This window comes from Oncorhynchus gorbuscha, unplaced genomic scaffold (assembly GCF_021184085.1).
Source record: "Oncorhynchus gorbuscha isolate QuinsamMale2020 ecotype Even-year unplaced genomic scaffold, OgorEven_v1.0 Un_scaffold_968, whole genome shotgun sequence".
Lineage (NCBI taxonomy): Eukaryota > Metazoa > Chordata > Actinopteri > Salmoniformes > Salmonidae > Oncorhynchus > Oncorhynchus gorbuscha.
In genome coordinates, this window is record NW_025745899.1 from 1 (window position 1) to 123,462 (window position 123,462).

Sequence of the window (123,462 nt, forward strand, 5' to 3'; positions counted from 1 at the left end):
CCTAGGGCTTCCACTAGATGTCAACATTATGTTATGTGATGTGATGGGTGCTGTCCAGGCTTGATAGGGTAGATGTCACCATTATGTTATGTTATGTAATGTGATGGGTGCTGTCCAGACTTGCAGTTCCTAGGGCTAGATTCCACTAGATGTCTAGATGTCACATTATGTTATGTTATGTGATGTGATGGGTGCTGTCCAGACTTGCAGTTTCTAGGGCTAGATGTAGCTAGAAAGAGTTTCAGGCTGGTTTTTGGAAAAATGAGCCAGAAATTGTAGTTTTTCTAGGTGGCTCCCATTTTGGCTGTAGTGTTTCCAAACTTGTGGAAGAGAGCGCGGTCTTTGGTATTTTTCTGCGGTAAAGATAATAACGATTCTCCGTCTTAAATTTGATCGTTTATTTGCGTATTAGGGTACCTAAGGTTTGATTTATAAACGTTGATTGACTTGTTTGGATACGTTTATTGGTAACGTTTGGGATTCATTTTGTTTGAAGGAAACTGGGTGGATTATTGACTGAAGCGCCAGCTAAACTGAGTTTTTATAGATATAAAGAATGACTTTATCGAACAAAATGACAATTTGTGATGTAACTGGGACCTTTTGGAGTGCCAACAGAAGAAGATCTTCAAAAGGCATTTATTATATCGCTATTTCTGACTTTCGTGTCGCAACTCCTTGGTTGAAAATTATTTGTTATGGATTTGTGTGTTGGGCGCTGTCCTCAGATAATCGCATGGTTTGCTTTCGGAATAAAGCCTTTTTGAAATCTGACACGTTGGCTGTATTAACAACAAGTTAAGCTTTATTTTTGTGTATTGCACTTGTGATTGCATGAAAGTTTATAGTCATTTAATTTGTCGCTCTGCCAAGTTGGCCAGGTGGGACAGTAGCGTCCCACTGATCGCAAGAAATCATTCAAGTCACGATTGTGTCCCAAAGTTGATGGGACATTAGTCATTAGTCTGGGTAGCCATTAGTCTGGGTAGCCATTAGTCTGGGTAGTCAATAGTCTGGGTAGTCATTAGCCTGGGTAGACATTAGTCTGCGTAGACATTAGTCTGGGTAGTCATTAGTCTGGGTAGTCATTAGTCTGGGTAGTCATTAGTCTGGGTAGTCATTAGTCTGGGTAGACATTAGTCTGGGTAGCCATTAGTCTGGGTAGTCATTAGTCTGGGTAGTCATTAGTCTGGGTAGACATTAGTCTGGGTAGTCATTAGTCTGGTAGTCATTAGTCTGGGTAGTCATTAGTCTGGGTAGTCATTAGTTGGGTAGACATTAGTCTGGGTAGTCATTAGTCTGGGTAGTCATTAGTCTGGGTAGTCATTAGTCTGGGTAGTCATTAGTCTGGGTAGACATTAGTCTGGGTAGACATTAGTCTGGGTAGTCATTAGTCTGGGTAGTCATTAGTCTGGGTAGTCATTAGTCTGGGTAGTCATTAGTCTGGGTAGTCATTAGTCTGGGTAGTCATTAGTCTGGGTAGTCATTAGTCTGGGTAGACATTAGTCTGGGTAGTCATTAGTCTGGGTAGACATTAGTCTGGGTAGTCATTAGTCTGGGTAGCCATTAGTCTGGGTAGTCATTAGTCTGGGTAGTCATTAGTCTGGGTAGTCATTAGTCTGGGTAGTCATTAGTCTGGGTAGTCATTAGTCTGGGTAGTCATTTTTTCTCCACCTCCTCTTCACACAGATGGTAGGTTGTCCTGGAAACAAACACGCGAGGCTCTGGGCCTGTTCCCGAGGGAGCTGTTTATCAGAGTCATAATGTTTCTGCTAGTCCGTGAGTAATCGCAGTCTTGATGTCTAGAAGTTATTTTCGGTCATAAGCGACAACATTAAAAAGAGTTACAAACGATGCAAATAAACAATTTAAAATTACACAATCGGTTGGGGGCCTTCTTCTCCGGCGCCATTCCACTCTGTGTTCTACAACCCAGGTCTGGTGTTAGAGATCATTCCACACTCTGTGTTCTACTACCCAGGTCTGGTGTTGGAGGTCATGTAGATCTCATGTGTATATCTTTTAAAAATGTAAATCAGAGAACTTGAATAACATTCAGAGCAGTGGTACGGTTTCTATCCAGTGTGGGTTTGTTTATGATAACTCAGGCTACTTGTGAAAGCATATCTCTTCTCACAACAATCACAACCATACGGCTTCTCTCCAGTATGTGTTCTCTGGTGCCGCTTTAAATAATGTGATGTTGAAAAGCTCTTCTCACAGTCGGAGCAGTGGTAAGGTTTTGGCTTCTGTCCTTTGTGTGCCAGCTGGTGTGTTTTCAGACTACTTGAATGAACAAAATTACTCCCACAGTCGGGGCAGTGGTATGGTTTTTCCCCAGTGTGTATTCTCTTGTGTACATTCAGGTGGGCTAACCGAAGGAATCTCTTCCCACATAGATCACAGCTATAAGGCTTCAGTCCTGTGTGTATCCGCTGGTGCAGCTTCAAATACTTTGACGTTGAAAAGCTTTTTCCACAATCTGAACAGTGGTGAGGTTTCTCTCCAGTGTGTGTCTGTTGGTGTGATTTCATGTTGCTTGGCTGAGTAAATCTCTTCCCAAATTGATCACAGCCATAAGATTTATTTCCTGTGTGAATTCTAAGGTGTGATTTCAATGAATGTGATTCAGAGAAAGTCATTCCACACTGAGAGCAGTGGTATGGCTTTTCTCCTGTGTGGATTCTTTCTCTGGTGAGACTCTTCTCTGCCTCGTCAGCATCATGAGGTTGTTGAGGCTCCCCAGAGGATCCACGATAGTCCCGTCTCTCTCCTGTGTGAACAACAAAGTCAGACGGATGGTGAACTTTGACCTTCTTCTAGTCCGTCCTAAATCCAACCAGAGACATTGTTGATTAATATTATAACGTGTCGTTTTCACATCACTTCATGATTTGGGTATATTTACATATTTACGTGATAATTATCTAATTAAAAAAAATCTGTGGTGGAAATATACCAGTATAACAGAACTCTGCATGTTATCCTGGAAACTAGAGGTCGGCCGATTAATCGGAATGGCCGATTAATTAGGGCCGATTTCAAGTTTGCATAACAATCGGAAATCAGTATTTTTTTTTACACCTTTATTTAATGAGGCAAGTCAGTTAAGAACACATTCTTATTTTCAATGATGGACTAGGAACGGTGGGTTAACTGCCTTGGTCAGGGGCAGAACGACAGATTTTCACCAGCTCGGGGGATCTAATCTTGCAACCTTACAGTTAACTAGTCCCAACGCAATAACGACCTGCCTCTCTCTCGTTGCATTCCACAAGGAGACTGCCTGTTAGGCGAATGCAGTAAGCCAAGGTAAGTTGCTAGCTAGCATTAAACTTATCTTATAAAAAACAATCAATCATAATCACTAGTTAACTACACATGGTTGATGATATTACTAGATATCATCTAGCGTGTCCTGCATTGCATATAATCTGACTGAGCATACAAGTATCTACGTATCTGACTGAGCGGTGGTAGGCAGAAGCAGGCGCGTAAACATTCATTCAAACAGCCCTTTCGTGCACTTTGCCAGCAGCTCTTCGTTGTGCGTCAAGCATTGCTCTGTTTATGACTTCAAGCCTATCAACTCCCGGGATGAGGCTGGTGTAACCGCAGTGAAATGGCTAGCTAGTTAGCGCGCTAATAGCGTTTGAAACGTCACTTGCTCTGAGCCTTGGAGTAGTTATTCCCCTTGCTCTGCATGGGTAACGCTGCTTCAAGGGTGGCTGTTGTCGTTGTGTTCCTGGTTCGAGCCCAGGGAGGAGCGAGGAGAGGGACGGAAGCTATACTGCTACACTGGCAATACTATAGTGCCTATAATAACATCCAATAGTCAAAGGTTAATGAAATACAAATGGTATAGAGGGAAATAGTCCTATAATTCCTATAATAACTACAACCTAAAACTTCTTACCTGGAAATATTGAAGACTCATGTGAAAAGGAACCACCAGCTTTCATATGTTTTCATGTTCTGAGCAAGGAACTGAAACGTTAGCTTTCTTACATGGCACTTTTACTTTCTTCTCCAACACTTTGTTTTTGCATTATTTTTATAATATAATATAATAATAATATAATAATAGAAGAATATAATAATAATTTTTACCAAATTGAACATGTTTCATTATTTATTTGAGGATAAATGGATTTTATTGATGTATTATATTAAGTTAAAATAAGTGTTCAATCAGTATTTGTCATTATTACAAATAAAAATACAAATAAAATTGGCCCAATTAATCGGTATCGGTATTGGCGTTGAAAAATCATAATCGGTCGACCTCTACTAGAAACAGACATCAGTCTATTTAACAGGACTCTGCAGGTTGTCCTGGAAACAGACACCAGTCTATCTAACAGGACTCTGCAGGTTGTCCTGGAAACAGACACCAGGGGGCAGATATATTTCATTTGTTCAAACTAAACTACAGAACTTACTTTGATGTGTCAAATCTCCCTCTTCCTCCTCTTGTCCTCCTCTTGTAGTTCCACTCCGCCTCAGTGTTTTCCTGCAGTCCACCAGCCTCACAGACACCCTCTTCAGACCCAGCAGTAAGGTGATACCAGAAGAGGTACGACCCGGGGACTCTGGGAGGGTGAACATTTGTTATATTTATTTTAAAAAACACAGTACCAGTCAAAAGTTTGGACACCTACACTATTTTCTCATTGTAGAATAATAGTGAAGACATTCAAAGTATGTAATAACACATATGGAATCATGTATTAACCAACAAAAAGTGTTAAACAAATCTAAATATATTTTAGATTCTTCAAAGAAGAATCTTCACCATTTGCCTTGATGACAGCTTTGTACACTCTTGACATTCTCTCAACCAGCTTCATGAGGTAGTCACATGGAATATATTTTCAATTAACAGGTGTGCCTTGTTAAAAGCTAATTTCTGGAATTTATTTCCTTCTTAATGTGTTTGAGTCAATCAGCTGTGTTGTGACAAGGTAGGGGTGGAATACTGAAGATAGCCATATTATGGCAAGAACAGCTCAAATAAGCAAAGAGAATCAACAGTCCATGATTAAGTTTAGACATGAAGGTGAATCAAACTGGAAAATGTCAAGAAAGTTGTCATGAGGACCGCCATAGGAAAGGAAGACCCAGAGTAACCTCTGCTGCAGAGGATAAGTTCATTGGAGTTAACAGCCCCAGATTGCAGCCCAAATAAATGCTTTACAGAGTTCAAATAAGAGACAAATCTCAACATCAACTGTTCAGAGACTGCAGGAATCAGGCCTTCACGGTTGAATTGCTGCAAGGAAACCACTACTAAAGGACACCAATAGGAAGAAGAGACTTGCTTGGGCCAAGAAACACGACCAATGGACATTAGACCGGTGGTCCTTTTGTCTGATGTGTCCAAATTTGAGATTTTTGGTTCCAACCGCCGTGTCTTTGTGAGATGCAGTGTAGGTTTACGGATGATCTCAGCATGTGTGGTTCCCACCGTGAAGCATGGAGGAGGAGGTGTTATGGTGTGGGGCTGCTTTACTGGTGACATTGTCTGTGAATTATTTAGAATTCAATGCATACTTAACCAGCATGGCTACCACAACATTCTGCAACGATATGACATCTCATCTAGTTTGCGCTTAGTGGGACTATAATTTGTTTTTCAACAGGACCATGACCCAACACACCTCTAGGCTGTGGAAGGGCTATTTCACAGAGAAGGAGAGTGATGGAGTGCTGCATCAGATGACCTGCCCTCCACAATCAACTGACACCTGTGTGTCAAGAAACAGCGCGGCTTGACACTTGACCTTCGCTGAGTCCGTAGGGGAATTGCAGCGATGAGACAAGATCGTAACTACCGATTGGTAGTGAACTCGGATAAAACTGTGAACTCGGATAAAACTGAACTCGGATAAAACTCAGACTGGGAAAATACGGAAAATAATTTAACAGTCATCCAACTCTGAATTTCAAGTCGGGATTTCACGTCTCTTTCAAGAGCCCACAAGAAGGACTCACTTTCCTGTTTAAGTGAGCACAACAAGGTGAGTCCAAAAATGTCTTGTATGCTGCTGTATAAATGATGTAATATGCCAGGGAGATGTATACTGTAGCTGAGAATGAGAGTAACTCTCTAAGGCCAAGTCAGAACTGTAGCTGAGAATGTAGCCTATAACCTGTTTTAGAGAAATGTCATCATCGAATATTGGATGAGCTTTCATTGTCTGTTTATTTATATTCCCCCTTTATTTATCCTACAGTTCTGACTTGGTATGCAGGGAGAACATTGTAAAACGGCCCATGTTCTGAATTCTGTCACTGTACATTTCAAAAGTGCTGAACAAATAGTTATATATTTTTTTATTTTAACCTTTATTTAACTAGGTAAGTCATTTAAGAATAAATTCTTATTTTCAATGACGGCCAAGGAACAGTGGGTTAACTGCCTTGTTCAGTTACTCTAGTAAGAGTATAGATATCTTAGAGAGTTACTCTAGTATGAGTATAGATACCTTAGTATGAGTATAGATACCTTAACAGATAGTTACTCTAGTATGAGTATAGATACCTTAGAGCGTTACTCTAGTATGAGCATAGATACCTTAACAGATAGTTATTCTAGTAAGAGTATAGATACCTTAGAGTGTTACTCTAGTTTGAGTAGAGATACCTTAATAGATAGTTACTCTAGTATGAGTACAGATACCTTAGAGAGTTACTCTAGTATGTGTATAGATACCTTAACAGATAGTTACTCTAGTATGAGTATAGATACCTTAACAGATAGTTACTCTAGTATGAGTATAGATACCTTAGTATGATTATATATACCTTAGAGAGCTACTCTAGTAGGAGTATAGATACCTTAGAGAGTTACTCTAGAATGAGTATAGATACCTTAGAGAGCTACTCTAGTAGGAGTATAGATACCTTAGAGAGTTACTCTAGTATGAGTATAGATACCTTAGAGAGTTACTCTAGTATGAGTATAGATACCTTAGAGCGTTACTCTAGTATGAGCATAGATACCTTAACAGATAGTTATTCTAGTAAGAGTATAGATACCTTAGTATGATTATATATACCTTAGAGAGCTACTCTAGTAGGAGTATAGATACCTTAGAGAGTTACTCTAGTATGATTATATATACCTTAGAGAGCTACTCTAGTAGGAGTATAGATACCTTAGAGCGTTACTCTAGTATGAGTATAGATACCTTAGAGAGTTACTCTAGTATGAGTATAAATACCTTAGAGAGTTACTCTAGTATGAGTATAGATACCTTAGAGAGTTACTCTAGAATGAGTATAGATACCTTAGAGAGCTACTCTAGAATGAGTATAGATACCTTAGAGAGTTACTCTAGTATGAGTATAGATACCTTAGAGAGTTACTCTAGTGTGAGTGTAGATACCTTAACAGATAGTTACTCTACTATGAGTATAGATACCTTAGTATGATTATATATACCTTAGAGAGTTACTCTAGTATGAGTATAGATACCTTAATAGATAGTTACTCTAGTATGAGTACAGATACCTTAGAGAGTTACTCTAGTATGGGTATAGATACCTTAGAGAGTTACTCTAGTATGGGTATAGATACCTTAACAGATAGTTACTCTAGTATGAGTAAAGATACCTTAGAGCGTTACTCTAGTATGAGTATAGATACCTTAGAGAGTTACTCTAGTATGGGTATAGATACCTTAACAGATAGTTACTCTAGTATGAGTATAGATACCTTAGAGCGTTACTCTAGTATGAGTATAGATACCTTAGAGTGTTACTCTAGTTTGAGTAGAGATACCTTAATAGATAGTTACTCTAGTATGAGTACAGATACCTTAGAGAGTTACTCTAGTATGAGTATATATACCTTAGTGTGAGTATAGATAACTTAGAGAGTTACACTAGTATGAGTATAGATACCTTAGAGAGTTACTCTAGTATGAGTATACCTTAGAAAGCTACTATAGTATGAGTATAGAAACCTTAGAGAGTTACTCTAGTATGAGTATAGATACCTTAGAGAGTTACTCTAGTATGAGTATAGATACCTTAACAGATAGTTACTCTAGTATGAGTATAGATACCTTAGAGCGTTACTCTAGTATGAGTATAGATACCTTAACAGATAGTTACTCTAGTATGAGTATAGATACCTTAGAGTGTTACTCTAGTTTGAGTAGAGATACCTTAATAGATAGTTACTCTAGTATGAGTATAGATACCTTAGAGTGTTACTCTAGTATGAGTATAGATACCTTAACAGATAGTTACTCTAGTATGAGTATAGATACCTTAACAGATAGTTACTCTAGTATGAGTATAGATACCTTAACAGTTACTCTAGTATGAGTATAGATACCTTAGAGAGTTACTCTAGTATGAGTATAGATACCTTAACAGATAGTTACTCTAGTATGAGTATAGATACCTTAACAGATAGTTACTCTAGTATGAGTATAGATACCTTAGAGAGTTACTCTAGTATGAGTATAGATACCTTAGAGAGTTACTCTAGTATGAGTATAGATACCTTAACAGATAGTTACTCTAGTATGAGTATAGATACCTTAACAGATAGTTACTCTAGTATGAGTATAGATACCTTAACAGATAGTTACTCTAGTATGAGTATAGATACCTTAACAGTTACTCTAGTATGAGTATAGATACCTTAGAGAGTTACTCTAGTATGAGTATAGATACCTTAACAGATAGTTACTCTAGTATGAGTATAGATACCTTAACAGATAGTTACTCTAGTATGAGTATAGATACCTTAGAGAGTTACTCTAGTATGAGTATAGATACCTTAGAGAGTTACTCTAGTATGAGTATAGATACCTTAACAGATAGTTACTCTAGTATGAGTATAGATACCTTAACAGATAGTTACTCTAGTATGAGTATAGATACCTTAACAGATAGTTACTCTAGTATGAGTATAGATACCTTAACAGTTACTCTAGTATGAGTATAGATACCTTAGAGAGTTACTCTAGTATGAGTATAGATACCTTAGAGAGTTACTCTAGTATGAGTATAGATACCTTAGAGAGTTACTCTAGTATGAGTATAGATACCTTAGTATGAGTATAGATACGTTAGAGAGTTACTCTAGTATGAGTATAGATACCTTAGTATGAGTATAGATACGTTAGAGAGTTACTCTAGTATGAGTATAGATACCTTAATTGATAGTTACTCTAGTATGAGTACAGATACATTAGAGAGTTACTCTAGTACGAGTATAGATACCTTAGTATGAGTATAGATACCTTAGAGAGTTACTCTAGTATGAGTATAGATACGTTAGAGAGTTACTCTAGTATGAGTATAGATACCTTAGAGAGTTACTCTAGTATGAGTATAGATACCTTAATTGATAGTTACTCTAGTATGAGTACAGATACATTAGAGAGTTACTCTAGTACGAGTATAGATACCTTAGTATGAGTATAGATACCTTAGAGAGTTACTCTAGTATGAGTATAGATACGTTAGAGAGTTACTCTAGTATGAGTATAGATACCTTAGAGAGTTACTCTAGTATGAGTATAGATACCTTAATTGATAGTTACTCTAGTATGAGTACAGATACATTAGAGAGTTACTCTAGTACGAGTATAGATACCTTAGTATGAGTATAGATACCTTAGAGAGTTACTCTAGTATGAGTATAGATACCTTAGTATGAGTATAGATACGTTAGAGAGTTACTCTAGTATGAGTATAGATACCTTAGAGAGTTACTCTAGTATGAGTATAGATACCTTAATTGATAGTTACTCTAGTATGAGTACAGATACATTAGAGAGTTACTCTAGTACGAGTATAGATACCTTAGTATGAGTATAGATACCTTAGAGAGTTACTCTAGTATGAGTATAGATACCTTAGAGAGTTACTCTAGTATGAGTATAAATACCTTAGAGCGTTACTCTAGTATGAGTATACCTTAGAAAGCTACTATAGTATGAGTATAGATACCTTAGAGAGTTACTCTAGTTTGAGTAGAGATACCTTAATAGATAGTTACTCTAGTATGAGTATAGATACCTTAGAGCGTTACTCTAGTATGAGTATAGATACCTTAACAGATAGTTACTCTAGTATGAGTATAGATACCTTAGAGAGTTACTCTAGTATGAGTATAGATACCTTAGTATGAGTATAGATACGTTAGAGAGTTACTCTAGTATGAGTATAGATACCTTAATTGATAGTTACTCTAGTATGAGTACAGATACATTAGAGAGTTACTCTAGTACGAGTATAGATACCTTAGTGTGAGTATAGATACCTTAGAGAGTTACTCTAGTATGAGTATAGATACGTTAGAGAGTTACTCTAGTATGAGTATAGATACCTTAGAGAGTTACTCTAGTATGAGTATAGATACCTTAATTGATAGTTACTCTAGTATGAGTACAGATACATTAGAGAGTTACTCTAGTACAAGTATAGATACCTTAGTATGAGTATAGATACCTTAGAGAGTTACTCTAGTATGAGTATAGATACCTTAGAGAGTTACTCTAGTATGAGTATAAATACCTTAGAGCGTTACTCTAGTATGAGTATACCTTAGAAAGCTACTATAGTATGAGTATAGATACCTTAGAGAGTTACTCTAGTATGAGCATAGATACCTTAATAGATAGTTACTCTAGTATGAGTATAGATACCTTAGAGTGTTACTCTAGTTTGAGTAGAGATACCTTAATAGATAGTTACTCTAGTATGAGTATAGATACCTTAGAGCGTTACTCTAGTATGAGTATAGATACCTTAACAGATAGTTACTCTAGTATGAGTATAGATACCTTAGAGAGTTACTCTAGTTTGAGTAGAGATACCTTAATAGATAGTTACTCTAGTATGAGTACAGATACCTTAGAGAGTTACTCTAGTATGTGTATAGATACCTTAACAGATAGTTACTCTAGTATGAGTATAGATACCTTAGTATGATTATATATACCTTAGAGAGCTACTCTAGTAGGAGTATAGATACCTTAGAGAGTTACTCTAGTATGAGTATAGATACCTTAGTATGATTATATATACCTTAGAGAGCTACTCTAGTAGGAGTATAGATACCTTAGAGAGTTACTCTAGTATGAGTATAAACACCTTAGAGCGTTACTCTAGTATGAGTATACCTTAGAAAGCTACTATAGTATGAGTATAGATACCTTAGAGAGTTACTCTAGTATGAGCATAGATACCTTAATAGATAGTTACTCTAGTATGAGTATAGATACCTTAGAGTGTTACTCTAGTTTGAGTAGAGATACCTTAATAGATAGTTACTCTAGTATGAGTATAGATACCTTAGAGCGTTACTCTAGTATGAGTATAGATACCTTAACAGATAGTTACTCTAGTATGAGTATAGATACCTTAGAGAGTTACTCTAGTTTGAGTAGAGATACCTTAATAGATAGTTACTCTAGTATGAGTACAGATACCTTAGAGAGTTACTCTAGTATGTGTATAGATACCTTAACAGATAGTTACTCTAGTATGAGTATAGATACCTTAGTATGATTATATATACCTTAGAGAGCTACTCTAGTATGCGTATAGATACATTAGAGCGTTACTCTAGTATGAGTATAGATACCTTAGAGAGTTACTCTAGTGTGAGTGTAGATACCTTAGAGCGTTACTCTAGTATGAGTATAGATCCCTTAGTATGAGTATAGATACCTTAATAGATAGTTACTCTAGTATGAGTATAGATACCTTAGTATGAGTATAGATACCTTAGTATGAGTATAGATACCTTAATAGAGAGTTACTCTAGTATGAGTATAGATACCTTAGTATGAGTATAGATACCTTAATAGAGAGTTACTCTAGAATGATACCTTAGAGAGTTAGAGAGTTACTCTAGTATGAGTATAGATACCTTAGAGAGTTACTCTAGTATGAGTATAGATACCTTAGAGAGTTACTCTAGTATGAGTATAGATACGTTAGAGAGTTACTCTAGTATGAGTATAGATACCTGAGAGCTACTCTTGTATGAGTATAGATACCTTAGAGAGCTACTCAAGTAAAAGTTAAAGGTACTGAGTAAAATACTACATGAGAAAAAGTCTAAACGCATTTGGTTCTAAATATACTTAAGTACCAAAAGTAAAAGTATAAATAATTTGAAATTCCTGATATTAAGCGAAGCAGACAAAATTGAATTGTTTTTGAAAATGTACGGATACCCTCCAACATAATTTACAAACGATGCATTAGTGTTTAGTGAGTCCTCCAGATCAGAGGCAGTAGGGATGACCAGGGATGTTCTCTGTTTAGTGAGTCCTCCAGATCAGAGGCAGTAGGGATGACCAGGTAGGTGTTCTCTGTTTAGTGAGTCCTCCAGATCAGAGGCAGTAGGGATGACCAGGGATGTTCTCTGTTTAGTGAGTCCTCCAGATCAGAGGCAGTAGGGATGACCAGAGACGTTCTCTGTTTAGTAAGTCCTCCAGATCAGAGGCAGTAGGGATGACCAGTGATGTTCTCTGTTTAGTGAGTCCTCCAGATCAGAGGCAGTAGGGATGACCAGGGATGTTCTCTGTTTAGTGAGTCCTCCAGATCAGAGGCAGTAGGGATGACCAGGTAGGTGTTCTCTGTTTAGTGAGTCCTCCAGATCAGAGGCAGTAGGGATGACCAGGGATGTTCTCTGTTTAGTGAGTCCTCCAGATCAGAGGCAGTAGAGATGACTCGGGATGTTCTCTGTTTAGTGAGTCCTCCAGATCAGAGGCAGTTGGGATGACCAGGGATGTTCTCTGTTTAGTGAGTCCTCCAGATCAGAGGCAGTAGGGATGACCAGGGAGATGTTCTCTGTTTAGTGAGTCCTCCAGATCAGAGGCAGTAGGGATGACCAGGGATGTTCTCTGTTTAGTGAGTCCTCCAGATCAGAGGCAGTAGGGATGACCAGGGATGTTCTCTGTTTAGTGAGTCCTCCAGATCAGAGGCAGTAGGGATGACCAGGGATGTTCTCTGTTTAGTGAGTCCTCCAGATCAGAGGCAGTAGGGATGACCAGGGATGCTCTCTGTTTAGTGAGTCCTCCAGATCAGAGGCAGTAGGTATGACCAGGGATGTTCTCTGTTTAGTGAGTCCTCCAGATCAGAGGCAGTAGGGATGACCAGGGATGTTCTCTGTTTAGTGAGTCCTCCAGATCAGAGGCAGTAGGGATGACCAGGGATGTTCTCTGTTTAGTGAGTCCTCCAGATCAGAGGCAGTAGGGATGACCAGGGATGTTCTCTGTTTAGTGAGTCCTCCAGATCAGAGGCAGTAGATGACCAGGGATGTTCTCTGTTTAGTGAGTCCTCCAGATCAGAGGCAGTAGGGATGACCAGGGAGGTGTTCTCTGTTTAGTGAGTCCTCCAGATCAGAGGCAGTAGATGACCAGGCATGTTCTCTGTTTAGTGAGTCCTCCAGATCAGAGGCAGTAGGGATGACCAGGGATGTTCTCTGTTTAGTGAGTCGTCCAGATCAGAGGCAGTAGGGATGACCAGGGAGGTGTTCTCTGTTTAGTGAGTCGTCCAGATCAGAGGCAGTAGGGATGACCAGGTAGGTGTTCTCTTGATAAGTGCGTGAATTTGAAAATGTTCTTGTCCTGCCAAGCATTTCAAATGCAACGAGTACTTTGGGGTGTCAAGGAAAATATATGGAGTAAAAAGTACATTATTTTTCTTTTAGAAATGTGAAGTAAAAGTAAAAGTAGTCAAAAATATAAATAGTAAAGTAAAGTACAGATACCCCCCAAAACTTAACATTTACATTTACATTTAAGTCATTTAGCAGACGCTCTTATCCAGAGCGACTTACAAATTGGTGCATTCACCTTATGACATCCAGTGGAACAGTCACTTTACAATAGTGCATCTAAATCTTAAAGGGGGGGGGAGGGAATACTTATCCTATCCTAGGTATTCCTTAAAGTGGTGGGGTTTCAGGTGTCTCCGGAAGGTGGTGATTGACTCCACTGTCCTGGCGTCGTGAGGGAGTTTGTTCCACCATTGGGGGGCCAGAGCAGCGAACAGTTTTGACTGGGCTGAGCGGGAGCTGTACTTCCTCAGTAGTAGGGAGGCGAGCAGGCCAGAGGTGGATGAACGCAGTGCCCTTGTTTGGGTGTAGGGCCTGATCAGAGCCTGGAGGTACTGAGGTGCCGTTCCCCCCACAGCTCCGTAGGCAAGCACCATGGTCTTGTAGCGGATGCGAGCTTCAACTGGAAGCCAGTGGAGAGAACGGAGGAGCGGGGTGACGTGAGAGAACTTGGGAAGGTTGAACACCAGACGGGCTGCGGCGTTCTGGATGAGTTGAAGGGGTTTAATGGCACAGGCAGGAGCCCAGCCAACAGCGAGTTGCAGTAATCCAGACGGGAGATGACAAGTGCCTGGATTAGGACCTGCGCCGCTTCCTGTGTGAGGCAGGGTCGTACTCTGCGGATGTTGTAGAGCATGAACCTACAGGAACGGGCCACCGCCTTGATGTTGGTTGAGAACGACAGGGTGTTGTCCAGGATCACACCAAGGTTCTTAGCGCTCTGGGAGGAGGACACAATGGAGTTGTCAACCGTGATGGCGAGATCATGGAACGGGCAGTCCTTCCCCGGGAGGAAGAGCAGCTCCGTCTTGCCGAGGTTCAGCTTGAGGTGGTGATCCGTCATCCACACTGATATGTCTGCCAGACATGCAGAGATGCGATTCGCCACCTGGTCATCAGAAGGGGGAAAGGAGAAGATTAGTTGTGTGTCGTCTGCATAGCAATGATAGGAGAGACCATGTGAGGTTATGACAGAGCCAAGTGACTTGGTGTATAGCGAGAATAGGAGAGGGCCTAGAACAGAGCCCTGGGGGACACCAGTGGTGAGAGCGCGTGGTGAGGAGACAGATTCTCGCCACGCCACCTGGTAGGAGCGACCTGTCAGGTAGGACGCAATCCAAGCGTGGGCCGCGCCGGAGATGCCCAACTCGGAGAGGGTGGGGAGGAGGATCTGATGGTTCACAGTATCGAAGGCAGCCGATAGATCTAGAAGGATGAGAGCAGAGGAGAGAGAGTTAGCTTTAGCAGTGCGGAGCGCCTCCGTGATACAGAGGAGAACAGTCTCAGTTGAATGACTAGTCTTGAAACCTGACTGATTTGGATCAAGAAGGTCATTCAGAGAGAGATAGCGGGAGAGCTGGCCAAGGACGGCACGTTCAAGAGTTTTGGAGAGAAAAGAAAGAAGGGATACTGGTCTGTAATTGTTGACATCGGAGGGATCGAGTGTAGGTTTTTCAGAAGGGGTGCAACTCTCGCTCTCTTGAAGACGGAAGGGACGTAGCCAGCGGTCAGTGATGAGTTGATGAGCGAGGTGAGGTAAGGGAGAAGGTCTCCGGAAATGGTCTGGAGAAGAGGGGAGGGGATAGGGTCAAGCGGGCAGGTTGTTGGGCGGCCGGCCGTCACAAGACGCGAGATTTCATCTGGAGAGAGAGGGGAGAAAGAGGTCAGAGCACAGGGTAGGGCAGTGTGAGCAGAACCAGCGGTGTCGTTTGACTTAGCAAACGAGGATCGGATGTCGTCGACCTTCTTTTCAAAATGGTTGACGAAGTCGTCTGCAGAGAGGGAGGGGAGGGGAGGGGAGGAGGATTCAGGAGGGAGGGGAAGGTGGCAAAGAGCTTCCTAGGGTTAGAGGCAGATGCTTGGAATTTAGCGTGGTAGAAAGTGGCTTTAGCAGCAGAGACAGAGGAGGAAAATGTAGAGAGGAGGGAGTGAAAGGATGCCAGGTCCGCAGGGAGGCGAGTTTTCCTCCAATTCCGCTCGGCTGCCCGGAGCCCTGTTCTGTGAGCTCGCAATGAGTCATCGAGCCACGGAGCGGGAGGGGAGGACCGAGCCGGCCTGGAGGATAAGGGACATAGAGAGTCAAAGGATGCAGAGAGGGAGGAGAGGAGGGTTGAGGAGGCAGAATCAGGAGATAGGTTGGAGAAGGTTTGAGCGGAGGGAAGAGATGATAGGATGGAAGAGGAGAGAGTAGGGGGAGAGAGAGCGAAGGTTGGGACGGCGCGATACCATCCGAGTAGGGGCAGTGTGGGAGGTGTTGGATGAGAGCGAGAGGGAAAAGGATACAAGGTAGTGGTCGGAGACTTGGAGGGAGTTGCAATGAGGTTAGTGGAAGAACAGCATCTAGTAAAGATGAGGTCGAGCGTATTGCCTGCCTTGTGAGTAGGGGGAAGGTGAGAGGGTGAGGTCAAAAGAGGAGAGGAGTGGAAAGAAGGAGGCAGAGAGGAATGAGTCAAAGGTAGACGTGGGGAGGTTAAAGTCGCCCAGAACTGTGAGAGGTGAGCCGTCCTCAGGAAAGGAGCTTATCAAGGCATCAAGCTCATTGATGAACTCTCCGAGGAACCTGGAGGGCGATAAATGATAAGGATGTTAAGCTTGAAAGGGCTGGTAACTGTGACAGCATGGAATTCAAAGGAGGCGATAGACAGATGGGTAAGGGGAGAAAGAGAGAATGACCACTTGGGAGAGATGAGGATCCCGGTGCCACCACCCCGCTGACCAGAAGCTCTCGGGTGTGCGAGAACACGTGGGCGGACGAAGAGAGAGCAGTAGGAGTAGCAGTGTTGTCTGTGGTGATCCATGTTTCCGTTACTGCCAAGAAGTCGAGGGACTGGATGTCATAAGGTGAATGCACCAATTTGTAAGTCGCTCTGGATAAGAGCGTCTGCTAAATGACTTAAATGTAAATGTAAATGTAAAATGACTGGAGGGAGGCATAGGCTGAGATGAACTCTGCCTTGTTGACCGCAGATCGGCAATTCCAGAGGCTATCGGAGACCTGGAACTCCACGTGGGTCGTGCGCGCTGGGACCACCAGATTAGGGTGGCCGCGGCCACGCGGTGTGGAGCGTTTGTATGGTCTGTGCAGAGAGGAGAGAACAGGGTTAAACAGACACATAGTTAACAGGCTACAGAAGAGGCTACGCTAATGCAAAGGAGATTGGAATGACAAGTGGACTACACGTCTCGAATGTTCAGAAAGTTAAGCTACGTAGCAAGAATCTTATTGACTAAAATGATTAAAATGATACAGTACTGCTGAAGTAGGCTAGCTGGCAGTGGCTGCGTTGTTGACACTACACTAATCAAGTCGTTCCGTTGAGTGTAATAGTTTCTACAGTGCTGCTATTCGGGGGCTAGCTGGCTAGCTAGTAGTGTTGTTTACGTTACGTTGCGTTAAAAGAACGACAATAGCTGGCTAGCTAACCTAGAAAATCGCTCTCGGCTACACAATTATCTTTGATACAAAGACGGCTATGTAGCTAGCTATGTAGCTAGCTACGATCAAACAAATCAAACCGTTGTACTGTAATGAAATGAAATGAAAATGTGATACTACCTGTGAATGCGACCGGGTTGTTGAGTTCTATTCAGAAGACGTTGGCTAGCTGTTGGCTAGCTGTCGGCTAGCTGTTGGCTAGCTGTCGGCTAGCTAGCAGAGTCTCCTACGTTAAGGACGACAAATAGCTGGCTAGCTAACCTCGGTAAATTAAGATAATCACTCTAAGACTACACACTCTAAACCTAAACAACGCAATTATCTTGGAACGAAGATACGAAGACAGCAAAGACAGCTATGTAGCTAGCTAACACTACACTGATCAAGTCGTTCAGTTGAGTGTAATAGTTTTCCCAGTGCAGCTAATCAGTGGACGTTAGCTAGCTGGCTAGTGAAGACTACGTTAGGACGGCGAAATACGATAATTACGCAATTATCTTTGATACAAAGACGGCTATGTAGCTAGCTGAGAAGAAATTGCTAAGATTAGACAAATCAAACCGTTGTGCTGTACTACTTAAGTAGTACTTTAAAGTATTTCTACTTAAATAGTACTTTAAAGTATTTCTACTTAAATAGTACTTTAAAGTATTTCTACTTAAATAGTACTTTAAAGTATTTCTACTTAAATAGTACTTTAAAGTATTTCTCCTTAAGTAGTACTTTAAAGTATTTCTCCTTAAGTAGTACTTTAAAGTATTGCTACTCCAGTACTTTACCTCACCTCATTAATGTATTGTTTAGTGTTGTGTTGCAGACATATTGTTTTTAAATCAGTTTGCCCCCCACCAAGATGTACATGTTAAAATCGCCACTGCTCCAACAACACAATTTTGTGAAAATCATGGTATTATTTTGGTCCTGGTTTCATGAGCAACCACTCAGTACTTACTGGTGTTAATCAGATCTCCTATCTTCTCCTCTTCTTTCGATGTGACAGTAATCTCTCGTTCCTCCTCTTCCTCTTTCACTCTGAAAGCGTCTTCTTCTTGTTTCACTGTAACAGCCTCACCTTCTACTTCTTGTTTTACTGTAACAGCCTCCTCTTCCTCTTCTTCTTGTTTCACTGTAACAACCTCCTCTTCCTCTACTTCTTGTTTCACTGTAACAACCTCCGCTTCCTTCTCCTCTTTCACGACAACATTCAGCCACAGAGATTCTTTAGCAGGAGGTGAACAGCATAGTGAACTCATATTCCGGGATGTCAGCTAACTAACACTGTAAACATTAAATTAAATGGGATAACTAGCTGGACGACAGACGTGAGTTTAAAATACAGAGGCTATTATACATGAGGGTCAATGTTTAGGCGAGCAAGCTTCCGAGGTGGTTGACCATGTTCATTGAACTATAAAACAACGTGGCTGCCGACCTGGGTTGTCATTAGTTACCACAGCCACAAAGAAGGCATTGGCTATGGTAAAAAAAAATGATGAAAACAAACATTTGCTTTTCAGTCTTTTAACTGAAAGGTCAGGGTTAGGAATGACGTTAGCAGATTTTAAGAAGAGAAGTTGAAGAAATAGGCAAGGTTTTAGTAATAATTATGACTTTGTGACTGTGGTAACTAGTGACAAACGTCGAGCTGTTGGTGAAAGAACCCGTCCACTAAATTACACGTCACACTCTGGCAGACGTCGAGCTGTTGATGAAAGAACCCGTCCACTAAATTACACGTCACACTCTGGCAGACGTCGAGCTGTTGGTGAAAGAACCCGTCCACTAAATTACACGTCACACTCTGGCAGACGTCGAGCTGTTGGTGAAAGATCCCGTCCACGAAATTACACGTCACACTCTGCCTGAAAGACTCACATCGCCATCTGCTGACTGCAGTGTATAAAACAGTTGAGGAAATTATTTTATTTTCAGACAAAAAGTTGGACTTTCAAAACAATTATTTGAATTTTATTTCCAAAATAATATTATATAACGTTATATCGAAATGACTGTCCCTGGGTCGAATCCGGGCTGATTGGGAGTCCCATAGGGTCCAGCGTCGTCAGGGGTAGGCCTTCATTGAAAATAAGAATTTGTTCTAAACTGACTTGCCTAGTTTTTTATTTAACCAGGTAGGCCAGTTGAGAACAAAGTTCTCATTTACAAACTGACACCCGGCCATCCCAGTTAAATAAAGCTTCAAATAAACATTCTAAGTGATCATTTGAAAAATGTAGGTTGGGATTCAAATCTGAATCTGATTAATATAATCCTCTCCCTCTCTCTGACCTTCTTTCCCTCACTTATCCCTCTTTCTCTCTCGCTATCCCTCTTTCTCTCTCTCTGACCCTCTTTCTCTCTCTCTGACCCTCTTTCTCTCTCTCTGACACTCTTTCTCTCTCTCTCTGACCCTCTTTCTCTCTCTCTGACCCTCTTCCTCTCTCTCTGACCCTCTTTCTCTCTCTCTGACCCTCTTTCTCTCTCTCTGACCCTCTTTCTCTCTCTGACCCTCTTTCTCTCTCTGACCCTCAGTAGATTTATTATAATGGTGTTGATAGTGACAACCATCCCCCTCCACCAGTAGATTTATTATAATGGTGTTGATAGTGACAACCATCCACCAGTAGATTTATTATAATGGAGTTGATAGTGACAACCATCCCCCTCCACCAGTAGATTTATTATAATGGAGTTGATAGTGACAACCATCCCCCTACACCAGTAGATTTATTATAATGGAGTTGATAGTGACAACCATCCACCAGTAGATTTATTATAATGGAGTTGATAGTGACAACCATCCCCCTCCAACAGTAGATTTATTATAATGGTGTTGATAGTGACAACCATCCACCAGTAGATTTATTATAATGGAGTTGATAGTGACAACCATCCCCCTCCACCAGTAGATTTATTATAATGGAGTTGATAGTGACAACCATCCCCCTCCAACAGTAGATTTATTATAATGGTGTTGATAGTGACAACCATCCACCAGTAGATTTATTATAATGGAGTTGATAATGACAACCATCCCCCTCCACCAGTAGATTTATTATAATGGTGTTGATAGTGACAACCATCCCCCTCCACCAGTAGATTTATTATAATGGAGTTGATAATGACAACCATCCCCCTCCATCAGTAGATTTATTATAATGGAGTTGATAGTGACAACCATCCCCCTCCATCAGTAGATTTATTATAATGGAGTTGATAGTGACAACCATCCCCCTACACCAGTAGATGTATTATAATGGTGTTGATAGTGACAACCATCCCCCTCCACCAGTAGATTTATTATAATGGAGTTGATAGTGACAACCATCCCCTCCAACAGTAGATTTATTATAATGGAGTTGATAGTGACAACCATCCCCCTCCAACAGTAGATTTATTATAATGGAGTTGATAGTGACAACCATCCCCCTACACCAGTAGATTTATTATAATGGAGTTGATAGTGACAACCATCCCCCTAAATGTTACAGCTTCTACCTATCCAAAACATGATATTTATTGTCTCATTTTAAACAGAAATTACATATTTGATCATGTGACATTATAGCCGAATGGTGAAACAAGTTGAACCATCCAGCCACATCAACAGTTATCACAAAGAGATCATTGTGTTGGAGATCATTCCACACTCTGTGTTCTACTACCCAGGTCTGGTGTTGGAGATCATTCTACACTCTGTGTTCTACTACCCAGGTCTGGTGTTGGAGATCATTCTACACTCTGTGTTCTACTACCCAGGTCTAGTGTTGGAGATCATTCCACACTCTGTGTTCTACTACCCAGGTCTGGTGTTGGAGATCATTCTACACTCTGTGTTCTACTACCCAGGTCTGGTGTTAGAGACCATTCCACACTCTGTGTTCTACTAACCAGGTCTGGTGTTGGCGGAGGTCATTCTACACTCTGTGTTCTACTACCCAGGTCATTCTACACTCTGTGTTCTACTACCCAGGTCTGGTGTTGGAGATCATTCTACACTCTGTGTTCTACTACCCAGGTCATTCTACACTCTGTGTTCTACTACCCAGGTCTGGTGTTGGAGATCATTCTACACTCTGTGTTCTACTACCCAGGTCTGGTGTTGGAGATCATTCTACACTCTGTGTTCTACTACCCAGGTCTGGTGTTGGGAGATCATTCCACACTCTGTGTTCTACTACCCAGGTCATTCTACACTATGTGTTCTACTACCCAGGTCATTCTACACTCTGTGTTCTACTACCCAGGTCATTCTACACTCTGTGTTCTACTACCCAGGTCTGGTGTTGGAGATCATTCTACACTCTGTGTTCTACTACCCAGGTCTGGTGTTGGAGATCATTCTACACTCTGTGTTCTACTACCCAGGTCTGGTATTGGAGCTCATTCCACACTCTGTGGTTCTACTACCCAGGTCATTCCACACTCTGTGTTCTACTACCCAGGTCTGGTGTTGGAGATCATTCCACACTCTGTGTTCTACTACCCAGGTCATTCTACACTCTGTATTCTACTACCCAGGTCTAGTGTTGGAGACCATTCTACACTCTGTGGTCGTCTACCCAGGTCTGGTTTGGAGATCATTCTATGTTCTCTGGTGTAAAATCAGTTCTCTCTCTCGTGCGAATTCCTTGGTGAGATTGTAAAGACCGTGATGTTGAAAAACTCTTCCCAAAGTCAGGGCAGCAGTGAGGTTTATTTCCTGTGTATACTCGCTGGTGTAAAACCAAATGTTCACCCCTTTGTTAATATGTATTGGCAATACTTCACTTAATGGTGAGGCATGGAAAAATAAAACGTATCTTTTGTCAGGCTGAATGTTTGAAATATGAGGTGATTTGAGTCATGCTTCTTCAGTAGTGGAATAAAGACAATTATCATTTGAATGTTGTCAAGAAATACTGGAGTGATGTCAGATTGTTAATAAAATTGATTATAGACCAATTTATTATATTGCTTTCTTGTGTGTTTATACACAAACATCTGCAACAATGATCAATTACATGTATTTTTTTAAACAAGCAGCTTTTTCAACTTGTAGAAAACCGCTAGCTACATTTTGAATGTTGAAGTGCTGCTACAATGTTAAGACATTCTACATTGTAACATCATTCAAATACTCCTACTACAATGTTAAAACATTCTACATTGTAACATCATTCAAATACTCCTACTACAATGTTAAAACATTCTACATTGTGACATCATTAAAACACTCCTACTACAATTGATATCATGAAACACCTCCTTCATGTATTTTCTGATGTTTAATCAGAGATCTTTTATCAGAGTATCTCTTGTCACATTGATCACAGATATAAGGTTTCTCTCCTGTGTGTGTTCTCTGGTGTGCAGTCAGATGGCTTGATATAGTAAAACACTTCCCACATTGATCACAGCTATAAGGTTTCTCTCCTGTGTGTGTTCTCTGGTGTGAAGTCAGAGAGCTTGATATAGTAAAACACTTCCCACATTGATCACAGCTATAAGGTTTCTCTCCTGTGTGTATTCTCTGGTGTGAAGTCAGAGAGCTCAATATAGTAAAACACTTCCCACATTGATCACAGCTATAAGGTTTCTCTCCTGTGTGTGTTCTCTGGTGTGAAGTCAGAGAGCTCAATATAGTAAAACACTTCCCACATTGATCACAGCTATAAGGTTTCTCTCCTGTGTGTATTCTCTGGTGTCTTGTCAGATTGCTTGATGCAGCAAAACTCATCCCACATTGATCACAGCTATAAGGTTTCTTTCCTGTGTGTGTTCTCTGGTGTGAAGTCAGATTGCTTGATGCAGCAAAACTCATCCCACATTGATCACAGCTATAAGGTTTCTCTCCTGTGTGTGTTCTCTGGTGTGAAGTCAGATGGCTTGATATAGTAAAACACTTCCCACATTGATCACAGCTATAAGGTTTCTCTCCTGTGTGTGTTCTCTGGTGTGAAGTCAGATGGCTTGATATAGTGAAACTCCTCCCACATTGATCACAGCTATAAGGTTTCTCTCCTGTGTGTGTTCTCTGGTGTATTTTAAGTTCTGATAAAGATTTGCAACGCTTCCCACAGTGAGAGCAGCAGTGAGGATTCTTCCCTGTGGGTCTCTGCTGGTGTTTCTTGAAGAGTTCTGATGTGGAGAGACTCTTCTCTGCCTCTTCAGCATCATGATGTTGTTGAGGCTCCCCAGAGGATCCACAATAGTCACGTCTCTCTCCTGTGTGAACGACAAAGTCAGTAATTTGTCATTGTCGTGAATGTTTCAATGTTTTTACAAACTTTGACAATTTTCTTCTACCATTAATAAGACAGTCAAGTGAACAACAGTCAGTACTTGTCTTCATTTTTCACACAGTCAATTATTTTATTCTTCCAATAAATTATTACAGTTGCTGAAACATTAGGCAGTGATCCAGACGACTTTAGGTCACCAATATTATGATGGTTATTATAATATAGAGGGAGGGGACTGTATTATTATATAGAGGGGACTGTATTATTATATAGAGGGAGAGCGGGGACTGTATTATTATATAGAGGGAGAGAGGGGACTGTATTATTATATAGAGGGGACTGTATTATTATATAGAGGGAGAGAGGGGACTGTATTATTATATAGAGGGGACTGTATTATTATATAGAGGGAGAGAGGGACTGTATTATTATATAGAGGGAGAGAGGGGACTGTATTATTATAGAGAGGGGACTGTATTATTATATAGAGGGGACTGTATTATTATATAGAGGGGACTGTATTATTATATAGAGGGAGAGAGGGGACTGTATTATTATATAGAGGGGACTGTATTATTATATAGAGGGGACTGTATTATTATATAGAGGGAGAGAGGGGACTGTATTATTATATAGAGGGATAGAGGGGACTGTATTATTATATAGAGGGGACTGTATTATTATATAGAGGGAGAGAGGGGACTGTATTATTATATAGAGGAGACCGTATTATTATATAGAGGGGACTGTATTATTATATAGAGGGGACTGTATTATTATATAGAGGGAGAGAGGGGACTGTATTATTATATAGAGGGATAGAGGGGACTGTATTATTATATAGAGGGGACTGTATTATTATATAGAGGGAGAGAGTGGACTGTATTATTATATAGAGGGAGAGAGGGGACTGTATTATTATATAGAGGGAGAGAGGGGTCAGTATTATTATATAGAGGGGACTGTATTATCATATAGAGGGGACTGTATTATCATATAGAGGGGACTGTATTATTATATAGAGGGGACTGTATTATTATATAGAGGGGACTGTATTATTATATAGAGGGAGAGAGGGGACTGTATTATTATATAGAGGGGACTGTATTATTATATAGAGGGAGAGAGGGGACTGTATTATTATATAGAGGGGACTGTATTATTATATAGAGGGATAGAGGGGACTGTATTATTATATAGAGGAGACCGTATTATTATATAGAGGGGACTGTATTATTATATAGAGGGAGAGAGGGGACTGTATTATTATATAGAGGGGACTGTATTATTATATAGAGGGGACTGTATTATTATATAGAGGGGACTGTATTATTATATAGAGGGGACTGTATTATTATATAGAGGGGACTGTATTATTATATAGAGGGGACTGTATTATTATATAGAGGGAGAGAGGGGACTGTATTATTATATAGAGGGGACTGTATTATTATATAGAGGGGACTGTATTATTATATAGAGGGGACTGTATTATTATATAGAGGGGACTGTATTATTATATAGAGGGGACTGTATTATTATATAGAGGGGACTGTATTATTATATAGAGGGGACTGTATTATTATATAGAGGGGACTGTATTATTATATAGAGGGAGATAGGGGACTGTATTATTATATAGAGGGGACTGTATTATTATATAGAGGGGACTGTATTATTATATAGAGGGGACTGTATTATTATATAGAGGGGACTGTATTATTATATAGAGGGAGAGAGGGGGCTGTATTATTATATAGAGGGGACTGTATTATTATATAGAGGGGACTGTATTATTATATAGAGGGGACTGTATTATTATATAGAGGGAGAGAGGGGACTGTATTATTATATAGATGGAGAGAGGGGACTGTATTATTATATAGAGGGGACTGTATTATCATATAGAGGAAGAGAGGGGACTGTATTATTATATAGAGGGGACTGTATTATTATATAGAGGGGACTGTATTATTATATAGAGGGGACTGTATTATTATATAGAGGGGACTGTATTATTATATAGAGGGGACTGTATTATTATATAGAGGGGACTGTATTATTATATAGAGGGAGAGAGGGGGCTGTATTATTATATAGAGGGGACTGTATTATTATATAGAGGGGACTGTATTATTATATAGAGGGGACTGTATTATTATATAGAGGGAGAGAGGGGACTGTATTATTATATAGAGGGAGAGAGGGGACTGTATTATTATATAGAGGGGACTGTATTATCATATAGAGGGAAAGAGGGGACTGTATTATTATATAGAGGGGACTGTATTATTATATAGAGGGGACTGTATTATTATATAGAGGGGACTGTATTATTATATAGAGGGGACTGTATTATTATATAGAGGGAGAGAGTGGGCTGTATTATTATATAGAGGGGACTGTATTATTATATAGAGGGAGAGAGGGGACTGTATTATTATATAGAGGGGACTGTATTATTATATAGAGGGAGAGAGGGAACTGTATTATTATATAGAGGGAGAGAGGGGACTGTATTATTATATAGAGGGGACTGTATTATTATATAGAGGAGAGAGGGGACTGTATTATTATATAGAGGGGACTGTATTATTATATAGAGGGAGAGAGGGGACTGTATTATTATATAGAGGGAGAGAGGGGACTGTATTATTATATAGAGGGAGAGAGGAGACTGTATTATTATATAGAGGGAGAGAGGGGACTGTATTATTATATAGAGGGGACTGTATTATTATATAGAGGGAGAGAGGGGACTGTATTATTATATAGAGGGGACTGTATTATTATATAGAGGGGAGAGGGGACTGTATTATTATATAGAGGGGACTGTATTATTATATAGAGGGGACTATATTATCATATAGAGGGAGAGAGGGGACTGTATTATCATATAGAGGGAGAGAGGGGACTGTATTATTATATAGAGGGGACTGTATTATTATATAGAGGGGACTGTATTATTATATAGAGGGGACTGTATTATCATATAGAGGGAGAGAGGGGACTGTATTATTATATAGAGGGGACTGTATTATTATATAGAGGGGACTGTATTATTATATAGAGGGGACTGTATTATTATATAGAGGGAGAGAGGGGACTGTATTATTATATAGAGGGGACTGTATTATTATATAGAGGGAGAGAGGGGACTGTATTGTTATATAGAGGGAGAGAGGGGTCAGTATTATTATATAGAGGGAGAGAGGGGCCAGTATTATTATATAGAGGAGACTGTATTATTATATAGAGGGGACTGTATTATTATATAGAGGGAGAGAGGGGACTGTATTATTATATAGAGGGAGAGAGGGGACTGTATTATTATATAGAGGGGACTGTATTATTATATAGAGGGGACTGTATTATTATATAGAGGGAGAGAGGGGACTGTATTATTATATAGAGGGGACTGTATTATTATATAGAGGGGACTGTATTATTATATAGAGGGGACTGTATTATTATATAGAGGCAGAGAGGGGACTGTATTATTATATAGAGGGAGAGAGGGGACTGTATTATTATATATAGAGAGAGAGGGGACTGTATTATAATATAGAGGGAGAGGGGACTGTATTATTATATAGAGGGAGAGAGGGGACTGTATTATTATATAGAGGAGACTGTATTATTATATAGAGGGAGAGAGGGGACTGTATTATTATATAGAGGGAGAGAGGGGACTATTATTATATAGAGGGAGAGAGGGGACTGTATTATTATAGAGAGGGGACTGTATTATTATAGAGAGGGGACTGTAATATTATAGAGAGGGGACTGTAATATTATAGAGAGGGGACTGTAATATTATAGAGAGGGGACTGTAATATTATAGAGAGGGGACTGTATTATTATATAGAGGGGACTGTATTATTATATAGAGGGAGAGAGGGGACTGTATCATTATATAGAGGAGACCGTATTATTATATAGAGGGAGAGAGGGGACTGTATTATTATATAGAGGGGACTGTATTATTATATAGAGGCATGGCCAGTCCACCTGGCCATGCTGCTGCTCCAGTTTCAACTGGCCTGGGCCCTAGGACCATGTCCCAGGACTACCTGACATGAGGACTCCTTGCTGTCCCCAGTCCACCTGGCCATGCTCCTGCTCCAGTTTCAACTGTTCTGCCTTACTATTATTCAACCATGCTGGTCATTTATGAACATTTGAACATCTTGGCCACGTTCTGTTATAATCTCCACCCGGCACAGCCAGAAGAGGACTGGCCACCCCACATATGCTCTCTAATTCTCTCTTTCTTTCTCTCTCTCGGAGGACCTGAGCCCTAGGACCGTGCCCCAGGACTACCTGACATGATGGCTCCTTGCTGTCCCCAGTCCACCTGACTGTGCTGCTGCTCCAGTTTCAACTGTTCTGCCTTATTATTATTTGACCATGCTGGTCATTTATGAACATTTGAACATCTTGGTCATGTTCTGTTATAATCTCTACCCGGCACAGCCAGAAGAGGACTGGCCACCCCACATAGCCCGGTTCCTCTCTAGGTTTCTTCCTAGGTTTTGGCCTTTCTAGGGAGTTTTTCCTAGCCACCGTGCTTTTACACCTGCATTGTTTGCTGTTTGGGGTTTTAGGCTGGGTTTCTGTACAGCACTTTGAGATATCAGCTGATGTACGAAGGGCTATATAAATAAATTTGATTTGATTTGAGGGAGAGAGGGGACTGTATTATTATATAGAGGGAGAGAGGGGACTGTATTATTATATAGAGGGAGAGAGGGGTCAGTATTATTATATAGAGGGGACTGTATTATTATATAGAGGGAGAGAGGGGACTGTATTATTATATAGAGGGGACTGTATTATTATATAGAGGGAGAGAGGGGACTGTATTATTATATAGAGGGGACTGTATTATTATATAGAGGGGACTGTATTATTATAGAGAGGGGACTGCATTATTATATAGAGGGGACTGTATTATTATATAGAGGGGACTGTATTATTACAGAGGGAGAGAGGGGACTGTATTATTATATAGAGGGAGAGAGGGGACTGTATTATTATATAGAGGGGACTGTATTATCATATAGAGGGAGAGAGGGGACTGTATTATATAGAGGGGACTGTATTATTATATAGAGGGGACTGTATTATTATATAGAGGGGACTGTATTATTATATAGAGGGGACTGTATTATTATATAGAGGGGACTGTATTATTATATAGAGGGAGAGAGGGGGCTGTATTATTATATAGAGGGGACTGTATTATTATATAGAGGGAGAGAGGGGACTGTATTATTATATAGAGGGGACTGTATTATTATATAGAGGGAGAGAGGGAACTGTATTATTATATAGAGGGAGAGAGGGGACTGTATTATTATAGAGGGGACTGTATTATTATATAGAGGGAGAGAGGGGACTGTATTATTATATAGAGGGGACTGTATTATTATATAGAGGGAGAGAGGGGACTGTATTATTATATAGAGGGAGAGAGGGGACTGTATTATTATATAGAGGGGACTGTATTATTATATAGAGGGAGAGAGGAGACTGTATTATTATATAGAGGGAGAGAGGGGACTGTATTATTATATAGAGGGGACTGTATTATTATATAGAGGGAGAGAGGGGACTGTATTATTATATAGAGGGGGAGAGGGGACTGTATTATTATATAGAGATGGGACTGTATTATTATATAGAGGGGACTGTATTATCATATAGAGGGAGAGAGGGGACTGTATTATTATATAGAGGGGACTGTATTATTATATAGAGGGGACTGTATTATCATATAGAGGGAGAGAGGGGACTGTATTATTATATAGAGGGGACTGTATTATTATATAGAGGGGACTGTATTATTATATAGAGGGGACTGTATTATTATATAGAGGGGACTGTATTGTTATATAGAGGGAGAGAGGGGACAGTATTATTATATAGAGGGAGAGAGGGGCCTGTATTATTATATAGAGGAGACTGTATTATTATATAGAGGGGACTGTATTATTATATAGAGGGGACTGTATTATTATATAGAGGGAGAGAGGGGACTGTATTATTATATAGAGGGGACTGTATTATTATATAGAGGGGACTGTATTATTATATAGAGGGGACTGTATTATTATATAGAGGGGACTGTATTATTATATAGAGGGGACTGTATTATTATATAGAGGGAGAGAGGGGACTGTATTATTATATAGAGGAGAGAGGGGACTGTATTATTATATAGAGGGAGAGAGGGGACTGTATTATTATATAGAGGGGAGAGGGGACTGTATTATTATATAGAGGGGACTGTATTATTATATAGAGGGAGAGAGGGGACTGTATTATTATATAGAGGGACTGTATTATTATATAGAGGGGACTGTATTATTATAGGGAGAGGGGACTGTATTATTATATAGAGGGAGAGAGGGGACTGTATTATTATATAGAGGGGACTGTATTATTATATAGAGGGAGAGAGGGGACTGTATTATTATATAGAGGGGACTGTATTATTATATAGAGGGGAGAGAGGGACTGTATTATTATATAGAGGGGACTGTATTATTATATAGAGGGGACTGTATTATTATATAGGGGACTGTATTATTATATAGAGGGAGAGGGGACTGTATTATTATATAGAGGGGACTGTATTATTATATAGAGGGGACTGTATTATTATATAGAGGGAGAGAGGGGACTGTATTATTATATAGAGGGGAGAGGGGACTGTATTATTATATAGAGGGGACTGTATTATCATATAGAGGGAGAGAGGGGACTGTATTATTATATAGAGGGGACTGTATTATTATATAGAGGAGAGAGGGGACTGTATTATTATATAGAGGGGACTGTATTATTATATAGAGGAGGAGGGGACTGTATTATTATAGAGAGGGGACTGTATTATTATATAGAGGAGAGAGGGACTGTATTATTATATAGAGGGAGAGAGGGGACTGTATTATTATATAGAGGGGACTGTATTATTATAGGGGACTGTATTATTATATAGAGGGGGACTGTATTATTATATAGAGGAGAGAGGGGACTGTATTATTATATAGAGGGAGAGAGGGGACTGTATTATTATATAGAGGGGACTGTATTATTATATAGAGGGAGAGAGGGGACTGTATTATTATATAGAGGGGACTGTATTATTATATAGAGGGGACTGTATTATTATATAGAGGAGGAGGGGACTGTATTATTATATAGAGGGGACTGTATTATTATATAGAGGAGAGAGGGGACTGTATTATATATAGAGGGACTGAGAGGGGACTGTATTATTATATAGAGGGAGAGAGGGGACTGTATTATTATATAGAGGGGACTGTATTATTATATAGAGGGGACTGTATTATTATATAGAGGGAGAGAGGGGACTGTATTATTATATAGAGGGGACTGTATTATTATATAGAGGGGAGAGGGGTATTATTATATAGAGGGGACTGTATTATTATATAGAGGGAGAGAGGGACTGTATTATTATATAGAGGGGACTGTATTATTATATAGAGGGAGAGAGGGGACTGTATTATTATATAGAGGGAGAGAGGGGACTGTATTATTATATAGAGGGGACTGTATTATTATATAGAGGGAGAGAGGGGACTGTATTATTATATAGAGGGACTGTATTATTATATAGAGGGGACTGTATTATTATATAGAGGGGACTGTATTATTATATAGAGGGAGAGAGGGACTGTATTATTATATAGAGGGAGAGAGGGGACTGTATTATTATATAGAGGGGACTGTATTATTATATAGAGGGAGAGAGGGGACTGTATTATTATATAGAGGGGACTGTATTATTATATAGAGGGGACTGTATTATCATATAGAGGGAGAGGGGACTGTATTATTATATAGAGGGGACTGTATTATTATATAGAGGGAGAGAGGGGACTGTATTATTATATAGAGGGAGAGAGGGGACTGTATTATTATATAGAGAGGGGACTGTATTATTATATAGAGGGAGAGAGGGGACTGTATTATTATATAGAGGGGACTGTATTATTATATAGAGGGAGAGAGGGGACTGTATTATTATATAGAGAGGAGGGGACTGTATTATTATATAGAGGGAGAGAGGGGACTGTATTATTATATAGAGGGAGAGAGGGGACTGTATTATTATATAGAGGGAGAGAGGGGACTGTATTATTATATAGAGGGGACTGTATTATTATATAGAGGGGACTGTATTATTATATAGAGGGGACTGTATTATCATATAGAGGGAGAGAGGGGACTGTATTATCATATAGAGGGAGAGAGGGGACTGTATTATCATATAGAGGGAGAGAGGGGACTGTATTATTATATAGAGGGAGAGAGGGGACTGTATTATTATAGAGAGGGGACTGTATTATTATAGAGAGGGGACTGTATTATTATAGAGAGGGGACTGTATTATTATAGAGAGGGGACTGTATTATTATATAGAGGGGACTGTATTATTATATAGAGGGGACTGTATTATTATATAGAGGGAGAGAGGGGGCTGTATTATTATATAGAGGGGACTGTATTATTATATAGAGGGAGAGAGGGGACTGTATTATTATATAGAGGGGACTGTATTATTATAGAGAGGGGACTGTATTATTATATAGAGGGGACTGTATTATTATATAGAGGGGGGACTGTATTATTATATAGAGGGAGAGAGGGGACTGTATTATTATATAGAGGGAGAGAGGGGACTGTATTATTATAGAGAGGGGACTGTATTATTATAGAGAGGGGACTGTATTATTATATAGAGGGGACTGTATTATTATATAAAGGGAGAGAGGGGGCTGTATTATTATATAGAGGGGACTGTATTATTATATAGAGGGAGAGAGGGGACTGTATTATTATATAGAGGGGACTGTATTATTATATAGAGGGAGAGAGGGAACTGTATTATTATATAGAGGGAGAGAGGGGACTGTATTATTATATAGAGGGGACTGTATTATTATATAGAGGGAGAGAGGGGACTGTATTATTATATAGAGGGGACTGTATTATTATATAGAGGGAGAGAGGGGACTGTATTATTATATAGAGGGAGAGAGGGGACTGTATTATTATATAGAGGGAGAGAGGAGACTGTATTATTATATAGAGGGAGAGAGGGGACTGTATTATTATATAGAGGGGACTGTATTATTATATAGAGGGAGAGAGGGGACTGTATTATTATATAGAGGGGACTGTATTATTATATAGAGGGGACTGTATTATCATATAGAGGGAGAGAGGGGACTGTATTATCATATAGAGGGAGAGAGGGGACTGTATTATTATATAGAGGGAGAGAGGGGACTGTATTATTATATAGAGGGAGAGAGGGGACTGTATTATTATAGAGAGGGGACTGTATTATTATAGAGAGGGGACTGTATTATTATATAGAGGGGACTGTATTATTATATAGAGGGGACTGTATTATTATATAGAGGGAGAGGGGGCTGTATTATTATATAGAGGGGACTGTATTATTATATAGAGGGAGAGAGGGGACTGTATTATTATATAGAGGGGACTGTATTATTATAGAGAGGGGACTGTATTATTATATAGAGGGGACTGTATTATTATATAGAGGGGGACTGTATTATTATATAGAGGGAGAGAGGGGACTGTATTATTATATAGAGGAGAGAGGGGACTGTATTATTATATAGAGGGGACTGTATTATTATATAGAGGAGAGAGGGGACTGTATTATTATATAGAGGGACTGAGAGGGGACTGTATTATTATATAGAGGGGACTGTATTATTATATAGAGGGGACTGTATTATTATATAGAGGGGACTGTATTATTATATAGAGGGAGAGAGGGGACTGTATTATTATATAGAGGGAGAGAGGGGACTGTATTATTATATAGAGGGGACTGTATTATTATATAGAGGGGACTGTATTATTATATAGAGGGGACTGTATTATCATATAGAGGGAGAGAGGGGACTGTATTATTATATAGAGGGGACTGTATTATTATATAGAGGGGACTGTATTATTATATAGAGGGAGAGAGGGGACTGTATTGTTATATAGAGGGAGAGATAGGGGACTGTATTATTATATAGAGGAGAGAGGGGACTGTATTATTATATAGAGGGGACTGTATTATTATATAGAGGGGACTGTATTATTATATAGAGGGGACTGTATTATTATATAGAGGGAGAGAGGGGACTGTATTATTATATAGAGGGAGAGAGGGGACTGTATTATTATATAGAGGGGACTGTATTATTATATAGAGGGGACTGTATTATTATATAGAGGGGACTGTATTATTATATAGAGGGGACTGTATTATTATATAGAGGGGACTGTATTATTATATAGAGGGAGAGAGGGGACTGTATTATTATATAGAGGGGACTGTATTATTATATAGAGGGAGAGAGGGGACTGTATTATTATATAGAGGGAGAGAGGGGACTGTATTATTATATAGAGGGGACTGTATTATTATATAGAGGGGACTGTATTATTATATAGAGGGGACTGTATTATTATATAGAGGGAGAGAGGGGACTGTATTATTATATAGAGGGGACTGTATTATTATATAGAGGGGACTGTATTATTATATAGAGAGAGAGAGGGGACTGTATTATTATATAGAGGGAGAGAGGGGACTGTATTATTATATAGAGGGGACTGTATTATTATATAGAGGGATAGAGGGGACTGTATTATTATATAGAGGGAGAGAGGGGACTGTATTATTATATAGAGGGAGAGAGGGGATTATTATTACTGAATAATTTTGCACGCCAAATTTTTCAGTTTTTGATTTGTTAAAAAAGTTTGAAATATCCAATAAATGTCGTTCCACTTCATGATTGTGTCCCATTTGTTGTTGATTCTTCACAAAAAAAAAATACAGTTTTATATCTTTATGTTTGACGCCTGAAATGTGGCAAAAGGTCGCAAAGTTCAAGGGGGGCGAATACTTTCGCAAGGCACTGTATATATAAATGCTGATGATTATATATATATATATAAATGCTGATCTCGTCTCATCCTCCAAGCTTCAGAGATCATCTGATCTCGTCTCCTCCTCCAAGCTTCAGAGATCAATTGATCTCGTCTCATCCTCCAAGCTTCAGAGATCAACCGATCCCGTCTCATCCTCCAAGCTTCAGAGATCAACTGCACACAGGGAATACTTCTTTCCTAAATAGACATTCACCATTTTCTTCATCTCTAAATCCAGAATACTTCTTGATTTCTTTACAAACATTTTATCAAACATTATAGCTCTCAAATCATTATATAAAAAGTACAATAAATGTCCAAATGCAGTTGATTCTCTAACTTCTCTGAAATCACAGACCGTACATAGTCTCCCTTATTCGTCTATGCCATCGAACCGTCCTACTTCTATTACCAGAGGCAGCATCCCGGGTTCTCAACTGGTCACACAAGCACCTTTGGTTTCTGGTGACAAGGTTCTGGAACGTGGCGGAGTTCTGAGTGACCATGTGACCAATAGAATTTCATCACTAACTGTTACTCCAAGAGTTCTGTCATTCTTGACGAGGTCACTAGGTTTTGGGTTAAGGTTGCTACAATAGCTTTCTCTATGAATTTGCGAGAGTGGTTACATTTCTCCAGCCACCACAACCCTCAGTTGTTTACCAAAACATGTGACAGGGCGGCCATTTTGTTTCTGTTCGAAGCCCCTTTAAAAAAAGCCACATCAATCAAACAAATCTGCAGTTGAAAGAGTAAAGCTGTCAACCTGCCACTGTGGGCCATGGATTTACACTGAGACTGTGGTAGTCTACTGTCAAATATATAACCAAACACAAACCATGGATTTACACTGAGACTGTGGTAGTCTACAGCAAAATATATAACCAAACACAAACCATGGATTTACACTGAGACTGTGGTAGTCTACTGTAAAATATATAACCAAACACAAACCATGGATTTACACTGAGACTGTGGTAGTCTACTGTCAAATATATAACCAAACACAAACCATTGATTTACACTGAGACTGTGGTAGTCTACTGTCAAATATATAACCAAACACAAACCATGGATTTACACTGAGACTGTGGTAGTCTACTGTCAAATATATAACCAAACACAAACCATTGATTTACACAGAGATTTTGATTTAGTTTAACAGTAAGTCAAATTATAACCAAAAAAACCATTGATTTACAGATGACAACATTGGTAGTCTACTGTCAAATATATAACCAAACACAAACCATTGATTTACATTGGGGAGAGGTGGTAGTACTTTACTGGTCAAATGTTATAACAAACCACAAAGTAGTGACATTTACAGAGAGTCTAATTTATGATTTAAAAGTTTAACAGTAAGTACATTAGTTAAGTAGTTACATTAGAAAAAAACATTTACTGGAAATAACAGATGACAACATTGGGGAGAGGAGGGAGGGAGGGGGGGTACTTTACCATGGAATTGCCTGTTTATAACAACTAGTCCTTTAAGTAGTTACATTGGGGAGAGGAGGGGGGTTACTTTACCATGGAATTGCCTGTTCATAACAACTAGTCCTTTAAGTAGTGACATTGGGGAGAGGAGGGGGGTACTTTACCATGGAATTGCCCGTTCGTAACAACTAGTCCTTTAAGTAGTTACATTGGGGAGAGGAGGGGGTTACTTTACCATGGAATTGCCTGTTCATAACAACTAGTCCTTTAAGTAATTACATTGGGGAGAGGAGGGAGGAGGGGGGTACTTTACCATGGAATTGCCCGTTCGTAACAACTAGTCCTTTAAGTAGTTACATTGGGGAGAGGAGGGGGGGGGGTACTTTACCATGGAATTGCCCGTTCGTAACAACTAGTCCTTTAAGTAGTTACATTGGGGAGGAGGGGGGTACTTTACCATGGAATTGCCTGTTCATAACAACTAGTCCTTTAAGTAGTTACATTGGGGAGGAGGGGGGTACTTTACCATGGAATTGCCTGTTCATAACAACTAGTCCTTTAAGTAGTTACATTGGGGAGGAGGGGGGTACTTTACCATGGAATTGCCTGTTCATAACAACTAGTCCTTTAAGTAGTTACATTGGGGAGGAGGGGGGTACTTTACCATGGAATTGCCTGTTCATAACAACTAGTCCTTTAAGTAGTTACATTGGGGAGAGGAGGGAGGAGGGGGTACTTTACCATGGAATTGCCAGTTCGTAGCAACTAGTCCTTTAAGTAGTTACATTGGGGAGAGGAGGGAGGGGTGGTACTTTACCATGGAATTGCCCGTTCGTAACAACTAGTCCTTTAAGTAGTTACATTGGGGAGAGGAGGGGGTACAGTGGGGGGGGTACTTTACCATGGAATTGCCTGTTCGTAACAACTAGTCCTTTAAGTAGTTACATTGGGGAGAGGAGGGAGGAGGGGGGTACTTTACCATGGAATTGCCTGTTCATAACAACTAGTCCTTTAAGTAGTTACATTGGGGAGAGGGGGTACTTTACCATGGAATTGCCTGTTCGTAACAACTAGTCCTTTAAGTAGTTACATTGGGGAGAGGAGGGAGGAGGGGGTACTTTACCATGGAATTGCCCGTTCGTAACAACTAGTCCTTTAAGTAGTTACATTGGGGAGGAGGGGGGGTACTTTAAGTTTTATTCTTCAAGTATATAAATATAAATATAAATAAAATAACAACTACAGATCACCCCTTAAAACCCCCACATCAGTTCAACAACTACAGATCACCCCTTAAAACCCCCACATCAGTTCAACAACTACAGATCACCCCTTAAAACCCCCACATCAGTTCAACAACTACAGATCACCCCTTTAACCCCCCACATCAGTTCAACAACTACAGATTACCCCTTTAACGCCCCCCCACATCAGTTCAACAACTACAGATCACCCCTTTAAACCCCCACATCAGTTCAAAAACTACAGATCACCCCTTTACCCCCACATCAGTTCAACAACTACAGATCACCCCTTTAACCCCCTACATCAGTTCAACAACTACAGATCACCCCTTTAACCCCCCCACATCAGTTCAACAACTACAGATCACCCCTTTAACCCCCCACATCAGTTCAACAACTACAGATCACCCCTTTAACCCCCACATCAGTTCAACAACTACAGATCACCCCTTTAAACCCCCCACATCAGTTCAACAACTACAGATCACCCCTTAAAACCCCCCACATCAGTTCAACAACTACAGATCACCCCTTTAATCCCCCCCCACATCAGTTCAACAACTACAGATCACCCCTTTAATCCCCCCACATCAGTTCAACAACTACAGATCACCCCTTTAACCCCCCACATCAGTTCAACAACTACAGATCACCCCTTTACCCCCCACATCATTTCAACAACTACAGATCACCCCTTTAAACCCCCCTACATCAGTTCAACAACTACAGATCACCCCTTTAAACCCCCCACATCAGTTCAACAACTACAGATCACCCCTTTAAACCCCCACATCAGTTCAACAACTACAGATCACCCCTTTAACCCCCCACATCAGTTCAACAACTACAGATCACCCCTTTATCCCCCCCACATCAGTTCAACAACTACAGATCACCCCTTAAAACCCCCCACATCAGTTCAACAACTACAGATCACCCCTTTAAACCCCCACATCAGTTCAACAACTACAGATCACCCCTTTAACCCCCCACATCAGTTCAACAACTACAGATCACCCCTTTACCCCCACATCAGTTCAACAACTACAGATCACCCCTTTAAACCCCCCACATCAGTTCAACAACTACAGATCACCCCTTTAACCCCCACATCAGTTCAACAACTACAGATCACCCCTTTAAACCCCCACATCAGTTCAACAACTACAGATCACCCCTTTAACCCCCCCCACATCAGTTCAACAACTACAGATCACCCCTTTAAACCCCCACATCAGTTCAACAACTACAGATCACCCCTTTAAACCCCCACATCAGTTCAACAACTACAGATCACCCCTTTAAACCCCCACATCAGTTCAACAACTACAGATCACCCCTTTAAACCCCCCACATCAGTTCAACAACTACAGATCACCCCTTTAAACCCCCACATCAGTTCAACAACTACAGATCACCCCTTTAAACCCCCACATCAGTTCAACAACTACAGATCACCCCTTTATCCCCCCACATCAGTTCAACAACTACAGATCACCCCTTTAAACCCCCCACATCAGTTCAACAACTACAGATCACCCCTTTAACCCCCCACATCAGTTCAACAACTACAGATCACCCCTTTACCCCCCACATCAGTTCAACAACTACAGATCACCCCTTTACCCCCCCCCACATCAGTTCAACAACTACAGATCACCCCTTTAAAACCCCCCACATCAGTTCAACAACTACAGATCACCCCTTTAACCCCCCCCACATCAGTTCAACAACTACAGATCACCCCTTTAACCCCCCACATCAGTTCAACAACTACAGATCACCCCTTTAAACCCCCACATCAGTTCAACAACTACAGATCACCCTTTAAACCCCCCACATCAGTTCAACAACTACAGATCACCCCTTTAAACCCCCCCCACATCAGTTCAACAACTACAGATCACCCCTTTAAACCCCCACATCAGTTCAACAACTACAGATCACCCCTTTACCCCCCACATCAGTTCAACAACTACAGATCACCCCTTTAAACCCCCCACATCAGTTCAACAACTACAGATCACCCCTTTAAACCCCCACATCAGTTCAACAACTACAGATCACCCCTTTAAACCCCCCACATCAGTTCAACAACTACAGATCACCCCTTTAAACCCCCCACATCAGTTCAACAACTACAGATCACCCCTTTACCCCCACATCAGTTCAACAACTACAGATCACCCCTTTACCCCCCACATCAGTTCAACAACTACAGATCACCCCTTTAAACCCCCCACATCAGTTCAACAACTACAGATCACCCCTTTAAACCCCCACATCAGTTCAACAACTACAGATCACCCCTTTAACCCCCCACATCAGTTCAACAACTACAGATCACCCCTTTTACCCCACATCAGTTCAACAACTACAGATCACCCCTTTCCCCCCCATCAGTTCAACAACTGAACAGATCACCCCTTTTACTGGTGTGTTAATCTTTTACCTCCCGTCTCCTCTTTCACTCTTCCTCTTTCCTTCTGTAAAAGACTCTTCCTCTTCTTCTTTCACTGTAAAAGCCTCATCCTCCTCTTCTTTCACTGTAAATCCTGCTCTCCTCCTCTTCCTTTTGTTAAAGCCTGACATCCTCCTCTTCCTCTTCTACTGTAAAAGCCTCTTCCTCTTTCACTGTAACATCCTGCTCTTCCTCTACTTTTGTTACTGTGACATCCTCCTCTTCATTCTCCTCTTTCACAACAACATTCAGCCACAGACCCTCTTTCTCCGTCCAGCAGACCTCCTCCTCCTCTTCATCAGGAGGAGAGTAGCTTGGTGAACTCATGGTCGGGGGATGAGGGCTAACAGTTAGCTAACAAGGCTAATGCTAACTTAACCAGCCAGCTAACAGTTAGCTAACAAGGCTAATGCTAACTAAACCAGCCAGCTAACTAATAACAATAACAACGTAAATATGCAATGAAATTATATAATTAGCTATATTGACAGAAGTGTGCTCAAAACACAGTGGCTAATATACATTAAAACGTCTAAAGAGCTTTACTGGTTCGGTTATATTGTCTGGCAAGCTACCGAGGTGGCCGACTGGATAACTTCTTCTTCTCCAGTATAATAGAGCTCAGCAAAACAGACGTTTTAAGGGGCATACTGCCACCAGCTGGAGGATACGATCAAATCATGGTTGGCTTCATTCTGTACCATTTTTTGTCAAATTAAATAAACTAATAAATCCCTACTAATGTATAACATACAGCCCCCCTCCCCATGAACCCCCCCCCCCCCCAACCAATTTCCCTCGATTATGCTTAGAAATGGTGACCAGATTCAGAGACTATGCTACAGGACTGCTTTGCTATCGCTGATTGGAATATGTTTAGAGACTCTGCTGATAAAATGACAGGGATACCACACACAGAGATATCCCAGACAACCCTGAGACTACCACACACAGAGCTACCACACACAGAGCTACCACACACAGATCTATCCCAGACAACCCTGAGACTACCACACACAGGGCTACCACACACAGAGCTACCACACACAGAGCTACCACACACAGAGCTATCCCAGACAACCCTGAGACTACCACACACAGAGCTATCCCAGACAACCCTGAGACTACCACACACAGAGCTATCCCAGACAACCCTGAGACTACCTTGTTGTGTTTAACTTGGAATGTTGTGCTATCCCAGACAACCTTGTTGTGTTGCTGCCTTGATATGTTGTGTTGCTGCCTTGTTGTGTTGCTATCCCTATGTTGTGTTGCTGCCTTGTTGTGACTACCACATGTTGTGTTGCTGCCTTGCTGTTGCTGCCTTGATATGTTGTGTTGCTGCCTTGTTGTGTTGCTGCCTTGATATGTTGTGTTGCTGCCTTGTTGTGTTGCACCACAGATCCTTGTTGTGTTGCTACCTTGCTATGTTGTGTTGCTGCCTTGTTGTGTTGCTGCCAGTTGCTGCCTTGTTGTGTTGCTGCCTTGCTATGTTGTGTTGCTGCCTTGCTATGTTGTGTTGCTACCTTGTTGTGTTGCTACCTTGCTACTGCCAGAGCTATCCTTGTTGTGTTGCTACCTTGTTGTGTTGCTGCCTTGTTGTGTTGCTGCCTTGCTATGGCTACCTTGTTGTGTTGCTGCCCTATGTTGTGTTGCCACACTTGTGATTCAGAGCTATGTTCCCAGACAACCTTGTTGTGTTGCTGCCTTGTGTTGCTACCATGTTGTGATGCTGCCTTGCTATGTTGTGTTGCTGCCTTGTTGTGTTTCTACCTTGCTATGTTGTTGCTACCTTGTTGTGTTGCTTCCTTGTTGTGTTGCTACCTTGTTGTGTTGCTGCCTTGCCATGTTGTTGTCATGGTGTGTTGCTACCATGTTGTTGTCATGTTGTGTTTCTTCCATGCTGTGTTGCTACCATGTTGTGTTGCTGCCTTGCTATGTTGTTGTCATGGTGTGTTGCTACCATGTTGTGTTGTTGCCTTGCTATGTTGTTGTCATGGTGTGTTGCTACCATGTTGTGTTTCTGCCTTGCTATGTTGTTGTCATGGTGTGTTGCTGCCTTGCTATGTTGTGTTGCTGCCTTGTTGTGTTGCTGCCTTGATATGTTGTGTTGCTGCCTTGTTGTGTTGCTACCTTGCTATGTTGTGTTGCTGCCTTGCTATGTTGTGTTGCTGCCTTGTTGTGTTGCTGCCTTGATATGTTGTGTTGCTGCCTTGTTGTGTTGCTGCCTTGCTATGTTGTGTTGCTGCCTTGCTATGTTGTGTTGCTACCTTGTTGTGTTGCTGCCTTGCTATGTTGTGTTGCTGCCTTGTTGTGTTGCTACCTTGTTGTGTTGCTACCTTGTTGTGTTGCTGCCTTGTTGTGTTGCTGCCTTGCTATGTTGTGTTGCTACCTTGTTGTGTTGCTGCCTTGCTATGTTGTGTTGCTGCCTTGTGATTCTACCTTGCTATGTTGTTGCTACCTTGTTGTGTTGCTGCCTTGTGTTGCTACCATGTTGTGATGCTGCCTTGCTATGTTGTGTTGCTGCCTTGTTGTGTTTCTACCTTGCTATGTTGTTGCTACCTTGTTGTGTTGCTTCCTTGTTGTGTTGCTACCTTGTTGTGTTGCTGCCTTGCCATGTTGTTGTCATGGTGTGTTGCTACCATGTTGTTGTCATGTTGTGTTTCTTCCATGCTGTGTTGCTACCATGTTGTGTTGCTGCCTTGCTATGTTGTTGTCATGGTGTGTTGCTACCATGTTGTGTTGTTGCCTTGCTATGTTGTTGTCATGGTGTGTTGCTACCATGTTGTGTTTCTGCCTTGCTATGTTGTTGTCATGGTGTGTTGCTGCCTTGCTATGTTGTTGTCATGGTGTGTTGCTACCATGGTGTGTTTCTGCCTTGCTATGTTGTTGTCATGGTGTGTTGCTACCATGTTGTGTTGTTGCCTTGCTATGTTGTTGTCATGGTGTGTTGCTACCATGTTGGGTTGCTGCCTTGCCATGTTGTTGTCTTAGGTCTCTCTATGGACTCAGGGGAATACGAACTACTACTACTATTAATGACCCCATATAACTACATTACAAATACTAATGTGATCAAAAGTATGTGGACACCTGCTCGGGCCACTGATGTTGGGCGATTAGGCCTGGCTCGCAGTTGGCTTCCAATTCATCACAAAGGAGTTTGATGTGGTTGAGGTCAGGGCTCTGTGCAGGCCAATCAAGTTTTTTCCACACCGATCTCAACAAACCATTTCTGTATGGAGAGAGTTTTTCCCCTCTCGTTGCACATTTAACATGCTGGTAGAAATTAGGTAAAACTGATTTAAGTTTGCCTGCATTAAAATCCCCGGCCACTAGGAGCACCGCTTCTTGGTGAGCGTTTTCCTGTTTGCTTATGGCCTCAGAGTTGGTTGAGAGCGGTCTTAGTGCCAGCATCGGTCTGTGGTGGTAAATAGACGGCTACGAATAATACAGATTAAACTCTCTAGGTAGATTTTTCTTTATTTTTTTACCTTTATTTAACCAGGCAAGTCAGTTAAGAACATATTCTTATTTTCAATGACGGCCTGGGAACAGTGGGTTAACTGCCTGTTCAGGGGCAGAATGACAGATTTGTACCTTGTCAGCTTGGGGGTTTGAACTCGCAACCTTCCGGTTACTAGTCCAACGCTCTAACCACTAGGCTACGCTGCCGCCCCAAAGGTAGTGTGGTCTACAGCTTATCATGAGGTACTCTACCTCAGGCGTGCAATACCTTGAGACTTCTTTAATATTATAGACATCGCGCACCAGCTGACCCCTTATACTCTGACCCTCTCTCTCATAGAGGTCCTTTAACATACTGTACACTTAAAAAAACAAATTTGTCACAACAATCAATTATATAAAATGAATAATAATTAATTGATCCATGATGTATAAATGGTGTTAATTTAAAACAGTAGACGAGAAGGCAGATCATAACATGTATAAATGGTGTCAATTTCAAACAGACAAAAAGGCAAGAGATCATAACCTGACAACAATATGACATTTAGTGGCAGAAAGTATTCAACCAAAAACACTTGTGCTCATAGGGATGTTTGGAGCGTTTATCCGATATAAAAACAAAAAGATTCAAAAGAAATAATAGTATTACTGTTGTTTGAGTAAATATATCTGATGATACTTTACCCCCAACGTCACATTGGAGTTTAAAAAATATATAATCCATCATGGATCAAAAGCATTCTGAAAATCAACAAAACATGACAATACTTTTCCTCCCTCGCTCTCCCTCTCTGACCCTCGCTCTCCCCAGTCTCTGACCCTCGCTCTCTCCAGTCTCTGACCCTCGCTCTCTCCCCAGTCTCTGACCCTCGCTCTCTCCCCAGTCTCTGACCCTCGCTCTCTCCCCCGTCTCTGACCCTCGCTCTCTCCCCCGTCTCTGACCCTCGCTCTCTCCCCCGTCTCTGACCCTCGCTCTCTCCCCCCGTCTCTGACCCTCGCTCTCTCCCCGTCTCTGACCCTCGCTCTCTCCCCGTCTCTGACCCTCGCTCTCTCCCCGTCTCTGACCCTCGCTCTCTCCCCAGTCTCTGACCCTCGCTCTCTCCCCAGTCTCTGACCCTCGCTCTCTCCCCAGTCTCTGACCCTCGCTCTCTCCCCAGTCTCTGACCCTCGCTCTCTCCCCAGTCTCTGACCCTCGCTCTCTCCCCAGTCTCTGACCCTCGCTCTCTCCCCAGTCTCTGACCCTCGCTCTCTCCCCAGTCTCTGACCCTCGCTCTCTCCCCAGTTGGAGTTTAAAAAATATATAATCCATCATGGATCAAAAGCATTCTGAAAATCAACAAAACATGACAATACTTTTCCTCCCTCGCTCTCCCTCTCTGACCCTCGCTCTCCCTCTCTGACCCTCGCTCTCTCCCCAGTCTCTGACCCTCGCTCTCTCCCCCGTCTCTGACCCTCGCTCTCTCCCCCGTCTCTGACCCTCGCTCTCTCCCCCGTCTCTGACCCTCGCTCTCTCCCCCGTCTCTGACCCTCGCTCTCTCCCCCCGTCTCTGACCCTCGCTCTCTCCCCCCGTCTCTGACCCTCGCTCTCTCCCCCGTCTCTGACCCTCGCTCTCTCCCCCGTCTCTGACCCTCGCTCTCTCCCCAGTCTCTGACCCTCGCTCTCTCCCCAGTCTCTGACCCTCGCTCTCTCCCCAGTCTCTGACCCTCGCTCTCTCCCCAGTCTCTGACCCTCGCTCTCTCCCCAGTCTCTGACCCTCGCTCTCTCCCCAGTCTCTGACCCTCGCTCTCTCCCCAGTCTCTGACCCTCGCTCTCTCCCCAGTCTCTGACCCTCGCTCTCTCCCCAGTCTCTGACCCTCGCTCTCTCCCCAGTCTCTGACCCTCTCTCTCTCCTCCGTCTCTGACCCTCGCTCTCTCCTCCGTCTCTGACCCTCGCTCTCTCCTCCGTCTCTGACCCTCGCTCTCTCCTCCGTCTCTGACCCTCGCTCTCTCCTCCGTCTCTGACCCTCGCTCTCTCCTCCGTCTCTGACCCTCGCTCTCTCCTCCGTCTCTGACCCTCGCTCTCTCCCCCGTCTCTGACCCTCGCTCTCTCCCCCGTCTCTGACCCTATGGTGTTCATTTTTATAAAACAAACAGACAAAAAGATAAGAGATCATAACATGACAACAATATGACATGTAGAACACTGTACATCCCAGTGAGCACAATACGTTAATAAGACGTATTGTCAACGTCTGGTGGTCGACAATACGTTAATAAGACGTATTGTCAACGTCTTGTGGTCATAGGGATGTTTGGAAAGAGCACTTTGTTTATTCTAGATTTTTATAGTAGCTATGAAAACAGATTACAATAATGAAACCTGGAGGCGAGGCTACATGATATGTCTCATACCTACTTTTCCAACATGAACTTCCTCAGGATTTTTGAGAAGGAAACGAAATCAAAATATCACATTTATTGTCCTGTTCCTCCATCTATAACATTTTCTATAAATGTTCCATTTACAAAATTAAAAATCATTTGAGTTTAGAGCTGTCAAAAGTTGTGGGATTTTACAATGTTATAAATTATATTATTATTATTATGAAACAAGTTGAACACAAACACTACAACATCAATAGTTCGATTACAAATAGATCATTACTCTGTGTTCGTCTACCCAGGTCTGGTGTTGGAGATCATTCTACACTCTGTGTTCTACTACCCAGGTCTGGTGTTGGAGATCATTCCACACTCTGTGTTCTACTACCCAGGTCTGGTGTTGGAGATCATTCCACACTCTGTGTTCTACTACCCAGGTCTGGTGTTGGAGATCATTCTACACTCTGTGTTCTACTACCCAGGTCTGGTGTTGGAGATCGTTCTACTACCCAGGTCTGGTGTTGGAGATCATTCTACACTCTGTGTTCTACTACCTAGGTCTAGTGTTGGAGATCATTCTACACTCTGTGTTCTACTACCTAGGTCTAGTGTTGGAGATCATTCTACACTCTGTGTTCTACTACCCAGGTCTGGTGTTGGAGATCATTCTACACTCTGTGTTCTACTACCTAGGTCTAGTGTTGGAGATCATTCTACACTCTATGTTCTACTACCCAGGTCTGGTGTTGGAGATCATTCTACACTCTGTGTTCTACTACCCAGGTCTGGTGTTGGAGATCATTCCACACTCTGTGTTCTACTACCCAGGTCTAGTGTTGGAGATCATTCCACACTCTGTGTTTCTCCTGCATGTATCTTCTTGTGTTTTGCCAGGGAGTCTGATCGAATAAAGCTCTTCCCACACTGATCACAGCTATAAGGCTTCTCTCCTGTGTGTTTTCTCTGGTGTCTTCTCAAGTCGCTTGAGGAAGTAAAGCTCATTCCACAGTCGGAGCAGTGGTACGGTTTCTCACCCGTGTGGATTCGTTTGTGTGTAGCCAGGGCAGTCCAGGTGGCGAAACTATCCTCACATACATCACAGCTGTAAGGTTTCTCTCCGGTGTGTGTTCTCTTGTGTACAGTCAGGTTTCCTGGCAAAGCAAAATGTTTCCCACATTGATCGCAGCTATACGGCTGCTCTCCCGTGTGAGTTCTCTGGTGTACAGTCAGGTGTGCCGACTGAGTGAATCTCTTCCCACATTCATCGCAGCTATAAGGCCTCTCTCCCGTGTGTGTTCTCTGGTGAACTGTCAGGTTTGTTGCTGCGGCAAAGCTTTTCCCACATTGATCGCAACTAAAAGTCCTCTCTGTGTGTAACCTCTGGTGTATAGTCAGTTTGTCTAATCCAGCAAAACTCATGCCACAATCTGAGCAGTGGTATAGTTTCTCTCCAGTGTGGATTCTCTGGTGTGATATCAGTCCGCTTGATGTAGTAAAACTCATCCCACAGTCTGAGCAACGGTATGGTTTCTCTACAGTGTACCTTCTCTGGTGTACAGTCAGATCAGCTGTGTGTTCTCTCTGGTGAACTAGATTCAGGTTCCTTGCGGCGGGAAAACTCTTCCCACACTGATCTCCTGTATGTGTTCTCTGGTGTGATATCAGTCCACCTGAGGTAGTAAAACTCATTCCACAGTCAGAGCAGTGGTAAGGTTTCTCACCCGTGTGTGTTCTCTGGTGAATTGTCAGGTTGCCTGACTGAGCAAAACTCTTCCCACATCGATCACAACTGAAAGGTTTTTCTCCTGTGTGTGTTCTCCGATGAGATATCATCTGGCTACGTGTAGTAAAACTCCTTGCACAGTCGGAGCAGCTGTAAGGTTTCTCTCCTGTGTGGATTCTCTGGTGTATTTTAAGATCTGAAGAAGAGGTGAAACTCTTCCCACAGTCAGAGCAGCGGTTAGGTTTCTTCCCTGGTGGTCTCTGCTGGTGTTTCTTGAGGAGTTCTGATCTGGAGAAACTTGTCTCTGCCTCTTCAGCGTCATGAGGTTGTTGAGGCTCCCCAGAGGATCCACGATAGTTCAGTCTCTCTCCTGTGTGAACAACAAAGTTAGACGGTTAAAGGCTGAAATCCACTGTTTATTTGAGGTAAAAGTTGTACAATAATGTACGTCTTTAATGAATGTTTAACCTCACTAGGGTACGTGGGACACTAGCACACGACTAACATCCAGTGAAATTGCAGAATTCAAAAAACAGAAATAGTCATTATAAAAATTCATAAAACATGCAAGTTTAAAGATGAACTTCTTGTTAATCCAACCACGGTGTCAGATTTCAAAAAGGCTTTATGGCGAAAGCCTACCATGTGATAATCTGAGAACAGCGCCCAGCAGACAAATCATTACAAACAGTAACCTGCCAAGTAGAGAAGATACACAAGTCAGAAATAGCAATAAAATGAATCACTTACCTTTGATGATCTTCATATTGTTGCACTCACAAAACTCCCATTTACTCAATAAATGTTAGTTTTGTTCGATAAAGTCTCTTTTTATATCCAAAAACCTTAGTTTTGTTCATGCGTTTTGTTCATTAATCCACAGGCTCAAAAGCAATCACAACAGCCAGATTAAAAACCCAAATAGTATCCATAAAGTTCATAGAAACATTTCAAACAATGTTAATAATCAATCCTCAGGTTGTTTTTAGTTTTTCACAATGTTTTTTAAATTTATTTTACTTTTATTTAACTAGGCAGGTCAGTTAAGAACAAATTCATTGACAGTTAACTGCCTTGTTCAGGGACAGAAAGACCTTGTACCTTGTCAGCTTGGGGATTTGAACTTGCAACCTTCTGGTTACTAGTCCAACGCTCTAACCACTAAGCTACCCTTCCACTCGATGTATTCTGAATATTACAGCGCAAGATCAGGAGTGCTACTCAAGTAAACTCACATTAAGCTTTGTGCCTAGGGGCCTCCCGGGTGGCGCAGTGGTTAAGGGCGCTGTACTGCAACGCCAGCTGTGACTCTGGGTTCGCGCCCAGGCTCTGTCGTAACCGACCGAGAGGTCCGTGGGGCGACGCACAATACATCGAGAGGTCCGGGTTAGGGTTGGCCGGTAGGGATGTCCTTGTCTCATCGCGCGGGCCGGGCTAACCAAGTTGATTTGCGACAACACAAACACTGTGCAGTGAAGAGGAAGCAACGGCTTGGTTGGGTTGTGTATCGGAGGACGCATGACTTTCAACCTTCGTCTCTCCCGAGCCCGTACGGGAGTTGTAGCGATGAGCTACTAAAAACAACAATTGGATACCACGAAATTGGAGAGAAAAAGGGGTAAAAAAAAAAACATTTAAATTAAAAATTAAAAAAGCTCTGTGACTATTCACTAATTCACCACCGTGGGGGAAAACTCAGGGGAGTTCTCATAGCAAAAATAGTTGCTTATGAGTGAATTTCACACTACTTTGGATTATAATTGTAAGGCTCGTTTGAATGTCCTGCGTAATATAATGTTTGTGTCATCGCAAATCAAAAAACACTTCAACCAGTAAAATGCGCTTTGGCTAGCCTAGCATTCCAGCTAACAGCTTTGCTACCAGCCTAGCATTAGCATTCTAGCTAACAGCTTTGCTACCAGCCTATGTTAATAAATGTTAGCATTCTAGCTAACAGCTTTGCTACCAGTCTATGTCAATAAGCGTTAGCATTCTGGCTAACATATTTACTACCAGTCTATGTCAATAAGCGTTAGCATTCTGGCTAACATATTTACTACCAGTCTGTCAATAAGCGTTAGCATTCCAGCTAACAGATTTGCTACCATCCTAGCATTAGCGCTAACAACTGCAGCATCCCCCAAAAATATTTTGCAACTATCACAACCAAATATAATTATTGATAATCAATCAATAATCACAACACTATAAGCCTTTAAGAACCTAGCCTCCCTCTTAATAAAACTCACCAAGTCTTGGGTGTTTCTGAATATAGGATATGAGGTTATCCTAGCCTGTCTCTTAATGAAACTCACCAAGTCTTGGAAGCTTGCTCTTTGCTCAGTTTCTTCTTGAATGTCACATGCTGATTTCCACTTTGTCTCAGAGTTAGGAGATGGTTATTCTCATGTTGGATAGTGAATTAATATCTGTCATGTACTGGATACCTTGCATAACATTAACACACGGGTGACCAGTCTAGAACCTTACAGTTCTAATGGGTGACCAGTCTAGAACCTTACAACTCTAATGGGTGACCAGTCCAGAACCTTACCATCTACAACTCTAATGGGTGACCAGTCCAGAGCCTTACCATCTACAACTCTAATGGGTGACCAGTTCAGAGCCTTTACAACTCTAATGGGTGACCAGTCCAGAACCTTACCATCTACAACTATAATGGGTGACCAGTCCAAAACCTTACAACTCTAATGGGTGACCAGTCCAGAGCCTTACCATCTACAACTCTAATGGGAGACCAGTCCAGAGCCTTACCATCTACAACTCTAATGGGTGACCAGTCCAGAGCCTTACCATCTACAACTCTAATGGGAGACCAGTCCAGAGCCTTACCATCTACAACTCTAATGGGTGACCAGTGCAGAGCCTTACCATCTACAACTCTAATGGGTGACCAGTCCAGAGCCTTACCATCTACAACTCTAATGGGTGACCAGTCCAGAGCCGTACAACTCTAATGGGTGACCAGTCCAGAACCTTACAACTCTAATGGGTGACCAGTCCAGAGCCTTACCATCTACAACTCTAATGGGTGACCAGTCCAGAGACCTTACCATCTACAATTCTAATGGGTGACCAGTCTAGAACCTTACCATCTACAACTAATGGGTGTCCAGTCCAGAGCCTTACCATCTACAACTCTAATGGGTGACCAGTCCAGAACCTTACCATCTACAACTCTAATGGGTGACCAGTCCAGAGCCGTACAACTACAACTCTAATGGGTGACCAGTCCAGAGCATTACCATCTACAACTCTAATGGGTGACCAATCCAGAGCCTTACCACTCTAATGGGTGACCAGTCCAGAGCCTTACCATCTACAACTCTAATGGGTGACCAGTCCAGAGCCTTACAACTCTAATAGGTGACCAGTCCAGAGCCTTACAACTCTAATGGGTGACCAGTCCAGAGCCTTACAACTCTAATGGGTGACCAGTCCAGAGCCTTACCATCTACAACTCTAATGGGTGACCAGTCCAGAGCCTTACAACTCTAATGGGTGACCAGTCCAGAGCCTTTACAACTCTAATGGGTGACCAGTCCAGAGCCTTACCATCTACAACTCTAATGGGTGACCAGTCCAGAGTCTTACAACTCTAATGGGATGACCAGTCCACCTTACAACTCTAATGGGTGACCAGTCCAGAGCCTTACAACTCTAATGGGTGACCAGTCCAGAGCCTTACCATCTACAACTCTAATGGGTGACCAGTCCAGAGCCTTACCATCTACAACTCTAATGGGTGACCAGTCCAGATCTACAACTCTAATGGGTGACCAGTCCAGAGCCTTACAACTCTAATGGGTGACCAGTCCAGAGCCTTACCATCTACAACTCTAATGGGTGACCAGTCCAGAGCCTTACCATCTACAACTCTAATGGGTGACCAGTCCAGAGCCTTACCATCTACAACTCTAATGGGTGACCAGTCCAGAGCCTTACAACTCTAATGGGTGACCAGTCCAGAGCCTTACAACTCTAATGGGTGACCAGTCCAGAGCCTTACAACTCTAATGGGTGACCAGTCCAGAGCCTTACAACTCTAATGGGTGACCAGTCCAGAGCCTTACAACTCTAATGGGTGACCAGCCCAGAGCCTTACCATCTACAACTCTAATGGGTGACCAGTCCAGAGCCTTACCATCTACAACTCTAATGGGTGACCAGTCCAGAGCCTTACCATCTACAACTCTAATGGGTGACCAGTCCAGAGCCTTACAACTCTAATGGGTGACCAGTCCAGAGCCTTACCATCTACAACTCTAATGGGTGACCAGTCCAGAGCCTTACCATCTACAACTCTAATGGGTGACCAGTCCAGAGCCTTACAACTCTAATGGGTACCATCAGAGCCTTACCATCTACAACTCTAATGGATACCAGTCCAGAGCCTTACCATCTACAACTCTAATGGGTGACCAGTCCAGAGCCATACCATCTACAACTCTAATGGGTGACCAGTCCAGAGCCTTACCATCTACAACTCTAATGGGTGACCAGTCCAGAACCTTACCATCTACAACTCTAATGGGTGACCAGTCAGCAGAACCTTACCATCTACAACTCAGGTGGACTGGGTGACCAGTCCAGACAACTCTAATGGGTGACCAGTCCAGAGTCCATCTAGAACTCTAATGGGTGACCAGTCCAGAGTCTTACAACTCTAATGGGTGACCAGTCCAGAGCCTTACCATCTACAACTCTAATGGGTGACCAGTCCAGAGCCTTACCATCTACAACTCTAATGGGAGACCAGTCCAGAGCCTTACCATCTACAACTCTAATGGGAGACCAGTCCAGAGCCTTACCATCTACAACTCTAATGGGTGACCAGTCCAGAGCCTTACCATCTACAACTCTAATGGGTGACCAGTCCAGAGCCTTACCATCTACAACTCTAATGGGTGACCAGTCCAGAGCCTTACCATCTACAACTCTAATGGGTGACCAGTCCAGAACCTTACCATCTACAACTCTAATGGGTGACCAGTCCAGAGCCTTACAACTCTAATGGGTGACCAGTCCAGAGCCTTACCATCTACAACTCTAATGGGTGACCAGTCCAGAGCCTTACCATCTACAACTCTAATGGGAGACCAGTCCAGAGTCTTACCATCTACAACTCTAATGGGTGACCAGTCTCTCTCTTTTCCATTCAGACAGCAGTGAATCTCATACCATTACCAAGTTCTGCTGCTCCAGGAGCCTCTCTGGTAATGGTATGGCTTCCTAAAACCCTATTCCAGGGTCTGGACCAGTCCAGGAGCCTATCTGGTAATGGTATGGCTTCCTCAAACCCTATTCCAGGGTCTAGACCAGTCCAGGAGCCTCTCTGGTAATGGTATGGCTTCCCAACACCCTATTCCAGGGTATAGACCAGTCCAGGAGCCTCTCTGGTAATGGTATGGTTTCCCAACACCCTATTCCAGGGTCTCCAGACCAGTCCATGAGCCTCTCTGGTAATGGTATTGCTTCCCAACACCCTATTCCTGAGACTAGACCAGTCCAGGAGCCTCTCTGGTAATGGTATGGCTTCCTAACACCCTATTCCAGGGTCTAGACCAGTCCAGGAGCCTCTCTGGTAATGGTATGGCTTCCCAACACCCTATTCCAGGGTCTAGACCAGTCCAGGAGCCTCTCTGGTAATGGTATGGCTTCCCAACACCCTATTCCAGGGTCTAGACCAGTCCAGGAGCCTCTCTGGTAATGGTATGGCTTCCCAACACCCTATTCCAGGGTCTAGACCAGTCCAGGAGCCTCTCTGGTAATGGTATGGCTTCTAACACCCTATTCCAGGGTCTAGACCAGTCCAGGAGCCTCTCTGGTAATGGTATGGCTTCCCAACACCCTATTCCAGGGTCTAGACCAGTCCAGGAGCCTCTCTGGTAATGGTATGGCTTCCCAACACCCTATTCCTGGGTCTAGACCAGTCCAGGAGCCTCTCTGGTAATGGTATGGCTTCCCAACACCCTATTCCAGGGTCTAGACCAGTCCAGGAGCCTCTCTGGTAATGGTATGGCTTCCCAACACCCTATTCCAGGGTCTAGACCAGTCCAGGAGCCTCTCTGGTAATGGTATGGCTTCCCAACACCCTATTCCAGGGTCTAGACCAGTCCAGGAGCCTCTCTGGTAATGGTATGGCTTCCCAACACCCTATTCCAGGGTCTAGACCAGTCCAGGAGCCTCTCTGGTAATGGTATGGCTTCCCAACACCCTATTCCTGGGTCTAGACCAGTCCAGGAGCCTCTCTGGTAATGGTATGGCTTCCTAACACCCTATTCCTGGGTCTAGACCAGTCCAGGAGCCTCTCTGGTAATGGTATGGCTTCCCAACACCCTATTCCTGGGTCTAGACCAGTCCAGGAGCCTCTCTGGTAAATGTATGGCTTCCCAACACCCTATGCCAGGGTCTATGTAAACAGCTGCCAACAAGGTCTCTCAGTTGCCCCGCTGGTTCTAAGAAGAGAGACGTTGTTGGCAACTGTTTACATATGGACCCAGGGTATTGGGAATCCAAAGAGGCTCCTAGCTTTGCCTACTAATTGCGTACTAATTGGTTGATGATGTCATTGGAAACACCTTAATCTTCATCTGTCTTTTTTTTACTACAAAACAAAGAAACTCACCATTTTCACAAACTATTTATAAACACAAACTACAGTTGAAGTGGAAACGTTTACATACACCTTAGCCAAATACATTTAAACTCAGTTTTTCACAATTCCTGACATTTAATCCTAGTAAAAAAATCCCTGTCTTAGGCCAGTTAGGATCACCACTTTATTTTTAGAATAATAGTAGAAAGAATGATTTATTTCAGCTTTTATTTATTTTATCAGATTCCCAGTGGGTCAGAAATTTCTCATACACTCAATTAGTATTTGGTAGCATTGCCTTTTAAATTGTTTAACTTGGATCAAATGTTTCGGGTAGCCTTCAAAAAGCTTCCCACAATAAGTTGGGTGAATTTTGGCCCATTCCTCCTGACAGAGCTGGTGTAACTGAGTCAGGTTTGTAGGCCTCCTTGCTCGCACACGCTTTTTCAGTTCTGCCTACACATTTTCTATATGATTGAGGTCAGGGCTTTATGATGGACACTCCAATACCTTGACTTCATTGTCCTGAAGGTAATCATTTAAGATAACTAGACAACGAACAAATAGGAACTTCAAAAGGAGTAAAAGGGGCTGTTCCACCCAACCTGTAGCTGCTGCTGATTGGTCAAACACATTATGCCCAAAGGGGCTGTTCCACCCAACCTGTAGCTGCTGCTGATTGGTCAAACACATTTTGCCCAAAGGGGCTGTTCCACCCAACCTGTAGCTGCTGTTGATTGGTCAAACACATTTTGCCCAAAGGGGCTGTTCCCCATAGCTTTATAGAACGTCCTGGCACGGGCTAGGTTAAGGTTAGGGGAATATGAACCTGGCACTAATCCTAGTCTAGTCTCTGTTAGTGTACACTGCTTTTAATCCTAGTCTAGTCTCTGTTAGTGTACACTGCTTTTAATCCTAGTCTAGTCTCTGGTGTACACTGCTTTTAATCCTAGTCTAGTCCTGTTGTGTACACTGCTTTTAATCCTAGTCTAGTCTCTGTTAGTGTACACTGCTTTTAATCCTAGTCTAGTCTCTGTTAGTGTACACTGCTTTTAATCCTAGTCTAGTCTCTGTTAGTGTACACTGATTGTAATCCTAGTCTAGTCTCTGTTAGTGTACACTGCTTTTAATCCTAGTCTAGTCTCTGTTAGTGTACACTGATTGTAATCCTAGTCTAGTCTCTGTTAGTGTACACTGCTTTTAATCCTAGTCTAGTCTCTGTTAGTGTACACTGCTTTTAATCCTAGTCTAGTCTCTGTTAGTGTGCTTTTAATCCTAGTCTAGTCTCTGTTAGTGTACACTGCTTTTAATCCTAGTCTAGTCTCTGTTAGTGTACACTGCTTTTAATCCTAGTCTAGTCTCTGTTAGTGTACACTGATTTTAATCCTAGTCTAGTCTCTGTTAGTGTACACTGATTGTAATCCTAGTCTAGTCTCTGTTAGTGTACACTGCTTTTAATCCTAGTCTAGTCTCTGTTAGTGTACACTGATTGTAATCCTAGTCTAGTCTCTGTTAGTGTACACTGTCTCTGTTTGTAATCCTAGTCTAGTCTCTGTTAGTGTACACTGCTTTTAATCCTAGTCTAGTCTCTGTTAGTGTACACTGCTTTTAATCCTAGTCTAGTCTCTGTTAGTGTACTTTTAACTGTCTAGTCTTGTAATCCTAGTCTAGTCTCTGTTAGTGTACACTGCTTTTAATTTTAATCCTAGTCTAGTCTCTGTTAGTGTACACTGCTTTTAATCCTAGTCTAGTCTCTGTTAGTGTACACTGCTTTTAATCCTAGTCTAGTCTCTGTTAGTGTACACTGCTTTTAATCCTAGTCTAGTCTCTGTTAGTGTACACTGCTTTTAATCCTAGTCTAGTCTCTGTTAGTGTACACTGCTTTTAATCCTAGTCTAGTCTCTGTTAGTGTACACTGCTTGTAATCTGTGGCAAAAGGCAAAAAATATCAGACCCCTCCCTCATTGGCCGGTCCAGTTCCAGGGCCACATTCATGGACTCTAAGGCCATCTGTTGACTGGGGGATAAAAGAAGAAATGGCCACAACAGCTGGTGACCAGCAGAGGGAGCCAAAGGCATGGGAAATACAAGTACCGGGAATTAAACAAGAACCAACCTATAGGAAGACTGAAGAGGCGTGTTACCAAGACGACGCCCCAACGGAAGAATACCTATGGGCATCAGTGCTAGAGGACCTAACTTTGGACTAAGTGCTACTTAATACGTAATGCAATGGCACTCTGTGTTAAGATAGATTCTACTCCCGAACATCTTCCTCCAAACTGAGTGTCTAGAAGAGGTATAAAATGAGGAGAGATCAGTACCAAGACATGATCCTCAACCCATATGATTTGGACGTCATAGAGAATCATCAGACCAGGTAAATAACTAGACATGATCCTCTACCCATATGATTTGGACGTCATAGAGAATCATCAGACCAGGTAAATAACTAGACATGATCCTCTACCCATATGAATTTGGACATCATAGAGAATCATCAGACCAGGTAAATTACTTTTACTATACTCTGTTTGTATTGACTACTTTGATCTCAAGGCGCAAGCAAAACTATAGACTGGTATTTCTTAAAGAAATGTGTTGTGCTACGCATCTTGATAAAAAGAGTGAGTGAACAAGATTGTGCACGAGAGAACGTCGCCCCTCAACAATGCGAGGCGTGGAGAACTCTTGAAAGCAACAACGTTCCATCTTTGGTGCGGACAGTTCGGCAAGAGTGAAAAAGCCCAGGAATAGTTCAAGCCTCGTAGTAGCCAAAAGCCCAGGAATAGTTCAAGCCTCGTAGTAGCCAAAAGCCCAGGAATAGTTCAAGCCTCGTAGTAGCCAAAAGCCCAGGAATAGTTCAAGCCTCGTAGTAGCCAAAAGCCCAGGAATAGTTCAAGCCTCGTAGTAGCCAAAAGCCCAGGAATAGTTCAAGCCTCGTAGTAGCCAAAAGCCCAGGAATAGTTCAAGCCTCGTAGTAGCCAAAAGCCCAGGAATAGTTCAAGCCTCGTAGTAGCCAAAAGCCCAGGAATAGTTCAAGCCTCGTAGTAGCCAAAAGGTTGATAAGAAGGAATCAATATCTAAACAGTAGGCAGTAAAAACCATAGGAAATTCAGACTAAATAAGAAGATTATAGTAGTATAAACAACAGAGGGCTGTTAAAATATTACTACTCTTATTGAGCCCAGTGGAAGGACCAAGGGAACAGAGCTTCAAGGTAAATATATGGGTGTTTGCTTTGTTTAAAGAGTTTTAGAAGTGTTTTAAGCAAATTATATTTGCAATATTATCTGGCATAGCTTAAAGCATTAAGGAATGATTGAGCATTATTGATGTATTAGGAAACTATAGAACTGTAGAAGACAAGGTTAGGGAGTATAGGAAGAGTCTATAAACATAGCGACTACTAGCTGACCAGCATAATAACTAACAGAAGATTAGTTATTAGGTATTGATATATAAGAGAAGACAAGGTTAGGGAGTATAGGAAGAGTCTATAAACATGGCCCCATACTAGACTACTGTTATTAGGTGTTGATATATAAGAGAAGACAAGGTTAGGGAGTATAGGAAGAGTCTATAAACATGGCCCCATACTAGACTACTGTTATTAGGTGTTGATATATAAGAGAAGACAAGGTTAGGGAGTATAGGAAGAGTCTATAAACATGGCCCCATACTAGACTACTGTTATTAGGTGTTGATATATAAGAGAAGACAAGGTTAGGGAGTATAGGAAGAGTCTATAAACATGGCCCCATACTAGACTACTGTTATTAGGTGTTGATATATAAGAGAAGACAAGGTTAGGGAGTATAGGAAGAGTCTATAAACATGGCCCCATACTAGACTACTGTTATTAGGTGTTGATATATAAGAGAAGACAAGGTTAGGGAGTATAGGAAGAGTCTATAAACATGGCCCCATACTAGACTACTGTTATTAGGTGTTGATATATAAGAGAAGACAAGGTTAGGGAGTATAGGAAGAGTCTATAAACATGGCCCCATACTAGACTACTGTTATTAGGTGTTGATATATAAGAGAAGACAAGGTTAGGGAGTATAGGAAGAGTCTATAAACATGGCCCCATACTAGACTACTGTTATTAGGTGTTGATATATAAGAGAAGACAAGGTTAGGGAGTATAGGAAGAGTCTATAAACATGGCCCCATACTAGACTACTGTTATTAGGTGTTGATATATAAGAGAAGAGGACCCAAGGTTAGGGAGTATAGGAAGAGTCTATAAACATGGCCCCATACTAGACTACTGTTATTAGGTGTTGATATATAAGAGAAGACAAGGTTAGGGAGTATAGGAAGAGTCTATAAACATGGCCCCATACTAGACTACTGTTATTAGGTGTTGATATATAAGAGAAGACAAGGTTAGGGAGTATAGGAAGAGTCTATAAACATGGCCCCATACTAGACTACTGTTATTAGGTGTTGATATATAAGAGAAGACAAGGTTAGGGAGTATAGGAAGAGTCTATAAACATGGCCCCATACTAGACTACTGTTATTAGGTGTTGATATATAAGAGAAGACAAGGTTAGGGAGTATAGGAAGAGTCTATAAACATGGCCCCATACTAGACTACTGTTATTAGGTGTTGATATATAAGAGAAGACAAGGTTAGGGAGTATAGGAAGAGTCTATAAACATGGCCCCATACTAGACTACTGTTATTAGGTGTTGATATATAAGAGAAGACAAGGTTAGGGAGTATAGGAAGAGTCTATAAACATGGCCCCATACTAGACTACTGTTATTAGGTGTTGATATATAAGAGAAGACAAGGTTAGGGAGTATAGGAAGAGTCTATAAACATGGCCCCATACTAGACTACTGTTATTAGGTGTTGATATATAAGAGAAGACAAGGTTAGGGAGTATAGGAAGAGTCTATAAACATGGCCCCATACTAGACTACTGTTATTAGGTGTTGATATATAAGAGAAGAGGACCCAAGGTTAGGGAGTATAGGAAGAGTCTATAAACATGGCCCCATACTAGACTACTGTTATTAGGTGTTGATATATAAGAGAAGACAAGGTTAGGGAGTATAGGAAGAGTCTATAAACATGGCCCCATACTAGACTACTGTTATTAGGTGTTGATATATAAGAGAAGACAAGGTTAGGGAGTATAGGAAGAGTCTATAAACATGGCCCCATACTAGACTACTGTTATTAGGTGTTGATATATAAGAGAAGACAAGGTTAGGGAGTATAGGAAGAGTCTATAAACATGGCCCCATACTAGACTACTGTTATTAGGTGTTGATATATAAGAGAAGACAAGGTTAGGGAGTATAGGAAGAGTCTATAAACATGGCCCCATACTAGACTACTGTTATTAGGTGTTGATATATAAGAGAAGACAAGGTTAGGGAGTATAGGAAGAGTCTATAAACATGGCCCCATACTAGACTACTGTTATTAGGTGTTGATATATAAGAGAAGAGGACCCAAGGTAAGGGAGTATAGGAAGAGTCTATAAACATGGCCCCATACTAGACTACTGTTATTAGGTGTTGATATATAAGAGAAGACAAGGTTAGGGAGTATGGAAGAGTCTATAAACATGGCCCCATACTAGACTACTGTTATTAGGTGTTGATATATAAGAGAAGACAAGGTTAGGGAGTATAGGAAGAGTCTATAAACATGGCCCCATACTAGACTACTGTTATTAGGTGTTGATATATAAGAGAAGACAAGGTTAGGGAGTATAGGAAGAGTCTATAAACATGGCCCCATACTAGACTACTGTTATTAGGTGTTGATATATAAGAGAAGACAAGGTTAGGGAGTATAGGAAGAGTCTATAAACATGGCCCCATACTAGACTACTGTTATTAGGTGTTGATATATAAGAGAAGACAAGGTTAGGGAGTATAGGAAGAGTCTATAAACATGGCCCCATACTAGACTACTGTTATTAGGTGTTGATATATAAGAGAAGACAAGGTTAGGGAGTATAGGAAGAGTCTATAAACATGGCCCCATACTAGACTACTGTTATTAGGTGTTGATATATAAGAGAAGACAAGGTTAGGGAGTATAGGAAGAGTCTATAAACATGGCCCCATACTAGACTACTGTTATTAGGTGTTGATATATAAGAGAAGACCCAAGGTTAGGGAGTATAGGAAGAGTCTATAAACATGGCCCCATACTAGACTACTGTTATTAGGTGTTGATATATAAGAGAAGACAAGGTTAGGGAGTATAGGAAGAGTCTATAAACATGGCCCCATACTAGACTACTGTTATTAGGTGTTGATATATAAGAGAAGACAAGGTTAGGGAGTATAGGAAGAGTCTATAAACATGGCCCCATACTAGACTACTGTTATTAGGTGTTGATATATAAGAGAAGACAAGGTTAGGGAGTATAGGAAGAGTCTATAAACATGGCCCCATACTAGACTACTGTTATTAGGTGTTGATATATAAGAGAAGACAAGGTTAGGGAGTATAGGAAGAGTCTATAAACATGGCCCCATACTAGACTACTGTTATTAGGTGTTGATATATAAGAGAAGAAGACCCAAGGTTAGGGAGTAAGAGTCTATAAACATGGCCCCATACTAGACTACTGTTATTAGGTGTTGATATATAAGAGAAGACAAGGTTAGGGAGTATAGGAAGAGTCTATAAACATGGCCCCATACTAGACTACTGTTATTAGGTATTGATATATAAGAGAAGACAAGGTTAGGGAGTATAGGAAGAGTCTATAAACATGGCCCCATACTAGACTACTGTTATTAGGTGTTGATATATAAGAGAAGACAAGGTTAGGGAGTATAGGAAGAGTCTATAAACATGGCCCCATACTAGACTACTGTTATTAGGTGTTGATATATAAGAGAAGACAAGGTTAGGGAGTATAGGAAGAGTCTATAAACATGGCCCCATACTAGACTACTGTTATTAGGTGTTGATATATAAGAGAAGACAAGGTTAGGGAGTATAGGAAGAGTCTATAAACATGGCCCCATACTAGACTACTGTTATTAGGTGTTGATATATAAGAGAAGAGGACCCAAGGTTAGGGAGTATAGGAAGAGTCTATAAACATGGCCCCATACTAGACTACTGTTATTAGGTGTTGATATATAAGAGAAGACAAGGTTAGGGAGTATAGGAAGAGTCTATAAACATGGCCCCATACTAGACTACTGTTATTAGGTGTTGATATATAAGAGAAGACAAGGTTAGGGAGTATAGGAAGAGTCTATAAACATGGCCCCACACTAGACTACTGTTATTAGGTGTTGATATATAAGAGAAGACAAGGTTAGGGAGTATAGGAAGAGTCTATAAACATGGCCCCATACTAGACTACTGTTATTAGGTGTTGATATATAAGAGAAGACAAGGTTAGGGAGTATAGGAAGAGTCTATAAACATGGCCCCATACTAGACTACTGTTATTAGGTGTTGATATATAAGAGAAGACAAGGTTAGGGAGTATAGGAAGAGTCTATAAACATGGCCCCATACTAGACTACTGTTATTAGGTGTTGATATATAAGAGAAGACAAGGTTAGGGAGTATAGGAAGAGTCTATAAACATGGCCCCATACTAGACTACTGTTATTAGGTGTTGATATATAAGAGAAGACAAGGTTAGGGAGTATAGGAAGAGTCTATAAACATGGCCCCATACTAGACTACTGTTATTAGGTGTTGATATATAAGAGAAGACAAGGTTAGGGAGTATAGGAAGAGTCTATAAACATGGCCCCATACTAGACTACTGTTATTAGGTATTGATATATAAGAGAAGAAGACCCAAGGTTAGGGAGTATAGGAAGAGTCTATAAACATGGCCCCATACTAGACTACTGTTATTAGGTGTTGATATATAAGAGAAGACAAGGTTAGGGAGTATAGGAAGAGTCTATAAACATGGCCCCATACTAGACTACTGTTATTAGGTGTTGATATATAAGAGAAGAGGACCCAAGGTAAGGGAGTATAGGAAGAGTCTATAAACATGGCCCCATACTAGACTACTGTTATTAGGTGTTGATATATAAGAGAAGACAAGGTTAGGGAGTATAGGAAGAGTCTATAAACATGGCCCCATACTAGACTACTGTTATTAGGTGTTGATATATAAGAGAAGACAAGGTTAGGGAGTATAGGAAGAGTCTATAAACATGGCCCCATACTAGACTACTGTTATTAGGTGTTGATATATAAGAGAAGACAAGGTTAGGGAGTATAGGAAGAGTCTATAAACATGGCCCCATACTAGACTACTGTTATTAGGTGTTGATATATAAGAGAAGACAAGGTTAGGGAGTATAGGAAGAGTCTATAAACATGGCCCCATACTAGACTACTGTTATTAGGTGTTGATATATAAGAGAAGACAAGGTTAGGGAGTATAGGAAGAGTCTATAAACATGGCCCCATACTAGACTACTGTTATTAGGTATTGATATATAAGAGAAGACAAGGTTAGGGAGTATAGGAAGAGTCTATAAACATGGCCCCATACTAGACTACTGTTATTAGGTGTTGATATATAAGAGAAGACAAGGTTAGGGAGTATAGGAAGAGTCTATAAACATGGCCCCATACTAGACTACTGTTATTAGGTGTTGATATATAAGAGAAGACAAGGTTAGGGAGTATAGGAAGAGTCTATAAACATGGCCCCATACTAGACTACTGTTATTAGGTGTTGATATATAAGAGAAGACAAGGTTAGGGAGTATAGGAAGAGTCTATAAACATGGCCCCATACTAGACTACTGTTATTAGGTGTTGATATATAAGAGAAGAGGACCCAAGGTTAGGGAGTATAGGAAGAGTCTATAAACATGGCCCCATACTAGACTACTGTTATTAGGTGTTGATATATAAGAGAAGACAAGGTTAGGGAGTATAGGAAGAGTCTATAAACATGGCCCCATACTAGACTACTGTTATTAGGTATTGATATATAAGAGAAGACAAGGTTAGGGAGTATAGGAAGAGTCTATAAACATGGCCCCATACTAGACTACTGTTATTAGGTGTTGATATATAAGAGAAGACAAGTTAGGTTAGGGAGTATAGGAAGAGTCTATAAACATGGCCCCATACTAGACTACTGTTATTAGGTGTTGATATATAAGAGAAGACAAGGTTAGGGAGTATAGGAAGAGTCTATAAACATGGCCCCATACTAGACTACTGTTATTAGGTGTTGATATATAAGAGAATAGGACCCAAGGTTAGGGAGTATAGGAAGAGTCTATAAACATGGCCCCATACTAGACTACTGTTATTAGGTGTTGATATATAAGAGAAGACAAGGTTAGGGAGTATAGGAAGAGTCTATAAACATGGCCCCATACTAGACTACTGTTATTAGGTGTTGATATATAAGAGAAGACAAGGTTAGGGAGTATAGGAAGAGTCTATAAACATGGCCCCATACTAGACTACTGTTATTAGGTGTTGATATATAAGAGAAGACAAGGTTAGGGAGTATAGGAAGAGTCTATAAACATAAAGTAATAAAGTCCTCATCTATCCAAGACCTCATACTAGACCGGGAAATAAGGGAATGACAACGTGAACGAAGGAACAAACCCAACTCACGGGAAGGGCCATTACAAAGAAATAGAAGGGTTGGTAGGGCCGCACGGCTAGGCCCTAGTTACACCGCAGTAACTAAAATCCTAAAGTACTCTGCCCAGCCAGGGGACGGGATAGAGGCTTTTGCTGCAGGTGACGGGCAAAAGTCAGCACTGTGACAAATCGTAGTCTAGTCTCTATATTAGTGGAAACTGCTTGTAATCCTAGTCTCTATATTAGTGTAAACTGCTTGTAATCCTCTTCTTGTCTCTAGTGAGGCAAACAAATCCTCTAGGAGGTACTGTACTTCATCCCCATTATAACAATCTGAGATCCTTCATATTTTATTCATTTTAATTTATTTTAGAAAACGAAAACTCACTAGCTTCTAGAAACCTTGTCTTCCTAAAACTCACTAGATTCTAGAACTCTCATCTTCCAAAAACTCACTAGATTCTAGAACTCTCATCTTCCTAAAACTCACTAGATTCTAGAACTCTCGTCTGCCTAAAACTCACTAGATTCCAGAACTCTCATCTTCCTAAAACTCACTAGATTCTAGAACTCTCATCTTCCTAAAACTCACTAGATTCTAGAACTCGTCTTCCTTAAGACAGTACTTACCGGTGTTAATCAGATCTCCTGACTCCTCTTCCAATATGACAGTTATCTCTCCCTCTTTCTCCTCCTTCACTCCAAAAACTGCAACCTCCTCTTCTTTTACAGTCACATCCTCCTCTTCTTTCACTCTGATCGGGTCTTCCTCTTCTTCTTTCACTGAAACGTCTTCCTCTTCTTCTTTCACTGTAACAGCCTCACCTTCTACTTCTTGTTTTACTGTGACAACCTCCTCTTCCTCTACATTTGTTACTGTAACATCCTCCTCTAGATTCTCCTCTTTCACGACAACGTTCAGCCACAGACCCTCTTTCTCCGTCCAGCAGACCTCCTCCTCCTCTTCATCAGGAGGAGAGTAGCTTGGTGAACTCATGGTCGGGGGATGAGGGCTAACAGTTAGCTAACAAGGCTAATGCTAACTTAACCAGCCAGCTAACAGTTAGCTAACAAGGCTAATGCTAACTTAACCAGCCAGCTAGCTGACTAATAACAAGGTAAATAGGAAATTAAATTAGATAATTAGCTAAACGACAGAAATGTGTTCAAAACAGAGTGGCTAATATACCAGAAAGCGCCTAAAGAGATGGGACGGTTCCGCTATGTTGGTTAGCAAGCTACGGAGATGGCTGACCAGCTGTTGTTGTCTTTCTTCTTCTAGATTTTATTTAACCGACCGAGAGGTGCAAACACCGCCCCCTACTGTACTGGAGTGTGAGTCCGGTTACGACCCATCACTACCGCTATAATCTTCTCTTATCTAACCCTGTATATCTAACTAAATAAAATAAATCCCTACAAACTAAACGTCTCCCATCACCACCACCCAATCCTATTCCCAGTCCAAACGTCTCCCATCACCACCACCCAATCCTATTCCCAGTCCAAACGTCTCCCATCACCACCACCCAATCCTATTCCCAGTCCAAACGTCTCCCATCACCACCACCCAATCCTATTCCCAGTCCAAACTACTCCCATCACCACAACCTAATCCTATTCCCAGTCCAAACGTCTCCCATCACCACCACCCAATCCTCCCATTCCCAGTCCAAACTACTCCCATCACCACCACCCAATCCTATTCCCAGTCCAAACTCTCCCATCACTACCACCCAATCCTAATTCCCAGTCCAAACGTCTCTCCCTGTCACTACCACCCAATCATTAATTAGAAAAGGCCCATGGAGTGGAATACTCCTTTAATTAATTGCCATTTACTCAGCTGGGCCAGGGGCGCTTTAATTAGGTCAGGTGGAAATGTCCTACAGATCTCAACTCCATAAAAGGAGGAAATTGCCATTGCCTGATCTCGCTGCTTTCTCTTCCCTAAATCCATCTGATCCAGAAGTTCTGTGCGTCCATGAATCCACACTACCAGTAAATATACAACTTTATGGTTAAAGGAATTCCTGCCTCAGTCTCATACATTCCTCTGTCACCTGACACGTGACCACCTGTTCACCGACACTGTCAGTCATCCATCCTACCTGTCCAGCAACCCACACAGATTCCACTAATCTTTCAATTAGATTTCCCCAACCCATTCCCTCTACCATACAGCCCCATTACCCATTCCAGAGCCCTTGTTCCTCTATCAATTCAAAAGAGAAATTAAATTCCGAATTAAATTCCGTATGCCCTCATCTTAATCCATAGATCACATAACTCCATCCCTTCTGTTACCAAGACACGATGACACGATCGCCCGTACAGATTTCCTTGTATCGCGGGGGGGTGAATGTTAGAGACAGAGGCATTGATGCGAGTATCCAGTCTTGTTCAGTACATCACAACCCAACCGGGTATCTCAAGCACACCGGTAAAGCCCACGAGTTGCAGTAACGAACATTTACCAACAGATGGCATCATTGTGCCATCTTACAACCATAACGGGGGGGGCAGTACGAAAGCGAATGCACTCACTACGGTTAGTCGCTCTGTCTGCTTTATTAAATGACTAAAATGTAAAAATGTTCAATAAATTATAATAAATTAAATAAAATAACATGTTTTTCAGAAGGTTTTAATTTCCTCACAACTCCACCTGTGTATCCTGCACTGCTCTTGATCGCTACTTATCTCGACAATATAATGTCCATTAACTCCTGTTTGAGCCCGGAAATCCAATAAAACTGAACATCGATACCGTATCTCTGTAAACCAATCAACAGCGTCATTTATTTCTACCCATAAATCCTCACGTTCTGACTCTCCTGATCTTAAACTCTATCCACTACTAAACTGATGCAGTCCCATCAGATTACTAGTCATAAATACACCTGCTTCTGTAAACTCTTTCATGGGATCCTTGGAACTGTCTGTGTACACTCATAAATACACCTGCTTCTGTAAACCCCTTCATGGGATCCTTAGAACCGTCTGTGTACACTGGCAAGGCAACAATTAAACTGATTACTAATACAGTACCAGTCAAAGGTTTGGAAACACCTACTCATTCAAGGGGTTTTTCTTTATTTTACTATGTTCTACATTTAAAAATTATAGTTAAGATATCAAAACTGTGAAATAACACACATGGAATCAAATAGGAATATCTTCTGTATACCACCCCTACCTTGTCACAACACAACTGATTGGCTCAAACTCATTAAGAAGGAAATAAATTCCACAAATGGTCTTTTAACAAGGCACACCTGTTCTTTGAAATGCATTCCAGGTGACTACCTCATGAAGCTGGTTGAGAGAATGCCAAGAGTGTGCAAAGCTGTCATCAAAGCAAAGGGTGGCTACTTTGAAGAATCTTGTTTATCCATTTTTTGGGGGGGGGTTGCTACATGATTCCATGTGTGTTATTTCATATTTTTGATGTCTTCACTATTTTTCAACAATTTATAAAATAGTAAAAAATAAAGAAAAAAGCCTGGAAAAGAGGAGGTGTGTCCAAACATTGGACTGCTACTGTATGTGTATGTGTTTACAATATATATATATATATATATATATATATATATATGGGGATTGGAAATGATGCAGACAATTACATGGATGGAAGCTACAATCTATCTGCATTATTAAAGCTGATCCGCCTGTTAACAAAATGAATAAGGCTGTACAGGGCAATATGAATGTCCAAAACACACAATAGACTGACTGGGATGGGGATTTCCCACAATCCCACAATACTGGACATATTGGTAAAAACAAACTTCCCAGTTGTTGTCTGTAGAGTAGACTGATACAACCCATACTGTAGGTAAGGCTGTGACATAGCAGTATGCCCGTCACTTCAATTCTGAAGTCTGATACATCCACAATGCGTTTTCAACTGATTTAAAAAATAAAATACAATATAAGGTCAAATTAACTAATTATTGTATTTTGTTGAATTTATATAACAACATTTCAACCTTGTTTAGCTTTATCTAGTCCAAATATGGCATGATTTCACAATTTGTCTCCGTATACATCCCTTTCCGTGAGGGACTTTTATTTTGTAATGCAAACCGCCGATTCCAACCAATGACCAATGTAAATATGAATCAGGGGGGAACGACCGCCCCTTCTATTGAACTACGGAAGTTCAAACCGCCGATTCCAACCAATGACTGTAAATATGAATCAGGGGGCCCCTTCTATTGAACTACGGAAGTTCAAAGCAGACTTCGGTTCAACAGGCAGAAAACAGGATCCCCAATTATAGTGTATGGGAAGAAAAAAAAATGCATTCTTCGTGGTAAATATTCGTGTAAATAAAATACAATTTCGAAAACAATTATTTTACTAATAATTGCTTTTAATACACCAGATGTATGTCCTTGAACCGATTATTTTAAAACCGGACACAGAAGTTCTAATGATAATTTAGTCTCTATTAGAAGCCTGCAGTACCCCGGTCGGCCTTCAATTGGAGTTCCTCATTGAGAGGGGGCAGCACTGAGCTAGTCTGTAACGTCACTTCCTGGAGTAGCTCAAATTGCACAACGTGAAGTAGGGCAAAGGGGGAGATACTCAAATCAGTTGCATAACTGAATGCATTCAACCAAAATGTGTCTTCCGCATTTAACCCAACACTTCTAAATCAGTCATAGGCCTATCGTCAACCAATCACATTTCTTAAATCCTTTCGGCGCTAAATTCCAGCTAAAATTCGAGACGACAGTTAAGCCTAACTATACCGACCCGAAATTATAAACGCAACACAATTGCAAAGATTTTACAGAGTTACAGTTCATAGAAGAAAATCAACCAATTGAAACAAATGAATTAAGCCCTAATCTATGGATTTCACATGACTGGGCAGAGGCACAGCCATGGGTGGGGCTGGGAGGGCATAGCCCCCCACTAGTGAATCAGGCACAGCCATGGGTGGGGCTGGGAGGGCATAGGCCCCCCACCAGTGAATCAGGCACAGCCATGGGTGGGGCTGGGAGGGCATAGGCCCACCCACTAGTGAATCAGGCACAGCCATGGGTGGGGCTAGGGAGGGTGAATCAGGCACAGCAATGGGTGGGGCCCCCACCCACTAGTGAATCAGGCACAGCCATGGGTGGGGCTGGGAGGGGGCATAGGCCCAGCCCACTAGGCCCCCCACCAGTGAATCAGGCACAGCCATGGGTGGGGCTGGGAGGGCATAGGCCCACCCACTAGTGAATCAGGCACAGCCATGGGTGGGGCTGGGAGGGCATAGGCCCACCCACTAGTGAATCAGGCACAGCAATGGGTGGGGCTGGGGGGCTAGGGTGAATCAGGCACAGCCATGGGTGGGGCTGGGAGGGCATAGGCCCCCCACTAGTGAATCAGGCACACTAGGCCCCCCACCAGTGAATCAGGCACAGCCATGGGTGGGGCTGGGAGGGCATAGGCCCACCCACTAGTGAATCAGGCACAGCAATGGGTGAATCAGGGGCTGGGAGGGCATAGGCCCACCCACTAGTGAATCAGGCACAGCCATGGGTGGGTGTCAGGTAGAGTAGGCCAGAAGGCTAAACTGGATAACCTAACCTCTATCAAAATAAAAAGATGGCGGAGCCGCAAAAGTTCTTCTGTGCAAAGGTGTTTATTTACAAGTGATTCCGGAACAAAAAAACAACAGTACTGCCATCAACGTCTACCTTATGGGACAGCTTAAAAACAATGCTGCCCCATCCACAGCTCAATCCAAAACAAAAAAAAACCTCCCCGTGGCTGAAAGAGAGGCTCCTTTTGTAGGGCTAGCCCCTCCCCTCAGAACAATTAACTCTAATTAATTAATCAATTAACAAAACAAACCTACATTTTCCATGAACTAAACATAGTAAAGGATATACATTGCAACACGGTTTTAAACAATATCACAACATAACATTTACAACATTACATCACTACTGACAATATCTTTCAATATGCCCATATGCATTAATGAGCCATTTGGGACAGGCACTATAAAGCCAACCCAATTCCCTTAGCTCGGGTCCTTTTCCAGCATACCCGGAAGCTACAGAGATGGAGAGAGAGGAACAGAACAAACAAACAATGCGCTCATCCACAACATTGATAAGTATAATAATTATTGTATCTCTCAAATATGAACATTGACAAGTGTGAAATGCATGCACCAAGACAGAAGTTAATTTGTGTGTCGACCCACATTGTTAACTTATCTTATAATGGCGCAGGGAGGAGTGATGAATATGTGTGTGCGTTAAAGAACCAAATGCTGCCCGCGGCCAGTGACGTCACAATGGGGCTGGAAGGGCATAGGCACACCCACTAGTGAATCAGGCACAGCCATGGGTGGGGCTGGGAGGGCATAGGCCTGATCCTATGTTACTTCTCTCCATCCTGTTTTAAATCTCCCTTCCTGTTTGACATTCCCTGAGATATGATCCTATGTTACGTCACTCCATCCTGTTTTAAATCTCCCTTCCTGTTTGACATTCCCTGAGATATGATCCTATGTTACTTCACTCCTTCCTGTTTGACATTCCCTGAGATATGATCCTATGTTACTTCAGTCCATCCTGTTTTACATCTCCCTTCCTGTTTTAAATCTCCCTTCCTGTTTGACATTCCCTGAGATATGATCCTATGTTACTTCACTCCTTCCTGTTTGACATTCCCTGAGATATGATCCTATGTTACTTCATCTCCTTCCTGTTTGACATTCCCTGAGATATGATCCTGTTACTTCACTCCTTCCTGTTTGACATTCCCTGAGATATGATCCTATGTTACTTCACTCCTTCCTGTTTGACATTCCCTGAGATATGATCCTATGTTACTTCACTCCTTCCTGTTTGACATTCCCTGAGATATGATCCTATGTTACTTCACTCCTTCCTGTTTGACATTCCCTGAGATATGATCCTATGTTACTTCACTCCTTCCTGTTTGACATTCCCTGAGATATGATCCTATGTTACTTCACTCCTTCCTGTTTGACATTCCCTGAGATATGATCCTATGTTACTTCACTCCTTCCTGTTTGACATTCCCTGAGATATGATCCTATGTTACTTCACTCCTTCCTGTTTGACATTCCCTGAGATATGATCCTATGTTACTTCACTCCTTCCTGTTTGACATTCCCTGAGATATGATCCTATGTTACTTCACTCCTTCCTGTTTGACATTCCCTGAGATATGATCCTATGTTACTTCACTCCTTCCTGTTTGACATTCCCTGAGATATGATCCTATGTTACTTCACTCCTTCCTGTTTGACATTCCCTGAGATATGATCCTATGTTACTTCACTCCTTCCTGTTTGACATTCCCTGAGATATGATCCTATGTTACTTCACTCCATCCTGTTTGACATTCCCTGAGATATGATCCTATGTTACTTCACTCCTTCCTGTTTGACATTCCCTGAGATATGATCCTATGTTACTTCACTCCTTCCTGTTTGACATTCCCTGAGATATGATCCTATGTTACTTCACTCCTTCCTGTTTGACATTCCCTGAGATATGATCCTATGTTACTTCACTCCTTCCTGTTTGACATTCCCTGAGATATGATCCTATGTTACTTCACTCCTTCCTGTTTGACATTCCCTGAGATATGATCCTATGTTACTTCACTCCTTCCTGTTTGACATTCCCTGAGATATGATCCTATGTTACTTCACTCCTTCCTGTTTGACATTCCCTGAGATATGATCCTATGTTACTTCACTCCTTCCTGTTTGACATTCCCTGAGATATGATCCTATGTTACTTCACTCCTTCCTGTTTGACATTCCCTGAGATATGATCCTATGTTACTTCACTCCTTCCTGTTTGACATTCCCTGAGATATGATCCTATGTTACTTCACTCCTTCCTGTTTGACATTCCCTGAGATATGATCCTATGTTACTTCACTCCTTCCTGTTTGACATTCCCTGAGATATGATCCTATGTTACTTCACTCCTTCCTGTTTGACATTCCCTGAGATATGATCCTATGTTACTTCACTCCTTCCTGTTTGACATTCCCTGAGATATGATCCTATGTTACTTCACTCCTTCCTGTTTGACATTCCCTGAGATATGATCCTATGTTACTTCACTCCTTCCTGTTTGACATTCCCTGAGATATGATCCTATGTTACTTCACTCCTTCCTGTTTGACATTCCCTGAGATATGATCCTATGTTACTTCACTCCTTCCTGTTTGACATTCCCTGAGATATGATCCTATGTTACTTCACTCCTTCCTGTTTGACATTCCCTGAGATATGATCCTATGTTACTTCACTCCTTCCTGTTTGACATTCCCTGAGATATGATCCTATGTTACTTCACTCCTTCCTGTTTGACATTCCCTGAGATATGATCCTATGTTACTTCACTCCTTCCTGTTTGACATTCCCTGAGATATGATCCTATGTTACTTCACTCCTTCCTGTTTGACATTCCCTGAGATATGATCCTATGTTACTTCACTCCTTCCTGTTTGACATTCCCTGAGATATGATCCTATGTTACTTCACTCCTTCCTGTTTGACATTCCCTGAGATATGATCCTATGTTACTTCACTCCTTCCTGTTTGACATTCCCTGAGATATGATCCTATGTTACTTCACTCCTTCCTGTTTGACATTCCCTGAGATATGATCCTATGTTACTTCACTCCTTCCTGTTTGACATTCCCTGAGATATGATCCTATGTTACTTCACTCCTTCCTGTTTGACATTCCCTGAGATATGATCCTATGTTACTTCGCTCCTTCCTGTTTGACATTCCCTGAGATATGATCCTGATGTTACTTCACTCCTTCCTGTTTGACATTCCCTGAGATATGATCCTATGTTACTTCACTCCTTCCTGTTTGACATTCCCTGAGATATGATCCTATGTTACTTCACTCCTTCCTGTTTGACATTCCCTGAGATATGATCCTATGTTACTTCACTCCTTCCTGTTTGACATTCCCTGAGATATGATCCTATGTTACTTCACTCCTTCCTGTTTGACATTCCCTGAGATATGATCCTATGTTACTTCACTCCTTCCTGTTTGACATTCCCTGAGATATGATCCTATGTTACTTCACTCCTTCCTGTTTGACATTCCCTGAGATATGATCCTATGTTACTTCACTCCTTCCTGTTTGACATTCCCTGAGATATGATCCTATGTTACTTCACTCCTTCCTGTTTGACATTCCCTGAGATATGATCCTATGTTACTTCACTCCTTCCTGTTTGACATTCCCTGAGATATGATCCTATGTTACTTCACTCCTTCCTGTTTGACATTCCCTGAGATATGATCCTATGTTACTTCACTCCTTCCTGTTTGACATTCCCTGAGATATGATCCTATGTTACTTCACTCCTTCCTGTTTGACATTCCCTGAGATATGATCCTATGTTACTTCACTCCTTCCTGTTTGACATTCCCTGAGATATGATCCTATGTTACAGTGGAGAACTCCTTCCTGTTTGACATTCCCTGAGATCAAATGATCCTAAATGTTACTTTTTCAATGTTTGTCTGAGTGATCCTATGTTCTTCACTCCTTCCTGTTTGACAGTCCCTGAGATATGATCCTGAGTGTTGTGTCTCCTTCCTGTTTGAGTGGTGTCCCTGAGATATGATCTATGTTGTGTCTCCTTCCTGTTTGACATTCAACCTCTGAAATGAAAAACAACACAGTGGAGAACTAGTAACATTTTATTGAATCTAAACTGAAATCAAATGAAATGACATTAAATGGTTTTAATAATGTGTGTGTCTGAGTGGTGTGTCTGAGTGGTGTGTCTGAGTGGTGTGTCTGAGTGGTGTGTCTGAGTGGTGTGTCTGAGTGGTGTGTCTGAGTGGTGTGTCTGAGTGGTGTGTCTGTGTGGTGTGTCTGTGTGGTGTGTCTGTGTGGTGTGTCTGAGTGGTGTGTCTGAGTGGTGTGTCTGTGTGGTGTGTCTGAGTGGTGTGTCTGAGTGGTGTGTCTGAGTGGTGTGTGTCTGTGTGGTGAACCTGAGTGGTGTGTCTGTGTGGTGTGTCTGAGTGGTGTGTCTGAGTGGTGTGTCTGTGTGGTGTGTCTGTGTGGTGTGTCTGAGTGGTGTGTCTGAGTGGTGTGTCTCAGAACCTGACACAGTGGGAGGCGAGCGACGACATTCAGTTGGAGGAGACCACCAGCTGCCCGAGTATCTGTTTGTTCTTGAGTGTTAAACGGTGTACAAGTGTAATCTGATGCGTTGTCTCTGAATATCTTATTTTCCTAGAGTTTGTCTGGCCGTCCGTTCCTGCTCCTCTTCCCCGGGGGGACGTGCCAGACTCCTAGTACTGCACCTCAGTCTCTTCAGGGGTGGTGCTCCGCTCGGAGACGTCCTCTCTCGTCTTCTGCTTTCTGGAGGTGGATGGCTGGTTCTCTGCCGCGCCCGTGGTGCGGTATCTTCTCCCTTCAACACCTGTCTCACGGAAGGCGCTGGTTTCACCGGCTTTGGAAGGATTCACCGCGTAACGTTTGGCTTCCATCCGGCTGTCGTGGCGCACGAAGTCGGCCAACGTCTCCCCGTCGGCATTCGGGAGAACGTTTTTTTTAACCTGTAAGAAGAACACAAACACAGACACACAGATAAAAAGATTATATTTTAGTCCTTGATGGTTTTCGGGGTCAGCCGTTGGGAGTAGGATCTGTTCATTTAAATCCCGTCTGACTGACATGACTGAAGATGGGAGTCCGCAGGTCAGTGAAGGTAGGGCGTCCAGGCAGGCCCATCTCCTTCCACGCCTCCATCAGGTAGACGGGCAGGTTCTTCATCTCAGTGTTGGTGGAATTGAAAAAGAAGTACCGGGCTTTCTTTCCCCCTGGGAGGCAGTGCTTAAATTTCAGGAAGTCTGAAAACCAAGAGTACTCCTCTTTGGTCAGCGACATCTGGATCCTGGTTTGCATTTGTTTTGCGTTTCCCACCTATTAGAAAATGGAGGAAAAAAACAGGCATTATAACGCTGTGGTGCCTGCAGTCGTTTCCAAAACCAACCAGCCACGTTCAGGTGTACGGTTATAGACTTACGTTGATCAGACAGGTCCCAGACAGGCCCCAGACAGGTCCCAGACAGGCCCCACTGGGCCATGTTCAGGTGTACGGTAATAGACTTACGTTGATCAGACAGGTCCCAGACAGGCCCCAGACAGGCCCCACTGGGCCACGTTCAGGTGTACGGTTATAGACTTACGTTGATCAGACAGGTCCCAGACAGGCCCCAGACAGGTCCCAGACAGGCCCCACTGGGCCATGTTCAGGTGTACGGTAATAGACAGGCCCCGTTGATCAGACAGGTCCCAGACAGGCCCCACTGGGCCATGGCCCCAGGTGTTCAGGTGTACGGTAATAGACTTACGTTTGAGGTCCCAGACAGGTCCCAGACAGGCCCCACTGGGCCATGTTTAGGTGTACGGTAATAGACTTACGTTGATCAGACAGGTCCCAGACAGGCCCCACTGGGCCATGTTTCAGGTGTACGGTAATAGACTTACGTTGATCAGACAGGTCCCAGACAGGCCCCACTGACAGGCCCCACTGGGCCATGTTCAGGTGTACGGTTATAGACTTACGTTGATCAGACAGGTCCCAGACAGGCCACGTTGGGCCTCCTCCACCTCCTTCACCATCATGTTTCTATAAAGGCCCTGGCTGTGGCCAGACATGGACTGGGCCATGTTGAAATAGACACGTTGACAGGAATCCCCAAAACCGGTTCTGGTTCCTCTGTGTCATTGTTTCTTCCAAGGTTTCTGTGGGAACATGAGAATAAAAACAGGATAACTTCCACAATGTCCTGTGAACATCTATAATAATAACAGACAGCTTCCATAATGTCCTGTGAACATCTATAATAATAACAGACAGCTTCCATAATGTCCTGTGAACATCTATAATAATAACAGACAGCTTCCATAATGTCCTGTGAACATCTATAATAATAACAGACAGCTTCCATAATGTCTTGTGAACATCTATAATAATAACAGACAGCTTCCATAATGTCCTGTAAACATCTATAATTATAACAGACAGCTTCCATAATGTCCTGTGAACATCTATAATAATAACAGACAGCTTCCATAATGTCCTGTGAACATCTATAATAATAAGACAGCTTCCATAATGTCCTGTAAACATCTATAATAATAACAGACAGCTTCCATAATGTCCTGTGAACATCTATAATAATAACAGACAGCTTCCATAATGTCCTGTGAACATCTATAATAATAACAGACAGCTTCCATAATGTCCTGTAAACATCTATAATAATAACAGACAGCTTCCATAATGTCCTGTGAACATCTATAATAATAACAGACAGCTTCCATAATGTCCTGTAAACATCTATAATAATAACAGACAGCTTCCATAATGTCCTGTAAACATCTATAATGATAACAGACAGCTTCCATAATGTCCTGTAAACACCTATAATAATAACAGACAGCTTCCATAATGTCCTGTAAACATCTATAATAATAACAGACAGCTTCCATAATGTCCTGTGAACATCTATAATAATAACAGACAGCTTCCATAATGTCCTGTGAACATCTATAATAATAACAGACAGCTTCCATAATGTCCTGTGAACATCTATAATAATAACAGACAGCTTCCATAATGTCCTGTAAACATCTCTGACATCTATAATAGTAACAGACATCTTCCATAATGTCCCGTAAACATCTATAATAATAAGACAGTTTCCATAATGTCCTGTAAACATCTATAATAATAACAGACAGCTTCCATAATGTCCCGTAAACATCTATAATAATAACAGACAGCTTCCATAATGTCCTGTAAACATCTATAATAATAACAGACAGCTTCCATAATGTCCTGTGAACATCTCTAAAGGTATAGAAGAGTGGAATAACAGTGACATCCCAGATTGAGGAAAAACTTACTCAGCAATGGGGGATCATGTCCTTGGCAAGAGACTGGCACTCCAGCAGGCTCTTTGTAGACACCCCTTGCCCTCCAGCAGGCTCTTTGTAGACACCCCCTTGCCCTCCAGCAGGCTCTTTGTAGACACCCCTACCCTACAGCAGGCTCTTTCCAGCCCTCCAGGCAGGCTCTTTGTAGACACCCCCTTCCCTCCAGCAGGCTCTTTGTAGACACCCCTTGCCCTCCAGCAGGCTCTTTGTAGACACCCCCTTGCCCTCCAGCAGGCTCTTTGTAGACACCCCTTGCCCTCCAGCAGGCTCCAGCAGGCTCTTTGTAGACACCCCCTTGCCCTCCAGCAGGCTCTTTGTAGACACCCCTTGATCTCCTCCAGCAGGCTCTTTGTAGACACCCCTTGCCCTCCAGCAGGCTCTTTGTAGACACCCTTGTTACCCTCCAGCAGGCTCTTTGTAGACACCCCTTGCCCTCCAGCAGGCTCTTTGTAGACACCTACCCTCCAGCAGGCTCTTTGTAGACACACCCCTTGCCCTCCAGCAGGCTCTTTGTAGACACCCTCTTACCCTCCAGCAGGCTCTTTGTAGACACCCCTTGCCCTCCAGCAGGCTCTTTGTAGACACCCCCTTACCCTCCAGCAGGCTCTTTGTAGACACCCCTTGCCCTCCAGCAGGCTCTTTGTGAACCCCCTATAAAAGACATCAAAGGCATAACCCCTTCCTACCCTCCAGCAGGCTCTTTGTAGACACCCCTTGCCCTCCAGCAGGCTCTTTGTAGACACCCCTTGCCTTCCTTGTTGGAGATGGCTCCTTTCACGGACTTGTTGATCTCCTTCATTGCCCGGTTGATCTCCTTCCAGTGGTTTTGGTCAGCCGGCAGCCAGGCGGAGGGGTCTCCTCGGAGTATTGGAGAAACGCACCGATAGTCGAGGTGTAGTGGTTGACCGTGGCGACGGCCTTGTTCTGCTGAAGGGTCTGAAACCATCTTAACACGCACACAGACACACACACGCACAGGGGCTCAGACACAGGCCACACGCACTGATGAGACAGAAAGACAGACAGGGTGGCTCACACATGAAGCAGGCAGACACAGCGGAAACGGGTGGGGTCTGGATGGAGTGAACAGGCCAGACACAGCGGAACGGGTGGGGTCTGGGGCAAAAAGCAGGCCACAGTGGGGTCTGGGGTGGAGTGAAGCACAACACACACACTGGCAGGCCACACAGGACGGGTGGGGTCTCTGAGTGAAGCAGGCCTGAACACACACACACACAGCGGAGGACGGGTGGGGTCTCAAACACACACACACAGGACACACACAGACACAGGCCACACATAAAACACACGGGTAATCACACACACACACACACACAGACACACCACCCATTACAGTGCTGTTTTTAATATTTCTGATGAGACTGAAAAGAGAAAGACAGATCTCTGCTCACCTCAGATAATCTGGAATCACGTTTTTCATATTTTGTCCTACAAATGTGCCAGGAATGACTGAAGTGGATCAATAAGTTTTCAAAATATTTCTCATCCTTCAGCCATGAACTAGGAGGAGTCAAAAATGCACTGAAGTTTATTTGCACCCTCTTTACCAGTATAAGATAAGTAGCGGACTCACAAGTTTGCTTCAGCTTATTGTTTGGACTGGGGCCTTCAGCAGGTCTTCCTGAAACCCTCTATAAACACACCTAATCAAAGACACATAACATTTAGGTAATAATAGGAGGAGTGGGGCCCTGAAGTTTCTTAACCCTGAACCCTCTATAAACACACCTCACTGTGTGTAATAATAGGAGGAGTAAAATGGGAAGTTTATTTAACCCAGGTATAAGATATAGCATGGACTCACTGTGTGTAATACAAACATTTAGGAAGTTTATTTAACCCTTATATTACCAGGTATAAGATAAGTAGCATGGACTCACTGGGACCTTCACAGATCTTCCTGAACCCCTCTATAAAACACACCTAATCAAAGACACATCACATTTTAGGACTTAAGACATGGCTCTCACAACATAAATCAGACGGGTGTTTTTCTAATATGTTTCAAACACATGGAATCATTTGAAGACAAAGAAGACATTTAATTCTGTTCAGGTATAAGATGAATCTAATCATGGACTCACTGAATTAGTCACCTGCACAGTCAGGACAGACAAATAGGACGGGGCAGTGGATAAGTAGATGGACTCAGGGTGGGGTCTAATGAAGCAGGCCAGACACAGGACAGGTATAAGATAAGACATGGACTCAGTGTAATAATAGGAGTAAAAATGGGGCAGTGGACAGGTATAAGAAAGTGAACTCAGGGTGGGGTCTAGGAGGGGCGGAGTGAAGCAGGCCAGACACAGGACAGACAAATAGGGAAAATGTTTGGGCAGTGGACTCAAAGTGAACTCTGTTTGGGTGAAAATGGGTCTGGGGTATAAGTAGCATGGACTCACTGTGTGTGCAGGCCAGAAGTTTATTTAACCCTTATATTACCAGGTAGATAAAAGCATGGACTCACTGTGTGTGTAATAATAGAGGACTCAAAGTGTTTATTTAACTACCAGGGTGGGGTCTGGGGCGGAGTGAAGTAATTTATTTAACCCTTATATTACCAGGTATAAGATAAGGCATGGACTCACTGTGTGTGTAATAATAGGGGAGTAAAAATGAAGTTTATTTAACCCTTATATTACCAGGTATAAGATAAGTAGCATGGACTCACTGTGGGGTAATAATAGGAGGAGTAAAAATGCACTGAAGTTTATTTAACCCTTATATTACCAGGTATAAGATGGATGGACTCACTGTGTGGGTAATAATAGGAGGAGTAAAAATGAAGTTTATTTAACCCTTATATTACCAGGTATAAGATAAGTAGCATGGACTCACTGTGTGAGTAATAATAGGAGTAAAAATGCACTGAAGTTTATTTAACCCTTTTTACCAGGTATAAGATAATAGCATGGACTCACTGTGTGTGTAATAATGAAAAATGAAGTTTATTTAACTTATATTACCAGGTATAAGATAAGTAGCATGGACTCACTGTGTGTAATAATAGGAGGAGTAAAAATGAAGTTTATTTAACCCTTATATTACCAGGTATAAGATGTCATGGACTCACTGTGTGTGTAATAATAGGAAGTAAAAATGCACTGAAGTTTATTTAACCCTTATATTACCAGGTATAAGATTTTCACTGTGTGTGTAAAATGAAGTAAAAATGAAGTTTAAACCCTTATATTACCAGGTATAAGAAAAGCATGAAATGTGTAATAATGAGTAAAAATCAATGAAGTTTATTTAACCCTTATATTACCAGGTATAAGATTATGGACTCACTGTGTGTGTAATAATAGGAGGAGTAAAAATAAAGTTTATTTAACCCTTATATTACCAGGTATAAGATAAGTAGCATGGACTCACTGTGTGTGTAATAATAGTGTTTCAAATGATGTTTGAATGACTACCTCATCTCTGTACCCCACACATACAATTATCTGTAATGTCCCTCAGTCGAGCAGTGCATGTAACGGCGTTCGTCTGTTGAAAGAAGAGAGTCGGACAGAAATGCAGCGTGTTGGTTACTCATGACTTTAATGAATGAAAAACGCGGAACATGAAATAACTGAAACTAAATACAAAAACAACAGAACGGAACGTGAAACTAATTACAGCCTATCTGGTGACTACAACACAGAGACAGGTACAATCACCCACGAAATACAAAGTGAAACTATGGCTCCCTAAATACGGTTCCCAATCAGAGACAATGACAAGCCCCTGACTCTGATTGAGAATCGCCTCAGGCAGCCAAGCCTAACTAGACACACCCCTAATCAGCCGTGATCCCAAATAATACAAACCCCAATACGAAAACAACATATAAACCCATGTCACACCCTGGCCTACCCAAACATATAACAAAAACACAAAATACAATGACCAAGGCGTGACAGTGCATTTCAAACACAGATTCAACCACAAAGACAAGGGAGGTTTTTCCAATGCCTCGTAAAGAAGGGCACCCAATGGTAGATGAGTAAAAAAAAAAAAATGTGAGTACCACTCCTCCATATTTTCAAGCATAGTGGTGGCTGCGTCATGTTATGGGTATGCTTGTTATTGTTAAGGACTGGAGAGTTTTTCAGGATAAAAAATCAACAGAATGGAACTAAGCACAGGCAAAATCCTAGAGGAAAACCTGGTTTAGTTTGCTTTCCACCAGATACTGGGAGATGAATTCACCTTTCTGCAGGACAATAACCTGGTTTAGTCTGCTTTCCACCAGACACTGGGAGATGAATTCACCTTTCATCAGGACAATAACCTGGTTCAGTCTGCTTCCCACCAGACACTGGGAGATGAATTCACCTTTCAGCAGGACAATAACCTGGTTCAGTCTGCTTTCCACCAGACACTGGAAGATGAATTCACCTTTCAGCAGGACAATAACCTAAAACACAAGGCGAAAATCTACACTGAAGTTGCTTAACAAGAAGACAGTGAATGTTCCTGAGCGGCCAAGTTTACAGTTTTGACTTAAATCTATGGCAAGACCTGAAAATGGTTGTCTAGCAATGATCAACAAACAATTTGACAAAACTTTAAGAATGTTGAAAAGAATAATGGGCAAATGTTCCACAATCCAGGTGTGGAAAGCTGTTAGAGATTCACCCAGACAGACTCACAGCTGTAATCACTTTTAGAGACTCACCCAGACAGACTCACAGCTGTAATCGTTGCCAAAAGGTGCTTCCACAATGTATTTACTCAGGGGTGTGAATACTATTATATTTCTGTATTTAATTTTCAATAAATTTGCAAACATTTCTACAAACATGTTTAGATTTTGTCATAATCTGTAGAGAGAAATCAATTTAATCCATTTTGAATTCAAGTTGAAGCAACAAAATGTGGAATGAGGGGTGAGAATACTTTCTGAAGGCCGTTACTGTGATCAGCTGGGCCCTTTTCTACAACGTGAACACAAAAACAGTGAGGCAAAACAAAAAGCCTTTTTTCAAATACAAAATACTATTTAAAGACAGTACTTACTCAGAGCAGAGCCCGGGAAGGGAGTTTGGCTGCTAGACTTGGGCGCCGTGGCCTCCTCTATCTGGGCTCTTGAACCTACGACTTGGTCCTGCTGTAGCTCCTCTTGTTCTGTGTCTGACGCGGTCTGAAACCTGGACCTCTTCGCTGACCTCGTCTTCCCCGACCTCGCGTTTGCCGACCTCGCCCTGACACTCGTCGTCTTCTGCCTTTTCAGTAGCTGATACCTCTTCCTCGCTCTATTCAGTTCCGAGGTCAGCTTCAGGTTGTCCTCTCTACCGGATTGGATGGTCGCACTTCTCTTGGTCAGGGCCTCATCGCGCTCTTGCAAAGCTTTCCGCAGCCTCAGGATGGGCGCCTGGCAGTGGCAGGAATAATCTCCGCAGCTCACGTCCTCCTCCTCCTCCTCTTCCAAAGGAGACAGCAGTGAATCTAAAGAGTCCTCCTCCTCTTCCTGCTTCGTTTCCGCAATATCCAAACGGGTGGCCAGCGGGACGACAGGGTTGGACGCCCTCAACGCGGCCAGCCGCTCCATGGTCAGCCGTCTCCTGAGTTCCTCTAAAGCCCGTCTCCTCTGCGATCTGTCGAGCTCTGTGTGCGACTCCATGTGCCGGTCCAGCCGGCTGGCATGGGCGGAGCATCCCGTCACTGGGCACGGCTCCTGCCTGATGTTGACGCGGCCCGACTTCCAATTACAGAGGAGGATCCTCTCCTCCGTGTTCCTCACATTGTGCGTGTGCCTCAGGTGCTGACTGAAGCCGACCACGACCTTAGGGCAAAGCGGACAGGAACGCACTGCAGAGCGCACCGGAGTTCTCTCTGGTATGAAAAAAAAAAAAAAAAAGTCAAAAGAACATTTAAAAAAATAAAAAATAAACACCACACAATCAGTGATCCAACAAGTAGAATGTTCCAGGCTGATTAGTTGTTGCTTAGAAACAACACCTGAGACCACACCTTCTCACTCAAGAACATCTTTAACCCCGCCTTCCACTCCAGACACTAAAACACTCCTCCTCCCCACTAAAACACTCCTCCTCCCCACTAAAACACTCCTCCTCCCACTAAAACACTCCTCCTCCCACTAAAATACTCCTCCTCCCCACTAAAACACTCCTCCTCCCACTAAAACACTCCTCCTCCCCACTAAAACACTCCTCCTCCCCACTAAAACACTCCTCCTCCCCACTAAAACACTCCTCCTCCCACTAAAATACTCCTCCTCCCCACTAAAACACTCCTCCTCCCACTAAAACACTCCTCCTCCCACTAAAACAATCCTCCTCCCCACTAAAACACTTCTCCTCCCCACTAAAACACTCCTCCGTTGTCAGTGTGGAAATCACTCCTCCTCCCCACTAACTTACCAGTTACTCCTCCTCCCCACCACCTCCCACTAAAACCTCCTCCTCCCACTAAAACACTCCTCCTCCCACTAAAATACTCCTCCTCCCCACTAAAACATACTCCTCCTCCCCACTAAAACACTCCTCCTCCCAACTAAAAAACACTCCTCCTCCCCAATAAAACACTCCTCCTCCCACTAAAACACTCCTCCTCCCCACTAAAACACTCCTCCTCCCACTAAAACAATCCTCCTCCCCACTAAAACACTTCCTCCTCCCCACTAAAACACTCCTCCGTTGTCAGTGTGGAGTTAATCAGGTCTCCTCCTCCTTCCACTAAACCAGTTACTCTCCTCCTCCTCCCCACTAAAACACTCCTCCTCCCCACTAAAACACTCCTCCTCCCCACTAAAACACTCCTCCTCCCCACTAAAACACTCCTCCTCCCCAATAAAACACTCCTCCTCCCCACTAAAACACTCCTCCTCCCCACTAAAACACTCCTCCTCCCCACTAAAACACTCCTCCTCCCCACTAAAACACTCCTCCTCCCCACTAAAACACTCCTCCTCCCCACTAAAACACTCCTCCTCCCCACTAAAACACTCCTCCGTTGTCAGTGTGGAGTTAATCAGGTCTCCTCCTTCCACTAACTTACCAGTTATCCCTCCCTCCCCCTAAAACCTCCTCCCCACTAAAAAACAGTCCTCCTCCTCCCCACTAAAACACTCCTCCTCCCCACTAAAACACTCCTCCCCCACCTCCCCACTAAAACACTCCTCCTCCCACTAAAACACTCCTCCTCCCCACTAAAACACTCCCCCTCCTCCCCACTAAAACACTCCTCCTCCCCACTAAAACACTCCTCCTCCCCACTAAAACACTCCTCCTCCCCACTAAAACACTCCCACTAAAACAACTCCTCCTCCCCACTAAAACACTCCTCCTCCCACTAAAACACTCCCCACTCCTCCTCCTCCCCACTAAAACACTCCTCCTCCCCACTAAAACACTCCTCCTCCCACTAAAAACTCCTCCTCCCCACTAAAACACTCCTCCTCCCACTAAAACACTCCTCCTCCCCACTAAAACACTCCTCCCACTAAAACACTCCTCCTCCCACTAGAACACTCCTCCTCCCCACTAAAACACTCCTCCTCCTCCCCACTAAAACACTCCTCCTCCCCACTAAAACACTCCTCCTCCTCCCCACTAAAACACTCCTCCTCCTCCCCACTAAAACACTCCTCCTCCCCACTAAAACACTCCTCCTCCCACTAAAACAATCCTCCTCCCCACTAAAACACTTCTCCTCCCCACTAAAACACTCCTCCGTTGTCAGTGTGGAGTTAATCAGGTCTCCTCCTCTTCCACTAACTTACCAGTTATCTCCTCCTCCCCACTAAAACACTCCTTACCAACTCGTCCTCCCCACTAAAACACTCCTCCTCCCACTAAAACACTCCTCCCCACTACAACACTCCTCCTCCCACTAAAACACTCCTCCTCCCACTAAAACACTCCTCCTCCCCACTAAAACAGTCCTCCCACTAAAACACTCTTCCTCCCCACTAAAACACTCCTCCTCCCCACTAAAACAATCCTCCTCCCACTAAAACAATCCTCCTCCCCACTAAAACAATCCTCCTCCCCACTAAAACACTCCTCCGTTGTCAGCGTGGAGTTAATCAGGTCTCCTCCTCTTCCGCTAACTTACCAGTTATCTCTCCCTCCTCCTCCCCACTAAAAACACTAAAAATTCCTTCCCCACTAAAACACTCCTCCCCACTAAAACACTCCTCCTCCCACTAAAACACTCCTCCCCACTAAAACACTCCTCCTCCCCACTAAAACAGTCCTCCTCCCACTAAAACACTCCTCCTCCCCACTAAAACACCTCCTCCTCCCCACTAAAACACTCCTCCTCCCCACTAAAACACTCCTCCTCCCCACTAAAACAATCCTCCTCCCCACTAAAACACTCCTCCTCCCACTAAAACACTCCTCCTCCCCACTAAAACACTCCTCCTCCCACTCCTCCTCCTCCCACTAAAACACTCCTCCTCCCACTAAAACAGTCCTCCTCCCCACTAAAACAGTCCTCCTCCCCACTAAAACACTCCTCCTCCCACTAAAATAGTCCTCCTCCCACTAAAACACTCCTCCTCCCACTAAAACACTCCTCCTCCCCACTAAAACACTCCTCCTCCCACTAAAACACTCCTCCTCCCACTAAAACACTCCTCCTCCCCACTAAAACACTCCTCCTCCCACTAAAACACTCCTCCTCCCACTAAAATACTCCTCCTCCCACTAAAACACTCCTCCTCCCCACTAAAACACTCCTCCTCTTCCACCAACTTACCAGTTATCTCTCCCTCCTCCTCCTTCACTCCAAACACTGCATCCTATAAATCAAATCACATGTTATTGGTCACATACACATGGTTAGCAGATGTTAATGGTCACATACACATGTTTAGCAGATGTTATTGCGGGAGTAGTGAAATGCTTGTGTTTCTAGCTCTGACAGTGCAGTAATATCTAACAAGTAATATCTAACAATACACACAATCTAAAGGAACGGAATTAAGAATATATAAATATTTGGACATTATATTTAAACATTATTAAAGTGACTCGTGTTCCATTCCTTAAAGTGGCCAGTGATTCCTAGTCTATGCCTATAGGGCAGTAGCCTCTAATGTGCTAGTGATGGCTGTTTAACAGTCCAATGGCCTTGAGATAGAAGCTGTTTTTCAGTCTCTCAGCTTTGTTGCACCTGTACTGACCTCGCCTTCTGGATGATAGCGGGGTGAACAGACAGTGTTTCGGGTGGCTGTTGTCCTTGGTGATATTTTTGGCCTTCCTGTGACATCGGGTGGTGTAGGTGTCCTGGAGGGCAGGTAGTTTGCCCCCGGTGATGCGTTGGGCAGACCGCGCCCCCCTCTGGCAGTTGTGGGCGGTGCTGTTGCCGTACCAAGCTGTGATACAGCCCGACAGGATGCTCTCAATGGTGCATCCACTTCCTCCTCTTCCTCTTTCACTCTGAACTCGTATTCCTCTTCTTTAACTGAAACGTCTTCCTCTTCTTCCTCAGTAACCACCTCTTCCTCTGTCACTCTGAACTCGTCTTCCTCTTCCTCCTCAGTAACCTCCTCCTCTTCCTCTGTCACTCTGAACTCGTCTTCCTCTTCTTTCACTGTAACTTCCATCTCATCTTCTGTAACTGAAACGTCTTTCTCTTCCTCTTTCACTCTGAACTCGTATTCCTCTTTTACCGTAACATCCTCATCTTCCTCTTTCACTCTGAACTCGTCTTCCTCCTCAGTAACATCCTCCTCCTCTTTCACTCTGAACGTATCTTCCTCTTCTTTAACTGACACGTCTTTCTCTTCCTCTTTCACGGCAACAGTCTCACCCTCTACTTGTTGTTGTATTGTAACTGCCTCCTCTTCCTCCTCCTCCTCTTTGACCAGAGCTTCTTCCTCCTCTTTCACGACATGGTTCAGCCACAGACCCTCTTTCTCCGTCCAGCAGACATCCTCCTCTTCTTTAACAAGAGGAGAGAAGTTTAGTGAGCTCATGTTTGGGGATGTTAGCTAACTACCTGGTGAAATAAATACAATAGCTAGTTAACATGTGCGACTAGCCTAGTGCCAGGCTATTTTAGCTATTCAGCTTACTGATTAGTAACGTACATATTAAATTAAATGGAGGGGAGAGGGGGGTAACTATCTATATACAACCGAAATTTGTTTTAAAACACAGTGAATAATATACACTGAAAGCGTCTCAAGAGCTGAAAATGTTTCGGTTTGGTTTCGGCTAGAAAACTCCCGAAGTGTCTGACTGGGTGTTATTGATGACGATTGGAGAAACACCTCGTCCACTAGATTATACGTCACATCCGCTTTCTCTGCTGCTGACGAGAGTGGGGGGGTAAACGCAGTTTAAGGAAAGACAAAAGCTGGAATGGCACTTTTTTGTGGGGGGGGGGGTCGCAACAACTAAATTAACAAATATGTGTTATAGATATGTCATTCTCATTGAAATCCAGTCTAAGAAGAGGTTCTGTTTCTATTTCTACGTTGGTGGATGGGCATCGTCCTCTGGTTCCAAAGGGCTACATATTTTAATACAGAACTAGAAAGTTGTTTTTCACAAGTATTTCACTACAAACCGCAAAAACATTGTCACCAGTGCTGTTTTGTCATCCTGGTAACACAGTCACCCTTTTGTGATTCGACGACCGGAGATTGGAATCGCAAAACAGCATCATGATTAAATAAAATCTCATTCTAACCAAATAATGGGACGTGCTCATTATAAATACATTGTGATTTAGTTTGGGTATCAGACTAAATTTTGTGTTGTGATTTTGTTTGCAGGGCGTACCGGCTGGCAGTTTATCGGAGAAGGGGGTATACGGTGCGTCTTCCCTGCGTATCCTCTCATCTATGAAGCGCGCAATACCCAGAATCAAAGGAATTTAACATAGTGGGTTTGAGTTTGAATAACAGTTAATTTAGTAAATCTAGCCTGCCGTAGTTTTGTTCAAGACATAGACTTAATGCCTGCGCCTTATGTAAAAAAAAATAGTATTCGTTAGCTTGTCCGCTATAACAACAGGTTCAAGCGTAACCAGATAAACTTGGCTTTGGAGACAAAACTACTTTCAACGCGCACTAATCCCGTGTCTCTGTCGCGAGAGTAGTGACTTCAACTAACTGTGGCTGCCATCTAGTGGAAATGAATGGTACCTACACTGGACAGCAAGTTGTCAAAGTAGGCTTTTAACAATATATACCATTTAGCAGATGCCTTTTATCCAAAGCGAAACTGGCTACATGGTTGTGGAAACAAATCCTAGAAACAGGATTAGAATGTTGATCTCATGGATGGTCAGTCCTTTCCTCTTATTGGTCAGTCCTTACCTTTTATTGGTCAGTCCTTGCCTCTTATTGGTCAGTCCTTGCCTCTTATTGGTCAGTCCTTGCCTCTTATTGGTCAGTCCTTGCCTCTTTTGGTCAGTCCTTGCTTCTATTGGTCAGTCCTTGCCTCTTTTGGTCAGTCCTTGCCTCTTTTGGTCAGTCCTTGCTTCTATTGGTCAGTCATTGCCTCTTTTGGTCAGTCCTTGCTTCTATTGGTCAGTCATTGCCTCTTATTGGTCAGTCCTTGCCTCTTTTGGACAGTCCTTGCCTCTTTTGGTCAGTCCTTGCTTCTATTGGTCAGTCCTTGCCTCTATTGGTCAGTCCTTGCCTCTATTGGTCAGTCCTTGCCTCTTTTGGACAGTCCTTGCCTCTTTTGGTCAGTCCTTGCTTCTATTGGTCAGTCCTTGCCTCTATTGGTCAGTCCTTGCCTCTATTGGTCAGTCCTTGCCTCTATTGGTCAGTCCTTGCCTCTATTGGTCAGTCCTTACCTTATTGGTCAGTCCTTGCCTCTTATTGGTCAGTCCTTGCCTCTTATTGGTCAGTCCTTGCCTCTTATTGGTCAGTCCTTGCCTCTTATTGGTCAGTCCTTGCCTCTTAATGGTCAGTTCTTGCCTCTATTGGTCAGTCCTTGCCTCTATTTTGCCTCTATTGGTCAGTCCTTGCCTCTATTGGTCAGTCCTTGCCTCTATTGGTCAGTCCTTGCCTCTATTGGTCAGTCCTTGCCTCTATTGGTCAGTCCTTGCCTCTATTGGTCAGTCCTTGCCTCTATTGGTCAGCCCTTGCCTCTATTGGTCAGCCCTTGCCTCTATTGGTCAGTCCTTGCCTCTAAGCTCTGTCTATGAATTTGAGAGTGGTTACATTTCTCCAGCACTCAGCTTTTTATCAAAATAGGAACAAGGTGACACTGTATTGTTTCTACAACTGATAGACACTTTAAGAGGTTTAAAGATGCAGATTAAATACATACCAAAATATGTTACAGATACTACACAAATGTCCCATCACTCAGACAGTTAGTGAATACACAGCATCCAGCACAGAAAACAATCAATCAAATGTATTTTACATCAGAATAATAACTATAGAGGGTGCAGCAGTTCACCGCCTCAGGAGCAAATCAGAACAGGTAACAAACAGGTAAAACAAAATGACAAGTCAACACATTAGCTCCTCCTCCATATCTGGAAACACCAGCCTTCTCCTCCTCCATATCAGGAACACCAGCCCGCTCCTCCATATCAGGAACACCAGCCCGCTCCTCCATATCAGGAACACCAGCCCGCTCCTCCATATCTGGGAACACCAGCCTTCTCCTCCTCCATATCAGGGAACACCAGCCTTCTCCTCCTCCATATCAGGAACACCAGCCCGCTCCTCCATATCTGGGAACACCAGCCTTCTCCTCCTCCATATCAGGGAACACCAGCCTTCTCCTCCTCCATATCAGGAACACCAGCCTTCTCCTCCTCCATATCAGGGAACACCAGCCTCTCCTCAGGAACACCAGCCTTCTCCTCCATATCAGGGAACACCAGCCTTTTCCTCCTCCATATCAGGGAACACCAGCCTTCTCCTCCTCCATATCAGGGAACACCAGCCTTCTCCTCCATATCATTTACATTTACATTACATTTAAGTCATTTAGCAGACGCTCTTATCCAGAGCGACTTACAAATTGGTGCATTCACCTTATGACATCCAGTGGAACAATCACTTTACAATAGTGCATCTAAAACTTAAGGGGGGGTGAGAGGGATACTTATCCTATCCTAGGTATTCCTTAAAGAGGTGGGGTTTCAGGTGTCTCCGGAAGGTGGTGATTGACTCCGCTGTCCTGGCGTCGTGTGGGAGTTTGTTCCACCATTGGGGGGCCAGGGCAGCAAACAGTTTTGACTGGGCTGAGCGGGAGCTGTACTTCCTCAGTGGTAGGGAGGCGAGCAGGCCAGAGGTGGATGAACGCAGTGCCCTTGTTTGGGTGTAGGGCCTGATCAGAGCCTGGAGGTACTGAGGTGCCGTTCCCCTCACAGCTCCGTAGGCAAGCACCATGGTCTTGTAGCGGATGCGAGCTTCAACTGGAAGCCAGGGAGAGAACGGAGGAGCGGGGTGACGTGAGAGAACTTGGGAAGGTTGAACTCCATATCAGGGAACACTCTCCTCCTCCATATCAGGAACACCAGCCTTCTCCTCCTCCATACAGGAACACCAGCCTCCTCCTCAGGAACTCCTCCATATCAGGGAACACCAGCCTTCTCCTCCTCCATATCAGGGAACACCAGCCTTCTCCTCCATATCAAGGAACACCATGCTCCTCCATATCAGGGAACACCAGCCTTCTCCTCCTCCATATCAGGGAACACCAGCCTTCTCCTCCTCCATATCAGGGAACACCAGCCTTCTCCTCCTCCATATCAGGGAACACCAGCCTTCTCCTCCTCCATATCAGGGAACACCAGGGGAACACCAGCCTTCTCCTCCTCCATATCAGGGAACACCAGCCTTCTCCTCCTCCATATCTGGGAACACCAGCCTTCTCCTCCTCCATATCAGGAACACCAGCCTCCTCTCCTCCTCCATATCAGGGAACACCAGCCTTCTCCTCCTCCATATCAAGGAACACCAGCCCGCTCCTCCATATCAGGGAACACCAGCCTTCTCCTCCTCCATATCAGGAACACCAGCCTTTTCCTCCTCCATATCAGGGAACATATCAGGAACACCAGCCCATCTCCTCCTCCATATCAGGGAACACCAGCCTTCTCCTCCTCCCTATCTGGGAACACCAGCCCTCCTCTCCTATCTCCTCCATATCCAAGGAACACCAGCCCGCTCCTCCATATCAGGAACACCAGCCTCAGGGAACACCTCTTCTTCTCCATATAAAACCAGCCTTCTCCTCCTCCATATCAAGGAACACCAGCCCAGCTCCTCCATATCTGGGAACACCAGCCTTCTCCTCCTCCATATCTGGGAACACCAGCCTTCTCCTCCTCCATATCTGGGAACACCAGCCTTCTCCTCCTCCATATCTGGGAACACCAGCCTTCTCCTCCTCCATATCTGGGAACACCAGCCTTCTCCTCCTCCATATCTGGGAACACCAGCCTTCTCCTCCTCCATATCAGGGAACACCAGCCTTCTCCTCCTCCATATCAAGGAACACCAGCCCGCTCCTCCATATCTGGGAAACACCAGCCTTTTCCTCCTCCATATCAGGGGAACACAGCCTTCCCGCTCCTCCATATGGGAACACCAGCCTTCTCCTCCTCCATATCAGGGAACACCAGCCTTCTCCTCCTCCATATCTGGGAACACCAGCCTTCTCCTCCTCCATATCAGGAACACCAGCCCGGAACACCAGCCCTCCTCCTCCATATCAGGAACACCAGCCCGCTCCTCCATATCTGGGAACACCAGCCTTCTCCTCCTCCATATCAGGGAACACCAGCCTTCTCCTCCTCCATATCAGGGAACACCAGCCATATCAGGGAACACCAGCTCCTCCTCCATATCTTGGAACACCAGCCCGCTCCTCCATATCAAGGAACACCAGCCCGCTCCTCCATATCTCGGAACACCAGCCTTCTCCTCCTCCATATCAGGGAACACCAGCCCGCTCCTCCATATCAAGGAACACCAGCCCGCTCCTCCATATCTGGGAACACCAGCCTTCTCCTCCTCCATATCTGGGAACACCAGCCTTCTCCTCCTCCATATCTGGGAACACCAGCCTTCTCCTCCTCCATATCTGGGAACACCAGCCTTCTCCTCCTCCATATCTGGGAACACCAGCCTTCTCCTCCTCCATATCTGGGAACACCAGCCTTCTCCTCCTCCATATCAGGGAACACCAGCCTTCTCCTCCTCCATATCAGGAACACCAGCCTTCTCCTCCTCCATATCTGGGAACACCAGCCTTCTCCTCCTCCATATCAAGGAACACCAGCCCGCTCCTCCATATAAGGGAACACCAGCCTTCTCCTCCTCCATATCAGGGAACACCAGCCTTCTCCTCCTCCATATCTGGGAACACCAGCCTTCTCCTCCTCCATATCAGGAACACCAGCCCGCTCCTCCATATCAGGAACACCAGCCCGCTCCTCCATATGAGGAACACCAGCCCGCTCCTCCATATCTGGGAACACCAGCCTTCTCCTCCTCCATATCAGGGAACACCAGCCTTCTCCTCCTCCATATCAGGAACACCAGCCCGCTCCTCCATATCTGGGAACACCAGCCTTCTCCTCCTCCATATCAGGGAACACCAGCCTTCTCCTCCTCCATATCAGGAACACCAGCCTTCTCCTCCTCCATATCAGGGAACACCAGCCTTCTCCTTCTCCATATCAGGAACACCAGCCTTCTCTTCCTCCATATCAGGGAACACCAGCCTTCTCCTCCTCCATATCAGGGAACACCAGCCATCTCCTCCTCCATATCAGGGAACACCAGCCTTCTCCTCCATATCAGGGAACACCAGCCTTCTCCTCCTCCATATCAGGGAACACCAGCCCTCCTCCTCCATATCAGGGAACACCAGCCTTCTCCTCCTCCATATCAGGGAACACCAGCCTTCTCCTCCTCCATATCAGGAACACCAGCCCTTCCTCCTCCTCCATATCAGGAACACCAGCCTTCTCCTCCTCCATATCAGGGAACACCAGCCTTCTCCTCCTCCATATCAGGGAACACCAGCCTTCTCCTCCTCCATATCAGGGAACACCAGCCTTCTCCTCCTCCATATCAAGGAACACCAGCCCGCTCCTCCATATCTGGGAACACCAGCCTTCTCCTCCTCCATATCTGGGAACACCAGCCTTCTCCTCCTCCATATCAAGGAACACCAGCCCGCTCCTCCATATCAGGGAACACCAGCCTTCTCCTCCTCCATATCAGGAACACCAGCCTTTTCCTCCTCCATATCAGGGAACATACCAGGAACACCAGCCCATCTCCTCCTCCATATCAGGGAACACCAGCCCGCTCCTCCTCCCTATCTGGGAACACCAGCCTTCTCCTCCTCCATATCAAGGAACACCAGCCCGCTCCTCCATATCTGGGAACACCAGCCTTCTCCTCTCCATATAAAACCAGCCCGCTCCTCCATATCAGGAACACCAGCCCGCTCCTAATCAGGGAACACCAGCCTTCTCCTCCTCTGGGAACACCAGCCTTCTCCTCCTCCATATCTGGGAACACCATCCATATCTGGGAACACCAGCCTTCTCCTCCTCCATATCTGGGAACACCAGCCTTCTCCTCCTCCATGGGAACACCAGCCTTCTCCTCCTCCATCTGGGAACACCAGCCTTCTCCTCCATATCTCCTCCTCCATATCAAGGAACACCAGCCCGCTCCTCCATATCTGGGAAACACCAGCCTTTTCCTCCTCCATATCAAGGAACACCAGCCCGCTCCTCCATATAAGGGAACACCAGCCTTCTCCTCCTCCATATCAGGGAACACCAGCCTTCTCCTCCTCCATATCTGGGAACACCAGCCTTCTCCTCCTCCATATCAGGAACACCAGCCCATATCAGGGAACACCAGCCTTCTCCTCCTCCATATCAGGGAACACTCCTCCATATCAGGAACACCAGCCCGCTCCTCCATATCAGGAACACCAGCCCGCTCCTCCATATCTGGGAACACCAGCCTTCTCCTCCTCCATATCAGGGAACACCAGCCTTCTCCTCCTCCATATCAGGGAACACCAGCCTTCTCCTCCTCCATATCAGGGAACACCAGCCATCTCCTCCTCCATATCAGGGAACACCAGCCTTCTCCTCCATATCAGGGAACACCAGCCTTCTCCTCCTCCATATCAGGGAACACCAGCCTTCTCCTCCTCCATATCAGGGAACACCAGCCTTATCCTCCTCCATATCAGGGAACACCAGCCTTCTCCTCCTCCATATCAGGAACACCAGCCTTCTCCTCCTCCATATCAGGGAACACCAGCCTTCTCCTCCTCCATATCAGGGAACACCAGCCTTCTCCTTCTCCATATAAAACCAGCCCGCTCCTCCATATCAAGGAACACCAGCCCGCTCCTCTATATCTGGGAAAACCAGCCTTCTCCTCCTCCATATCTGGGAACACCAGCCTTCTCCTCCTCCATATCTGGGAACACCAGCCTTCTCCTCCTCCATATCAAGGAACACCAGCCCGCTCCTCCATATCTGGGAAACACCAGCCTTCTCCTCCTCCATATCTGGGAACACCAGCCTTTTCCTCCTCCATATCTCCTCCATATAAGGGAACACCAGCCTTCTCCTCCTCCATATCAGGGAACACCAGCCTTCTCCTCCTCCATATCTGGGAACACCAGCCTTCTCCTCCTCCATATCAGGAACACCAGCCCGCTCCTCCATATCAGGAACACCAGCCCGCTCCTCCATATCAGGAACACCAGCCCGCTCCTCCATATCTGGGAACACCAGCCTTCTCCTCCTCCATATCAGGGAACACCAGCCTTCTCCTCCTCCATATGGGAACACCAGCCTTCTCCTCCTCCATATCAGGAACACCAGCCTTCTCCTCCTCCATATCAGGGAACACCAGCCTTCTCCTTCTCCATATCAGGAACACCAGCCTTCTCTTCCTCCATATCAGGGAACACCAGCCTTCTCCTCCTCCATATCAGGGAACACCAGCCATCTCCTCCTCCATATCAGGGAACACCAGCCTTCTCCTCCATATCAGGGAACACCAACATCCAGCCTTCTCCTCCTCCATATCAGGGAACACCAGCCCCTCCTCCATATCAGGGAACACCAGCCTTCTCCTCCTCCATATCAGGGAACACCAGCCTTATCCTCCTCCATATCAGGAACACCAGCCTTCTCCTCCTCCATATCAGGAACACCAGCCTTCTCCTCCTCCATATCAGGGAAACAGCCTTCTCCTCCTCCATATCAGGGAACACCAGCCTCTCCTCCTCCATATCAGGAACACCAGCCCGCTCCTCCATATCAGGGAACACCAGCCTTCTCCTCCTCCATATCAGGGAACACCAGCCTTCTCCTCCTCCATATCAGGGAACACCAGCCTTCTCCTCCTCCATATCAGGGAACACCAGCCTTCTCCTCCTCCATATCAGGGAACACCAGCCTTCTCCTCCTCCATATCAGGGAACACCAGCCTTCTCCTCCTCCATATCAGGAACACCAGCCTTCTCCTCCTCCATATCAGGAACACCAGCCTTCTCCTCCTCCATATCAGGGAACACCAGCCTTCTCCTCCTCCATATCAGGGAACACCATCATATCAGGGAACACCAGCCTTCTCCATATCAAGGAACACCAGCCCGCTCCTCCATATCAGGGAACACCAGCCTTCACTGATCTCACTCTGCGTCTCACAGATCTCACTGCGTCTCACTGATCTCACTGCGTCTCACTGATCTCACTCTATGTCTCACTGATCTCACTCTGCATCTCACTGATCTCACTCTGCGTCTCACTGTTCTCACTCTGCGTCTCACTGATCTCACTCTGCGTCTCACTGACCTCACTCTGCGTTTCACTGATCTCACTCTGCGTCTCACTGATCTCACTCTGCGTCTCACTGATCTCACTGCGTCTCACTGATCTCACTCTGCGTCTCACTGCTTCTCACTCTGCGTCTCACTGATCTCACTCTGCGTCTCAATGATCTCACTGCGTCTCACTGATCTCACCCTGCGTCTCACTGATCTCACCCTGCGTCTCACTGATCTCACTCTGCGTCTCACTGATCTCACTCTGCGTCTCACTGATCTCACTCTGCGTCTCACTGATCTCACTCTACGTCTCACTGCGTCTCACTGATCTCACTCTGCGTCTCACTGATCTCACTGCGTCTCACTGCTTCTTACTCTACGTCTCACTGCGTCTCACTGATCTCACTCTGCGTCTCACTGCGTCTCACTGATCTCACTCTGCATCTCACTGATCTCACTGCGTCTCACTGATCTCACTCTGCGTCTCACTGATCTCACTGCGTCTCACTGCTTCTCACTCTGCGTCTCACTGATCTCACTCTGCGTCTCACTGATCTCACTGCGTCTCACTGATCTCACCCTGCGTCTCACTGATCTCACCCTGCGTCTCACTGATCTCACTCTGCGTCTCACTGATCTCACTCTGCGTCTCACTGATCTCACTCTGCGTCTCACTGATCTCACTCTGCGTCTCACTGCGTCTCACTGATCTCACTGCTTCTCACTCTGCGTCTCACAGATCTCACTCTGCGTCTCACTGATCTCACTCTGCGTCTCACTGATCTCACTCTGCGTCTCACTGATCTCACCCTGCGTCTCACTGATCTCACCCTGCGTCTCACTGATCTCACCCTGCGTCTCACTGATCTCACCCTGCGTCTCACTGATCTCACCCTGCGTCTCACTGATCTCACCCTGCGTCTCACTGATCTCACCCTGCGTCTCACTGATCTCACTCTGCGTCTCACTGATCTCACTCTGCGTCTCACTGATCTTACTGCGTCTCACTCTGCATCTCACTGATCTCACTTCTGCGTCTCACTGATCTCACTTCTGCGTCTCACTGATCTCACTCTGCGTCTCACTGATCTCACTGCGTCTCACTCATCTCACTGCGTCTCACTGATCTCACTGATCTCACTCTGCGTCTCACTGATCTCACTGCGTCAGCTCCGTCTGTGGCGTATTGAGGCAGGACTCGGTTGTATACGGACGGTCGTGAGCTCTTTAGTGACGGTCCCGGTGGATCTCTTCGTCTCCTCCGATCAGTCGCTTTTGCTTGACTCTGAAGATAGTGATGTTGATCGGTCCGTAACCCACGACATTTAAAATGTAGGCGCCAGCAGAGGGCTTCAAAGTAGGCCTATGACTCCTTTCCAATCGGAAACTCCCGGTTGCCGCATCGAAAGTGCCCTTCGTCGCGATGTCTTCCTCCACGAAGTGCTGTCTGCAGATCCTGCTTACTCGAGCTGGCACTTCCTTCCTCTTCAGGACATACATGGAGCCACTTCTTCAAAACCTTGTGGGTCCTTGAGCAGCCGACGGGGATTTTGTTTGGAGCCAATTCATACAGCCTGGCGCTATACAGTTCATACAGCTATACAGTTCATACAGCCTGGTGCTATACAGTTCACAAAGCCTGGCGCTATACAGTTCACACAGCCTGGCGCTATACAGTTCACACAGCCTGGCGCTATACAGTTCACACAGCCTGGCGCTATACAGTTCACACAGCCTGGCGCTATACAGTTCACACAGCCTGGCGCTATACAGTTCACACAGCCTGGCGCTATACAGTTCATACAGCCTGGCGCTATACAGTTTACACACAGCCTGGCGCTATACAGTTCATACAGCATACAGTTCAGCCGGGCGGTTCTACAGCTATACAGTTCATACAGCCTGGCGCTATACAGTTCATACAGCCTGGCGCTATACAGTTCATACAGCCTGGCGCTATACAGTTCATACAGCCTGGCACTATACAGTTCATACAGCCTGGCGCTATACAGTTCATACAGCCTGGCACTATACAGTTCATACAGCCTGGCGCTATACAGTTCACACAGCCTGGCGCTATACAGTTCACACAGCCTGGCGCTATACAGTTCACACAGCCTGGCGCTATATACAGCCTGGCGCTATACAGTTCACACAGCCTGGCGCTATACAGTTCACACAGCCTGGCGCTATACAGTTCATACAGCCTGGCGCTATACAGTTCATACAGCCTGGCGCTATACAGTTCATACAGCCTGGCGCTATACAGTTCATACAGCCTGGCGCTATACAGTTCATACAGCCTGGCGCTATACAGTTCATACAGCCTGGCGCTATACAGTTCATACAGCTATACAGTTCATACAGCCTGGCGCTGTACAGTTCATACAGCCTGGCGCTGTACAGTTCATACAGCCTGGCGCTATACAGTTCATACAGCCTGGCGCTATACAGTTCATACAGCCTGGCGCTATACAGTTCATACGGCCTGGCGCTATACAGTTCATACGGCCTGGCGCTATACAGTTCATACGGCCTGGCGCTATACAGTTCACACAGCCTGGCGCTATACAGTTCACACAGCCTGGCGCTATACAGTTCACACAGCCTGGCGCTATACAGTTCATACAGCCTGGCGCTATACAGTTCATACAGCCTGGCGCTATACAGTTCACACAGCTATACAGTTCATACAAGCCTGGCGCTATACAGTTCATACAGCCTGGCGCTATACAGTTCATACAGCCTGGCGCTATACAGTTCATACAGCCTGGCGCTATACAGTTCATACAGCCTGGCGCTATACAGTTCATACAGCCTGGCACTATACAGCACTATACAGTTCACACAGCCAGTTCACACAGCCTGGCACTATACAGTTCACACAGCCTGGCGCTATACAGTTCACACAGCCTGGCGCTATACAGTTCATACAGCCTGGCGCTATACAGTTCATACAGCCTGGCGCTATACAGTTCATACAGCCTGGCGCTGTACAGTTCATACAGCCTGGCGCTATACAGTTCATACAGTTCATACAGCCTGGCGCTATACAGTTACAGCCTGGCGAGTTCATACAGCCTGGCGCTATACAGTTCATACAGCCTGGCGCTATACAGTTCATACAGCCTGGCGCTATACAGTTCATACAGCCTGGCGCTATACAGTTCATACAGCCATACAGTTCCTGGCGCTATACAGCCTTCAGTTACAGCCTGGCGCTATACAGTTCATACAGCCTGGCGCTATACAGTTCATACAGCCTGGCGCTATACAGTTCATACAGCCTGGCGCTATACAGTTCATACAGCTATACTGTTCTACAGCTGGCGCTATACATACAGCACTTCATACAGCCTGGCGCTATACAGTTCATACAGCCTGGCGCTATACAGTTCATACAGCCTGGCGCTATACAGTTCATACAGCCTGGCGCTATACAGTTCATACAGCCTGGCGCACTATACAGTTCATACAGCCTGGCGCTATACAGTTCATACAGCCTGGCGCTATACAGTTCATACAGCTATACAGTTCATACAGCCTGGCGCTATACAGTTCATACGGCCTGGCGCTATACAGTTCATACAGCCTGGCACTGTACAGTTCATACAGCCTGGCGCTGTACAGTTCATACGGCCTGGCGCTATACAGTTCATACAGCCTGGCGCTATACAGTTCATACAGCCTGGCGCTATACAGTTCACACAGCCTGGCGCTATACAGTTCATACAGCCTGGCGCTATACGGTTCATACAGCTATACAGTTCATACAGCCTGGCGCTATACAGTTACATTTACATTACATTTAAGTCATTTAGCAGACGCTCTTATCCAGAGCGACTTAGCCTGGCGCTATACAGTTCATACAGCCTGGCGCTATACAGTTCATACAGCTATACAGTTCATACAGCCTGGCGCTATACAGTTCATACAGCCTGGCGCTATACAGTTCATACAGCCTGGCGCTATACAGTTCATACGGCCTGGCGCTATACAGTTCATACGACCTGGCGCTATACAGTTCATACAGCCTGGCACTGTACAGTTCATACAGCCTGGCGCTGTACAGTTCATACGGCCTGGCGCTATACAGTTCATACAGCCTGGCGCTATACAGTTCATACAGCCTGGCGCTATACAGTTCATACAGCCTGGCGCTATACAGTTCATACAGCCTGGCACTGTACAGTTCATACAGCCTGGCGCTATACAGTTCATACGGCCTGGCGCTATACAGTTCATACAGCCTGGCGCTATACAGTTCATACAGCCTGGCGCACACAGCCTACAGTTCATACAGCCTGGCGCTATACAGTTCACACAGCCTGGCGCTATACAGTTCATACAGCCTGGCGCTATACAGTTCATACAGCCTGGCGCTATACAGTTCATACAGCCTGGCGCTATACAGTTCATACAGCCTGGCGCTATACAGTTCACACAGCCTGGCGCTATACAGTTCACACAGCCTGGCACTATACAGTTCATACAGCCTGGCGCTATACAGTTCACACAGCCTGGCGCTATACAGTTCACACAGCCTGGCGCTATACAGTTCACACAGCCTGGCGCTATACAGTTCACACAGCCTGGCGCTATACAGTTCATACAGCCTGGCGCTATACAGTTCATACAGCCTGGCGCTATACAGTTCATACAGCCTGGCGCTATACAGTTCATACAGCCTGGCGCTATACAGTTCATACAGCCTGGCGCTATACAGTTCATACAGCCTGGCGCTATACAGTTCATACAGCCTGGCGCTATACAGTTCATACAGCTATACAGTTCATACAGCCTGGCGCAGTTATACAGTTACATCATACAGCCTGGCGCTATACAGTTCATACAGCCTGGCGCTATACAGTTCATACAGCCTGGCGCTATACAGTTCATACAGCCTGGTTCATACAGCCTGGCACTATACAGTTCATACAGCCTGGCGCTATACACAGCTATACAGTTCATACAGCCTGGCGCTATACAGTTCATACAGCCTGGCGCTATACAGTTCACACAGCCTGGCGCTATACAGTTCATACAGCCTGGCGCTATACAGTTCATACAGCCTGGCGCTATACAGTTCATACAGCCTGGCGCTATACAGTTCATACAGCCTGGCGCTATACAGTTCATACAGCCTGGCGCTATACAGTTCATACAGCTATACAGTTCATACAGCCTGGCGCTATACAGTTCATACAGCCTGGCGCTATACAGTTCATACAGCCTGGCGCTATACAGTTCATACAGCCTGGCGCTATACAGTTCATACAGCTATACAGTTCATACAGCCTGGCGCTATACAGTTTATACAGCCTGGCGCTATACAGTTCATACAGCCTGGCGCTATACAGTTCATACAGCTATACAGTTCATACAGCCTGGCGCTATACAGTTCATACGGCCTGGCGCTATACAGTTCATACAGCCTGGCACTGTACAGTTCATACAGCCTGGCGCTGTACAGTTCATACGGCCTGGCGCTATACAGTTCATACAGCCTGGCGCTATACAGTTCATACAGCCTGGCGCTATACAGTTCACACAGCCTGGCGCTATACAGTTCATACAGCCTGGCGCTATACAGTTCATACAGCCTGGCGCTATACAGTTCATACAGCTATACAGTTCATACAGCCTGGCGCTATACAGTTACATTTACAGTTTACATACAGCCTTTAGTCATTTAGCCAGGCGCTCTTATACAGCCTGGAGCACTTAGCCTGGCGCTATACAGTTCATACAGCCTGGCGCTATACAGTTCATACAGCTATACAGTTCATACAGCCTGGCGCTATACAGTTCATACAGCCTGGCGCTATACAGTTCATACAGCCTGGCGCTATACAGTTCATACGGCCTGGCGCTATACAGTTCATACAGCCTGGCGCTATACAGTTCATACAGCCTGGCACTATGTACAGTTCATACAGCCTGGCGCTGGCATATATCATTACAGTTCATACAGCCTGGCGCTATACAGTTCATACAGCCTGGCGCTATACAGTTCACACAGCCTGGCGCTACAGTTCACACAGTTACAGTTCATACAGCCTGGCGCTATACAGTTCATACAGCCTGGCGCTATACAGTTCATACAGCCTGGCGCTATACAGTTCATACAGCCTGGCGCTATACAGTTCATACAGCCTGGCGCTATACGGTTCATACAGCCTGGCGCTATACAGTTCACACAGCCTGGCGCTATACAGTTCACACAGCCTGGCGCTATACAGTTCACACAGCCTGGCGCTATACAGTTCACACAGCCTGGCGCTGTACAGTTCATACAGCTATACAGTTCACACAGCCTGGCGCTATACAGTTCACACAGCCTGGCGCTATACAGTTCATACAGCCTGGCGCTATACAGTTCATACAGCTATACAGTTCATACAGCCTGGCGCTATACAGTTCATACAGCCTGGCGCTATACAGTTCATACAGCCTGGCGCTATACAGTTCATACAGCCTGGCGCTATACAGTTCATACAGCCTGGCGCTATACAGTTCATACAGCCTGGCGCTATACAGTTCACACAGCCTGGCGCTATACAGTTCATACAGCCTGGCGCTATACAGTTCACACAGCCTGGCGCTATAGAGTTCATGTTTGAATTACTATGTGTTTTTACCATCTTTGTTGTCTGCCACCTAACCTCACTCTCTTCCATTCACTTCTCCGTGTGAAAACTCAACACCACAATCTGCCGATTCCTGCCAGTTGTTACTATGGCAATTTAACATGGCGCTGACCATATCTCAAATAAACCTTGTCGACGATCAAAATACTAAATTATAGAGATGTTTTTTTTTAAATGTTAAATGCACATGTTTATTATTAGTGGATTGATACAATATCTTATTCAGTCAAACAAATATAATATACAAATTAGCAGCTTGGTCGATACTGCTTCTATATAGTGGAACAATACATAGATGCGGTTGTATAGTCAGAACCTCCTGACACGTTCCCATAGCAACGATTATCTACCTTCTAGTCCTCCATTCACCCATTCAAACCTGTCCTGTTATCTACCTTCTAGTCCTCCATTCACCCACTCAGACCTGTCCTGTTATCTACCTTCTAGTCCTCCATTCACCCACTCAGACCTGTCCTGTTATCTACCTTCTAGTCCTCCATTCACCCACTCAGACCTGTCCTGTTATCTACCTTCTAGTCCTCCATTCACCCACTCAGACCTGTCCTGTTATCTACCTTCTAGTCCTCCATTCACCCACTCACTAGTTCAAAAACTTCAAAACTTCATCACCCACTTCATAGTTCAAAAATATTTATTTAATCTTTATTCAGATACAAAAATGTTGCATTAATCAAATTATTATTACAATTTTTTCAGACTTTTCAAACAAATATCTGATGGGAACATTGTTTTTTCAGAACTGTTTTAATAACACTGATGGGAACATTCATGAAGTAGCTAGGAAATGTTTTAATAATATCGATGGGAACATTCATGAAGTAGCTAGGAAATGTTTTAATAATACCGACCTGTCCTGTTAACATTCATTGAAGTAGCTGGGAAATGTTTTAATAATACCTCACTAGGGAAACATTCATGAAGTAGCTGGGAAATGTTTTAATAATACAAAAATGGGAACATTCATGAAGTAGCTAGGAAATGTTTTAATAATATCGATGGGAACATTCATGAAGTAGCTAGGAAATGTTTTAATAATATCGATGGGAAACATTCATGAAGTAGCTGAAAGTTTTAATAATATGGGCATGAAGTAGCTGGGAAATGTTTTAATAATACCGATGGGAACATTCATGAAGTAGCTGGGAAATGTTTTAATAATATCGATGGGAACATTCATGAAGTAGCTAGGAAATGTTTTAATAATATCGATGGGAACATTCATGAAGTAGCTAGGAAATGTTTTAATAATACAGACGGGAAACATTCATGAAGTAGCTGGGAAATGTTTTAATAATACCGATGGGAACATTCATGAAGTAGCTGGGAAATGTTTTAATAATATCGAGGGGAACATTCATGAAGTAGCTGGGAAATGTTTTAATAATATCGATGGGAACATTCATGAAGTAGCTAGGAAATGTTTTAATAATATCAATGGGAACATTCATGAAGTAGCTAGGAAATGTTTTAATAATACCAATGGGAAACATTCATGAAGTAGCTGGGAAATGTTTTAATAATACCGATGGGAACATTAATGAAGTAGCTGGGAAATGTTTTAATAATACCGATGGGAACATTAATGAAGTAGCTAGGAATGTTTTAATAATACCAATGGGAAACACTCATGAAGTAGCTGGGAAATGTTTTAATAATACTGATGGGAAACATTCATGAAGTAGCTGGGAAATGTTTTAATAATACCGATGGGAAACATTCATGAAGTAGCTAGGAAATGTTTTTTTTGTTGTCAGCAACTTATCATCGTTATCACATTTTCATACAACTTTAGCTTGAAGACTAAGGGCTCTATTGAATCCACTACGCCCAAGTTCATCTTTACAGTGTGATTGAAATGTAAAGGAGATGCATTCAAGGTAAACCCTGAACCCTGACCTCTGCACGTGTGTCGGCTAAATCCGAAATGACCTTTTAGATTTTTCATAGCGGAACCTGTAACGCTTCAGCTGTACAGACTGAATAGAGACCCGGTGCACAAATGAACTCAATGTAACACTTCAGCTGTACAGACTGAATAGAGCCCCGGTGCACAAATGAACTCAATGTAACACTTCAGCTGTACAGACTGAATAGAGCCCCGGTGCACAAATGAACTCAATGTAACACTTCAGCTGTACAGGCTGAATAGAGCCCCGGTGCACAAATGAACTCAATGTAACGCTTCAGCTGTACAGACTGAATAGAGCCCCGGTGCACAAATGAACTCAATGTAACGCTTCAGCTGTACAGACTGAATAGAGACCCGGTGCACAAATGAACTCAATGTAACACTTCAGCTGTACAGACTGAATAGAGCCCCGGTGCACAAATGAACTCAATGTAACACTTCAGCTGTACAGACTGAATAGAGCCCCGGTGCACAAATGAACTCAATGTAACACTTCAGCTGTACAGACTGAATAGAGCCCCGGTGCACAAATGAACTCAATGTACAGAACACTTCAGCTGTACAGACTGAATAGAGCCCCGGGCACAAATGAACTCAATGTAACACTTCAGCTGTACAGACTGAATAGAGCCCCGGTGCACAAATGAACTCACTGAAACCAAAATACTAAATTCATGAAGGTTTAGAATTAAGAAATACAAACATAAGCAACCGTTTCCATTTTCAAAAACAGGTTCTCCGGCACACAAAATGCTGATCAGGAAATTAAAATCCTAAATTTACTGAAGAGTGAATTGAATAAGGAATCTACCTCTTTCTTCAGCCTTAAACACAAACACAGTGCTTTTGCCTAATATCCATATTGAATAGACTATAATACGGGAACACCTAAATGTAGGACCGACAACGTTGATATGGCCTTAATATCCATAATGTGGAAAGAACCAAATCAAATCAAATGTATTTATTTATAAATATATTCTTACATCAGCTGATATCTCAAAATGCTGTACAGAAACCCAGCCTAAAACCCAATGTTTAGAATATGTTTACAGGTTTAACTCTCATTATCATCCAACAGATGGCAGTATTGCAGTCCCATTATCATCCAACAGATGGCAGTATTGCAGTCCCATTATCATCCTACAGATGGCAGTATTGCAGTCCCATTATCATCCAACAGATGGCAGTCCCATTATCATACAGATGGCAGTAGTCCCATTATCATCCTACAGATGGCAGTATTGCAGTCCCATTATCATCCTACAGATGGCAGTATTGCAGTCCCATTATCATCCTACAGATGGCAGTATTGCAGTCCCATTATCATCCAACAGATGGCTCATCCTACAGATGGCAGATATTGCAGTCCCATTATCATCCTACAGATGGCAATTGCAGTCCCATTGTCATCCTACAGGTGGCAGTATTGCAGTCCCATTATCATCCTACAGATGGCAGTATTGCAGTCTCATTTGACAACTTCCCAAATCATATCATTAACATCTGAGGGTTCATATTTCTATTCAATCAATCCAAAATCAAAATAAAATACACATTTTAAATTGTAACTTTAGTGTAATTGTAATCATGTCTCAAGAGGAAAAAACTAAAGTAGGACTATTTTTTAAGGGGGGGGGGGGGGGGGGGGGGTTTGATAAAAACAACACTCAAAAACATTAGTCAGAACACTAGCCTGTCTATGCACTCATGTGATTTCAGATTCTCTGTCCGGGAAAATGTCTTTCCACAATTAGGTTCCAGAACTAAAACTCTATCCAAACTGTGTTTATGTTCTCATGCCTTTTCAAGCTCCCTAACTTGGAACAATGTTAAGGTTTCTCTGAGTGTATTCTCTTATGTTTGTTTAAGTTCCCCAACTGGGTAAAACTCTTTCCACACTGGGAACAGGGGTAAGGCTTCTCTCCAGAGTGTATTCTCTTATGTTTATTCAGGTTCCCTAGCTGGATAAAACTCTTTCCACACTGGGAACAGGGGTAAGGCTTCTCCCCTGTGTGTGTCCTCTCATGCTCTTTTAGGTTCCCTAACTTGGTAAAATCCTTTCCACACTGGGCGCAATGGTAAGGTTTCTCCCCTGTGTGTGTCCTCTCATGCTCCTTCAGATTATCTAATAACCTAAAATTCTTTCCACAATGGGAACAGGGGTAAGGCTTCTCTCCAGAGTGTATTCTCTTATGTTTGTTCAGGCTCCCTAACTGGGTAAATCTCTTTTCACAATGGGCGCAGTGGTAAGGCTTATCTCTAGAGTGGATTATCTCATGCTTTTTTAGGTTCCCTAACTGGGAAAAATCCTTTCCACACTGGGAGCATTGGTAAGGTTTCTCCCCTGTGTGTGTTCTCTCATGCTCTTTCATATTATCTAACAACCTAAAATTCTTTCCACAATGGGAACAGGGGTACGGCTTCTCTCCAGAGTGTATTTTTTTGTGTTTGTTTAGGTTCCCTAACTGGGAAAAACTATTTCCACACTGGGAGCAATGGTAAGGTTTTTCCCCTGTGTGTGTCCTCTCGTGCTCCTTCAGGGTATCTAACAACCTAAAGTTCTTTCCACAATGGGAACAGGAGAAAGGCTTCTCTCCCGAGTGTATTCGCGTATGTTTGTTCAGGCTCCCTAACCACATAAAACTATTTCCACATTGGGAGCAGTGATAAGGCTTTTCTCCTGTGTGTATTCTCTTATGTTTGTTCAGGCTCCCTAACAAAGTAAAACTCTTTCCACACTGGGAGCATTGGAATGGCTTTTCTCCTACGTGTGTCCTTTTATGCTCTTTCAGCTTCCATGACCACTTAAAACTCATATTACACAGGGAGCAGTGATGTCGTCTCGCTGGTTTGGGAGTCTCTGGGTCTGGTTCCCCCGAAGGCCTCTTCCGTCTGTCAGAGTGAGAGGCTGGTCTCTTTCCTGCCAAAAACAAAGAGTATTTGGTTAAACTGAGAGACCTGAATGAAATCTCCTCATGATAAAAACTTTCTTCCTATGAGGTTTAATCTAGAGACTAGATCCCTCATTATAAAACAGTACATTTGGATCGTGGATACTGATTGGTTAATAGCCGTTAGTTATTCATGATGATCCCTGGGTAATGCCTGTTAACAATTATATTTTAATTATCCCTATACAACCACTGTCCCAAGGCCCTGCCAGGCAATTTATAAACTAATCTCCACTGTCCCACACCCCAGCCAGGCAATTTATAAACTAATCTCCACTGTCCCACAGCCCTGCCAGGCAATTTATAAACTCGTCTCCACTGTCCCACAGCCCAGCCAGGCAATTTATAAACTCATCTCCACTGTCCCACAGCCCTGCCAGGAAATTCATAAACTAATCTCCACTGTCCCACAGCCCAGCCAGGTAATTTATAAACTAACCTCCACTGTCCCACAGCCCAGCCAGGTAATTTATAAACTAACCTCCACTGTCCCACAGCCCAGCCAGGAAATTTATAAACTCATCTCCACTGTCACACAGCCCTGCCAGGCAATTTATAAACTCATATCCAATGTCCCACAGCCCAGCCAGGTAATTTATAAACTAATCTCCACTGTCCCACAGCCCTGCCAAGCAATTTATAAACTAATCTCCCGTGGAAAAAAGCATCTAGACATTATTACCCCATTCTTCTAGTCTAGTAGTGAGTAAAATGAGGTAAGCTAGTTTTGCTGAAGAGAATAACGTTTTGAAGTTGAGGACTTCTCCCCTTCTCACTGACTCACCATCTCTAATTCAGTTCTATGTGTAGGCTAAAGGCTAGACCTTGTGTTTAGCCAAGCTGACAGCAGCTAGCTAGAATAGCTTGGTGATAGCTGCAGCTGGCTATCCTCTCTAGTTAATATTTCCCTGTCAAATCAGCCAGCTGACAGCAGCTAGCTATCTGCTCTAGCTGATATTTCTCTGTCAAATCAGTTAGCTGACAGCAGCTAGCTAGCATAGCTTGGTGATAGCTGCAGCTGGGTATCCTCTCTATCACAAAGATATGCTAGCCAGCTGCTGTCAGCTAACTGATTTGACAGAGAAATATCAGGTCAAGACCCCGGTGGGGACGAGCATGCAGATGAGCATCCCTGAGACGGTTTCTGACAGTTTGTACAGAAAATCTTCAGTTGTGCAAACCCACAGTTTCATCAGCTGTCCGGGTGGCTGGTCTTAAATGAAGAAGCTGGTCCTGGGCTGGTCACACGTGGTCGGCAGTTATGAGGCCGGTTGGATGTACTGCCAAATTCTCCAAAACGACATTGGAGGCGGCTTATGGTAGAGAAATGAACATTCAATTCTCTAGCAACAGCTCTGGTGGACATTCCTGCAGTCAGCATGCCAATTGCACGCTCCCTCAAAACTTGAGACATCTGCGGCATTGTGTTGTGTGACAAAACTGTACATATCAGTGGTCTTTTATTGTCCCCCAGCACAAGGTGCACCTGTGTAATGATCAAGATGTTTAATCAGCTTTTTCGATATGCCACACCTGTCAGATGGATGGGATTATCTTGGCAAAGGAGATATGTTCACTAACAGGGATGGAAACACATTTGTGCACAAAATTAGAGAGAAATAGGCATTAAGTGCATATGGAACATTTCTTGAAATATTTTATTTCAGCTCCTGAAACATGGGACCAACACTTTACATGTTGCATTTATATTTCTTGTTAAGTGTACTAACATCCCTACAGATGAAGGCTACACGTGGACATAAACTTTGCCCAGCTTGAGCGTAGATACTCTAGCTCCGATCACAGCCATTCAACTTAGTTTTAAAGCCACCATTGGCTTCATGGTGAAATCCCTGAGCAGTTTCCTTCCTCTATGGCAACTGAGTTAGGTAGGACGCCTGTATCTTTGTAGTGACTGGGTGTATTGATACATCTAAAGTAGGGTTGGGTGGTATACAGTTTTTTGCGAAATACCGATATTGAAGCACGGACCTCTGTCACAGGAGCGCATTTGGATGTTCAGTCTGCATCGTCAATGCAACACTGTTGATAACAACCATGCAGTTGTCACTTTGCTTCTTAAATATAAATCTACTAGCATTTGATACAATTACACTATTAGCTTGTGTTTCTTGCATCTGCAAACAGCTAGTTTGTCTTTTATTAGCAGGTTGGTCCTCAATCTTGTTAGCCGCTAATGCTAATCGCTAACTTATGGTTGTTATCAACAGTGTTGTTCCTCAATATTGTTAGCCGCTAATGCTAATCGCTAACTTAGCTAATAAATGTACAGAGTAAGAGCAAGCGTAATGTTATTTAGTTCACCTTTATTTAACCAGGTGGTCATGATGTCATAATGGTAGTTTAACCAGGTGGTCATGATGTCATAATGGTAGTTTAACCAGGTGGTCATGATGTCATAATGGTAGTTTAACCAGGTGGTCATGATGTCATAATGGTAGTTTAACCAGGTGGTCATGATGTCATAATGGTAGTTTAACCAGGTGGTCATGATGTCATAATGGTAGTTTAACCAGGTGGTCATGATGTCATAATGGTAGTTTAACCAGGTAGGCTTAACTTAGTTCTTAACAAGTTCTCATTTACAACTGCGACCTGGCCAAGATAAAGCAAAGCAGTAGAGACCACAAACAACAACACAGAGATACACATGGAATAAACAAAACATACATTCAATAATACAGTAAAAACAAAAGAAAACAAAAAGTCTATATACAGCGAGTGCAAATGATAAGGAAGTGATGGTGTTGACCTAAAATCAGCATGTTGTTCTTGCAACAGTGTCTTCTAAATTAAAAGAGGTACAACGCAAAGCAACAATAAACTACACGAAGAAGCGAAAACATTCAATGTTGCCAAAGATTATAGGGTCCCCCTAGGAAACACCTATCAACACATTAGTTCCTACTCTGTCACAACCTCCCTGGCATTTTCATTTGTTGTTATGGCAACGTATTCAAAGTGCCCAGTATTATATTCTAACTGTATAATTAGAATAGACATTCTAGTCCCATGATTCCAACAGTTATACCAAGTGTTTTGCTCTAAATCGCAAGTCAAATTACAAGATTTGGTTAAAAATAAGGCCCAGATTTCTAGCCCATATCAAGCAGCCCTACGTGGGGGTGTGGAAATGACCTCAAATGCAGGAATTGTTTAACATGATGACTTTTTGGGGGGGTTGAAGTTGAATTGAACAGTATAAACCAATCAGAATGGAGAAAAACTAATTGAAATCACTTAGAATATATGTGCTGCCACCCTAATATCACTCACTACTCATAAAGCAAATGTAAAACTTTTATTATTAAAAAAACATTTTCAATACAGTCAAATACCGTCAATTTATGTTAAAATACCATGATAGAACATTTTGACCATATCGCCCAGTCCTGATCTAAAGTGTAATTAATAACTTCACCATGCTCAAAGGGATTTTAAATGTCTGCTTCTTCTTGTTGTTGTTAAACCCATCTACCAATAGGTGAGCTTCTTGTTGGTGTTGTTGAACCCATGTACCAATAGGTGAGCTTCTTGTTGTTGTTGTTAAACCCATCTACCAATAGGTGAGCTTCTTGTTGTTGTTGTTAAACCCATCTACCAATAGGTGAGCTTCTTTGTGAGGCATTTGAATTTATATATTTTTTTGTATATACACTACCGGTCAACCGTTTTAGAACACCTACTCATTAAAGGTTTTCTTTATTTTTTACTATTTTCTACATTGTAGAAAAATAGTGAAGACATCAAAACTATGAAATAACACATATGGAATTATATAGTAACCAAAACAAGTGTTAATAAACAAATCAAAATATATTTTATATTTGAGATTCTGCATATAGCCACCCCTTTGTCCTGATGACAGCGTTGCACACTTGGCATTCTCTCAACCAGCTTCATGATGGTAGTCACCTGGAATGCATTTCAATTAACAGGTGTGTCCAAACTTTTGGCAGGTATATATGTATGTATATAAAAAGGTTTACCAGTTTAATTTAGACAAATATAAGATTTTTATGCAATGTCCTATTTAAACTTTCCAGAACTCCAACATATAGATCTATGACGATCTTAAGATCTTAGAGGATAACGATGCATGTGGTTTCATTTGAAAATGACTAACTTTATATCAGTTGGACTTTTACATGGAATCGCCCTTAAAAATGTTGTGAAAATATTTATTGGGAAGCATTTAATCCATTAACATTTTGTTGGTGGATCAAACTCATGGAAGCTTTATAGCGGTAGTCTCCTTTAACACCTGATTTACTGAACACAAGGCACATCTCAACAGGTGGTCCAGGTAAGTCATGACATCTCAACAGCTGGTCCAGGTAAGTCGTGACATGACACATCTCAACAGGTGGTCCAGGTAAGTCATGACATCTCAACAGGTGGTCCAGGTAAGTCATGACATCTCAACAGGTGGTCCAGGTAAGTCATGACATCTCAACAGGTGGTCCAGGTAAGTCATGACATCTCAACAGGTGGTCCAGGTAAGTCATGACATCTCAACAGGTGGTCCAGGTAAGTCATGACACATCTCAACAGGTGGTCCAGGTAAGTCATGACACATCTCAACAGGTGGTCCAGGTAATCTCAACGTGACATGACACATCTCAACAGGTGGTCCAGGTAAGTAATGACATCTCAACAGGTGGTCCAGGTAAGTCATGACACACATCTCAACAGGTGGTCCAGGTAAGTCATGACACATCTCAACAGGTGGTCCAGGTAAGTCATGACACATCTCAACAGGTGGTCCAGGTAAGTCGTGACATGACACATCTCAACAGGTGGTCCAGGTAAGTAATGACATCTCAACAGGTGGTCCAGGTAAGTCATGACATCTCAACAGGTGGTCCAGGTAAGTCATGACACATCTCAACAGGTGGTCCAGGTAAGTCATGACACATCTCAACAGGTGGTCCAGGTAAGTCGTGACATCTCAACAGGTGGTCCAGGTAAGTCATGACATCTCAACAGGTGGTCCAGGTAAGTCGTGAAACATCTCAACAGGTGGTCCAGGTATGTCATGACATGACACTTCTCAACAGGTTGTCCAGGTAAGTAATGACATGACACATCTCAACAGGTGGTCCAGGTAAGTCGTGACACATCTCAACAGGTGGTCCAAGTAAGTCATGACACATCTCAACAGGTGGTCCAGGTAAGTCATGACATCTCAACAGGTGGTCCAGGTAAGTCATGACATCTCAACAGGTGGTCCAGGTAAGTCATGACATCTCAACAGGTGGTCCAGGTAAGTCATGACATCTCAACAGGTGGTCCAGTGTAGAATCACTGGAATGACACATCTCAACAGGTAGTCCAGGTAAGTCACTGACACATCTCAACAAGGTGGTCCAGGTAGAATCACTGGATGACACATCTCAACAGGTGGTCCAGGTAAGTCGTGACACCTACAGAACAACATCTCAACAGGTAGAATCACCAGGTAAGTAATGACATCAGAACAACATAGTCAAGGTAGAATCACTGACACATCTCAACATAGTCCAGGTAGAATCACTGACATCTCAACAGAACAACATAGTCAGGTTGAATCACTGACATCTCAACAGGTGGTCAGGTAGAATCGAGGACGAAACATCTCAACAAGGTGGTCCAGGTATAACACTACCTACAGTGACATGACTAATACCTTCTCAACATAGTCAAGTGTAGAATCACAGGTATAGTAATGACATGACACATCTCAACAGGTGGTCACAGGTAAGTCATGACATGACACTTCTCAAGTCAGTAGTGGTCCAGGTAAGTCGTGACATAACACAAGTTCCTCTATTTGTTCCTCAAGCAAATGAAGAATGTAGAATCACTATTTCTCATCAGACCAACTACTTTAAGTGTTTTAAACTAATTTTGTAGAATCAAAACATTTTTGTATTTGTTTACTACAGAACAACATTTGTAGTGTTTACCTGTATTTACATTTATATATTAGTGTAGAATCACTATATAAAGAACAACATTTTAGAAACAGGAAAAGTTACAGAACAACATAGTCAAGTGTAGAATCACTGGAGGAACAACATAGTCAATAACACTAATACCTACAGAACAACATAGTCAAGTGTAGAATCACTGGAGGACGTATAACACTACCTACAGAACAACATAGTCAAGTGTAGAATCACTGGAGGACGATACCTACAGAACAACATAGTCAAGTGTAGAATCACTGGAGGATGTATAACACTACCTACAGAACAACATAGTCAAGTGTAGAATCACTGGAGGACGTATAACACTACCTACAGAACAACATAGTCAAGTGTAGAATCACTGGAGGACGTATAACACTACCTACAGAACAACATAGTCAAGTGTAGAATCACTGGAGGACAAATAACGATACCTACAGAACAACATAGTCAAGTGTAGAATCACTGGAGAATCACTACAGAACAACATAGAGTGTAGATGTATAACACTACCTACAGAACAACATAGTCAAGTGTAGAATCACTGGAGGACGTATAACACTACCTACAGAACAACATAGTCAAGTGTAGAATCACTGGAGGAATCGATACCTACAGAACAACATAGTCAAGTGTAGAATCACTGGAGGACGTATAACACTAATACCTACAGAACAACATAGTCAAGTGTAGAATCACTGGAGGAGTATAACAAAATACCTACAGAACAACATAGTATAACACTACCTACAGAACAACATAGTCAAGTGTAGAATCACTGGAGGATGAATAACAATACCTACAGAACAACATAGTCAAGTGTAGAATCACTGGAGGACGTATAACACTACCTACAGAACAACATAGTCAAGTGTAGAATCACTGGAGGACGTATAACACTAATACCTACAGAACAACATAGTCAAGTGTAGAATCACTGGAGGACAAATAACAATACCTACAGAACAACATAGTCAAGTGTAGAATCACTGGAGGACGTATAACACTACCTACAGAACAACATAGTCAAGTGTAGAATCACTGGAGGACGTATATAACACTAAAACCTACAGAACAACATAGTCAAGTGTAGAATCACTGGAGGACGTATAACACTAATACCTACAGGACAACATAGTCAAGTGTAGAATCACTGGAGGACGTATAACACTACCTACAGAACAACATAGTCAAGTGTAGAATCACTGGAGGACGTATAGAACACTAATACCTACAGAACAACATAGTCAAGTGTAGAATCACTGGAGGAACAACATAGTATAACACTGGAGGACGTATAATACCTACAGAACAACATAGTCAAGTGTAGAATCACTGGAGGACGAATAACACTACCTACAGAACAACAGAACAACATAGTCAAGTGTAGAATCACTGGAGGATGTATAACAATACCTACAGAACAACATAGTCAAGTGTAGAATCACTGGAGGATAGAATAATCACAATACCTACAGAACAACATAGTCAAGTGTAGAATCACTGGAGGACGTATAATAACAATACCTACAGAACAACATAGTCAAGTGTAGAATCACTGGAGGACGTATAACACTAATACCTACAGAACAACATAGTCAAGTGTAGAATCACTGGAGGAGTATAACAATACCTACAGAACAACATAGTCAAGTGTAGAATCACTGGAGGACGATACCTACAGAACAACATAGTCAAGTGTAGAATCACTGGAGGACGAATAACACTACCTACAGAACAACATAGTCAAGTGTAGAATCACTGGAGGACGTATAACACTAATACCTACAGAACAACATAGTCAAGTGTAGAATCACTGGAGGACGAATAACACTAGTACCTACAGAACAACATAGTCAAGTGTAGAATCACTGGAGGACGTATAACACTAATACCTACAGAACAACATAGTCAAGTGTAGAATCACTGGAGGACGAATAACACTAGTACCTACAGAACAACATAGTCAAGTGTAGAATCACTGGAGGACGTATAACACTAATACCTACAGAACAACATAGTCAAGTGTAGAATCACTGGAGGACGAATAACACTAAAACCTACAGGACAACATAGTCAAGTGTAGAATCACTGGAGGACGTATAACACTACCTACAGAACAACATAGTCAAGTGTAGAATCACTGGAGGACGTATCACACTAATACCTACAGAACAACATAGTCAAGTGTAGAATCACTGGAGGACGTATCACACTAATACCTACAGAACAACATAGTCAAGTGTAGAATCACTGGAGGACGTATAACACTAATACCTACAGAACAACATAGTCAAGTGTAGAATCACTGGAGGATGTATAACACTACCTACAGAACAACATAGTCAAGTGTAGAATCACTGGAGGACGAATAACAATACCTACAGAACAACATAGTCAAGTGTAGAATCACTGGAGGACGTATAACACTAGTACCTACAGAACAACATAGTCAAGTGTAGAATCACTGGAGGACGTATAACACTACCTACAGAACAACATAGTCAAGTGTAGAACCACTGGAGGACGATACCTACAGAACAACATAGTCACCTACAGAACAACATAGTCAAGTGTAGAATCACTGGAGGACAACGTATAACACTAATACCTACAGAACAACATAGTCAAGTGTAGAATCACTGGAGGACGTATAACAAAAATACCTACAGAACAACATAGTCAAGTGTAGAATCACTGGAGGACGTATAACACTACCTACAGAACAACATAGTCAAGTGTAGAATCACTGGAGGACGATACCTACAGAACAACATAGTCAAGTGTAGAATCACTGGAGGACGAATAGCAATACCTACAGAACAACATAGTCAAGTGTAGAATTGTCTTTTAAAACCACACATTATTTCACTAACTGCAGAGTTTGTCCTTACTGGTGTTAATCAGATCAATGTCCCTGTTTTATAAGATAGTACTCACTGTATTCACTGGTGTTAATCAGATCAATGTCCCTGTTAATCAGATCAAGTGTAGAATCACTCCCTGGTGTTAATCATCAATTTTATAAGATAGTACTCACTGTATTTACTGGTGTTAATCAGATCAATGTCCCTGTTTTATAAGATAGTATTCACTGTATTCACTGGTGTTAATCAGATCAATGTCCCTGTTTTATAAGATAGTACTCACTGTATTTACTGGTGTTAATCAGATCAATGTCCCTGTTTTATAAGATAGTACTCACTGTACTTACTGGTGTTAATCAGTTCTCCATTCTTCTGTTCTTCTTCTTCGTCCTCCTCTAATGTGACAGTAATCTCCCCCTCCTCTTCCACCTTCACTCCAAAAACGTCTTCCTCCTCTTTCACTGTGACCGTCATCTCCCCATCCTCCTCCTTCATTACAAAAACTGTATCTTCCTCTTCCTTCACTGTAACATCCTCCTCCTCTTTCACGCTGAAAGCCTCTTCCCCTTCTTCTTTCACTGTAACAGCCTCACCTTCTACTTCTTTCTTGACGGTAACAATCTCCTCTTCCATGAGATTTCCTTTCTCCGTCAAGCAATTCTCAGTGTAGCTTAGTAAACTCATGGTCGGGGATGTTAGCTCATTAGCATTAGCAACTAGACTAGTGTTAACTTAACCAGACAGCTAACAGCAACAACGTCAATACGAAATTAAATGGGATAACTAGTTCTTTCACACAGAAGTATGTTTAAAACATAGTTGCAAATTAAACCAGGAAATTGTCTAAAGATCTTTGAATGTTCCGACTTTGTTGTCTGGCGAGCTACCGAGGTGGCTGCAGTTGTTGAAGAAGCTTTCCGTCCACTAGATTATACGTCACAGTAGAAACATCGCCTGAAAGACACATATCGCCATCTGCTGTCTGGAGGGAGGAAACGCAGTTGAGGAGGGAAAAATATTTTTCTTCTTCATTGAATTATAATATTATAAAGCAGTTTAGGGAATCGTTTTTTCCCTCTCCATTAAATATGAATATTATATCAACAGGTACAAAGAGCAACAAGTGTTGATTGATTAGTTCAGATATAATACATAGATACATAGATATGATCAAAATGAACACCGACAGTTATTGACACCCTTGATAAAGATGAGGAGAAAAAATGACTGTCAAAAATTAAATAATTAAAATACTTTTGATATATATTGTATGGAAAACATTTTTTGTTTTAATGTAATACAAACGCTAAGAGATGGGGTTGCACATAGAGCTCCTTGGCAACACACGCCAATGGTGGGTTGAGAGTCAAGTCAGAATCCAGCAGCAGAGAAGGACACAGACATGGCGACAGGTCGCCTGGTGGTTAGAGCATTGTTTTCCCTCCTCAGCAGCTACTCTTCCTGGGGTTTATTATGGATACCCATTAGTTCCTTCCCAGGCAGCAGCTACTCTTCCTGGGGTTTATTATGGATCCCCATTAGTTCCTGCCAAGGCAGCAGCTACTCTTCCTGGGGTTTATTATGGATACCCATTAGTTCCTTCCCAGGCAGCAGCTACTCTTCCTGGGGTTTATTATGGATACCCATTAGTTCCTTCCCAGGCAGCAGCTACTCTTCCTGGGGTTTATTATGGATACCCATTAGATCTCTTCCTGGGGTTTATTGGAGTTCCTGCCAAGGCAGCAGCTACTCTTCCTGGGGATCTTTAGTTCCTATCAAGGGCATCTTCCATTATGGTTCATTAGTTCCTGTCAAGGCAGGAGCTACTCTTCCTGGGGTTTATTATGGATCTCCATTAGTTCCTTCCCAGGCAGCAGCTACTCTTCCTGGGGTTTATTATGGATCCCCATTAGTTCCTGTCAAGGCAGCAGCTACTCTTCCTGGGGTTTATTATGGATCCCCATTAGTTCCTGTCAAGGCAGCAGCTACTCTTCCTGGGGTTTGTTATGGATCCCCATTAGTTCCTGTCAAGGCAGCAGCTACTCTTCCTGGGGTTTATTATGGATCCCCATTAGTTCCTGTCAAGGCAGCAGCTACTCTTCCTGGGGTTTATTATGGATCTCCATTAGTTCCTGCCAAGGCAGCAGCTCCTCTTCCTGGGGTTTATTGTGAATCGGGACAGGTCTCTGAATGTCCTTGAGTGGCCCAGCCACTCTTCAGAGAAGAATGGGATCTGCAGAGAATTGGAGAAACTCCCCAAATACAGGTGTGCCAAGCTTGAAGCCTCATACCCATGAAGACTCAAGGCTGTAATCGCTGCCAAAGGTGCTTAAACAAAGTACTGAGTAAAGGTCTGTGTACTTTGTAAATGTGATATTGGATTATTTTTATACAAAACCTGTTTTTGCTTTGTCATTATGGGGTATTGTGATGTCATTATAGGGTATTGTGTATAGATTGATGAGGGGAAAACAGATTGAATAGCTGTTAGCTGTGATCTAACAAAATCTGGGAAAAAGTCAAGGGGTCTGAATACTTTCTGAATACACGGTATACTAATGGGTATGGTGGAATCTGATTGGAATATTTTACGAATATAAAGTAGCTTGTGTAGGTGGGCTGTGTCATGGAAAGAGCAGGTGTTGATAATGTTTTGTAAATTCAGTGTATATAATGAACGTGTACTAGCGGCCTTCCACATTTGATTTTTATTCAGACAAAAATAAAAAATGTTGCATTAAATCAAATGCTTTTTTACAATCAGCAACTGTGTTTTCTTCCTCTGACATGGTGGATTAATACATTTGGGAAGATGATGAGGCAGCAAGTGAATCTTCTTCATGTCAACAACACTTATCAATGTTATCAGAACAACGTCATCACATTTTCATACACCTTTAGTCTGAAGACGAGTACACTGTCACGGCGTGGTCCTTTGGGGGTGTATATCGTGGCTCCCCACCACTCTCTCATTCTGGGGGGGTCACAAAGTGGTCCTTTGTTTTTTTTTCGTGGCTCCCCCTCTCATTCTCTCTCTCCCACCACAAGTTTTATGGTCATAAATTTCTGGCAGAGACTCTCTCCCCCTGGTCATGCAGAAAGAGAGGGGGAATAAACCTGACTTCTATTTCCCCCTCTCTCATTCTCTCTCTCCCATAAATTCCTGGCAGAGACTCTCTCCCCCTGGTCATGCAGAAAGAGAGGGGGAATAAACCTGACTTCTATTTCCCAAGATTGAAGGATTAAACAATATTTCTAATTTTGAGAATGTGGGTCCGAGACTATCAATCACTATCGATCACTGAGACTATCGATCACTAGGCTAGGGGCAGTTAGAGCGTTGGACTAGTAACCGGAAGGTTGCAAGTTCAAATCCCCGAGCTGACAAGGTACAAATCTGCCGTTCTGCCCCTGAACAGGCAGTTAACCCACTGTTCCTAGGCCGTCATTGAAAATAGGAATTTGTTCTCAACTGACTTGCCTAGTAAAGGCCAAATAAAAATAAATAAATAAAACTACAGAAGGAGCTAATTCTAGACAAAACACATTACTAGTCTGAAGCTAGAAATGACGTGAACCTAGAACGAGAATACCGACAACCGTGAAGCATCTATCGTATGAGAACATTTCTGAATGGTACTCTGAAGTACCCATTCTAACCGCCGACAACCACGAAAGACATTGTGACTTCTGGGAAAGTTAACCAGAGACTCTGATGAACTCTACAGGGCGATCAAGTGCTTACAACGGAGAGACAACAACGACATAAAAGCGTAAATATGTACATCAAACAATTTCTTTCAGAATGAGCGGCCTCAAAGTATTAGCATGTCCATGAGTACAATTATCCTCTGTGTGTAGTGAATCCATGTGGTCTTTCCCGCTCTTTCTCAGTCCCCACCCCTTTCCTTTGTCTACCAAGCCGTCATATCGGCTTTATCCACTAGGGACTTTTTCTTTGTATCATGTAGTAATCCAAATATACACTTGTTTGTCTGTTATGTCATTCTGTGTGATTATTTAGTTAGTTGGTAAATAAATAATTAAGCCAATTTGTATATCGCTGATTCATGATTTAGGCTAGGGTTTCGTGCAGATATCCAAGTTTGCGACGTTCAGTAATGAGAACTGATGAGGTAATAATAAGAATTAATTCATACGCGACTGTTTTTGATAATATCTAAAAATATCTGAAGAGTTATATTCGGGAAATTGACATTCTATAAACAAAATCTTCCCGTGGTGCCTCGACTTCCTAGTTAATTAAAGTTTACATGATTAGTTTAAATCAGTAAGTACACACAGAGAACTGATTTGATAAATAAGCATTTAATGATAGTCACAAACACGACAACACAAATTAATTAAATGAAACAAAACGACTAAATTGACAAGTTTTTTTCAAGGTTAGAAACAAGAAATACACATTCATTCAAATCTAATTTAATAAAATCTACAACTTTCCAAATCAAATCTTTAACATCTAAAGGGTTCATAGTTATATTCAATGAATCCAAATCCATAATCAAAATAAAATACACGTTTTAAAATGTCTCGTCTCGAGAGAGAAAAAAAAACTCAAGTAGGCCTATTTTTTTTTTGTGGTAATATTTCATACAAACATGATTTCATGCAACATCATCAAAAACACAAATTCTCAGTCAAACACATGTCAGAACACAGCCCCCCCCCCTTATGATCTTATTGTAGGTGTCCTGGAAAATGTGGAAGGTCTTATCTTCCCCTGTGTGTTCCCTCTCATGTGTTTTCAGATTCCCTAACTGGGTAAAACGCTTTCCACACTGGGAACATTGGAAAGGTTTTCCCCCCTGTGTGTTCCCTCTCATGTGTTTTCAGGTTCCCTAACTGAGTAAAACATTCGCTGATTCGGGAACATTTTTGCAATTTTGGGCGGATTTTCTATTGGACAAATTCTGATAAGTCCATCCCGTTTTCTATCGGACAAATTCTGATAAGTCCCTCCCCGTTTCGTAATGAATACACCCCAGGGGTTGGAACCAAAATTCTAGAACCAGAACTCCTTTCATTCCACACCAATCAGTGTGTACAGAGCAGCTTGCTATGGGAGCGGGCAAGCTAGTTATTTACATGCGTGTTGGACAGACAAGTGTAGAGCGCAAGGAGCCACATACATTTTGTGGACGGAGAGAGCGAGAGAGGGAGGAGCAGGCTTGTCTTGAAGAGCTGGGCATCTTGTTATAGCGTATCATTATCTGAATTAGACCCACAGAATTATACCTACGGAGGAGGAGGCTTCTATGGAGGAACGTTGAACTTCAGTGTGTGTTCAGAGTGACACCAGCATTAAAAACACATCTTACCTTTCTGTAGTTAATAAATCCAATGTGAAACGTGATAACTATAGTATCATTGAAAAAGTGAATCCCTTCTTCTCTAATTAAAAATCTCTCTTATCTTCTGAATCAAACTTGAAAACGTCAGTACAGTAGTTTATGCCTCTGGGGGGGAGGGGCTACAGCTATGATGCTTCTGAGGGAGAGGGGCTACAGCTATGATGCTTCTGAGGGGGCGGGGCTACAGCTATGATGCTTCTGTGGGAGGGAGGGACAGGTACTCAAAACACAATGGAAAACATTTTCAGCTGGGAGAGTTCTGAGTGAGAATTAGGGCTTTGTCCTTTGTTGGCTTTAAAAACTATATTTTTTATTTTATTCTGTTTTTAAAAAAAATATAAAAAATCTCCATAATTTCATTGTATCCAATTGGTAGTTACAGTCTTGTCCCATCGCTGCAACTCCAGTACAGACTCGGGAGAGGCAAAGGTCGAGAGCCGAGCGTCCTCCGAATCACAACCCAGCCAAGCCGTACTGCTTCTTGACACAATGCCCACTTAACCCGGAAGCCAGCTGCACCAATGTCCCGGAGGAAACACCGTACACCTGGCGACCGTGTCAGCGTGCATTGTGCCCGGCCCGCCACAGGAGTCGCTAGTTCACAATGGGACAAGAACATCCCTGCTGGCCACACCCTCCCCTAACCTGGACGATGATGGGCCAAACCCTCCCCTAAATCAGATGATGCTGGGCCAAACCCTCCCCTAACCCGGACGATGCTGGGCCAAACCCTCCCCTAACCCAGACGATGCTGGGCCAAACCCTCCCCTAACCCGGACGATGCTGGGCCAAACCCTCCCCTAACCCAGACGATGCTGGGCCAAACCCTCCCCTAACCCTCCCCTAACCCGGACGATGCTGGGCCAAACCCTCCTCTAACCCGGACGATGCTGGACCAAACCCTACCCTAACCCGGACGATGCTGGGCCAATTGTGCACCGCCTCATTGGTCTCCCGAACGAATGAGAGCCTGGACTAGAACCAGGATCTCTAGTGACACAGCTAGCACTGAGACAGAACCTGGACTAGAACCGGGATCTCTAGTGACACAGCTAGCACTGAGACAGAAGCTGGACTAGAACCAGGATCTCTAGTGACACAGCTACCACTGAGACAGAGTCTGGACTAGAACCAGGATCTCTAGTGACACAGCTAGCACTGAGACAGAACCTGGACTAGAACCGGGATCTCTAGTGACACAGCTAGCACTGAGACAGAACCTGGACTAGAACCGGGATCTCTAGTGACACAGCTAGCACTGAGACAGAGCCTGGACTAGAACCAGGATCTCTAGTGACACAGCTAGCACTGAGACAGAACCTGGACTAGAACCAGGATCTCTAGTGACTGAGACAGAACCTGGACTAGAACAGATCTCTAGTGACGTAGCTACCACTGAGACAGAACCTGGACTAGAACCAGGATCTCTAGGCGCACAGCTCGCACTGCGATGCCTTCGACCGCTGCGCCACTCGAGAGGCCCTGTAACTGCTTGGAAATTAATTAAAGTAAGTTCCCAGTGTTTCCAGATTTCTATGAAATATGACTTAAAATTACATATAATATGAGTGAAATACTTTCCTTCCAATCTTTTCTTTAATAAATATGTTAAAAGCATATTTTCTGTGTTGGAATGGTATGGGCGCACCCCAACAACAGAATGGTATGGGCGTATCCCAACAACAGAATGGTGTGGGTCGTACCCCAACAACAGAATGGTGTGGGTCGTACCCCAACAACAGAATGGTGTGGGGCGTACACCAACAACAGAATAGTGTGGGCGTATCCCAACAACAGAATGGTGTGGGGCGTACCCCAACAACAGAATAGTGTGGGCGTACCCCAACAACAGAACCCCAACAACAGAATAGTGTGGGCGTACCCCAACAACAGAATGGTGTGGGCGTCCCAACAACAGAATGGTGTGGGCGTATCCCAACCCCAACAACAGAATGGTGTGGGCGTACCCCAGAATGGTGTGGGTACCCCAACAACAGAATGGTGTGGGCGTATCCCAACAACAGAATGGTGTGGGCGTATCCCAACAACAGAATGGTGTGGGGGCGTATCCCAACAACAGAATGGTGTGGGTCGTACCCCAACAACAGAATAGTGTGGGTCCCAACAACGGGCGTACCCCCCAGAAACAACAGAATGGTGTGGGCGTACCCCAACAACAGGCGTATCCCAACAACAGAATGGTGTGGGCGTATCCCAACAACAGAATGGTGTGGGGCGTATCCCAACAACAGAATGGTGTATCCCAACAACAGAATAGTGTGGGTCGTACCCCAACAACAGAATGGTGTGGGCATCCCAACAACAGAACCCCAACAACAGAATGGTGTGGGTTTATCCCAACAACGTGTGGGCCCCAACAACAGAATGGTGTGGGCGTACCCCAACAACAGAATGGTGTGGGTCGTACCACAACAACAGAATGGTGTGGGCGTATCCCAACAACAGAATGGTGTGGGTCGTACCCCAACAACAGAATGGTGTGGGGCGTATCCCAACAACAGAATACCCCAACAACAGAATGGTGGGTCGT

The 123,462-nt window shown here is 43.2% G+C and overlaps 5 protein-coding genes and 1 long non-coding RNA gene across 6 annotated transcripts; all 6 read right to left on the reverse strand.

The window, feature by feature from the left end:
- Positions 1–1,632: 1,632 nt before the first annotated feature.
- On the reverse strand, positions 1,633–18,431 carry LOC124020893. Its single transcript, XR_006836161.1, has 3 exons — positions 18,208–18,431; positions 4,443–4,592; positions 1,633–2,773 (listed from the first exon to the last, which is right to left on the reverse strand). It is a non-coding gene; the product is annotated as an uncharacterized LOC124020893 (long non-coding RNA).
- A 3,797-nt stretch (positions 18,432–22,228) lies between these two features.
- Positions 22,229–23,589, reverse strand: LOC124020886 (gastrula zinc finger protein XlCGF17.1-like). The gene is made up of 3 exons (XM_046336185.1): positions 23,580–23,589; positions 22,436–23,462; positions 22,229–22,387 (listed from the first exon to the last, which is right to left on the reverse strand). Exons 1-2 carry the CDS (start codon positions 23,587–23,589, stop codon positions 22,489–22,491), a joined length of 984 nt encoding a protein of 327 aa, XP_046192141.1. The 3' UTR covers positions 22,229–22,387; positions 22,436–22,488.
- A 22,490-nt stretch (positions 23,590–46,079) lies between these two features.
- Positions 46,080–64,417, reverse strand: LOC124020889 (zinc finger protein OZF-like). The gene is made up of 2 exons (XM_046336188.1): positions 64,023–64,417; positions 46,080–47,554 (listed from the first exon to the last, which is right to left on the reverse strand). Exons 1-2 carry the CDS (start codon positions 64,387–64,389, stop codon positions 46,305–46,307), a joined length of 1,617 nt encoding a protein of 538 aa, XP_046192144.1. The 5' UTR covers positions 64,390–64,417; the 3' UTR covers positions 46,080–46,304.
- A 9,047-nt stretch (positions 64,418–73,464) lies between these two features.
- On the reverse strand, positions 73,465–75,106 carry LOC124020884. The gene is made up of 3 exons (XM_046336184.1): positions 75,002–75,106; positions 74,108–74,356; positions 73,465–73,989 (listed from the first exon to the last, which is right to left on the reverse strand). Exons 1-3 carry the CDS (start codon positions 75,104–75,106, stop codon positions 73,723–73,725), a joined length of 621 nt encoding a protein of 206 aa, XP_046192140.1. The 3' UTR covers positions 73,465–73,722.
- Positions 75,107–80,744: 5,638 nt separating this feature from the next.
- Positions 80,745–85,553, reverse strand: LOC124020891. The gene is made up of 4 exons (XM_046336190.1): positions 85,542–85,553; positions 85,115–85,157; positions 81,407–82,222; positions 80,745–80,804 (listed from the first exon to the last, which is right to left on the reverse strand). The coding sequence occupies exons 3-4, from the start codon at positions 82,008–82,010 to the stop codon at positions 80,782–80,784; spliced, it is 627 nt and encodes a 208-aa protein (XP_046192146.1). The 5' UTR covers positions 82,011–82,222; positions 85,115–85,157; positions 85,542–85,553; the 3' UTR covers positions 80,745–80,781.
- Positions 85,554–105,397: 19,844 nt separating this feature from the next.
- Positions 105,398–116,373, reverse strand: LOC124020890 (zinc finger protein 501-like). The gene is made up of 2 exons (XM_046336189.1): positions 115,875–116,373; positions 105,398–106,666 (listed from the first exon to the last, which is right to left on the reverse strand). The coding sequence occupies exons 1-2, from the start codon at positions 116,218–116,220 to the stop codon at positions 105,576–105,578; spliced, it is 1,437 nt and encodes a 478-aa protein (XP_046192145.1). The 5' UTR covers positions 116,221–116,373; the 3' UTR covers positions 105,398–105,575.
- Positions 116,374–123,462: the final 7,089 nt, after the last annotated feature.

What these genes read in the sequence shown, in the direction of transcription:
- LOC124020889 (XM_046336188.1), bottom strand. Translation starts at nt 64,389, where the DNA reads ATGAGTTCACCAAGCTACTCTCCTCCTGATGAAGAGGAGGAGGAGGTC. An exon ending in AGGAGATCTGATTAACACCG is followed by an intron (nt 47,555 to 64,022) that starts GTAAGTACTGTC and finishes TTGTTCACACAG; the next exon opens with GAGAGAGACTGAACTATCGT.
- LOC124020884 (XM_046336184.1), bottom strand. Translation starts at nt 75,106, where the DNA reads ATGGCCCAGTCCATGTCTGGCCACAGCCAGGGCCTTTATAGAAACATG. An exon ending in CTGGGACCTGTCTGATCAAC is followed by an intron (nt 74,357 to 75,001) that starts GTAAGTCTATAA and finishes ATTTTCTAATAG; the next exon opens with GTGGGAAACGCAAAACAAAT. An exon ending in GGACTCCCATCTTCAGTCAT is followed by an intron (nt 73,990 to 74,107) that starts GTCAGTCAGACG and finishes TTCTTCTTACAG; the next exon opens with GTTAAAAAAAACGTTCTCCC.
- LOC124020891 (XM_046336190.1), bottom strand. Translation starts at nt 82,010, where the DNA reads ATGGAGTCGCACACAGAGCTCGACAGATCGCAGAGGAGACGGGCTTTA. An exon ending in CTTCCCGGGCTCTGCTCTGA is followed by an intron (nt 80,805 to 81,406) that starts GTAAGTACTGTC and finishes CTTGTGTTTTAG; the next exon opens with GTTATTGTCCTGCTGAAAGG.
- LOC124020890 (XM_046336189.1), bottom strand. Translation starts at nt 116,220, where the DNA reads ATGAGTTTACTAAGCTACACTGAGAATTGCTTGACGGAGAAAGGAAAT. An exon ending in GATTAACACCAGTAAGTACA is followed by an intron (nt 106,667 to 115,874) that starts GTGAGTACTATC and finishes TGTTTTTGGCAG; the next exon opens with GAAAGAGACCAGCCTCTCAC.